The sequence below is a fragment of the Peromyscus leucopus genome, chromosome 8a, assembly GCF_004664715.2.
Source record: "Peromyscus leucopus breed LL Stock chromosome 8a, UCI_PerLeu_2.1, whole genome shotgun sequence".
Taxonomy (NCBI): Eukaryota; Metazoa; Chordata; class Mammalia; order Rodentia; family Cricetidae; genus Peromyscus; species Peromyscus leucopus.
Window position 1 is genome coordinate 27743793 of NC_051085.1, and position 144179 is coordinate 27887971.

Sequence of the window (144179 nt, forward strand, 5' to 3'; positions counted from 1 at the left end):
TGTCTGCCAATTTCTTTCACAAGAGCATACTGAACAGGTTTATTGAATAGAATAAGAAATAAAATCAGGCTTTACTTGCCTCAAAAGTAAAGGAAGTATATTCTGGGTAGTCGAAGTTTGCTTTCATCGAAACACATAAATTTCAAGTCACATAAAAGTGAATGAGCACATTCCGGGTTTGTGACAGCCATGGAATGAACAGTAGGGATGCGTTTGTATTGAGACCTCCATCAGTGGGAAGTGGCTCCCATTTGTTGGTGTATGAGGAGTGCATGGCATCCTGAAGTCAGTGCCTGATGATGGACAGCACTCTTGAGTGCTGTAGCAGGTTGTTAAACACACAGTGGCACCGACTTCGGGAGTCTTTCTAGAAATGAACGTCTGAAGGACAATATTAGACTGTGTTCTCTGTTTACTTTGATCACATTCCTCAAGTTTAAATATGGAATCATGTGCTTTTTATGTCCAAATACCTTTATAAATTTAGCTGCATAAAGTTCAAATATTTATAAACTATTCTTAGTAATTCTATCAATGAATTGACCTTGGCAAGAGAGCACTGAATTCCTTCCAAGCAAAAACACAGGCACACATCTCTTGACCTTAGCATCAGTTATGGCCCTGACCCTTAGATAAGGTAACTGTAGGCATACAGATAAATGGATGGTCCACAGACAGGCATCCAACCATCAGTAAACCAATCCACAAAACACGGGGGAAAAGGTGAAGATGGCTGCATCTGTCTTTTTAAGATACTGTAGTATCACTGTCAGTAGCTTCTCAAAGGACCTTGTGTCTAATAAATAACAGAATGGTTCAGGATGAAAGAATTGGAACTTTTTCCTTTCCTTTTAACAAGACACTGCTTACGAACTTCAGGAACAAATTGTTTTGGAATCATAATGAGCTGTTTTTATCTATCATGCATAAACTGAGAAGCAGCTTTTTAGAAAATTAATATAAAAACATAAAATGTAATTGCTAAGCAACCCGTTCATGAGGCATCGAATTTCTTACTTGTTTTCATGAATTTAGCTTTTATAATTAAAGTTAATCTTTTAACCCTCATTTTCAGGGGTATGTAAATTATGGCATATATTTTTTTCAAAGAATTTTCAGTCTTTTATAATCTAAAACACATTATCATCTAGTCAGAATTTTATAATATGAAAAATAAATACCTGCACTCCAATGAAAAAGCAAGAGTCTATTATCAAAAGAAAAATAATTCTCAAACTCTATATTAGTTACTTGGTAAACTTCAAATGTAACTCAACATTTTAATCAATGTTAAGTGTTCTTGGCATACAATAAGATGCTAAATAGCTCTCTTGAATTGCAGCAGTAAAAATATTCAAGTCTCAGGAAATTGTAAGATGCTTTATAAAATGTGAAAGGAAGGGGAACTGTGGTTGCTTGCATGAGAATGGCTGCCACAGGTTCACACATCTGAATGCTTGGTCCCCAGTGGGTGGAACTATTTGGGAAGGATTAGAAGGCATGACCTTGTTGGAGGAGGTGTGTCAATGGAGGTGGGCTTCAGGTTTCAAAAGTCCATTGACATTCCAAGTTAGTTTTCTCTTTGTCTCATACTTGTGGATCAGATGTAAGCTCTCAGCCATGGCTCCAGTGTTATGCCTGCCTGCCTGCCTACAGCCATGTGCTTGTCACGTTGGCCGTGGACTCTAACTCTCTCAAGCCACAAGCCTCTAGATTAAATTGCCTGGATCATCGTGTTTTGTCATGGCAATATAAAAGTAACCAAGACAGAAATGAATATTAACCATGCCTTGGGGAGTAATGTAGATTTCAAACCTTGAACATCTAGACCAGGTTAGAGATCCGGCAGTGGGGGAGGGGTGGGCCTTGATTCATTTCTATGAGGAGAAAAACTTTTCTAAAACAAGCACAAGGAAGATTCTGAAAGAAGATAGAATTTTAGAAATGAAAATGGAATTTTAATTGTTTCTAGAATGACTGTAATTGATTTTTGTGTACTTCTGGTGAGGGCGTCCCTCAGCTGGGAGCTGGGAAGAAGAAGAACTGCTGCAGATGGAACAGAACGAGGTCCGCATTGTGGAATGAGAGTTCTCCAGCCTAAGACAGCTCTTAGACAAAACTATGAATATGATTGATTTGGTGGGGAGGATAGAGACATGGAGAATGGGCACCCCAGAGATTTGGTATTCCTTTGAATCCATTAGTAACTGGCATCTGGCACTGGGCAGGCCCTTGGCATGTGTTAACTGAATGAGTAAATAAACAAACAGCTTAAAATCCCCTTCTCTCAGCGGGGAGGTAAGAAATTGTTAGTGTACCCGAAATGACACAAAAATAGATTAGGTTTCCTGCGCTGTGGAATGTCTTTCTGTATGCTGTGTTGCTCTGACTGGTTGATAAATAAAATGCTGACTGGCCAGTAGCCAGGCAGGAAGTATAGGCAGGATAAGAGACAAGGAGAACTCTGGGAAGAGGAAGGGCTGAGTTAAGAGTCGCCAGCCAGATATAGAGGAAGCAAGATGGCAAGGCAGAACTGAGAAAAGGTACCAAGCCACATGGCTAAACATAAATAAGAATGATGGGTTAATTTAAGTGTAAGAGCTAGTCAGTAACAAGCCTGAGCTAATGGCAAAGCAGTTATAATTAATACAAGCCTCTGTGTGCTTACTTGGGGGACCATGGGTGAGAGAGATTTGTCTGGACTATGCAGAGCCAGGCAGGACACAGGCAATTTTCCAACTACATTCCTGACTTTCCATATGAACATCGGGAGCTCAAGAGGAAAATAAACAAATGTTAAAATAATGACTTGGAGACTCTCAGTATCTCCAGAACACTCTGGAAAGGCAGTCCTGTGAGGAATTTAAGAGGCTTAGAGATGGCTAGAAAGGTAAAAGCATAGTGGTTTTATAAAACTGAGTGTTTAGATTTATTTTTAACCTTATCTTATTACAATAGACAGCTATAGAAATTCTCAGGCAAGAAAATGATTTGATTAAAAATTAATGGAGCTGATTTGTGTAGGAAAGGCGGATCAACTCAAATCAAAGAACCATATTAATGAGTAAGGTTCTTAAGGCCTTATGAGCAAAAGCCCATTAAAGTGATTCAGCAGTTTTCTTTATTTTTTATTAAAGCCCAAGTATGCGTCACACACTGGCATTTTTATCTCCTCCCAGAGTCATGTGGAAGCTTAATCCCCCATGCCTTGGGCTAGGAGCTTGAGCCTGGCGGGTGGTGTCTTGCTCAATAGAGTCTGTCCTCAGGAATGCTATTATAATGAGCCTGTGTGGGAGAGTTTGCTATGTTTTCTACGTCCCCACTTTCCTTCACATAGGGATGCAGTAGGGTGTTCCTTGTCAGCTGCTGGGGCCCTGATTTCAAACTTTCCAGTCTCTGCAATTGTGAATAAGTTTCAGCTCATAAAAGAAAAAAAAATTACTCGGTTTCATTGTGTGAATCATACCCAGGTTGGAATGATGGTAAGGAAATTGCTGATATTTTAATAGACTCTGGTTCACAAGGCCTTCCCAGAACAGAATGGACAGAGATAACTTTCAACTTTAGGGTTTGGAATCATCCGCACCTCCTGAGGTTCTGTAGCATAAATTAAACCAGAGCCCTGCCCTTAGTGACTACCAATCCTCATATTCATTAACAACTTTCTACCAACCAGGACTCCAGAGACCCACTGCAGTGGGTTTGTATGCTAAACATCTGCCATTGGCTCAGGCATTTGAACACTTGGTCCTCAAGTCGTAGCACTGTTTGGAGAGGTTAGGGGAGGTGCAGCCTTGCTGGAGGAAGTGTGTCACTAGAGGCCCTGAGAGTTCAAAGCCTCACCCTACTTCTAGTTTTTGCTCTCCTCTCTGAGTGCCATGTATTTTTGATTTTCTGAACTTTTGTTATTTCCTATCACAAGGATTGAACGTAGGGCATCATAGCGCTCTACTACAGAGCTGTATGTCAAGTCCTTTTTAACATCAAAGGTCTCACTAAGTTGGCCAGGCTGGCCTTCAACTCATTCTACAGCCAAGCAGGCCCTGGAGTTAAAAATCTTCCTGTTAAGCTCCCCTCATAGCTGAGATCATAGACACAGGCCACCAGACTCTGCGCAACAGCTATGGATGATTGATTGATAAATAAAACACTGATTGGCTAGTAGCCAGGCAGGAAGTATAGGTGGGACTAGCAAAATTGAGAGAATAGGAAGGTGGAAGGAAGGAGACTCCAGTCTGCCATCCATGGAGCATCATGTAAATGCAGCAGGTAAAGCCACGAACATGTGGCAACATATAGATTAACAGAAATGGGCTGAGTATAAGAGTAAGAGCTAGACAATGGTAGGCCTGAGCTAATGGCCGAGCAGTTTAAATAATATAAGAGTCTATATATGTATTTTATAAGTGGGCTACGGGGCTGCTGGGGCTTGGCAGGACCCTGAGAGAAAAACTCTAGCTACAATCTTCCTGTTTAGTTCCCCTCATAGTTGAGATCATAGACCCAGGCCACCAGGCTCTGCTTAACAGTTTTGAACATAATGTTGAAGGAAGTCGAAGCATTCAGCCACCATGGCCTCATGTTTATGGTCTAAAAGCAAAGAGTGAACATACAGGAGTGAGTCCTTTGTTATTAGGTTCGGCTCACTGTCAGGTGGAAAGGCCAGTGGTCTACTCGGCAGCCATCTTTCCTTTCTGCTGCATCTTCACTGCCTGCGATGGAGGATCTCATGGCACAGAAAGAGGACACAGAGTGATATGGGTCAGAGGAGTGCAGCTTTTGGAAACATTTAACATACTTAGAGAACTATCAATAAAGCTGAGGATCTAGCCCTTACCTGGTTCTGGGTTGTTGGGGTTTTTTTTTGTTTTGTTTTGTTTTTTTGTTTTTTTTTTTCTCTCCAGGATGTAGCTAGAGTTTTCCTGCCTGGCCCAGAGTCAGGACAAATCTCTGTCACCTGCCAGTCCCATAGTCACTCAGACCCAACCAAGTAAACACAGAGACTCATATTGCTTCAAACTGTATGGCCATGGCAGGCTTCTTGTTAACTGTTCTTATAGCTTAAATTAATCCATTTCCACAAATCTATACCCTGCCACGCGGCTCATGGCTTACTGGCATCTTTTCATGCTGCTTGTCAGGGGGGCGGCTGGCAGTGACTCCTTCTGCCTTCCTGTTCTTTTATTTCTCCTCTCTGTTAGTCCCGCCTATACTTTCTGCCTAGCCATGGGCCAGTGTTTTATTTATTGACCAATCAGAGCAACTTGACATACAGACCATCCCCCAGCACAGCCAAGTGCAGACCATCTCAGACACCTGCACTCAGGCCCGTGGTCCTGATCATCCTTTATGTGGGCCTGCTGGGTAAAGCCACCAGGAGCCCGAGAACGGGCTCCCACAGGACATACAGAACATCCCACAGCACCAGGAGGATTGCCAACCCTGGAGAGGAAAACCAACCTTTAACACATATAATTTTGGCTATTAATTTTTCTGTCTCCATAGTTGAAAATGGATTTCCAGAAATAAAATCCCAACCAATTTCCATCTTCACAATTAGGAAATACAGGCTGAACTGTAAATGACATGGCTTGGACTCACTTATTTGCCTTCACACACGGAGGCTTCGGCTGAGATTTCCTGAGCTCTTTTTAACTTAATGGCTTGTCTTTTGACACAGTGTTTTCAGCAACTTCACAGGCTATGCTCAAACTTCTGGGCTCAAGTGACTCTACTGCTCCAGCCTCTAGAGAAGCTGGGATGACAGGCATATATCACTGCATCCAGTCTTCTGCCCCTTCTCCAGCTCTTATTTTTGTAATCCTTATATTTATTAGAAAAATGATATTGGCTCTCTTAAGTGCCTTTTGGTTATTTACATGCCAGCTAGCTCAAATATACCTTTTGGGAGAGAAAGGGATTAAAGGGAGCGTGGAAGGTGCTGTTCAGTGAGGTCAGGATAACCAGCCTAAAACCCTACCATGACGGAGGCATACAGCCAGCACGTTCACGCCATAGGCTGCCAACTGTCTCTCAGACATCAGTTCTCTTTAAAAGTGAGGCACTCTAGAGCCACACTTCCCTAGGACTTGAACAGCCAAGAACTGGAGACCCACCTTCCAAGACTCTGCCTCCTCAGCCATCATTCCCACTCATGTGGTTTCCAGGACACAATGCACTTGGCACCTCACAGTCTATCAGCTGAAGGTGCTGAAGGCTGTGCATTGCCAAGCGTGATGCAGACTATAGCAGTGACACCTGCTGACAAGCACGAAGGACATCTACAATTGTTCCTTTTCACAGTTTGTGGTGGTATTCTAATTGTACTGAAATGTGATTTTGATTGTATGTTAATAAATAAAGTTGCCCGGGGGTCAGAGCTATTAGAGCCATAGCAAGAGTGTGGCGGTGGTGGCACACGCCTTTAATCCCATAGATCTCTGTGTGTTCAGGAATACAGCCAGCATTGGAGACATATGCCTTTAAGACCTGGGGGGCTGTACATTCAGACAGTGACGAGGCAGTCACGTGTTTGGGTTTACAACCAATGAGAAGGCAGAACAAAATACTATAAAAAAAATGAACAGACAGGATATAGCTCTCTTTTGGGAAGCTGGGACAGCAGGAGGAAGGGTGAGATTTTAGCTCTGAGTTCTGACCTCTTGGCTTTCTCTTTTACATTGTTTCTGTGTTTCTTATTTAATAAGACGGTTGGTTACATCTACAACAGTTCTTCTTATAACACTGAAACATATCTGCTCTTCTCTAATGGAGAGAGAGTCATGGTTGCTCGACACAGTTAGTCTTGGGAAATAACGTGTTTTTTAAAATGCTCAACCCACCAGAGAGTGAAGGAGACTCTGTATGTATGTATCAGAGATCCATCCAACAAGAGAAGGGCATGTGGCAAGGTCGGGGGATAGGAGAGCAGGATGAGCCAGAGGAGCAAGAAAAGAAGAGGAGGGTCAAACCTATATGAGAAGAAACAGAAGAATCTCACCCTGGTGACATTTACAGAAACGCCTCAAAACTGGGACAGGACAGCATGAAATGGTGACTATTAGGGGAAAACACGATTTATGCTAATTAAAACTCAATTGCATTTGTCTTTTCAGTCCTGAGGGATTGTTTGTCTATTTTGTTTTGTCTTCCAGGCTTCCTGGAAGAACTCTAGTTTCCCTTGCTTTTTTTTTTCTTCCCCTCCTTTCCCTGCTTCTCTCCTCATAGATAAGATTGTGCCATTTACCATTTAAACTTCTCCATTGGTTTCTCATTTTAATTACAATGGACAACAATACTAGTTAGCCAAGCACTAGATTCTTCCTTTTGTGTTTCGCCTCTTTTGAGGCACTATCCCTCTTATTGGCTCAGCCAGTCTGGCCCTCTAGTTGATCGCAACCATGTCCAGGTCATCTCTGCAACAAGGTCCATCCATGTTGCACCATGGATGGTTCAACAGACAAGGACAGAAACCTCAGAAAATGTGAGTAAACATATTCCTCCTCTTGAGGCAATTTGTTACCACAATGGAAAGCTAAAACATACTGTCTTTGGGAGCCAGCTATGACAGGAATACAATGGTTTTCTACAAGTCAAGAGTAGATATGGGACAGCCTTCACAATTCTGAGAAGACCAGCCCCACGTATTGGCCATTCCTCAACTATCTGTTTGTTGGATGTGTGTGTGTGTGTGTGTGTGTGTGTGTGTGTGTGTGTGTGTGTGTGTGTGTATACACATGCGCTCATTCGTTTACCTCTGAGATCTGAGCTGTGAAAGGCAGAGGTGACTGGCCTGGGACCTAGCACCAGAAACACATGAAACGTTGTACAGGGGAACAAAGAACTACTGTGACAAGGCTATTGTTTTTTATCTTCCCACAGATGGTACCAGAGGCCTCAGTCATAGTCTTCTTTTATCCACGAAGAGTAGAAGTTATATTCTTAATGCTTTGCCCTTTTCTGGGTTTAGTTGCTACCCTTTTCTGTGAAGATGTTAACTCATCTGCTGCGGCTAGTGGAGAGAAAGAAGAGAACAATCCTAAATTCACTGGCTTAGGATAATTTGTTCCCATTCCATATGCTTTCAGACCCAAGTGATTCATCTTGGTGCTGCTTAGCTTTCCATTTTTCAAATGACTTGCAGTTGCTTTTGATCAAATGTTCCTGCATTATAGAAAGAAGACTTTCCTCCTTGTAGCCACAATTGTATTGGAGACCCAGATCAACCCTTCAGATGCACTTGCAGCATTTTCTTGGACATTTCCTGTTTCAGCTTTAAACAATCGTGTGATTATATGATAAGCTATATCTTCAGTTAAGAAAATCTTCCTTCAGCCATACAGTAAGATTCCTGATGCTGGAGTTCATCTGACACCCGTTTTTGGCTTGCATAAGCCCATGGCTAATCATTTTGTTTCCATTAAAAACATTTCTCCAAAGGTAGCGTGTGTTAATTTACATTACTCTGACAACATACCCGAAAGAACTCACCTAAAAGGAGATGTTTATTTTGATTTGGTTTCAGAAGTGTCAGCCATGCTCCACTGGTCTCAGTGCTTTTGAACCATGTACAGTGTGGCAGGACTGTGATTCACAGTTCTGTTCACCTCGTGGTGATCAGGAAGTGAAAGAAAGAGACAGAAAAGGGCCAGGATCCCAATATCCCCTTCAAGAGAATATTCTCAAAGATTTAACTTCCTTCTGTGAAACTTGGCCTTCTGAGGTCTCACCAAGCCTTTAGCCATAGCCTTTAGGGCACACGTATCCCAACCAGAGTGGAACATTTTTGCATAAAATAGCATGGAGTGAGATCGGAGAACTGTTTTCGTGCTGGTCTTCCTGTGTATTGTGTATTTAGATTCAAGGCAAGCTCCAATATTTTCAAAAAAGCAAACATATATGCCCTTTTCCATGCTGAAAAGGTAATTTCAAAAAAAATTTATTTATCTATGTGTGTGAGTGTGTATATGCACATTCACGCTCTCTTGTGTGCATATATGTATGTGTGTGCATATACATATATGAGCGTATGCATGTGGAGGCCAGGAGAGGGCATTGGTTGTCTTCCTTTACAATTGCTTATTCTTTTGGGACAAGGACTCTCGCTGAACTGGAGGCTCATGCTTTTGTGTTTTGTTGGTTAGACCGGAATGGAGCAAAGCCCAATGATGCAAGAGCTGGGGTTACAGGCCTGTTCAGAACACCTAGCTTACTATGTGAGCTAAAATCTGATCTCTGGTCCTCAGGACTGCCCAGCAGGCACTCTTAACCATCAAGCTGTCTCTCCAGCCCCTCCAGTGATAATTCCAGAGCTTTTCTTGTGAATCCATCCCTCCATAAGGGAGGAGATAGGAAGACATTTGAGTACTAGAGGTTATCTTGTCAGCAGAGAGAGGCATGTTAACTTATTTGTAATATTCCTTAGCCAGGGTTAATTTTTCTAATATCAGTAACTTGACCTTTTACATCTGTTCACTTAAAAATTGTGGGTTGCTAATCACATTTGCTTTTCCCTTGCCACAGAAGCATGATAGTCTAAGTACATAACATTAGTCTAGCAAAATATTTTAAAAAAATTAAACAACCAGCACTTTGCCTTTTCATACATCTTGACTTCAATTATTCTTTCTTGTCACAAAAAGAAAGAAACACCTTCCCTGGGAGCCCTCAGGGCATGGCCAGGGAAGCAGGTATGCTAACTGCAGAAGTTCACATCTCCTGCTTCTCCTCCAAATGCAATCCCCTAGTCTCACCCTCAGCTCTGTAGCAGACTACCTGCTGCAGCCTCTGTCCCTTCTCCCATCTCCAATGGGTGACACAGATCTTCCCCTTCAACCTCCCCCCCCCCCATTCTTCTCTATATGCTAACCCCTTTACTCCAGCAAGCATTCCCTGGGAGCCCACAGACCACTTCAGTCAGGGTAGCAGCAGCCTAACTGTGGATCTTTTTCTGTCCCCTCTGTTCCCTCAAGTCCAGTTCCTCGGTTTCTACCCCAGCTCTGTATCGGATTATCTGCTGCAGCCTCTCCCTCCTCCCTGACCCCCTCTCCAGCAGATCATAAAGATCTTCTCTTCCGACCTTCCTCCCCACTCACCCTGTTACCCCGGCCCCCAATTCTAGCAGGCATTCTTTGTGAATCCCTTAAGCCAACTATACCAGAGAACAAGCAGGCCAGCAAAGCAGTTAGGGGAGCTTTAGATCTCTACTTCCCCTCCTCTGTTCCAATCCTATCTCCCAGTCTCACCCCAGCTCTGTAACAGATGACCTGTTGCAGCCTCTTCTCACTCTCTGCCCCCATTCCTGGGAACTAAAAAGTTCGGTGTGGAACACCCTATCTTCCACCCTCCCGTGAACAACTTTCACCCCCTACCAGTCTATCCCAGTTCCTAAGTGTCAGGCTCCAAATACCTAAAGATATATTGTACCTAAAATCCCCAGTGGCCACACCTAGCAGAATCCTAGAAGAATTCCCTACCAGGCAACACACAACCACCATGCCCTCCTAAAGAACCAGAGAGGACAACAGAAACCATGGAATAAAGCATCCACCTAACAAAGGCAAGACCAGATCTCAGCACCTAGAATTACAATCATCTCAAACTCAGAAGCCATGGCACCAGCATTCAAAACACAATCAATAATAACCACGATGCTATGTCTTCACTGGAGTCCAGCAACCTTACCACAGTGGGCCCTGAGAGCTGTAACATAGCTGGAGCACAAGACAAAGAGCTTAACACAACCTTCATGAATGTGATGGATGTCCTACATAAGGAAATGAGTAAATCCCATCAGAAATCTATGCAAGAACAAACAGCGAAAGGAAAGGCATAAAACAATTCAAGAGCTGAAAGTGGAAATGGAATCAAAAAGAAATCCAAACTGAAAGAATTCTGGAAGTGAAAAATTTAGGAACTAGAACAGGACCCTCAGAGATTTGCCAACAAACACTGAAGATGCTATAGAAGAAATGGATACCTTTGTTGAAGAAAATGTTGAATCTGAAAAAATGAAACAAAACAAAATTAAAAACAAACAAAACACTCCTGACACAAAACATCCAGGAAATCTAGGATACTTTGAAAAGATCAAACCTAAGAATAACAGGAATAGAGGAAGGAGAGGCATCCAAGATCGAGGGCACAGAAACTGTTTTCACAAAGTTGTAGAAGAAAATTTTCCCTCACCTAAAGAAGAAGATGCCTATCAAGGTACAAGAAGCAAACAGAACACCAAATGGAGTTCACTAGAAAAAAAAATTCCCTCAGCATAGAATAACCAAAACCCTAAATGGACAGAACAAAGAAAGAGTATTAAAAGCTGCAAGGGAAAAAGACCAGTAACATATAAAGGCAGACCTATTAGAATTACACCCAATGGAGTCTCAATGGAGACTCCAAAAGCCAGATGCCGATGCCATTCCAGACTCCTAAACTCAGCACAACTTTTAATCACAGTAGATGAAGAAAACAAGGCATTCCATGATAAAACCAAATTTTAGCAGTGTCTATCTATAAACCCAACCCTAAAGAAGGCCATAGAAGGAAAACTAATCTAATGAGGTTAACCACACCCAAGAAAACACAAGAAATAAATAACTCCAGACCAGCCAATCAAAAGAGGAGAAACACATACACACACCACCACCACCACTGCAACAGCAACAAAACAGGAATTCACAAACACTGCTTATTGATATTCCTCAACATCAGTGGTCCCAATTTCCTAATAAAAACACAAAGACTAACAGAATGGATGTGAAAACAGAATCTATGCTGCATCCAAGAAACATACATTAACATCAAAGACAGACATCACTACAGGGTAAAAAGATAGAAAAACATATTCCAAGCAAATGGACCTAAGAAGCAAGCCAGTGTAGCCATTTTAACATCTGACAAAAGAGATTTTAAAACAAATGGATCATAGGAGACAGGAAAGGACACTATCAAAGGAAAAACCTACCAGGAGAACATTGCAATTCTTAACATTTATTCACCAAGCATAAGGACACCCAAGTTTGTAAAGAAACACTACTACAGTTTTAATCACATATGGACCCTCACACACTATAATGGGAGATTTCAATAACCCACACCCATCAATAAACAGGTCATCTAGACAAAGACTAAGCAGAAATGCTTGCACTAACCATCATTATAAAGCAAATGGACCTAGCAGATGTTAATAGAACATTTCACTCAAACATAAAATAATATATCTTATTCTCAATAGCTCATGGAACTTTCTCCAAAATTGAACACATACTCAGACACAAAGCAAGTCTCAACAGATATAAGACATTTGAAATAAAACCCTATACTCTATCTGACCACCACAGATTAAAGCTAGATATCAACAACAGAAACAACAGAAAGATTATAGACTCAGGGAAACTGAACAACTCTCTTCTGAATGAAAACTGAGTCAAGATAGAAATTAAAGACTTTCAAGAATTGAATGAAAATGAATACACAGCATACCCAAACTTATGGAACACAATAAAAGCAGTTCTAAGAGGCAAGTTCATAGAAGTAAGACTACATAAAATAATTTGGGGAGATCTCATATTAGTATTTAACAGCACACCTGAACATTTTATAACAAAAGAAATCACACAAAAAAGGAGTAGACATCAAGAAATTATCAAACTCAAGACTGAAATCAATAAAATAGAAAAAAAATCAATAAAAACAAAATGATATAAAGAATCAATGAAACAAAGAGTTGGTCCTTTGAGAAAAATCAATAAGATTGACAAATCCTTATCTAAATTAAATTAAAGGAGGAGAGAGAAGATTCAAATTAACAAAATTAGAGATGAAAGGGGGACATAACAACAACCACAGAAATCCAGAGAACCATAAGGGTATAATTCAAAAATCACCCCACCAAATTGGAAATTTTAGAGAAATGGATAATTTTCTTGATACATACTACTTACCAAAATTAAATCAAGATTAGATATGAAATTTAAACAGAACTCGAACTCCCAGTGAAATAGAAGCAGTAATTAGAAGTCTACTAATCAAAAACAAAACAAAACGAAAAAAAACCAAAAATACAAACCAAACAAACCAACAAAAAAAAAACCCTCAGGGACAGATGGTTTTAGCATAAATTTTACCAGACTTTCAAAGGAGAGTTAATGCCAATATTCCTCAAATTACTCCACAAAATAGAAACAGAAGGAACATTGCCCAATTCATTTGATGATACATCAGTTACCCTGATATCCATACTACATAAAGACTGAACAAATAATGAGAATTACAGACCAATTTCCCATATGAACATAGATGCAAAAATTCTTATACTTGCAAAGCAAATCCAGGAACAACACATCAAAAAGCTCATCCACCCTGATCAAGTAGACTTCATCCTAGAGATTCAGGAATGTTTCAACATACATACATCAATAAATGTAACTCATCATATAATCAAAATGAAAGATGAAAACTACATAATCATCTCACTAGATACAGAAAAGGCCTTTGACAAAACCCAGCACCCCTTCAGATAAAAGTACTAGAGAGATTAGGGATATAAGGGACACACCTTAATGTACTAAGGGGAGTTTACAGAAAGCCCATAGCCAACATCAACTTAAATGAAGAGAAACTCAAAGCAAAACTAAAATCAGGAACAAGGCAAGTTTGTCCACTCTCTCCATACCTATTCAATACAGTACTTGAAGTCTTAGCTAGAGCAATAAGGCAACTGAAGGAGATTAAGGGGATACAGATTTAAAAGAAAGAAGTCAAAGTATCTTTATTTGCAGATGATATGACTGTGTACATAAATGACCCTAAACGTTCCATAAGGGAACTCCTACAACTGATAAACACCTTCAGGGAAGTGACTGGATACAAAATAAACTTTAAAAAAATCAGTAGCTCTCCTATAAACAAAGGACAAAGGGACTGAGAAAGAAATTACAGAAACAATACCTTTTACAATAGCCTCAAATAATATAAAATATCTTTTGGTAACTCTAAATGGGTAAGTGAACGACTTGTATGATAAAAACTTTAAAACATTGAAGAAAGAATGTAGTGGGTAGCCATTCCAGCTTGGTTCTGGAAGTTCCAACCCCCATTGAGACTGTGGCAACTGTCATGCCTACGAGGCGGGGTGAGGGGAGGCGCCTGGGGACCCAAGAGCTGGATGGGCCAGCGCTCTCTCTGGGCGCTTGCTTGGTGCCGGAACGCTGACCAGTGGAGATTGACTGTGCAGAGCTCCGGAGAACACCGCTGGACTGCATTACACCTTCCCCAGACCCTGCGACCTACCCATTACTTAATTTGTGAGTTACGCCATTAAATAAATATCCTTTTAACTACGTGGAGTGGCCAAAATAATTTCTCCAATATCTGGCACTCACGTGGGGCAAACTCCAAAGGCCTGGGCGGCTCCCGCCATCTCCTCCCTAGCTGGCGGGTACCTAAACCCGCCTGCAAAGTTCCATATAACCAGGGAACACCTACACGGTTCCATTCCGGAAAAAGGGAGCAGCTAGTCCGATCTCAATTCCCTAGCTTAGCCCCAGACCAAAAATCAGTAGCTCTCCTATAAACAAAGGACAAAGGGACTGAGAAAGAAATTACAGAAACAATACCTTTTACAATAGCCTCAAATAATATAAAATATCTTTTGGTAACTCTAAATGGGTAAGTGAACGACTTGTATGATAAAAACTTTAAAACATTGAAGAAAGAAATTGAAGAAGATTTCATAAGATGGAAAGATCTTTCATGCTCACTGATTGGCAGGATTAATATAAGAAAAATGGCCATCCTACCAAAAGCAATCTACAGATTCAATGCAATTCCCATCAAAATTCCAACACAATTGTTCACAGATCTTTAAAGGACAGTTTTAAGCTTTATAGGGGAAAAAAACCCAGGATAGCTAAAACACTCCTGAATAATAAAAGAACTGCTGGAGATATCACCATCCCCAATTTCAAGTTGTACTACACAGCTATAGTAATAACATCAGCATGGTATTAGAACAAAAACCAATACATTTATCAATGAAATTGAACTGAAGACCCAGACATAAATCCACACACCTAAGGATGCCTGAACTTTTTTATAAGCCAGAAATATATACTGGAAAAAAGACAGCATCATTGGCCGGGCGGTGGTGGCGCACGCCTTTAGTCCCAGCACTCGGGAGGCAGAGGCAGGTGGATCTCTGTGAGTTCGAGGCCAGCCTGGGCTACCAAGTGAGTTCCAGGAAAGGCGCAAAACTGCACAGAGAAACCCTGTCTCGAAAAACCAAAAAAAAAAAAAAAAGACAGCATCAAAAGTGGGTTTGGTTAACCTGGATGTCTACATGTAGAAGAATCCAAATAGATCCATACTTATGATCCTGTACAAAACGCAACTCCAAATGATCAAAGACCACAAAATAAAAGCAAATACACTGAACCTGATTGGCCAGAAAGTGAGTAATAATCTTTAATTCACTGGCACAGGAAAAGAGTTTCTGAAGAGACCACTATTAGCACAAGTATTAAGATCAACAATTCATAAATGGGACCTCATGAAACTCAGAAGGTTCTGTATGGCAAAGGATACTATCATTTGAACAAAGTGACAGCCTATAAAGTAAGAAATGATTTTTTTTTACCAACAACATAGTTGATAGATGGCTAATACACAAAATATATAAAGAACTAACAAAACTATATATCAAGGGAAAAACCCAATTTAAAAAATAGGGTACAGATCTAAACAGAGAATTCTCATAGAGGAAAGTCTAATGACTGAGAAACCCTTAAAGAAATGTTCAACATCCTTAGCAAATAGGAAAATGCAAATCAAAACTACTTTGAGACTTCATCTGACACCTGTCAGAATGACTAAGATCAATAAAACAAATAACAGCTCATGCTGGTGAGAATGTGGAGTAAGGGGAACACTCATCCATTGCTAATGGAAGTGCAAACTTGTACAGCCACCATGGAAATCAGTGGGGCAGTTCCTAGGGAAGCTGGGAATCAATCTACCTCAAGATCCAGCTAGACCACTCTTGGGCATACACCCAAAGGACACTTCATCCTACCATAGAAACACTTGCTCAACCATGTTCATTGCTGCTTTATTCAAAATAGCCCAAAACTGGAAACAACCTATATATCCCTCAACAGATAAATGGGTAAAGAAATGTGGTACATTTACACAGTGGAATACTGCTCAGCTATTGAAAAATGAAACTCACAGGTTAATGGATAGAACTAGAAAAAAACATCTCCTTGAGTGAAGTAACTCAGATCCAAAAGACAAATATGAGATATATTCACTTAGATATAGATATTAGATGTTAAGCCAATGATAACCAAGCTACAATCCACAGAACCACAGAGGTTAGGAACAGAGTAAGGGACAGGGGTCAGGCAGATCTCCCTAAGAAAGGGAAATAGAATATATAGCTACGGACAGATGGGAGGGACTGAAATGGGGGAGAGAGTGGGAAGGGAAAAGGAGAGTGACATGAGAGAAAAATATGAGGAGAGACAGCTAAAATTAAGGGTCAGTAGAGTGGTAATAGGGAAACCTAAAATAGTAGAAACTGCCTAAAATATATACACATATGAAGGTTATCTAAATGAAATTACCAACTAATGGGGAGACAGAGTCCCAGTAGACATCTCTTGTCACCAAATGAAGCTTCCAGTACCAGGATTGGATTACATCTAATTGAGTTGTGGGTCAAAGTGGTCACATGGGAATCTTCAAACAACCCAGACTGTTGTCAAGACTACCAGTTGCATTCCACAAACTGATGGCAAGATCCCATTGCTAAAGACAATACCTATACTACTGTCCTACTAAAGAACATAGAAATAAGATGACTCCTAAAGACATTATGCTACACTCATGGATCAGTGCCTTGCCCAAGAACCAGGGACTAGATAGTCCAGGGACCTAAGCAAAAACCAACTACTACTGTCTTACTAAAGAACATAGAAATAAGATGATTCCTAAAGACATCGTGCTACACTCATGGATCAGTGCCTTGCTCAGCCATCATCAAAGAAGCCTCCTCTTGCAGCATATCTGAACAAATACAGAGACCCATAGCCAGACATTATGTAGAGTGAGTGACATTGGAACACTCAGTCCTAAATGGGATGTCTCCATTAAATTCCTCCTCTCAGGGAAACCTGTGGAAGTGGAGCCCAAAGATTATGAGAGCCAGAGGGGATGGAGGACACCAAGAAATCAAGGTCTTCTAAATCAACATGATCAATGCACATATGAATTCACACAAACAGAGGCAGCATTTAACCCTGTGCATGGGTTCTTCCATTGTCTATTTTGGCTTCCAGTTTAGTATTTTTATGAGATTCACGAGAGTTTCATGGGTTTCTGTGTCTATATCGATTTCTTGTGTCTTTTCTTGGACTCTTTTCCTTCTGTTTGTTTTGTCCTATTCCAATGTGTTATTTTTAATCATATTATGTTAGAAGCCTATTTGTCTTCTAATGAGAGGCAGAAAGGGGGTGGAAGCAGATGAGAGAGGAGGTAAGGAGAAACTGGGGAGTAGAGAGAGGGGGGAACCATAATTAAGATGTACTGTGTGAGAAAAAAGATCTATTTTCAGCCAAGGGGGGAAAATGAAGGAAACACAATGAAACTGTGGGTTAACTGCGTTTTCCAGAAAATTCTTTAAAACATTTTCACATGTATAGAAATTAGAGAAATTTCAGGAAGGCTTCAATTCAGCCTACAGATCTCAGCACGAATTCAATTTTCCCTTTTAGTTGATAAATCATAAGGTGAAAGGTAGTTCGAAAATTTGCACTTGTATATTCATGCCAGACTTGTAAAGTGTTCTGACAATTGGGAAGTTAGCTTCTGGGTTTCTTTCTGTTTGTGTTTCAGACAGGGTCTAATTCTGTAGGCCATGCTGGCCTGGACTTCTCTGTGAAGCCTGATGAGGAGGATTTGATTGAGTTAAAGTTTTTGCTGAATCTATAGCCAAGAATCATATGTGCTGTGCTGTAGTTCTGTAAGTCAACTCCCTTCTTGTATCTGCTAAAATCCCCTTCTCTTTATTTTTATTTTATTTTTCAGAACCTTATGTGCTCCACTTCTGTAAACATGCTTGCTACAGAAATTTCCTTCTCGTGGTCCTCAGTTGTGCAAGCTAAAATTCAAACCCACCAAACAACAGCGAAAGTGAAAGGTTCAGTCCACAAATGGTATAAGAAACCATGGAGTTGAGCTCAGCTTCTCAGAGCATCCAAATGGCTAGGTCCATGGGCATAAGGAACCTGCATTCTCCAACTCTCTTGAGTAGTGCTTAATTTCTCAAAGGCCCAATTTCTGCAACAAGCCCAGATGGGCATTGAACTCATGGTAATCCTCCTGCCTCGGCTGCTCAAGAGCTGGAATGACAAGCATGAGCTACTATGTCTAGCTTGGTGGTAAACTTGTAAAATTCATCATGTATCTCTAAGATGCCTCCTATTTGCTGCACTATTGACAGGAGGAAAAAGACTCTCCTTGGGTGTTTCTTTTAAATGTTAATTATAAAAGTGGGAATACCACTATAAAACTGGTAAGAAAAACATGTAAAATAAAAGTTATAGACTGAGGTAATAACTCAGTCAGCAAAATGCTTTTAGACAAGCATGAAGGCCTGAGTTTGATTCTGAGAGTCCACATCAAAACATATGAGGGCACACATATGATTCCACAGTGGGAAATCAGAGATAGGCAGGTCCCTGGAGGCTCATTGGCCAGCCAGCCAGCCAGCCAGCCTAATGGGTGAGGCTAGGAATATGGAAAGATTGTGTCTCAAAACAGACTCACTGACAGAATGACACCAGAAGCTGCCCTCTGCCCTGCACTGCAGACATACGCATACCCACACATATCACATACACAAACACATACATAGAAGGATATTCTCACCCTTCAATTCCATTTCCTGATCACAGCCACTTCTGATAGTTTTGCATGTCTTTTGACACATCTTACATACACACACACACACACACACACACACACACACACACACACACACATACATATGTACTTTTTAAAAGATGGGATTACATCATACAAGATGCTCTATAACTTTTTTTTTCCCACCTAAGTTTTCTCCTTTGATACCTGCCCATTGGAAGTTTACTATGGTATTTTTGTGAATATAGCCAATACTGAAATCTATTGTTTTATATGTATGCATCTAAACTTTTTGCTCCTAAATAGATGAGTATTTATGTGGTGGTATTGTGTTCCCCAAAATATTGTGCACCCTAATAAACTTTTCTGGGGTCAGAGACAGAACAGCCACTAGATACAAAGACTAGAAAATGCCTTTAATTCTAGCACTCCAGAGGCAGAAATCCCCCTGGATCTCTGTGAGTTCAAGGCCACATTGGAAACAGCCAGGCATGGTGACTCGTGCCCTTAATCCCAGAAAGTGAGCCTTTAATCCCGGGGAGTGGTGGTAGAAAGCAGAAAGGTACATAAGGCACGAGGATCAGAAACTAGAAGCATTTTGGCTGGTTAAGCATGTGGCTAGTTAAGCTTCAGGCTTTCGAGCAGCAGTTCAGCTGAGAGTCATTGGGAGGAGGACACAGAAGCTTCCAGTCTGAGGAAACAAGACCAACTGAGAAGTTGGCCAGGTGAGGTTAGCTGTGGCTCATTCTGTCTCTCTGACCTTCCAGCATTTCACCCCAATACCTGGCTCAGGTTTGATTTTATTAATAAGACCATCTAAGATTTCTGCTACATATTTATGAAGACACAAAGTGAAACTCTGGGTGAAAGTAGTCTAAAGAACACTTTCTCTCTTTTCTGCTCTCCATCCCATTTTCCTCCTCCTTCCTTGCCCCTCCCTCCCTTTATCCATTCTTCTTCCTTCTTCAATGCCAGATATCAAACCCAGGAGTTCCATCCTATTAGGCACCTATATCCCAGCTCATTCTTCAGCAGATATTTAGCAGATGTGGAATGATCGAAAAGGCAACTCATTTCTCTGTTCACTGAATACCAGCGCCGGAGACTCTCAACAAAAAATACAGCCCTCTGAAACACAGTGTGTCAGCCAATGACAAGATGCAGCCACACCAGCAGCCCCATGGAATCATAACAGAGCCAAAAATGCCCACCCACCAAGTGATCCCATAGATGAAGGACAGACCAAAGGGAAGGGGATGTGGATGAAATGGAAGAGTCCCCAAGAAAACTCACAGTGAAAGGCATAGCTGAAACTTGCATGGGCTTCAAAAAGTTCTTTAAAATGTCTGACAACGTCTGGGCTGACGGGGTGGCTCATAAAGCAAAAGTGCTCACTGTGAAGGCTGATGACCAGTTTTAGATTCACTGGAATTCACAGTGGAAGGAGATAACCAGCTCATTCAAGTTGTCCTCTGACCTCTACAGTCATGTTTTGGTATGCACACACACAAAAACATACACACACACACACACACACACACACACACACACACACACACACACACACAAAGAGAGAGAGAGACAGAGATAGAGACAGAGACAGACAGAGATGATAGAGACAGAGACAGACACACACACACATACATAGAGGCACACTAGTAATATTAAGAGGAGCAACTGTGAACTCGGCAATGGAAGAGTTTTATTAATAAAGATAAATACCTGCTTAGAGGGAAATCTGTAATGAAGAAAACCAAGCATATCATCATGGACCTGTTTCTGAAAAGAGTCCACTTCTTTAAGAGCCTTGGGCAGCTCCTGCAAGGAGGGATTCCAGGTGTCAGCTCCATGTGCCTCTGTCCCGGAAGACCTTCCAGTGAGACAGGCTGTGGAGATGGAAGACAGCAATAGGATCCTCCAGACACATGGAAGCCTAGGCGACGTGTGTGTTTGTGTCTTGGTTTTTAACCAAAAAGTTCGAAAATAAAAATAAAACCTTAAAAAAAATAACATGAACAAAGACTTAAGCAAGATATTTCCACATACCTCAGCAATGCACCTGTATTTCAAGCTGTTACAGAAGAGCCCAAAAGTTAGAAATGTCGGTGTTGTGCAGAAGCTACCATAAGCTACCATTCATGTACTAGTAAAAGGAGAACTTACGTTAGTGAGTTCAGTGTAGTCTGGATGTGTGGTCATGCCAGCCCTATGTCTTCACCATTTGTTCTGTTCACTGGCCCTAATAAAGCTTATCTGAGAGATCAGAGGAATAGGACAAGCCACAGCCAACCTCACCTTACCAACCTTTAGCCTCCAAAGGGACTTTCTCCCTGTGTACCCACACCTATGTCTTTCTACCCCAGCAATCTCACTTCCTCTCTCCACCCATCTATATCACTTCCTCTTCCTGCCCAGCTCTGTCACTTCCTGTCTGTCTGTACAGACTTCCAGACCTTTATGTTTAACTAGTGTTGGAATTTAAGGCATGTGCCACCATGCCTGGCTCTGTTCCCCAGTGTGGCCTTGAACTCACAGAGATCTAGATGGATCGCTACTTCCCGAATGCTAGGATTAAAGGCGTGTGCTACCATTGCCTGACTTCTGTGTTTAACATAGTGGCTGACTTTTTCCTCTGATCCTCAGATTAGCTTTATTAGGGTGCACAATATTTTGAGGGACACAATATATCACTAAACGGGTGAGCCCACATAGACGAGGTGTATGCTGTAAGCTAGACCATCTAGGTTTGTTCAAGGACACTTAGTAATGATTACCCAACAAAATTGCCTAAACAATGCCTTTTTAAAAAGCATGTGCCCCTTGTTAAACATCACATGACTCTATGTTTTCTAAATGTCCATGTTTTAGTATACAACACTATATTACCCCTCATCATTGATTCATATTCCCGTAATGAAAACTTTTAAAATTAAAATGTTATTACATCACTTCCTCCTTCCCTATTATCCCTTCAACCCTTTCCATATCCCCTCCTTCCAACCCCTCCTATGTTCCTCCACACTCTCTTGAAAATTTATGGCATCTTTTTAAAAAAATTATTCTTACATATATGTAAGTGCATAAATACATAAATACAACCTGCTGAGTCTATTTAAAGTGATTTTTGTTTTTTTTTTTTTTGTTTTGTTTTTTGGTTTTTCGAGACAAGGTTTCTCTGTGTAGCTTTGCGCCTTTCCTGGGACTCACTTGGTAGCCCAGGCTGGCCTCGAACTCACAGAGATCCGCCTGCCTCTGCCTCCCGAGTGCTGGGATTAAAGGCGTGTGCCACCACTGCCCGGCTAAAGTGATTTTTGTATATATGATTTCATGGTAGACCACTTTGCATTAGGGGACTCATCTCTGGAAGAGATTGATTCTCTCTTTATCAGCAGTCATTGGTTGCTTGTAGTTCTTTGTCTGAGAGTGAAAACCCATGACATTTCCCCTTCCCACATTAGTATATCTATTGGGATTGTCATCTTTCAGGTCTTATTTAGGCAGCCATTTTGTTGAGGTATCATGGGTGAAGTGTCCCTTTTGTTTCTAGGAGACACAATATCACAGCAGACTTCCTGGTCCTGTGAATCTTACCATCTTTCTGCCCCCTCTTAAAATGTTCCCTGAGCCTTAGGTGCAGGAGTTGTGTTGTAGATGTAGCCAGGGAAGTTGTTTCAAAGTCAGTCTTCTATGCCTTTGAAATGAGATCTTATGCCTTTGAAATCTCCTTTAACCTATAATTCCTCAATGTTAGCTATTTCTTTTGCCATTGTGATCAAATATCTGATGAGAAGCAACTTAAGGGAGAAAGAGTCTATTTTGGATGATGATTTAAGGGTATCTGGTCCATCATCATGGTTTAAGGGCATCTGGCTCATCATGCTGGGGAAGTCACAGAGGCAGGAGGATGAGGCAGCTTGTTACCTGTAGTGTTATATCCATAGTCAGGAAGCAGAGGGATAGGAATTCTGTCACTTAGCTGACCTTTTCCCTATTCATTTTGTATTCAATTTAAGTCACTCACCCATGGAACAGTGCTGTCCACATTCAGCACATCTTTTTATTCCTCCATTAATCCTCTCTGGAAACTCCCTCATTCAACACACACAAAGGTGTTCTTTACTCTTTTCTTAATCCAATCAAATGGAAAATGAAGATTGATCATTGTGCACTCAAAGAACACAGTAACCCTTACCTTATATCAGCATTATGTGTACTTATCAATGCACACTTCATAATGTATAATGGAAAAGCCAGATATTTGATACAAGCATTCTCAAAATTAATGAATGAATAATATAAAACTGAAACTCTGTTCATATTTTGCTACAAAGTGGTTTCCTTTGGAATGGGTGGTTAGATTGGAGGAATGCTTATACGTGGATGCTAGCTTTTTTTTTTTTTTACTATCTGATCTTTAAAGCAATCCATATTTTATGAGTGTCAAGTAAGCATTGAACACTGAATAAGTAGACTTGGGTTCAAGCCATGGCCTAGCGTTGTTATGTGATGCTGAACTGGCGATTAGCTTCATTCATAAATTAAGCATTGAGAGGACAAGAAAGGCCTTACATAGACACATTCTATATGTATTTGCCAGTAACCTTAAAAGCAAAATATAGTACTCAATATAAGAGCTGACCTGCTCAAGTCCACATTAGCTCTAGTTCTCATATATGTATTTGTTTCCAGGCCAGCGGTCACACAGTGAACAGTGAGCTCTAGTCTCAAAGGGCATGAAAAGGTTATTGTAAGAGAACATATCATTGGGTCTAAAGTTTGTATTGAAAAATGAGTGTGTCAATATTTTCTCATGTTCCCAAAGAGATGTGTAAAAGGGTATTCCTAGAGATCTTTAATGGTGTAATTTAAACTGTACTCTGTTTTACCAACATTGTGGCTTAATTAGGATCTATACATCAGTATAAATGATTGCTTGTCAGCAAAATCAACTGTATGTGTGTACCAGTTTCTGTCAGTAGCAGAATTAAGACAGCCAGATATTTATAAGCATTTGGGAATTCAAATCACAAAATCATCTTATTTTTATTTAATAAAAACAGACCTAATGTAATTATCAACCAATGACCTCATCTTTCTTACTCTAAAACATAGTCACAAGCAGAAAAAAAAAAAACAGCTGAAAGAAAATTGGGTGGGGCTTAAATTTTTGTTGTATAAACTTATTGAAAGTAGCAGCATTTGATTAAGTGGAAACTGAAGACTACATTCTTTTTACAGTAAGCTGAAGGATGTACCTTGCCGGCGTTTCCTGTTGTGAGCTTGTCCTGCCTTAATCCAGGCAGTGCTGTTAACATGTGGCCAAGAGGTTTGCTGAAAATAGGGTACATGCAAGACTAAGAAAGCTACAACTTCTACTTTATTATTATGAAATCCTCAAATCCAGGTTACAAAAACATATGACAACTACTAGAAATTTATGAATGGGGCTCAAAGTACTCAGGCTAGTCAGTAGAAATTGGGATTTTGACCTAGTTAGTTGACTCAAGATGGATGCTCTCGGTGGACTAGCACACAGCCAGAACCAACTAGAATGTAGCTAAAAGTGGCAGCACTTGGTCTGTTTTTCTGGAAACGACTGAAATGAAGGATGGCATATGCAAGTTAGCTGCAAGGCAAGTGGACTGTGTCCTAATCCAGCACTTCCCAAATTCCAATGTGCAAGCCAAAACAGTCACTATTGAGCATTGCTGGATTGAAGAGTGAGGTTCAGCAGGGTTATGCCACGCATCCTGAGGTCTCAGCTAGTCTATATCCAACGATGTCAAGAACAAATCACACAGAGTGGCCAGACACCAACCAACAAGGCCTGTTTCAGGACCATGGACAGCGGAACACACGTTTCCAAACTACTATGTTATCCGCTGTTTGCGTCAGTTCTCTATTTTCTGTGAACAGAACTAACCACAAAAATACACAATCAGGATTTCTTTTAAGTATTTGGGTTGTTGCTGGCCATGTGGAGGTTGTCCAGTTTATACAAACACATATCTATCTAGAGGAAGAAACTAGAAATGTGTCCCTTCAGCTTTTTTGCACCCACAGACAAAAAGAACCTGAGCAATTTATTATTTAGCACAGAACTAATGCCGGACTTATATAGTGTCTAACTACTGGTATGGTGCTGACATCATCAAAACCTGAGGGGAAGTAACACTCTTGATTGCATGATTGTTGAACAGTAGTATCATCTGCTGTTGCTAACCGCTCTGAACAAGAGTCGAGACATAGCGAAAACCAAAAATATGAGGAAGTGCTATTCAGAGTCAATGGGAAATGGAGTGAATGCAGTCTATTAAGATACATCATCCCACTGTCTTTTTCTTTTGCCTGCGTTCCTTCTACTTACGTCTTTATTTGAAGGATAGAATCAGAAAGGTCATTTCTCATTTGACTTTATTTTTCTGTGTCCCTGCTTTGAAATGTAACCATGGCTGCTAGTGGTGGAGCTCAGGGAATTTCAGACTATCAACCTATTCCACAGTTTGATCCACGTAGTTCAGTCAAAAGTCTAACAATCTCCTTTTCATTGGTGCTTTCATTTTCATGCTGAGGACCCTCTTCTTAGGTCTGAGGAGAGTATAGTCAGATTTGTGACAAAAAGACTTAATTTCATCCAATCTGTCTAATGATTTTTCTCTTAGCCTTGTACCTGATCTACTTAAACATACCCACGAACAGCTGGAGAGATTGTTCAGTGGTTAAGACCACTTGGTGCTTTTCTAGAGGACTCATGTTGGGCATCTCATAATTGTATTTTCTAATTCTAGCTCCTGTGACCTGGCCTCCTCTTCTGGTTTCTACAGACACCTGTACACAAATGGCATGTACACATACAGGCTCACACACATACATAAATATTTTTTAATCTTAAAATTCCAATGGTCATACTTTTTCATTCTGATATATGTTTCCATGTTTCTTTAAAAGTTTCTTCTCACCCATCAGGCTTGCATGTTTATAATGTACTGAGTAAAACTGCTCACCTTCATAGACATTTTTCCTCATTATTTCTTGATACTGGGGAAAGTTCTCCTTTCTTTTGTTACCATAGTATTAAACACATTTGGTGAGTGGGTGTGTATTCAATTAAATGTACTGAGCATATAACAAGTCAGAAGAACCTAATATATATTATTTTAACCTATCTTATAGCAACACCAGGTATTTTTTTTCTACTCAAGGAACAAGAGAAATGACATTCAAATGTCCTTCAGGTAATTAAACTTCAATTAGAGAGAGCAGTGCTTTTTCTCTACTCTGTACCCATGTGGTCTTTTAGGGTGGACTGGATCTAATGGAAAGTTACACATCTCAGAATGACACACTCACAAAATAATTATGTGTGAAGCACCAGCAGCTTTTACCCTGAGAAGCAGGGAACAGTTGATTCCCATTCATTATATTACAGTAGATATGCAGCTGCTAAGTTCAAAATCCATTACTGACATGGTATGCTCACTGGGCCCTTTTCAGATGTAAAATATTGGCCATTAGCAAAGATTAAATAATTTACCTGAGCTTGCCTTGAGCACTAAGTGCCAGAGAGGAACTGATGATTGTATCTTGGCGGTTGCTTAGACTACTGAACTGCAGATAATCCTCAATTTACAGGGCAATTTACTATTGAATTTTTCTAATACTAATTATTTTAAAAATACATTAAGATCATTTAATGTTGGTGATCTCACTTAGTCCTTCTTTTATTATTATGATTTGGCTGAATAATTAGAATGTAAGTTCAGATTGGTAATTATGATCAGTGGTCATAAGAATGAGTTTTGATCTTCCTCCATGGTCTTCACCCGTCTCTGAGGACCGCCTGGTCATTTGGTGTCTACAATGTCTGGATTGCCATTTTCAAGGTCACATTGTACATTTTAGATCATGCTCCCAGGGTGGGTTTGAACCTGTTTCTCATTCACTGGAAAGTCAGGAAGGATTCCTGGGTAGTGCCCACTCTCGGGAGCTTTAAGAAGAAGGAAAGATTCAGGACATTCCTTAAGAACAGTCAGAAGCTTAGTAGGCTCGACTCTTAATAGGGTTCCTTGAGAAATGCGTTAGGAAACCTAAAGGAACTGAGCAAATGGCTTTGGGCCAAAGACTCCTGATGAAGGTGGGAGAAACAGAAACCACAGATGGCTTGCAAGGTGACTCATTTCTCCAACCCCATCCCATCTTCTTTCATTTTTCAAAAGCATTTTGGTCATGCAATTTTACAAAAAGTGTTTAACCTCCAGATTGTCTAGTTGATGCAAGAAAAGTTTTACTTTCATTGCCCATTTTCCCAGTATCTCCTCACTGCCATAGGATGCAACCCTACTGGCCTGTCGGTCTCTAGGAGTTGCATTACATTCATTCATTTTGGAATGTAGAATTCTTCTCCTTCCTTTTTTTTTCTTTTCTTCCCTTTTTTCTTTTTTTGGCATGGAATCCTGAGAAAGGAGATCAGTAGATGACTCATTGCAATAGCTACATACCACAGCAGAATATTTGCCTATTGCCTATGAGTTTAAAAAACACCCAAAGAACTTGCAGGTTTACGAAACCATAGTCCAACTAATATTGGTGTGCTTCAATGTGGTTGTTGGAATATGAAATTTTATTTACTTATTTATGACCCTTCAGCAAGCATCATCGCTTTAGTCTCTTGCAGAAATGCAGGTAACTATCATTTCACTTTATGGATAAGACACGATTTCCACTCACTGGTACTTTTGGGTAACTTGAAGCCTTTATTGGATTTGATATCTGGAGCAGACTCATTTATTCTAATTCATAGGACGAAATTCGGCCCTCTCCCCCAAAAACCCTGTGCCCAGAGCACCCCACCCACCCACCCACCCACCCACCCAACTAGTCCACTCTATGGGATCTAACTTCCCAGGATGCTAAAGTAGTTTAATCCCCTGGGGGCTCAGAGCATGCAATATCCCTGGGGTGGAGGGAGGGTGGGCGGTTAAGTCTGATTGTGTTAGCACAGCACCCGTGCAGCCGCCAGGGGGACCCCGACCAGCCCAGGCTGCGTCTGTTAAGAAAGCATCGGAGGGGCGTGGAGCCGAGGGTCCTATGGCTTCTGCTTCCAGAAAACACCGAGTGGGCCGGGGATCTCCAGCTCTTATTGGGACAGGAGAGGCGGGGATCTCCGGCTCTGGAACCGGGGTCGGGCAGCCGTGAGAGGCGAGTGGGTGTGTCCGCTTCCGCCCGCTGGCCTTCAGCCGAAGCCGAGCGCCTGGAAGCGATACTTTGTTCCCGAGATGGGTTTTGTGCGCGCGCCCTCCTGGCTCTAGAAGTACAACTTTGCAGCCAGGGCGCGGGGCGGCTGGGTTGGGGTTCGAGAGGAGAGGGGCAGATCCGCCAGGCGGCTCCAGGCACAGCGGGGTGGCAGGGCCGGCGGAGTTCCCACGGGTCGTGGGCGGCGGTGCGATTGGCACCGTCTGGGTCCCCGGCTGGCGGCGACGCTCCGGGAAGCCCGTCTCCGCCCTCGCCCCCGATCCTCCTCTTGGGAGGTGGGGAGAGAGTTCGGGGGCTGGAAGCCATCGGGAACCGAGCCCAAAACTTTCCCCGGAGCCCCGCGTTCCTTTTGTCTTTCTTGGCAGCGGGGCGGAGACGCCTTAGCTGCGATCCGCTTGTCCTGCCTGGCCTCGCTCGCCTTGCCCCACCGGTGCCCCGGGAGGGCAGGGGTGCTGGGACTCCGCGCGTCCGATGGCGGCGGCCGCGTCCCCCAGATGCGCGAGTCAGGGCGCCCGCACCCCGGCCTGACTCATCCTCCCGCGGTGACCGCGCGGGGCGTCCTCAGCCTGAGCCCCGCGGGGATGGGGAGTGAGACCGAGGCTGCCCGCCGTTGCCCAGATTCCTCCTGACGCCCCCGACCCGGCCGCCTCCCACGCTGGTCCCCGGAGGCGCACGCCGTCGCGACAGCTGCGAGAGCGAAGAGCCCCAAGAGGCCACCCAAGCCCGGAGACACGGCGCTCAGGACAGGTGAGGGGACCACCAGGGCGCTGAGGGACTTGCAGAGGTGGGTGGGCGAACCCTGCAGCGGTACTCGGGGCTTCTGCAGCCCCCCCCTCTCCTCCCCTCCGCTTTAGCCTGCAGAGTTAGGGGGAAACACCGACTCCCAAAGTTTGGGGAATGAACCAAGTCCGCCATCAGTTCCAGACTACTCGGTCCCCGGAGCACAGGAGAGGTGGTGCGGGGCAGCGTGTGAGCAGCCGGCTTCTGCGAGCGCCTGGCTCCGTGTCGTCTTCGAGCTACACCCTCCTTTGTCTAGGTTCCAGAGTCAGCATTCTTTGTGAGGATGTCTATGGCGTTAATCTGTGGTAGAACAAAGTGTGGGCAGAGGTTCTTAGAACAGTGTTTCAGTGTGGTCTTGCCTACATAAGAGAAGCGAAGAGGAGAGGCAATTATCCGTAAGATTCAGCACGGTTCTCCTCCCCACAGAGTCTGCCTTAAGGGAAAGGACTCGAAAGGTTTGCTCCATTGATTGTTTTGCAATAATTGATTGTTCATGCCAACCTTATGCGTTATGAAGGCACAGGATTTTCTTGTTTGCTGCTTTAAAAAAAATCTGAAATGTGTGTGTGTGTGAGTGTGTGTGTGTTAAAAAAAACGATTCATTGTTCACTACCAGGCATTGATAATGTCAGAGAGAAAGGCAGATATGCAGATACAATTAAGTAACTTGAATTAGAATCTGTACTCATTAGTCTGATAGGTAGATAACTGAGTAACAGGGTCTTCAGTCCCTGTACACCTTAGTCTGGTGTATTTCAAAACTAAATATGCCTGGTTTACCCCCGCGCTGTCTTTTCTTTCGAAGACCTTCAGTGGTTGACAGCAGAAACCGGTTCAGGAATCGGTAAATGTAATTTGTATCCAACTATTTCCTTTTTGCAATCAAGTTTCACAGCGTTTTGTGCGTAGATGTTACCAGTGGGCGCGAAAGCTGTTTCCGGTAATAATAGTGTGCCATTTGCTGCAGGATGAAAACACATCCAATGACCTTTTGTTTCTGAATTGACTGTTGGTACTAGGACATCTTATCATTTTGCTGAAAAGTAGAACATATCTTGAAACTTTTTAAGGCCCAGTTTATTTCCACGCTGTTGGTTCCCCACACTGAAAGCATCTGCTGGCCGTTCCCTGCCTTTCAAATAGCTCAAGTGAGGAATGGGCAATCTTCTAAAAGAAAAGCCAGTGCTTCCATTAAGTGGAAATGGTCCCTCAACACTTTAGCAATTTAATGTTGCATTTTGAATTTTAAAAATGTATACTGGGGTGTTAATAACTTTTCTTTAACAATCCTACCAGGTATCTTAAAATTATGAGATAATTTGTAACCAGGGCTATAATTACCTTTGTATCTAGGCTGGGAAAGCCTTCAGTAGGAGAGAGCTGGTATGTAGGAAGACTCTGAATGTTAGATCCAGAGAGCTGGCACAGAGTAACTTAACCTGTTGCTTCTGAGGCTGGCCTAGGTAAACACAAAGTATTCATATGACACCTGGAACCAGGAAGGGCTGGAAGCTCAGGAGCCCCCGGTGAGGGGAGATTGCTGTTCTTGTCATTTTAAGGTAGCACAATTTTAAGATACGCTTTTGAATGTGCCAAGAATTGGATTGCTACATTTGGACTTTCACAGTTTCCAGATTTTGACAATGGCTCATTGGACACAGAAAGAAAACTTCTGACATCAGGGGGAGTGAATCTGAAATGATAGGCTAAGCTAGATCTCACCAGACCTCAATGAAAAGAAAAAGAAACTCAAACTCTGTCTGTGGAAACAAGAGTAAAAACAAGCAAATGCCACCTTTTGCATTTCTTAAGAAAATGGGATTTTAAAAAGTGTTCACGGGAAGTCAAAAGTTATTACATTGTTTATCAACCAGAATGTAGAATTTAAAAAATGAGGATATATAGTGTTTCTCTCCCTGAATAGGAGACATTTGGAAAAAGAACTTGTGTAAGGGGAAGAAAAACAAATCTGAGATGAGGTGAATCTTTGATGTTCTCCAGGAAAATGAGACTTGCAGTTTTATCAAGTTTATTTGCTTGTCCCTGGACTGAAGGTGGGTTTTGTCTGCTAGTGTCTGACACATACCCAGACACTCAGAGCACTGATGAGCACTCACTGAGAGGTCGTACAACAGAGGATACCCAACAGGAGTTAGGCTGGTAAACATAGTCCAGACTTTGAGGCATGTGGAGTATTGGAGTGTCTGTGGACACCAGGAGACTGGTGCAGACTCCAGAGCAGTTCAGGCAGATCCCAACTGGCACTGCTTGGGAAGATGTCATCTTCACGTAGTTACTGATTATGTAGCCTTGGATTAGTTGTTTAGCCTTTCTGGTCCCTGATGTCCTCATCTGCACAGTGACCTTGGATTGGAGACCTTAAATAATGTTCTCGTAAATAATGCTACAGGATTAGTTCTGGTGGAATTAAGGATACAGAAAAATATCTGAATGTGAGGGGTGTATGGCTTGTAGTGTGTGGGATGGAGGTAGGCAGGATATAAGATGGCTGGATGTGGGGAAAGGATAATGCCTGACAGCTGGAAATGAAAACAATCTAGCCCAGGGCATGTGGTCCATCATGATGATCCCAGTTGACAGTAAAATCAAATAACAAATACCAACTCTCATTCGGTGCTTGTTGATTTTCCATGAGTTTTCACAAATAATAGCAATTGATTTTTCTAACAACCTCCAGAGGTAATTAGAGCAGAAAGGTGATGGAGGCCAGGCTGGTGCTACAACACACGTTAGCAAAGTGCACTCTATTGCTTCTCTGCATGGAGATAGAAGAGACGCTAGGCATGCCTTGGAAACCCTGAGGAAAGAAGAGAGGTAAGCTTGATGTCCGACTTTAATGGAGGGTTGAATCTTTCAGTGAAAACTTTATTCTAGAAGACAAAAATGCCTGATTATGAGTTTGAGAATATCTGGGATGCCTTGGGTTCTGACCGTTGGTGTTTAGTCTGGTTGCTCCAGTTTCTACCCACTTAACCCCTTCCCCCTTTCCTGAATGGGAGTTGACTTACAAATGGGTCCTTGATAAGACTGTTCCAAGAACTCCGAGTGCACTGTAAAAAAGGAAATACCTACAAACAACATAAAGGCAAGGATCTGTGGACCAAGTCACTGTTGGTAGGATATGTAGGAATAAGTCATTCTTTGGAAACTTTATCACCAGAGGGGAAATTACACAGAAAAATAAAACAAAAAAAAATAGGAGTATTGCAGAGTAGGAAAACAGGGTCCCTTCCTGCTGTATCTGCTCCCCCTGTTCTGAACATCACATTGCAAAAGATGGCCCAGCATCTCTGCCATCACTCCCCTCAGGATTTCTGTGAGTTGGTCAAGGATTCATTTGATTCTATGCACATGTAACTAGATTAGGCCAGAAAGGATTTGCGGGCCGATGTGAATGGAAAGTCTAAAAGTGGATCTTGCTTCAGTTCCTGGTGGAATCCGAGAAGCATGTGACTTTGTCTGGATTCTTTCTCTCCTTCTTTCTTAGCTCCACTTCTCTCTGGATCAGTTTTATCCAGAGGTCTTTCTTTGTGAAAAGAAAGTCATTGTAGCTCCAAACCTATGCTTTCGGGTTGAGATCCATAAGAAAGAGAGAGATCCTGTCTCCTCTGTGTCTCATTTATACCTCTTTGGAAGGATTCTTAGATTCTGGCTTCAATGGCCACAGCATTAGTCCCTACGTACAGTAGAGAGTGTCCTGTGGTAGCCTGGGTTAGGATCTGTGCCAGACTCTTTCTCTGTGTGGTTTTTGGTAGCATACAGATGCTGATGGGAAGGCGATGGCTGCTTCTTGATGGACAGTTCTGTAAAGATCACAGAGAAGTGGTACACAAAGCAAATGGTGCTCCAGATAAAAACAATGTACTTGTTACTATGTATAATTGTTCTCACCTACACAGTGATGCATACTTTGCACATAGGCAAGTCTCTGCGTCAAAGTGTGCACGTGTGTGGAGGCCAGAGGTGGACATTGGGCTTTCTTCCTCAGTTACCTTCTCCAGGTTAATATTTCAGACAGAGTCTCTCACTGAATCTGCATTTCACCAATTGACTAGACTGGCTGGCCAGGGAACTTCAAGAATCTGCCTATCTCTGCTCTCTCTCCTCACCCCAGCATGGACCCCAGACCCATGCTGCTACACCCACCATTTTACAGGGGTGCTGGAGAGCCAAACTCTAGTCCCCATAAATGCACAGCAGCACTTTACATCCATCTCCCTAGCCCCTAAACTACTGGTGTGGCAGGTCCCACGGGCATGCTTTATGTCATTATATTGTTTAAGCTTCTCAAGAGTCTAAAGTGAGAAAACCAAAAGCTGGAGGGGGCGAATAACCAAGTCAAGATTTTGTAAGCACTAAGTGGTAAATCCTGGATTCCAGCTCTGAGCCTGACAGCCACAGCCTATGCTATACCGAGGTGCAATATCATTTCTCAAGGCCAATGTGGGGATACATTGTAATAGACCAAACTGAATGGCAGGCTTAGTAGACTTTCTTGTACACAATCTAAGTGCCAGACATGAGTGTCCTTCAGATGGCACAGGACAGGATTATTTATGCAAAGTTGCCAAGCATGCATGCTCACAGACATATCAGACAAGGTGTCAAGGTGAGGCTCCAGCAAAGCGTTCCCATGTACGGATTCTTGGTATGGAACTTGGCATAGCAGGAAGAGGAGGGATGGGGGCAGGGCCGGAAGAATGAACAGGTGGGCAGATCAATAGAACAGCTACAGTTTGATTGTTGGCCTGAGAACAGGAACTCGGCCATATGTCTCCACTTTACCCGTCTTCCCTAGGTAAATCAATAGAATATGAAATAGGCATCTCCTCAGAGGGAGGGGGATTCTATTCGCTGTCAGTCAGGCATTGTGTGCCCAGAGAAGCTGACATTTGCAGTGTATTTGCCATGCACCTTAGATGTACATGATCTCTCTAAATCTTCACTACAGCCTTGGAAAGATAAGTAGAATCTATATCCCCTTTTGGAGCCAAGGCATGAGGCTCAGAGAGGTTAATATTATTTGCCTGAACTTCTGGAGTCAGACAAGAATCTGAAGGAGCTGGCACAGAATCCCAGATCTGTCAGAATCTGGAATTTATCCTGGATTTTCAGGGAGTCTCTCTGATCCTAGCAGGGCAAGGTCAACTTCAAGTCTGAGTGAGAAGTGGGGAGTCCTGCAGATATCTGGTTATGAAAGAAGACAGTGAGGTGGGTGACCTTTAAGACTCGTGAGTGTGAGAGCAGGACCATGTAAAGAGTTGGCCTACAGAGGTGGGTTCGGCTTTGTCAAAACACAATTCTCTAGTTGAATCTTCCCTCCAGTACAGAGTTCTTATCACCAGGCAGGGTGAATACACCAGCAGGTTAGATGCTTGAGAGGTTAATTTTAGTGATTGCTTTCAGTTACAGACAAGGACATCTCTGCCAATGGCCATGGCCCGAAGTCACCTTCAAACATGAAGATGCTGTGCTTTAGAAAGATGGAAAGTAAGAAATAGACACAGAGAACAGAGATTGAGAGAGAGAATGTGACCAATGACATGCTGAGTACAGTGGATACATGGAACATCCTAGTTATATTAGTATCACCCTAAGGTCCTACTTGAAAGGCTGTACTATGAAATATGAATGACATAATGTCATTCTGCAAAAAATGCAAAAGAAAACTTTTATTGATTTAGATGTATGGATAGATGTATGTGCAGTTAGATGTATGGATAGATGTATGTTCACTCTGTGTGTGTGTGTGCTCGTGTACACGCATGTATAAGAAGAGTAATAAGATATACGAAAAATAATTTATTTGTGAGAATCTCATAGCCTATTTCAGAAAGTGAGGCTCAAGGAATTTTTCAGAGTAACAGAGAGTGCAGAGCTAGCTACTGTTATGAAATACACAGCCACAACAGCTGGGCATAAATGCTATGAAGACAGAAAGGAATAGGACATCTGAAATGCAGGTCAGACACCAGAGGCTTCCAGCAGAGAAGAAGGAGGGCATCCAGTGCTCTGCAGCCAGAAATCACCAGGACTTCCCTGGGGTTGAACAAATTATTGATTGCTCATTAAAAAGAGGGCAAATGTACACAGGGGAATGAGAGGTATCTCAGTGTGAGAGAGTTGGGCATTACTGATATGATTTTGGCCAGGGTTGTGGGGTTTGGGAATGGGGATTGCAGTGGTGTAAATCCTGTGACTCTGTATCTTCATAAGGCTTATCTAGAAGGAGGCAGAGCTAGAGAAGCAGTGGTTGGGGCCGGGGAGGTGGCTCAGTCAGTGAACTGTGAGTCACGAGCATGGGGACCTTAGTGAGGCAATTCCACGGAGTCTGTCTGATAATCAAGGAGATTTATTTTGGATTAACTCACAACACGCATAACGGAGTTGGTCGTGGGATCAAGGAGGGGTGGGGCCCGGTCCAGCGCGGTTCGCTGAAGAACTCTGCCTTGATCCGCAGCACCAGCATCCAGCATCTAAGACCACAAGGTAGCCAAGAGAGGGAGCACCTACGCATCCCAGGTCTTAAGGGGTCCGCCCCCGCCCCGGCCACGCCCCGGGGGAGGGGGGCAGGTACCTAGCAGTTGCCTGCTGCCTCCTAAGGGTGGTGCTTCAGGGGTAAAGCACAGACGACCACCCTTGCATCTTAGTTTGTATCGCCATCGTGCCTGCAATCTCAGCACAGGGACAGAAGGACCTCAGAGGCTTGCTAACGTCAGCCAGGTGGACTGAATGGGTGAACTCTGGGTTCAGTGAGAGGTCTGGTTTCAGAAAACAATTCTGAAGGAAATGGAGGAAAGCTGACACTTGACATCAGCCTCTGGCACCCTGAATCAGGGGATCATTATTCGGGTCAGACAATGTTCATGTTTTTCTCCCATTGGACTAAGTGGTCCTTGAGGTAAGGGATTGAGTCCCATAACATAGTAAGATAGCCACATATAAATAATGATGGAGACACACTGAATTAAAGCTGTGAACGAGAAGAATATTGGAGTTTTATGAAACCAAAATAATACAAGGTTTTGTTTTTGTTTTTATGATGAGTGAACTAATTCTAGAAGTGTTGAGGGAAAAAAAAACATTTTCTTTTTAAAAATCATCATCTTTAGTGTGAGATGTGGCATGAATTAAAAAATCCTCAATACTCCATCCAGGCAGATATTAGTGTCAAAGGGACACATTTTCCCTTTCTTAGTAATGGGAGTCAGATGGGCCCAGAGAACATATACGTGTGCACATACTTATAACACAACAGTTACTCAATACTTCTGAAGAGTTATTTTTGTTTCTAATTGCAAAGCAAAGCCCACTCTCAATTAAAATTTTGGAAAATACATTAAGGATTAAAAAAAATCTAGGGAGAAATCTTAACTATAATTCTATAACCCAAAGGCACCCATAACATTTGGCATTTTTTCTCCTCATTTTTAATGAGTTTTTTTTCCATACTTAATATTACAACCTGCTCTGTTTGCTTAACCTTATGTGTTAAATACTTTCCAAATTCTAGGCAACTTTAATAATGTCTGTGTAATATTGGGTTACATGGTGTATGTCATGGTTTATTAATCATACCCTTAAACTTGGACCTCAAGGCTATTTCCAAACATTTGGCATTATAAATAGTACTTTGATGAAACCCTTCTTCAAACAGGGGATTTTTTTTTTTCCCTTTGAGACAGGGTCTAAATTATGTAACCCTGGCTAGCCTGGAACTCACTATGCAGACAAGATGTCCACCTGCCTTTGCCTCCCAAGTTTAGGGATTAAAGGCATGTGCCATCAGACTTGGCTATTTCTTTAGTTTTAAAGAAATGTTCTACAATAGTTTACATTCCATTAGAGATAGGTGTGTGTGTGTGTGTGTGTGTGTGTGTGTGTGTGTGTGTGTGTTTGAAGATGAATGGCATGGTTTTCATGTGGAGATCAGGGGATAATTTCAGAGTCAATTCTCTCCTGCCACCTTATAATAGCCATGCTGGAGATGTCTTTCTGTATGCTGTGAAATGCAGGAGCCGGGTGGACACAGGAATACATAGCCAGGGATCAAACTCAGGCCCTCAGGCTTTTACTCACTGAGCTGTCTTGTTGGTCCGCACATGCACAGGCATGCACACACACACACACACACACACACACACACATGCTCACATGCTCATACCTATGTACATGAATAAACCTAAAAATATTTTAGCAGATTATTTCTTTAATAAAATATGTGGATGGATAGACAATTCTGAGAAAGGCTGTAAATTTATAAGACGCTTGATATTTAATACGTAACTGATTATCACAGGAAGTGAAGTTGTTATTGATGTAGCAGGGAAATGCCCTTCACCATGCCCTCCCAACATTGTGTGTGTATATTATATATGTGTATATGATATATAGGAATGTATATAAATACATGGATGTTTTGCCTGCTTGTATGTCTGTGTACCACAAGTGTGAAGTACTTGAGGAGGATAGAAGGAGGCATAGGATTGGATCCCCTGGAAATGGAGTTACAGATGGTTATGAGCCACCATGTGGGTGCTGGAAACTGAATCTGAGTCCTCTGCAAGAGCAACAAACAAGTGCTCATCACCACTGAGCCACCTCTCCGGCCCCTTCTTCATTGTTTTTAAACCAAAGAACCCTTGGCTTAAAGGTGGCTGCTAGCTTACGTCAGTTGCAGATTTTTTTCTTTTATTACCAAACACACTCTTCCTAGAATATAGATTTACAAAAGACTTTGGTGAGACACTCAACTGTACTAAAAAATGTTATAAGTGTTCCTGACCAAGAAGATAGGGACCCATTACTGAGAAAAAAAATGAGTGGGAAAATGAGTTTTTGAAAGTGAGTAATATCTTCTTTGTGATAAAGGGGATGGAGGCACTCTGTAGACTGGGCAGTGTGTTCCAGAACAATGGGCTATTGAGCATGCCCTGTGTGCTAGTTTCCTTTCTGTTACTGTGATAAAAACACCCTGACTAAAGGTAACTCACAGGAGGAAAGGGTTTATTTCAGCTTACAGGCTATGGCCCATCACTGAGAGATGCCAGGGTCGGAATGCAAGCGGGAACTTGAGGCCAACCCAGCTTCCTCTTCCACACGGCATGATATCTAACCAGGGACCTCCCAGCTCAGGAAGCACAGCAGAAACCATGCTGGATGCTGCTCGCTAACTGGTTCACTCGGGCTCATGCTCAGCTAACTTTCTTATATAGTCCATGACCATCTGCCTAGGGAATGGTGATGACCACCGTGGGCTGGGCCCAAAGGCAATGACCAGTGAGCTTGACCCTTCTACCTCATTAACAATCAAAATAAAGCCCCACAGACACGCAGTTCCTCAACTGAAGCTCTCTTCTCAGACGACTCTAGGCTGTGTCAAGTTGCCACTGCCAACGCTAACCAGGAAAACCTGCTCATTGTGCTCATGACGGCATAATTTCATCAAGCTGGGACCAAGAGAGGGCAGGCCTGTGTTCTTTATTCCTGAGTCACCTGCTTAATGACTGGGGCAAGATTATCCTGGGAAGCAGGGTGCAAAAACACCCAGGATTTCCCTGAAGACTGTTTCTACCCACTGATTTCCCCCAAGAAAAAGCAAATGATGACTCTGAGTTTTCAAGATTCTGATTCTGTACATTTCCAAAGAAAAAAAAATCAATCATGATAGAGTATTGAATTTTCAGACATGAATTTTGGGTTTTATCATAAGAAGGGGTGATTTGCAATATACTTAAACCTCTGTATATATTTTTGTTCTCTTGATACACTGTGTAAGACTATACATGGGAACTCTTAAGCTTACTGTGCCCATCACTCTGAGGTGTGTTTTAAATACCAATTTCATCTTATCAACAGCTACCATTTCTCCATAAAAATAATCTGTCTTCTTACAAAGGAAAATATCACAACTGTTTTGCAGGCTGCAATCAACTCTAGACAAAAATCATTTATGTTTATTTGAGAAATAATTACCTAAAGAATGTTATTCAGTAGACGCCATTTTGTCAAATGTGAGTCAGCTTACTGTGTTTGTGTGTGTTCATGTGCTCACATGTTCCACAAGTGTGCCTGTGAAGCCAGAAATCAACCCTGGGTGTCTTACTCAATCATTATCCATCTTGTATATTGGGACAAGGTTTCTCACTGAACCTTGAGTTTACTGATAGAGCGAGGCCACATGGCCAGTCAGCACGAGGAATCTACCTGCCTCCACCTCTCCAGGACTGGGATTACAAGCATGAACCACTGTGCCCAGTATTTTTAATGTGGGTTCTGGGAATCAAGATCAGCCTCTCATCTTTGGATAGCAAGTGTTTTTTTGTTTTTGTTTTTGTTTTTTTAACCAAGTAATCCATCTCCCAGCTTGAGATCTCTTCTTATACAGTGTTGATGCATGAGATTGTGTAGAAAAGCATGTCCTATATATTTATTATTCTCTTAGTGATAAGATGTGAAGGTTCTGATAGCATACATAAAAGAGCAAATATGAACTCAACAGGAAGTTCATTAATTAGTAAGTGAGTCGATAAATAGTGTATGCTGGCAACTGCAGATGGGGAAGGGAGAAAAATGAAAGTGATTGAACTTGTACATGGAGGAAACAGTGGTCACAAACAGACCAAGTGTCAGGTAGTAGGAAGGGCTTGAGGAAGGAGCTAACGTACAGAGTCATGGGCAGCAGACAGCTGGAGCACCTGAGCTGAGACCTGTGAGACAATGAGGGGCCAGCCCCACACATCTGAGAGGAATGGGATAGATTTTATAGAAGACCATTGGGAAGCCACTATAAGGCTGTGCTTTGGGATGTGATGGTGGAGCAATGAAACACAGGACTTGAGGAAAGAATGCAAAACGGTACCTCACTGTGATCATGGATATCGGGATAGGAACAAAAGCAACATTTATTTAGGAGATTTTTCTATAATGGACAGTTATGCTTAAGATGAGCTGTGCATCACTCTATGACTGAAGACATTACATATGCAATGTTCACCTTCCAAGTTTAGTATAGACATGATGTATAAATTAGCATAAGTGAATAGGTATGCATATTTAATATATATGTAAATAACGTTTCAGTAGAATGTACATAGACAGAGCTTATTATTTTTATTTCATTTATTTATTTTGTATCCTGGCTGCAGCCTCCTCCTCCCATCATCCCCTCCCAGTCTCTCTCCCCCATTTACCCCACCCCACCTCCCAATCCTTTCCTCTTCCATCTCCATCCAGGAAAAGGCAGGTCTCCTATGAGTAGCAATAAAACATGGTATATCAAGTTGCAGTAAGACTAAGTACCACCAATATATAAAGGCTGGGCAAGGCGGCCCAATATGAGGAGTACCCAAAGCCAGTAAAAGAGTTGGAGACAGCCCCTGTTCCCGCTGTTATGAGACCCACAAGAGGGCCAAGCTACACAACTGTAACATATAAGCAGAGTGCCTAGGTCAGTCTCATGCAGGCTCCCTGATTGTCCATTCAGTCTCTGCGAGCTCCTATGAGACCAGGTTAGTTGATTGTGTGAGCCTTCCCACAGTGTCCTTGACCCCTCTGGCTCCTACACTCCTTTCTCATCCTCCTTAGCAGGATTTCCGAACTCTGCCTAATGTTTGGCTGTGGGTCTCTGCATCTGCCTGCATCAGTTGTTGGATGATGCCTCTCTGATGACAATTGGGCCAGGCACAAGTCTGGTCTCAGGAGATGGCCAGTTCAGGCTACTTATCCACTATTGCTAGGAGTCTAAGCTGGAGTCCTCCACATAGACTCCTTGGAGATTCCCCTGTGCCAGTCTTCTGCCTGACTCCCAAAATGCCCCCCCCCCACTTCAGCACTCCCCTTCAGCAGTCTTATCCCTATTCCTCCCCCCAACCTGATTGTTCATGTCCCCAACCTTACACACCTCAGTCCACTCATGAAATCTCTCCTATTTCCCATTCCCAGGAAGATCTGGGTGTCCCCCATGAACACTCCTTATTACCTAGTCTTTCTGGATCTGTGGACTGTAGCATAATTATCCTTTATTTTACAGCTAATATCCACTTATGAGTGAGTACATACCATGTTTGTCTTCACCTGTCTGGGTTACCTTATCAGGATGATTTTTTTTTCTGGTTCCTTCCATTTGCCTGCAAATGTGTCCTTGTTTTTTACAGCTGAGCAATGCTCCATTGCAAAAATGTGTCACATTTTGTTTATTCATTCCTTGGTTGAGGGACATCTAGGTTGTTTCCAGGTTCTGGCTATTACAAATAAAGCTGCTATGAACATAGTTGAGCAAGTGTCCTTGTGGTATGATTGAACGTACTTTGGGTATATGCCCAAGAACGGTATAGCTAGGTCTTGTGGTAGATTGATTCCTAGTTTTCTGAGGAACCACCACACTACAAGTTTGCACTCCCACAAGCAGCAGGGGAGGGTTCCCCTTGCCTGCACTGCACAAACTTGGAAAGTCTAAAGGAAATGGACAAATTTTTTGATAGATACCACTTACCTAAGTTAAATCAAGATCAGATAGACAATTTAAATAGGCCAATAACCCTTAAGGAAATAGAAGCAGTCATTAAAAGTCTCCCAACCAAAAAAAAAAAAAAAAAAAAAAAAAAGCCTAGGGCCAGTTTTAACACAAAATTCTACCAGACTTTCAAAGAAGAGCTAATACCAATACTCTTCAATTATTCCACAAAATAGAAATAGAAGGAACATTGCCAAATTCTTTCTATGAGGCCACAGTCACTCTGATACCCAAATCACACAAAGACCCAACAAAGAAAGAAAATTACAGGCCAATTTCACTCATGAACATTGATGCAAAAATACTCAATAAAATACTGGCAAACCAAATCCAAGAATGCATAAAAGAAATCATCCATCATGACCAATAGGCTTAATCCTAGAGATGCAGGGGTAGCCTAACCTACCACAGAGATTTTAATAATGTAAAACATATATTTGTTTAACTCCGTCTAACATAATGCCTGTTTATTATACCCATTTAGTAAATGTTTGCCAAATTAACTACATGGAATAATTTATACTGTAAGAAAAAGTCATAGTGGAATATGAAATCACTCTTAAGACGCTGCACTGCAGTTGTTTGAAAATGTATATCCATTAACTATACTTTGAATTCCATAGTAATATAACTGTAATCACAATGTTACAAGTTAAAATATTGAAAATAAAAATATAACACACAGAAACAATCACCATTCCACATACCTTTCTTCCCCCCTAGATGGGTAGAAATCTTTGGAAATCCCACATTTATAAAAAGGTTTTAGCAAAGGAACGTGGTGGTGTATTCTTTAGTCCCAATACTTGGGAGGCAGAGGCAAGAGAATCTCTGTGAGTTTGAGATCAGCCTGTTCTACATAATGAGTTCTAGGACAGCCATGGATATGTAGAGAAACCATATCTCAAAAAACATACAACAACAACAAAAATACCAAAGATAAATAAATAAAAATAAAACACAAAAAAGGTTTCATTAGCATCATGTGGTCCTGTCACATCTTCTTCAACATGTGGAAATTACTTATCTTCTGAGTTTCCCAGTCCTAGACTTGACCTTTAGTCAAAATGTCTCTGCTAACTCCTGCATAGCAAAATGTTAAAGGAAGGCACAGCACAATCAGTGATGTTTGTTAATTGAATATTTAGTCCAATGTCTTTGAGGAGATGTTTTCAAATAGACTTATGTGATACCTGCTATTTGTTGAGAGAATACTAAGTGTCTCCCATGGCGCTTGTACTAGAAGATTAAGAGGTTTCTATCAAGGGAACTCAGAGTCGCAAGAGCCATCAGGTGAGACTGTGTCCTCAGCAAAACTGAGACTTACAACAAGATGCTACACAGGACCCCTTGAGTCTTAGTCTAAAAAGGAGGAGTGAGGAACAGAAGATGAGGCTTAATTCACAGCTGCTGCAATTCAGAATCTGCTATGTGATATTCAAAGGCGTCTTACAGAAGACAGGTGAAAAGGGCCATGCATGGCAACCTTCTCCAGGTAACAATGCCACCTGTGTCCAGATCCTCTGTTCTGCAGATATTACCCTGGGGATCTCCTGCTACAGCTGCCCGAGGCTGGCATGCTTGGCAGGCCCAGAGACTCTTGCTATCCACAAGTCTTCCAGCCTAGCCCTCACTTCATCTTCATACTTCAGGCTGTACCTTAGATCCCCGTAGGGGGACAGAAACCTAGCAGTTCCTTGAACGCCCCCTCCAAAGACTCCCTACTGCCCTCTCTTCACATAATCTTTCACTTTGGAATTGAAGTTTCAATCCTGTTTGGTGGTCAGTTCTATCAGAGTCTGGGTCACTCATTCATTCTTTTACCTGTTGGTTCTGAGTGTTCGCCATCTACACTCCTATGCCTTGGAAATGTGACAGGAAACAAAGTTCTATTCTAGCTGGAGGAGACAGCACAGATGTAATTTATTACAACAGGGGAGGAATGAAATAGGGTCTAGGAACAGAATACACTCACTGAGATGGGCGTAGTGGAGCCCATGAAGGGAGACCACTGTGAGGTCTGACAAGCAGAAACTGAGTGAAGCGAGGAAGAAATCCTTAGAGTACATTGAGGAGGGATATTCCAGACAGCGGGACAGGGAGGGAGTACAGAGGCCCTGAGGATGCAGGGTCGGAGGGCAGGTGGTTTAGAATGCTGAAGTACTTGGAAGTCAGTGCAACATAACACTGTAGGGGTTCACAGAGGCCACTGTGGCCAGAAGGAAACCACAGGCTTTCTCCGGAGGAACAAACCTGAAATCTTCACCCAGAGCAGAAGCTCTTCTGGTCTTCATCCTCACAGTTGGTACTAGTCTCAGAAAAAAACAGGGACTGAGAGAAAGCCTTGTGTTTACCTGCAGCTTTCTTGTCCTGCCAGATAGACATCTTAGATAAAATGTCCCTGAGCAACATACTGATAAAGACCAGGAAGCATGAGTAGCCTAGAGAAGCTGAATTGATGACATTTTCATTTGTTCGTGAGCAAACTCTCATTGTAGGTTGTGCAGTGTGCCGTCACAGACTGAGAACATGAGGGCTCTGCAGAGTCTAAAAGCGGAAGTCTGGGGCTACCCTTGACTTTTCAAAGGCCATTATCCCAACTTAAGTGTGGAGACATGCCCACAGCATAGGCCTTTCTCCTTCTATCATGGTCCTTCAGTAAGGTAGGGGACAGGCATGGATTAAGAAAGGAAGAAAAAACAAACAACTGATGTTTAGACTGAAGTTAATGACCCTTCGGAATCAAGGGACAGAAACCTTGGGGAATGCCCAGGATAGCTGCCTTAGATCGGTATTCATTTGACCAACAGAGACCCAGGCAGAGCTCCTGGGTTCCAGCCATGACTGTTTGTGGTGCTTGATAAATCTGGTGGGCAGAGAGCTTATGTAGTTCAGGAGTAGTTTAGAAGGAAGTTTCTCTGTGTCCCATGCCTGGCCCTTCGGTCTGGATGAATCTCTCCCACCCACGGTTCCACAGTCACTTATAAAATAATTACTCAGAGTCTTATATTAATTACAAACTGATGGTCCATGGCTTCAGCGTCTTGTTTGCTAGCTCTTTTATCTTAAATTAACCAATTCCTATTAATCTATATTGTCATGTGGCCATGGCGTTACCGACCTGCTGGCATCTTGTTGCTCCTTTGCTGGCAGCTGGCGTCTTTCCCGACTCTGCCCTTCTTCTCTCTGTATCTCTGCTTGCATTCCCCACCTGGCTGTAAACCTTCTTGCCATAGGCCAAAGCAGCTTTATTTATTATCCAATGGGAGTCACACATATTCACAGCATACAGAAAGACATCCCTTAGCAGAGTAGAGGCAAGAAAAGCAAGCACCAATAATGATGTGATAAGTATAACTATGGCAATTAGGATTGTTAGAGACTGACTCCCTAGAAACACTTCTGAGATGGGGACAGAAATCTTGTCTAGAGAAGGTAAGAGCCAGGGTAAGTGAAGCAGGGATCTTCACAGGAAGACAGAGGATAGAAGGAGGTTGGTATTTTTTTTTTTTGGTTAGGGAGAAAGCCCTGCATCAGAATGAGCAGAAGAGAACAGTGTAAAGAAGACAAGGACTCATCCAGAGTCTTGTGAGGGCAGTGGTGACATCTAATACTTGGTCCTAAGACCAGCATAAAAGACTTTTAAAAAGGAGAAATGGTGTGCATTGATATGAGGTACATGTAATATCTAGTCTTCACAACAGCTTGATAGTATAAAAAAATAAATCACCTTGAAAACCAACCTCTGGGCTTATGTGTGAGAGAGCTGCTGAGGTAGGAAGTTCTCACCCCAAATGTGGGGGGCACCATTGTGTGAGCTGCGTTTCTGGACTTTATTACAGGAGAAATTCATTGTTTTCTGCTTCTTGATTGCAAAGGCAGTGTTAGCAGCTACCAGGTGATCCTGTGGCGCTGTGGCTTCCTGTCCTTCATCTACTGCCCTCCCACTGTGAGCTAAAGCAAATCCAGAAGTTGCTTTGGTCAGAGATTGTCACAGCAATGAGTAAAGTCATTAATACCCACACTCTGGGAGTTTTGTGTTGAAAGAGTAAAGGAAACAAGAATGCACAAGCAAGCTGGGCGTTGGTGGCACATGCCTTTCTTTTAATCCCAGCATTGAGGAGGCAGAAGCAAGAGGATCTCTGTGAGTTCGAGGCCAGCCTGGTCTACAGAGCAAGATCCAGGACAGACTCCAAAGCTACACAGAGAAACCCTGTCTCAGAGAGAGAGAGAGAGAGAGAGAGAGAGAGAGAGAGAGAGAGAGAGAGAGAGAGAGAGAGAGAGAGAAGAAGAAGAAGAAGAAGAAGAAGAAGAAGAAGAAGAAGAAGAAGAAGAAGAAGAAGAAGAAGAAAAAAAAGAAAACAATACACGAAGGGCTAGCAGCGCCTCACACTGATGGTGGCAGTGATGCTGGAGAGAAGTGGATAGAATGGATGGGCTTTGGCTGCAGCACTGGCAGACATCAGTAATGGACAGCACACTGGTCCAGGAGGCTCCAAGGTCTTGATACAAGTAGATGGATGTTGGTACACCCCAGAGATGAGGAAGACAGGGCTTCCCAATTCTGTCTGTGAGTTCATTTTGGAATACACTATATTTAAGATGCCTACAAAGCACCATGAAGGAAAGAGAAGATAGGTGTTTGGACAGGTGAGCCTGGAGCACAAATGAGGAATTCGTCACGGAGATGTAAAAATGAGTGTCAGTAGGGTGTAGTTAGCAATAAAGCCGCAGGGTTAAGACTAACCCTGGGAGTATGCTTTGAAGCGTATTTCAGGGCGGGTAGGTAGGAGAAAAGCTGGGCGTGATGTCATCAGTAAAAGACACATGACAGCGTTGTTTGCACGTGGTTTTCTGTGACGATTGGGTACCGTTTCCCTCTCCAACTAAATCTACCACCATAACCCGTGTGTGCTGTAGTCTGCAATGGTTTGAATGAGATGTGAATAGAAATGACTGAAAAATCTTTTGCCTTGTTGGTTTGTTTGTTTTGTTTTAGTCAGTGTGATAGCTATGACGCTGTTGGGATGGAACAGGCACACGGGTCATACCTTCACAATAAAATGGCAGAGTAGCACATCTGGAGGTCAGTTTCATACTCATGCTGATTACTAATTCATCCCCACTGCCAACCCCGTCACTTCTTCCCAGTGCGGTAGCACTGTCGCTTCTAAAGCATTCGAGGATTTAGTATTGGCTCTTGTTTTGTTTTTGTAATACATGGGTTTTAAACCAATAGCATCTGAAGCATTTCTAAGTAGAATATTGTTTTTCCCTAGGACAGTGTAAGGAAAATATACGATTTCAAAGAGAAAGGCTTGTGTAGCTAGCAGAAGGCTTATTATGAATGCAGTTGAGCTCATTAAAATGGAGAAGAACCTGTTGTTGATGCTTGGGCCTAGCATCTCCATTTGAGAGCCCTGCTCATCTACTCCATGTGGTGGTGAACCCTAAGAGAACATCACATCCTTGTTCTCGTGTTCCTGCAGGAAAATACACAGTGAAGAGCCACCAGAAGTACATGAAACTAATGTACATACATTGAAAGTCAGCCATGTGTGAGCACTGTCAATCAGAGGTGATTAGCTACACTTACTTTACATTTGCTCTCATAATCTAATAGAGTCTACTCATTTTTCAAAAAGTTATAATATTAAAATATTGAAATTCATAAATTAGCCTAATTTGTACAATGAAGTTTCAAAGCACTTAATAGAGCCGATTATGTTCCTCGTACTCTCTGAAGTTGTGATTTAAAAGCATAAAGTGAGGCTGGGGGGGATGGCTCAGTTGGTAAAATCTGCTGTCGCAAACCTGATGACTAAGTTAGATTCCTATAAGCACTGAGCATGGCTATATGTGTTTGTAACCTAGGTTCTGGGGTCAGCTAAGTGAAGACAAACAGATCCTTGGAGCTTTTTGGTCAGCCATCCTAGATGATTCCATGAGCTCCAGGTTCAGTGAGAGACAGCCTTAAAAATGTGCAAAGCTATTGTGGAAGAGACCCAATGTCAACCTGTAACCGCCACACAAACATTCATGCATAAGTGCGTACACACACACACACACACACACACACACACACATACACACACACACACGAGTTGAAAGCTTTCTTGGATCTTGAGTCTGTGGAAGTTAACTGCCCTAGGTCTCCTCTTGATCAATCTTCAGTGGAACCATTAGCACCTTTCCTTATCTTATGTGGGTACTTGGGAGGGAAACTGACCAGTGGTCTTGCCTGTCTTGGCCAAGTGTCCACAGTTATGAAAGACCCACAGCAGAAAAGTGTGTTAGGCAGCAGTAGACACCACATGCTGGGGTGACAATCTACTGCTGATAGATTACTGCTTTTCCCCCTGAAGCCTGTCCCTTTCTGTTAACCATCCCTGAAGATGAACCTGGAGGCAGGGGACAGAGCTCTTTTCCAGATGAGTGAGGATTTGCATGTCTGTGGAAGCTGATTTCCTCTTAGAAACCTATACCCATTGCTGAAGTTAGAAATGTATACTCTTGCTAAAGTCCGTCAGCCTTGAGTTATTGTGCGAGAGGAGACTTTCTCCGATTACAGTGGTCTCAAGACTATGAGAGCTATCTTCTGTGGCAACATCCAGGGACAGTCCTTGAGTAGCCTTTCCCTATGCCAGACAATCACAAGGACTTGATAATTATACCTGGAAAATAGGAAACAATCTTTTCCCCCTCCGCAGTAAGAGTTATCATTTACATTTTTAAGCCTGAGGACCACACAGGCTTCCTTGGGTTTCATCACTGAGTTCTGCTGGTACCATTGTAGGACATAAGGAATGGCTAATTGTAGCTTAATGTGGGAAGGCTGCTTAGCCGCTCTTCCTGACCGTCTCTGAATGGGACCCTATCTGCAGTCTCCCCTCTTCCAAAATTTACTACCACCCGACTGCCTTATCAAGGTGACACTCCTTCTAAGACAGTTTTAAAAATACAGAGTCCACTCTGGGCTTGCCTAGTTGCTCCTTTCTCAAGATCTTTGTTTGCAATAAGAGTTCATCGCCAGGGATAATCTGGAAATCACCAGGGAACTTTGAGCATGATCACCTAAAGAGGCAAATGACTTGACTTCACGGAGCTCCTGCTTAGCTCGTGACCTCTGGTGACTTCTTTGGAAGGACTGATGGGGAGGGATTCTAAAAGGTCATGTAAGCAAATGGTCACAGTGGGTGGCTTGGAGGGGATGGTCCCCTACTCCTGGTTCTAACTGCATCTCTCCATTCACTCTGGTCTGCACACAGACACTACATATGGCAGCTGTTCTCTCTCCCTGGGTGGGAGATCCTTACTGAATACTTCCCACTCCTCTGGATCCATCTCCAGTTGCAGCATTTCTCCTATGAAGTCTTTGCCTACCTCTTTTGGGAGAGTTGGTACTGTCTTGCACTCTCCGGGAGATTTGCTCACATCAATAGGACTATCTATATGCAGTGACAGGGACTTATCTGCCTTTTGTGTCTATCACAGTGTAATGAACAAAAATAGACCTAATTCCTCCTTTAGGACAATTGGAAGAGTTGAAAGAAGAGTGCAAAAGGAATGATTTTCCTTTAACGATATCTTTGGCAGTGTTACTAAGTAGAGCCCACTTCCACTCTATTAACGTTGAAATGAGTGACTCATTTTTGGGACAAGTGGTGATCCCCATCCCATACCTCCAAGAACTTCTTTTTCTGCCTTCTTGGCATCATTAAGTCATACCTTTATGACTAAGTTTTCCAGACCCCTACCCTGTCCCCCTAGTGACTAGACCAGGAGGCCAGTCACTAGGCTGTGCTCTTCAAAGCTGGGTGTGACACACCATTGTGTGCATGACTCCAGCCCCTTAGGAGGGCCAGGACAGTGGACAGTCAGCCCCTTAGGAGGGCCAGCACCTTGGGAGGGCCAGGACAGTGGACAGTCAGCCCCTTAGGAGAGCCAGCAACAGTGGAGAGCCAGCCCCTTAGGAGAGCCAGCAACAGTGGAGAGCCAGCCCCTTAGGAGGGCCAGGACAGTGGACAGTCAGCCCCTTAGGAGAGCCAGCAACAGTGCACAGCCAGCCCCTTAGGAGAGCCAGGACAGTGGACAGCCAGCCCCTTAGGAGAGCCAGGACAGTGGACAGCCAGCAACTTAGGAGAGTCAGCACCTTAGGAGGACCAGCAACAGTGGAGAGCCAGCCCCTTAGGAGGGCCAGGACAGTGGACAGTCAGCCCCTTAGGAGGGCCAGCACCTTGGGAGGGCCAGGACAGTGGATAGTCAGCCCCTTAGGAGATCCAGGACAGTGGACAGCCAGCCCCTTAGAAGATGCAGGACAGTGGACAGCCAGCTCCTTTCCTGGCCTCACTGTGGGGATTTTAAACATTCTTGCCCACCATGGTAAAACTGTAAGTGGAACACCCTGATGCCTTGTGACAGCAGAGGAGCTGGCTCTCTGAGCTAACTCAGCTTTGGGCCCAGACACTGCTTCCTAAGTCCCTTTGAAAATACTGCTCAATAAACTATGAGCTCTCCTGCTTGCAATTCCATTCTTCTTTTTTTTTTTTCCAATTTTCTTTTAATTTCTAGTATTTTTTCTTTCTTTTCTTTTCTTTTTTTTTTTAGTTTTGGTTAGCACAGACATGAATGAAATGAATATCAGAAAGTGATGGGCACTGTCTACACTGCAAATATAGAAGATTATTTTTCTCCTTGTAATTTTTTGATAGCTCTGAAAACTATTAAAAAGAAATCCATGGGAATAATTTACTCAAATAATATGAGAAAAGAAGAAACCCTTAAGTACTTTTTTCTACATACAAATTGGCTTCAATCAGTCTTTATAAGAAATAAGTTTATCCTTCATGAATACTTTTTTTTTTAGTGAATTATAAACACTTGTCACATTAGGGAGGTTTTTTGTTTTTTTTTTTTTTCATTGTGGGAGTTTTTAAAGCAGGCCTTTCTAAAGATGGTATGATATTCTCCCACCTGCTATATTAATTAATAAAAAGGAACATTAATACTTGTGACAACTGAAAGTTTTCATCATAAATGTCTTTGATTCAGAAAGGAACAACATGATTTCTAGATGCATTATTAAATGTATATATTCTCTCTAAAGTCAAGTATAACCTTTGAGGTGATGATCAGGTTATATTCAGTGAGTTTGGCCATGGACATGTAACTATCCTATAAATTTTTCTGATGGAATATTTTTTTTCTTTCCTTTCTCTATTTTTTTATTTATTTACTTATTTTGGTATGTGTGTTTATTTCGTTTCAAAAGCTTGAAAGTGTTAGTTTCTTGTTGGTTTTGTTTCTCTTCTGACAATACAGCTTTCATGTGGAGTACCTTTGTGAATTAGTGTTTTCTGAGAGGCTTTTTATCGGCCACCACATCTTGGCCACCTGTAAAAACTCATGTAGATGAGTTCAGGGATGTTGGCTATATATATGGAAGAAAGCGGTGGTGTGAGAACAAAGCCTTGCTCCTCTAGAGAGGGACTTGCTTTTTTAACAGGGTGCTTTCCGCCTGTGCATTTGGGAGACTCATTTACAAGACCATGTAATAAACGCTCTCAATGGGTTAGCACAGAAGACACCGTAACCTCTGTGTTGGAGCCAAAAGTGTCAGGGCTACTCACTGTGACACTGAGTTCCACAGCTGAGTGACAGCCAGGCCACAGTCAAGGCCCCAGCCAGAGACTCAAAACCAACCAGATGGTTGCTTTTTATAAACTTTTTCTTTTTTTAAAAAAAATCTTATTCTTTATGTCTTTTCCTTTATATATAATATTATATATATATATTTATAACTGTATATATAATATGCAAATATAACCTGCTCAGTATATTTAGTGTTGCTCATATGTATATGTTTTTTAGGACTGACCATTTGATTGGATAACCAGTTGAGGGGATCACTCCCTTGGGAACACTGATTTTCCCTCTTTTGACAATTATTAATTGCCTATGGTTCTTCAACTAAGGGTAGAGTTTTGTGATATTCCACACATACACATCGGAATGTCAACTGATGTCATTCACTGTTCAGGTCTTGTCTAGGCAGCCACATCATTTTAATTTTGTGGATGGAGCTTCCCTGATCTATATAGAAGACACAGTCACACAGCAAGTGTCCCTGGTCCTCTGGCTCTTAGCCATCTTGCTCTCTCCTCTATAATGGTTACTCTGCTGCTAATCTGTCAGAGTTCACTTGAATTCTAAATGGAGTTTATTGTTGGGAATTCATGAGACCATCTCTTTTATAGACTGGGTAAGTGAAACAGATGTTCTTCCATTCAGGGTTCCTTGCAAGAAGCACTTTTAAATGTGAAGTAGTGCCAGGTCACCTGTGCTGCAGGATGGCACTGTAAAGTCACCTTGGCAAGCCAGTGTGCAGAGAGAACTGTCAGCACGATTGAGCACTGCGCCCCCTGTCCTTCCTCCTCCTCCCCACCTCCCCAAAGACAAGGAAGGCCCTTACTGAAAAGTTCACTGTCTAAAGGGAAAAAAGAAGCATCTTCGCTATTCTGCAAATTTAATATCACACTGTGTTCTGTTTAAAATAAAAAGAGGTTTCTGACCTAGGAACCTGGGGTCCCTCATTTCATTTTCTCTTTTACAAATCTGTTCTAAGAGTCCGAGCATTGACCAACACAGAATACTATAGTCTCTCACATCATTATAAGTAAACGGGAAAGATTTTCAGGTGAGCTTTTAAGGTCAGCCATCGGGCTTTTGGCTGTGCTTTGAAATTCAAAATGGGCAGTTGAGAAATTATCCCCCTGTTGAGAAAGTCAATCCCATTTTTCTGAAACCATGTTGCTATTCTGAAGGCAATTATTTTTACATTTATAAAGGCATGCTTAAACTTGGAGTGTCTAGAACTTTCTATTCTTTATTTCTCCCAGTATCTATGTATCTGGATGTGAACTAAGTTAGAAAACAACCAACATTTCTTTCAAGAAAGAGAGAAAAAAGTTATCTGTAGTATTGAAAAAGATTTGTGGACTTTGCATTCAGAGGGAACCACAGCCCTCTCTAGGAAAGATTAATGATTTCTAAAGCAGCCTAGCTCAGGGGCTAGGGAGAGTCAGTACTGCTGGCAGAGGAGAGGATGGAGCCACTAGGGAAGCCACTAGGCATCACTTGCATGCCTTGAAGTCTTCTCTGACAAAGTGAGTTGCTGTAGAGTTGACTTGGAGCAGGAATAAATGCTGCTGTGGTCCAAGCTGCTGCAGTCACAGTGAGAGATGATTGCCCTAAAGGTGTACCTTCTATAAGCTGATGGTAGAGTCGCTAAGTACTTATGTTATTGTCAGCCATAAAAATTGGCACAGGGGAACTAGGAACTTTTTAGACCAGTGGTGAACATCAAGACGTCTTCCAATCATGTCACCTTTGTTTTCTGTTTTGCTTTAGAAGAGTGGAAAATTATCCCAGTGCTTATACATACCTTCCAAATATCAATACCCAGTGCAGTTAAGAACCATAAATCTTTAAAAATAATTGTATGCATATGTTGCGAGTAGGGTATATTAGCATTAAGTTATTTTTGTCATTCTAAACAAAAATCCTTATAAACCCAATGCAATTATATCACTAGATATGAATTTGAAAACTTTTCAAGAAAGCAAATTTTCTTTTAATTAATAAATGTGTTTTTCCCCCTTTATTCTGCTAAGAGGCAATATTCCTTGCTGTTCACCAATAGTTTCTGAAAGCCAGGCCCTGGAAGGGCCCCAAAAGTACTCCACGCCATCCATTCCTAGAGAACCTGGCTAACTCTGAAGCAGTTTGGCAGTGGTGGAATTTGCTCACTCATCAATAGTCCTTCAGTGCTTTTTGGTGAAGGAGATAGAAGACATCCACTTCCTCAGCTAACAGTTCCAAGGGGAGTTGACCTTTGAGATCCCCTCTAACTCTTACCGGTGTATGACAACCTGCCTTTCTTACATCAAGATGGCAGGACAGCACACCAAGATACTTCAGAGAAAGAGAGACAAGTTACCTGCTTGTGTCTATCTCCCAACCATCTGAGTTTGCAAGAAAATAATATGAAAATGTTACAGACATTTATAAAAATTCCCATAATTCTTTTGGAGCAGAATGGAGGTTTGTGTTCGGGTAGAGTCCTGAAATACTCGTCTTCTATTTTTTCAGTTTGAAGATGATCATTTGACTTGGCCACATGGTTTCCCAAGCATTTGCAGATGTTAGATGAGTCCACAGGACTCTGATCTGCAGGGGGTTTCTAGACCAAAAATGTGAGAGACACAGTTTCCACTCAGATTGCGTTTCCTGCAAGTCTAGTCGATCGTGAAACTCTCTGGTAGCTGTTCTTGGGAATATTTAAGTTTCACCTCTCTGATTACAGCAGTTTAGAGCTCTGTCAGGTTCTGGGAATGAGGGATTCCCCTCTGGAAGATTCTGGAATTTGGCTTCCCTTTGTGGAGGTCAGAAAGAACATAAGAATGGGAGTATAAGTGTTTTAGGGATTTGAAAATTTATAGGTTAAGTTTCTGATTCTCAGTTTTCCTTTCCAAGATGAAAGTATTCAGATTATATACATATGAGTTGAGTGGAGAATGGCACTTACTACTTACCAAGGAGAAACACGACACGTTAGAATTTATTTCTTTTTGTTAAATTGAGTACTAGTGGGCATTACAATCCTTTGGGCCTAGCTCCATAATCTAAAACAGCAACAAAACCCCAAATGAAATAGCTGAGGGTTTAGGCATATAATAGGTCTGATACATATTACTGACTGAATGTGAAATGAAAATGCATGCTACAGGCCTATTTGAAATGATCATTCCCCAGCTGATGACACTATTTTGAAAGGCTATAGAAAGGAGCTTGAAGGCTGTAGAAGGAGGTGAAGCCTAGCTAGAAGAATTGGGTCACTTGGAAATGCCTTCCTGAAAGTCCCTGGCCACTTCTTGTCTTGCTTTTTGCTTCCTGGTTTGCCATGAAGTGGACAACTGTCTCCTGTCATATGCCCCTGCTGACATTGTAATGTCCTGTCCAAGTTCCTGGGGCCAAGTGACAATGTCATGACTCCTCTGAAACTGTGAGCTGAAAAATAAATACCCCTGCCCCAGTTTTTTTTTTTTTTTCATTTATTTTGGTCACTGCAGTACAGTAATTACTTAGTACAATCAAGAAACTGGAAAATGTGAAAGGAACCTGTATTATATCTGGAGAAGAGGAGGTTCCTATTATTTGTATTCAAATATAGGTCCTGAAATCTCCCTCCTTAGGGGAAAATCTTTTGAAAAGGCAATATACTTTAACAAAAGTTTAGCATATTAACTACATAAATATTTTCTAAATTGATAGGCCCAGAATGAATTGCACAGTATGATGTTTTTGGTATTTTTAGTTAAAGACCATGAGACCCGTCCCCAGGGTATGATGGTTCATTACTTATTCATGTTCTTATTTTTAATGATACAATGTATATATTATTGCTCATGTGTATTTTCATTCATACATAGTATTTCATAACCTACATTCATATGTCCTTTTTTTCTTTTTCTGATGAAAAGATTGATTCTTTTGATGAGAGACACAGCTTGCTAATCATGCTTTCTTAATCTTGTAACTATAAATAATGACTATTCACTTCTACATGAGTAACACGTATTTATAATCCTTTGGTTTAAACAATTCTTGAATCATCTAGCTGTAAACAGCAAAATTACTAAGCTTTAGGTATGAAAATGGAAAGCTTTAGAATATTCTTATAGAACTATGTGATGCCTCCAATTTATGGGAATTACATAAGCCACTGAAAAGTATGCACTTATAATACCACATAATTTATGATATCTACCACACCACTGTGCAGCAATAATTTAAGCAAAGCTATAATTAAAGAAGACGGCAAACAGACTCAGAGAAAACATTTTTATTATTTGGCAAGTAAGGATTTGGCAAATAAAAGATAAAATGTATCTTGTGTAAAATATAGAGTGTGAAGGTACATTCTTCCCAGGATAGTTCTAGTGCTGCCATCTTTAGCTACTCTGGTTCGAGTGGATTCACAGAGACCTCAAGCTCTCATAAATGCAGTCCCCTGATTCTTCAAAAAGGAAAATGTAGCTAGAGTTTTCCTGCCTTGCCCACAGTCAGGACAAATCTTTGTCACCCGCCAGTCCCACAGCTGCTCAGACCCAACCAAGTAAACACAGAGACTTATATTGCATACAAACTGTATGGCCGTGGCAGGCTTCTTGCTAACTGTTTTTATAGCTTAAATTAATCCATTTCCATAAATCTATACCTTGCCACGTGGCTTGTGGCTTACCGGCGTCTTCACATGTTGCTGGTCATGGCGGCGGCTGGCAGTCTCTCTGCCTCAGCCTTCCGCTTCCCAGAATTCTCCTCTCTCCTTGTCCCACCTACTTCCTGCCTGGCCACTGGCCAATCAGTGTTTTATTTATTGGCCAATCAGAGCAATTTGACATACAGACCATCCCATAGCAGGAAAAAAAAAAAAGATTTAGAATTGGGACTCAGTCACACAGAAAGATGTAAGCGAGGCAGATGCAGATGAGATATCTCCCTAATTTCAGCCCAGGGTGTGTTCCCCTGTCACACCTGAGCAGCATCGTGGTTGTAGATTTTGTCCATGTCACAGCAGATGCAGTGAAGACATGTGTTGGGATTAATGATGAGATGCTTTGTACTGCTCCTTCCGTTCGGTGAGGAGGAGAAGCTGGTCACAACACTGCAGAGAAATACAGAGCAGAGAATGCACACTGAAGTTCAGCAAGCCAGTTACACTGTGCACTAATGGCCTCTCTGAGAGAGAGCATTTCCAGTATGATAGGTAGGCCGTGTATAGTAAGTGTTATTTTAGAACTCAAATTGCATCCCTCAGTAAAGGAAAGGGCTCACATTTGTTAATGTGTGGTCCTCATGCATTGCTAAGTACTTTGTCTCCATATGATCCTCAGTGTATCACATGAAGTAACATTGCCTGTAAGTGTTCTGGAAAAGGGAGGCTGCTTCCCAGATGAAGTGTGTACCCCAAGAGCTTTGGCTCACTGGGCACTGCACAGCCCCTTCCCTCAACCCACAATTGTGAAATCACCATATTACACACAGTTTGAGAGCGAAGGGTGTTATAAACCTGAAAGTGATTTATACAGTTAAGATCAATCCCAGAATACAGTGTTCCCCTCCGAAAAAAATGGCCAAGAGAAAAAAATGATAGAACACTTTATAATCTCGAGAATCTATTTGTTACTTTTACATGCAGAAATTCACGGGCCAGCTTTTAAAATATGCCAGCAGTTGAGTCTGAGAGATTCTTTCAGTCAAAAACTTTCTCAGAGTTCTGAGCAACTCTTGGAAATTCAGATTTTTCTCAGAAATTTCAGAATGCCTCCATTTTATTTCCAGGTAAGTTATGTGGAAGGGCTTGCAGTTCAAAATTCCATGAGCTCATTTCATGAAATGGATGTCCAATGTTACACCAAGTCCTGGAATGTTGGTATAGTACTTTGTTAGTGTAGTTAAGAAGATGCTAGGAACTTAGGGTCACTCATTCCAAAAGGTGTTACCTCTATACATGAGGATCTGAGTTCATCTCCAGAACCCAACTTTTTAAAAAGCTGGGCTTTCTCCATGATTGTAATCCCAGTGCTAAGGAAGCAGAGACAGGAGGATCCCAAGGGCTCACTGGCCAGCCAGTCTAACCCACTTGGTGAGTTACCACCTAATGAAGAACACTGTCTCAAAATAGATAGAAGATAGATAGATAGATAGATAGATAGATAAATAGATAGATAGATAGATAGATAGATAGATGATAGACAGACAGATAGATATGGATGATAGATGGTAGATAGATAGATAGATAGATAGATAGATAGATAGATAGATAGATAGATAGACACAGACAGACAGACAGATATGGATGATACCTGAAGAATGATATCCAAGGCTGTCTTGTGTCGTCTACATGCATGCATACATATGTGCACACAAACGCATACATTCACAAATACATACTTAAGAAGATTGAGCCATGTAAAACTGCTTTCTTGACACCCAAGAATTATGAATAAAAGTTATTTATTGCTTACATGCTAACTAAGTAGAAGATTAGCTAGATGTGTGTCTCTCTTTCTGGGTTATTCTGGTTAAGTGAGGATTACCATCAAAAAAGGCATAAAATGTGAAATGGGCCACCCTCCCAGAAACTGACTGCAATGGGAGCATTCCTTGATTTTATGAACCCTAAGACCTTATAGGACTGTTAGTTACATGTTTTCGTTTATCTCTGTGGTTTGGGTCCTGGAGACAATCACGTCACCCTTTCCCTGCCTCCCAAACTGTTGAGTTTTAGCCAAGCCTTCTGTAAGTTCTAACTTGACTTACAGACAATTTGAATGTTTCACACTTTGGTCTAACGGCCACTGCCTTTTCCTGTATCACAGTGCTGCGACATAAATTATGCAGAGAGCAGAAGTGTGAGAGGGAGGTGGGTTCAGAGTCACTCCGTGGGGTCTGAAAAAAAGTGCCACTTAGTCTCAAGGAGACATTTCTGAGTTTACAAAGCACAGCCCACACTGCCTGCTTCCTAGGACTGTTGGAGTCTAAATAATGAAGTAGGGGAAAAGGCTTGGCACCCTTTAAGGGGCAAACCCTGTCCTTTTCAGGACGTTGTCTCTTCTGCAGCAAAGAGGGGAGGGCATTGCATAAATACAGTGGTATTTATGTCTCACAAACACCCGTAATAGGTTCAGACTACAAAGAAGATTGCCCAGTAAGGAGCAGACATCCACTAAAACCGGCTATCCACTCATTAGCCTGGCAAATTGCTTTTTGTAGAGTCTGCTCCATTGTTTGTGAGCCTGCTCTGATCTCCCAAGGTAGCCCTGACTTTTTCTTCCCTGCTGTGATCTCTGTCAGCTTACCTTCATTAAGGGTTTCTCAGCCACCACACTATTGACAGTTGGCTCCCTGTAAGTCTTTGTTGTAGGGTCCTGTCCTCTGCATCAAAAGGTGCTTAGCTGCGCTTCTGAGCTTTACCTCCTAGGTACCAGCAGTGCCCTACCCCAAGCTGGATAATCACCCAGATCACTGCATGCTATGGGCAGTCACTGCTTGGTGATGGAAATCTGGGTTTTCCTAGGTCCCCTTCCTACCCAACTGTTAGCCTGCTGTGTAGCACTGGGTCTTTCTGCAGTTGCAGCTGCTGCGAGTACATAGCAGAAATGTAAAGGTTATGGAAAGAAGCTGGGCATAGTAGGCCAAAACTTGTCCCAACCTTGTAGAGACAGACACAGGAGGATTGGGAGTTCAAGGCCAGCTGGGCTAGATGGTGAGACTCAAAGATCACACATGCTGGCCGAGGGAGGTAACTGAGCAGGTAAAGTGGTTTCTCTGCAAGCTGAGACCTGGGTTTGATATTCAGAACCCACATTAAAAAAGAAAAGGAAAGAAAAAGAAAATGTCAGATGTGGTGGTGTGCTCTTGCAATCCCAGAGGTGTCGAGACAGCGACAGGCAGACACATGGAGCTCCGTGGCCAGCCACCCTAGCTTAATATGGGAGCTCTAGATCAATGAGAGACTGTCTCACAGAAGCAAGATCGTCATCTCCTGAAAGGAGCTCCCAACGTTGACTTTTGGCCTGCACATGTGTGCACCCATGCATGCATATTCACCTGTGTTAAAATGCATACACATATGTGTGGAGATAAGGAAAGGATGAAACAGTCCAGAAGTAATTGATTATAGAAAGCTTATAGGTCCATTCCATGCAGGGGATTTTTGTTTTCTTTTGAACTGGATATTAATTATAGCCCCTGGTGTCCTTCCTGAAGCCATGAGTGCCACATCTTCTCAGATCAGACTGTCTCCCCTCCCACCCCACCCTGCACCCCATGTCCCATTATAAAACAAAGTTATGTCCTGTGTTTTCTCAAAGTGGAAGGTAATCTTGGCCAAGGCTGAAGTTATTTGCCCAGAGTACCTTCCACTCAGGGGCTGCAGCAGCCACCTGGAGCTGTAAGATTCTCTGATAGGTCTCTCTGGCTTAGATGCTCCTGTTACTGCCAGAGTTCTGTTTCCAGACCATCAGAGAGCTCTTGGGTCTTTCATAAGCTCAGTGCACACAAATAAACACCACCCTTACCTTCCCCGGGGTTCTTCCTTCCCGGGGATGGTGCAGGATTTTAATGTCAGGATGTTTCTTTGCCACTCATGATAACTCCATGACTCATTCTCTTTGCCTCATATTCTTCATCCGGCAAATGGATACTGCGTTGTTGTGAAGATTAAATTAGGCAACATGAGTTACATACATGAGGTGATACATGTGACTCACTTAGAAAACAGTGTCTAGCCTGCATCATAAGCGGTAGGCACAACAATTATCTAAACATTTGCTTTAATAAGATACCCAAGAGCCATCTCTTCACTCTATCCTCACCATTTCTCTCTTCTGTATAAAGCATCCCTATGCTTTAAAACATCCTGCCTGTGACTTTAATCCAAAGTGGCCAGTCCTTATTCATCTCAGGTACCCGGGCTTCAAGTAGACTAAGGTTATCACAGTAGCCATTTAGCCTGTCTTCTGTCTGTCGGTACTCATTTCACCTATATTTTGTTGTAGCTGAAGTTTTTCTGCCTTGCCCACAGTCAGGACAAATCTCTGTCACCCGCCAGTCCCACAGCCACTCAGACCCAACCAAGTAAACACAGAGACTTATATTGCTTACAAACTGTATGGCCGTGGCAGGCTTCTTGTTAACTATTCTTATATCTTAAAGTAACGCATTTCTACAAATCTATACCTCGCCACGTGGCTGGTGGCTTATCGGCGTCTTCACATGCTGCTGGTCATGGCGGCGGCTGCAGCCAGTCCTTCTGCCTTCCTGTCCTTTTATTTCTCCTCTCTGTTAGTCCCGCCTATCCTTCCTGCCTAGCCACAGCCGATCAGGTTTTATTTATTAACCAATCAGAACAACTTGACATACAGACCATCCCCCAGCACAGCCAAGTGCAGACCATCTCAAACACCTGCACTCAGGCCCATGGTCCTAATCATCCTCTATATGGACCTGCTGGGTAACGCCACAAGGAACCCAAGAAGGGCTCCCACAGGACATACATTAACATCCCACAGCACTTCCCCTTTTATTTTTTTTTAAAAAGGAAGGTTTTAACTTTTACACATCTCCAAAGCCAGCTTGGTATATTTGGGAATTTGGGTGTAGCTTCTCTTAACTACTTCCTGCTGGAGGGGGGCGCTGTATCTTATGGGGACACAAAGAAAATTTTAGGATCATGGAGTAGTCCGTGAGACCGTATCGTCTGAGCCAGTTGCCTTGAAACAATTCTGGATGTTGGATCATCTGGGCCATGGTGTCATCAGAGACCTTCAGGGGGTCTTGGCTGGTCAAACCTGATGTATCTTAATCTGGAACAAATCCATAGCCTCTGGCTTTCTGTAGAGACAAAAGCAGAGTCTCCTTTCCAAAGTAACACATCCTTATATCCAAATTTTAAAGTCAAGATATCTTTAATATATACATATTGGTTTAACTCAACATCTTTTACGATCAAATGTTTTTCTGCAGTTAAAAATCCCAAAGACAATATAATCCAAACTCTCTGTGTGATATCCATCTTTACATGGCTTATTTTTTATATTACTTTTACTTTCTCTTTAAAGACTTTATTTTTTTAAACTTTCTATTTCTTTATATAACTGTCTATGTTCCTTTTCCTCTCTCTTCCAAGCCTATGTACATTTTTACACACATTGTAAAGCATTTAAAGTCTTGTTCCATCTGAATCTGTCTTATTGCAAACTTATTGCTTTAAACTGTAGCCTTCTAAGCCTGAAACAGCTCTGTGGCTGCTGGCTCCGCCCCCTTCAGCTTCCCAACATGGCGGTGGTACGTTTTCCACCAGCTCTGGGAGCCATCGTGGGTCTGTGCTTTTATCCAAGCAGCGTGTAGCCCAGAAACCTTTTTTGTTTTGTAACTAGCAAAGGCTAAATCCACCACGCAGCTTAATGTGCCACTTGCAGAGGCCTCATTCCCGCCATACTGCAGGTCGAGCACACACACTAGGAACCTGCCAGTAGCTCAAACCGGCGGCTGCCGCTCATTTGAGAGAGAGAATTAGGAACTGTGGGGCGTTTACCGACGTCACCGTTCCTGGAGAACTTACCGACGTCACCGCTCCGTGTGTTGAGTTCTGAATCCTCTTTACCACCACTCGAGGATTCTTCTCAGATCACACTTTATTGGAGCGCCTCTTGGTTAAGGGACTTTGTCTTTAGTATTTTTTTTTTTTCATAACACCGGCCTTTATCCCTGTTCATTTGTCCTTTTTCTTTAGTCCCTCTTTTTTTTTTTCTTCCCTTTTTTTCTTTAGCCCCACGTTGGGTGCCATTTGTAGCTGGAGTTTTTCTGCCTTGCCCACAGTCAGGACAAATCTCTGTCACCCGCCAGTCCCACAGCCGCTCAGACCCAACCAAGTAAACACAGAGACTTATATTGCTTACAAACTGTATGGCCGTGGCAGGCTTCTTGTTAACTATTCTTATATCTTAAAGTAACGCATTTCTACAAATCTATACCTCGCCACGTGGCTGGTGGCTTATCGGCGTCTTCACATGCTGCTGGTCATGGCGGCGGCTGCAGCCAGTCCTTCTGCCTTCCTGTCCTTTTATTTCTCCTCTCTGTTAGTCCCGCCTATCCTTCCTGCCTAGCCACAGCCGATCAGGTTTTATTTATTAACCAATCAGAACAACTTGACATACAGACCATCCCCCAGTACAGCCAAGTGCAGACCATCTCAAACACCTGCACTCGGGCCCATGGTCCTAATCATCCTCTATATGGACCTGCTGGGTAACGCCACAAGGAACCCAAGAAGGGCTCCCACAGGACATACATTAACATCCCACAGCATTTTGTCCTTGCTGGCTAGAGGTTTTCTTTAGTATCTCCTATTGATTCCTAGTAAACCTAAATATAGCCTTCCTTCCCCACTTGTATCCTGCTCACTTCTTGGTCCCACCTGCAAGTATATCCCAGCATGCCTTAGCAACTCAAATCCCAGCATGCCTGCTTCAGTCATGGTTCCCTCCTCTCTATCAGTCATTCCTTCTTACCTTTTCTTCTCTCTTGTATGGGCTCACATCTACTCATCTTCAAGGCAGAGCTCCATCATCACCTCATCCTAGGAGCAACACCTACCCACCCATCTCTGATCTCATCATTCCACATTGCATCGGTCCTCTCACAATGCTGACACCGCGAAGTGTATTTTCTAACTCTTGCCACACATAGCTCACGTTCCTTGATTGGGCTGGCCTCACTAGGCTGTGTGTTTTTGACATCTCATTCACTTTGGTGTCTACAGTTGGTGTCCAGTGACTTATCATCGTTGAATAAAGCTTGGATTCTCTGAGACAGAACCAGGTGATGTAACTTGACAAAACATATGAACAAAAGAGGATTAGCATACGCGGATGGAATTGGACAGCAGAATTGCACATGGCAATGACAATACAAACATTTGTATTGGAAAGAACAGGGAGATCAGTAAACGTATAAATAGAAGTGTGTGGCTGGGATCCAGTGAGATCAGCTATAGTAGTGAGTGAACGGCAATAGAGGTAATAGGGGAGCAATACCAAGGGGATTGGATATCAAGCCATGCTGCTCCCTTTTATTCTCCCTCCATTTAAAAAAAAAATCTCTGAGAAAGAAACATCCAAAGGGGAGAGAAATCAATCCCAGCAATAGAGTGCCCTTTTAAAAGGTGTGTACCTAGTGTCAATGGAATTGAGATGAAGTAATTTTTCAACAATGGAATGATGCCATTGTGTGTAAGCCAGAAGTGACCTGGTAAGCACAGACGCAGTGTGCTGGGGGCACCTGTTGTTTTGTATTAGTCTTTAGGCCTCCTGTGCCAATGCACCTGCATGTAAGGATGCAGGGATCATGTTCAGCAGATGGCACTACCTCGGATCACATTGCCCCGAAAGTCCATGCTTTGTCGTTTTCTACACACACACAGTGTTTAGACAGGGTTGCTATTCAGAACAATGGTCTCGAGAGGTCTTCTCTCAGGTAGGCAATTTTGCAGACTTGTCATGTAAGGCAGGGAAACAGTTTGCAGTTTTGAAACACTGAGTTTCAACTAAAACATCATCTAGTTGCACCCCTAGCTTTTTTTTTTTTTTTTTATTATGACTTCTTCAACGAGCTTTTGTGAGTTTTGGTCCCTGGAACATGTTCCATTTTGTCCAAATATGTGAATATATTTTTAAAATTATACTTGATAGCCTGGGGGTGTCCTTGATGGGTAGAGCTTGCCTAGGAAGCTTGTCTAGCATGCATGAAGTCCAGCACCGCACACCTGTAATCCCAGCCCTCTGGAGGTGGACGTTCAAGGTCACCTTTGCCTGACTTATCAAAGCCATTCTGGGCCACTTGAGATCCTGTCTCAAATAATAAGTAAAATCGTGGTTATACTAACATCTTCATGCACGATTTTTCTGTGAAATTCTCATCCGGCCTTCCGAATGAGGACTCTTCTCCCTGTCTTGATCTCACAGGCTGCTACGGCAGGTGGCTCTTCATTAGATCAGAATAACAGGTGAGTTGCCATTCCCACTGTGCGTACGCTGCTTTGCTATTGATGTGAAACAGCAGCTACGCAGAACCCTGCTCATAATTAGTGATTCAGTTAACTCTTACCGAACCTGTGTTCTTATAACCATGGTTAGGGTTTGAAATGGATGTTTGTCCGTTTCTCAGAAGTCTTTTACCAGCGAGAAAGAGTCAGATCTCCCCACCAGCCCCCAACCCTGGATCCTGGCCTTGACACTGAAAGCTGGGGATGGCCGTGGGAACAAATAGGCAGGAAGGAGCCTGGTTCAAAGACTGATGGGAGTTGCGGTTTCACAACTGTCATATTGAAATTCCCTCCCGCTCCTTCAGAAGGGAATACTCACTTCTGCCAGAAGGATCCTGCCTGCCAGGAACTGGAAGGCAGCCCTGAAAATACTCAGCACATCGAGGACGAGGAAGCATTCTCCTCTCCTCACTCCACTGCTGCTCTCCCAGAGGCCTGGGTAATGGCAGGGGCGCCCGCCTCCACACAGGCTGCTCTGGGAGGCGGGGGGGCGGGGGGTGGGGGGGATTCCTCTAACTTCCAATTACCAGCTTTCTTCTATGTGGGAGGACGTTTTTTGGCAAAGGATTCTCCCCTTCTCTCCATGCCTGGCTGACAGCACCCTTGCTAATTTACTTTTTTGGCATCCTATTTGCATTTGTGAAGATGTCAAAAGGTACACGCAAAGCATTGAAGATTGGAGTCACATCTCCAGCTTCCAGGAGGCCCAAGATGTTGGAAACTCTCTTTGAGGAAGAGGTTACTATATAAGGTGAAGAGAGGGTGGCAGCCACGCTCTACCGGCCTTCTCACAAAAGTCTCAAGGTCTTGTATTGGTACGTAGAATTCTAAACTGGTGTGAAGATAGTTTCAGAGGGCATGTGATGTTTTTCTTTCCCAGCTGTGGAAACTGAGCAGAAATGGTTGATTGATCTGCCCAAGAACACACAGTTGGCCAGAGTCAAGATCCGGGTCCATTCTCCTGTGTAACTTTCACATATCTAAGTCCTTTGAAAGTAGTAGGCATTCTGCAAATATATATGAGATATACTGAGTGTGGTGACATTGTATTCCCCAATATATTGTGCACCCTAATAAATTTATCAAACAGGCCGGGCGTTGGTGGCACACGCCTTTAATCTCAGCACTTGGGAGGCAGAGCCAGGCGGATCTCTGTGAGTTCGAGGCCAGCCTGGTCTACCAAGTGAGTTCCAGGAAAGGCGCAAAGCTACACAGAGAAACCCTGTCTCGAAAAACCAAAAAAAAAAAAAAAAAAAAAAAATTATCAAACAGAACAGTCACTAGACAGACATAGAGGCCAGAAAATAATGGTATACACACACACACACACACACACACACACACACACACACATCTTTAATCCTAGCCTTCTGGAGGCAGAGATCTATCTGGATCTCTGTGAGTTCAAAGCCACACTGGAAACAGCCAGGCATGGTGACACACGCCTTTAATCCTAGGAAGTGATGGCAGGAAGCAGAAAGGTATATAAGGTGTGAGGACCAGGAGCTAGAGCTGGTTAAGCTTTTAGGCTTTTGAGCAGCAGTTCAGCTGAGATACATTTGGATGAGGACTCAGAGACTTCCAGCCTGAGGAAATAGGATCGGCCGAGGAATTGGTGAGGCGAGGTGGCTGTGGCTTATTCTGTTTCTCTCATCATTCAGCGTTCACCCCAATACCTGGCTCCGGGTTTGATTTTATTAATAAGAAGTTTTAAGATTCGCGCAACAACTGAGCATCTTCCTTTCTGCATACGAGATTCAGAAACCCTCTCCTTTCAAGTGCAAAAAGAAATTCAGATAAGCTACAGAGCCATGCTGGTCGGACTCATTCTAATTATTGCAGCTAGATTGAGCTGCCCAGAAAAGGGGTCACTTGAGTAGCTTTCTCTTTTCCCAAGTGGATAGAACCCTTAGTTGAAATGTCAGCCAGCTGAAACGTGTCAAAATCAATCTGTAATTTCTAAGGCTGTGGAAAAGCAGTTCTAATCGCCTGCCGTGGACAGTCTGTTCCATTATACAATCTGAAACATTAATAGCAGATTTGCGAAGGCAAGCTCAGGAAGAACGGATCTCACCATGGTTTCTTCAGAGGGAATGATTATGCAAACAATCGATTTGAGTGCAAGAGGCACTAAAAATATTCCATGTCCTGCTTGAGAACCTTAAGTCCTCAAGTAACTTTTTAAAAGTTCTTATTAAACTTGCTATTATGAAGTGATTTTTTTAAAAAATAAATAAATAAAATGTAAAAACACAGCAACAAAATTTCTTCTGATAGCAATTACTTGTATATTGGCTGACCAGACTTGGGGAGGCTTGGCTGGTAATCAGGACAGACTAGGCTCTGCCCATCTCCCTGACTTGATCTCATTATGCACCCAGGAAGGAAACACAAGAAGGGTGGAAGCCTCATCAAATCAAAGGCAGGCATTACATTTAATGGCAGTTTGAAACACCAAGACGCTAGCATTTTAACCACTTAAGCCAATCATGTACTGACAGTAGTTCAGAAGAGGAGGCAGAGAGACAACCACCTTGTCAGGGAGATGAAAATGGCCAAGGCGCAGCACTCACATTTCTGGTTTTCTGTCCAGAGCAAATATGAAATAATGAGAAAGGCTATTTGGTGTTGAAATCATTTTAAAGAAAGGTTAGTTGTGAATTGCTCTCTTTCTCTCTTGCTTTGCTTAAAAGTATCAACTAAAACTTAAATGTTTTTTCACTGACTTTTCATTTATTAAACTAGTGCTTCCTACTTTTATGGATATGAGTTAAGTTGTACCCTGCAGGTAGTGGAGTTTCTGAAGTGTTGGTAATGATTTAAAAGATAAGACAATTTCAAAAATCTCTCTTACAACAGTTTACATATTTTTGTTTACTGATATTTTTACTGGAGCTTGGAAAATCTTATACTTATTTTGGATTCCAATTAGGTTTGTAAACTAAACATATTCCAAATTGATGAGATAGATAGTCAAGGAGAAACAAATCAATTTGGGGTTTTTTGTTTTATTAAAATAATACCTATCTTTTTAAAATTGAGTCAACTAATCTAGAAACACAGAAATAAAAAAGTCAGCAGTATTCCATGGGTGCCTGTAACTTATGTAGTGAACACAGTTTTTTTCATTAAATTAATTAATTTATTTAACCACTAATGGGGATTGAACACAGGACCTCATGCATGCTGGCCAAGTGCTTAGCAACTGAGCTACATCCTCCAGTGGTGAGCATACCATTTCTTAATATTAAAAACACAAATCTAGATATATAAAATCATGTATGCACATTTACTTACAAATTCCGGATTATTATAGTCTAATGAGACATGATTCCTTTTGTAGCATTTAACAGGAGTTGGACTGCTATATGTTTTTCAATCTATTAACATCTGTGTTTAACAGTGGAAATTTTCAAATATACAAAAATAAGCAGGTGAAGAAGCACTGACTTAATTTAATATTTTCCTATATAAAGCATTGTTTTTCTTAAGAAAAAAAAAAAAACAGACCAGTACTAAACATACTACGGTAGAACCTCTCTCATCATGAATCACTTCCCTCCTCAGGCATAACAGTTACTTGTGCTTGAGATGTCTGTACATATGATTACTAAGAGAATTGTCTTGCATAATTTAAAATTTACATGTGTTTCTATTCCATATGCTCCTGTCTATTTTATCACAAAGTATTACTTCTTATAAATTTATCAGACAGATTCCTATATCTCTGGGTGACTAGACTGCTGGCAGGTATTAGGCAATTATATTGCCCAACCTTATTGTCCTAGTGAGCATCAATGGTCAACAAACAACTAACAATTACCTGCAAAGGGAACCTCATTTGAAGGATTGTCTAGATCAAGTTGGTCTATGGTCATGTTCATTGGGGCTTGTCTTGATGTTCATTGATGTAGGAGGGCCCAGTCCATTATAGGAAGTAATATCTATAGGCAAGTGGTCCTGGGTTGTATAAGAAAGCCAAGAACGAGCCTGAACGAGCCAGCAAGCAGCAACCCCCGACATATCTACTTCAGTTCCTGCCTAAGTTTCTATCCTGACTTCCCTTGGTGACAGGTTGTGGCCAGGAAGTGTAAGCCAAGTAAACCCTTTGCTTCAAGATAATTTTGGTCTGGGTGTTTCATCACAGCAGAAAGGCAACTGGAACACTAGGGATACAAAATTAATTGGTTTCAAATTTCCTGCATTGAAATTGTAGGGCAGTGGACTTCATGTCTCCTCACACACATATATAGAAATTTCCTCTGGCATTTGCACCTCCAAGTAGAATGGTAATTATTTCACATTTACTAATTATTGCATATACAGAATTTATACTCCCAGTAGAAGAGATCGCACTGTTGTAGAATATTAATTAAAGATGTGGTAGAGTTGTTTATACTGTGGAACATTTGTTAAATGATGCAAAGATGTGTTGCATTCTTTTATGTTGCATTTGTTTAACTCTCTGAAGCTGTCTAAAATACCCGATTGGTCTAATAAAAAGCTGAACGGCCAATAATAAGGAAGGAGAAAGGATAGGTGGGGCTGGCAGGCAGAGCGAAAAAATGGAAGGAGAAATCTGGGAAGAGAAGATTGAGGTATGAGAAAAGAAGGAGGATACCAGAAGCTAGCCACCCAGCTACACAGCAAGCCAAAGAGTTAGAAGTAAAGTATACAGGATAAAGTTAATAGCCCAGAGGCAAAAGGTACATGGGATAATTTAAGTTAAGAAAAACTGACTAGAAAGAAGCCAAGCTAAGGCTGGGCATTTATAAGTAATAATAAGCTTCCATGTGTATATTTATTTGTGAGCTGGGTGGCAGACCCCCCAAAAGAGGCAAAAAAAGTAAAGATTAAAAGAGTAAAAAGAAAAACCAACAACATCAAACTTTGTAATATAGTCCTTTTTTTTTTTTTTTTTTTTTTTGGCTTTTTGTATTTTGAGCCTCTCTTATTGGTTGAATACAAATTTATTTCACTGTGTTATATTATAATGGGAAATTGTTTCTGTTATATAATTACCCCTTTAAGCTTGATAATGCCTTCTTTTCTCAAGTTTATTTTGTATAAAGTTAATACTAAACCTTTTATTATTTCTCCATCTCTTTCTTCTGTGTTATTCATGTTTTAAGTTTGTGCTTCTGGAAAAATCTGACTCTAAATGCAATCTCTCTGGTTTAATTAGTATTAACTGATACATTGGTTTATTTCTACCTTCATTTTGTTTTCTTTTTAGTGGGCCCTTTGTACACTGACATCACCTTGACTGCTTCTTCATAGATATTCATTTTCTTTTCCTTCTGGTGCTTTGAAATTTATGTATTTTTACTGGTATAGGAGCAAAAATATTATTGTACTTCTGTTTGAGTGGGTGTCTTTAAATATACATTTTAAACTAAGCATCCTAAGGGTAAAATCACTTGATGGAGCCATTAAGTAATAATATATTTAAATAATTATCTATTTATTTAATTATATAGATATAAATAATATATAAGGATGTTATAGCAATTTAATTCTGCCTAGACCCTCCACCCTTTCATTATTGTTGTCTGTCCCTTTCCCTTTCTCTTCCTTTCACTTTCTTTAGTGACTCACCATCCAATCACATTATCTGATTTCACAGACAACTCCTGTTGCTATTTAGTGAGTTGCTAGCATATCCGTTTCTTCTTGCTTCAAATAACTCTCCTTTTTTTTTTTTTCTTTCTCAACTCAGTTCCATTCCCAGTGAAGTATATCTTTTAGTAGTTATCTTATTGAGGATATTCAAGGGAAACTCAGTGTATCTGGAAATGTCGATTTCTCCCCAACCCCCAAATGGAAGTTTAGCTGGGTAGACTAAACCTTTTTTCTTTTTTCTTTTCTTTCTTTCTTTTTTTTTTTTTTTTTTTTTTTTTTTTTTTTTTTTGTTTTTCGAGACAGGGTTTCTCTGTGCAGTTTTGCGCCATTCCTGGAACTCGCTTTGGAGACCAGGCTGGCCTCAAACTCACAGAGATCCACCTGGCTCTGCCTCCCGAGTGCTGGGACTAAAGGCGTGCGCCACCACCGCCCGGCTGGGTAGACTAAACTTAATTGGTGTTTTCCTCCATGTCATGGAGACCTCATCCCCTTTGCTTCTGTCTCCATTATTTATCTTAAGAAGTCTGTGCTCAAACTTGTTCCCTGGTATTTAATTTTTTATTCTTTTCCTGGTAGTTTCACTCTGTCTTTGTTTTTTTTTTTTTTTCTCCATCCTCACTTATTTCCTCTTCCTTCTTCTCTTCCTTATCTGTGCTTGGGACTTAGTTTATTTTATCAGCTTGATAATGTATTTTTTTTTCATCAGCTATGGAAGTTTCCATGCATAATGAATTCTTTCTCTCTGATTCTGCCTATAGTTTCTCCTTCTAATACTCTCAAGAGGCCAGCTGGGTCCTTTAACTCTATGCAATACACCGTTTCTTATTCCCAGTTCTTTATTCATATTTGACTGAGAAACATCTTCCAATTACCCTTCCAACTCTAGCAGTGAAGACTCTGAAGCTCCGCCGTGCCATGGATGTTACAATCTAGTATTTTCCTTTCCTTCTGCAGGGTCTCTTCTTGCAAGCATCCCTTCACAGGCTCTCTAGTGTTCCTTTTACTTCTTTATTAATTCAAAATTAATTTTTAAAGTTACCTTCCTGCTGTTCTATTATCCTCAGTCCTTGGGTTGTGAGTCCTGCTGTCTGGAGACGCTCCTGACTGTAGTGACCATTTAGTGTTGATGTTTGTCTTTCTTAGTAATCATGCGCTCATCTTTGACAGATCTCGTCTTCTGTGAGCCCTGAGTTATAGCTGTTTCGACAGGTGTTCGTGTGTATCGTGCTGTGTTTTCACTGGACCTGGAGAAGTATTTTCTTACAAGTTCCTATGACTTTTAGACCCATCGAAGACTTAATATGGTTTTCCTCTACGCTAAATCTTGGAATGCCACACAAAGATAAGCTTCTCTGTCATGTCACTGAGACAACTATTGAAGTTTTTTTTCTGCCTCTCAGCAAGGTTAATCTTTTTTTTCCTTTTTTTTTTTTTTTTATATTTGGCATGGAACCCAAGGTCTCACACATACTAAGCAAGCACGCTTCCCCTGAGCTAGTGCCCTAGCCGTGTGCATGGATGATCTCTTGGAGCCTAATCTCTATGGAAAGATTCCAAGCCCGATCTCTGCCCCATGTGCTTGTGTGGCTTTTCCCGTCCTATCACCCAGCCTCAAACAGATACCACAGAAAACAAAACAACACAGATAATAAATGGTTGCATGTGGCAGTTGACCCCTGCAATCTCAGCACTCTGGAGACTGAGATGGGAGGCTCACTCTCGGTTTCAGGCCTTAGTCAACTACAGAATGACTTTTAGGCCAGCCTGGACTACACAGGGAAACCCGGTCTCCACAAACAAAACCCAGTCATTAAACAAGGTGACCTGCATACAGCTCTGAAATTGCTCTGCCACCAGCTAAAATTTTCTCTCTTGCTCTGATGCCTCTCCATTTCTAGAGTCAGGGAGAGAGTGGGGGGGGTCTCTTTCTTTCATGAGCACTGGGCTCTAAATTATCCCCTTCTTGTTATTACTTGTGTATTAGCAAGGAGTACGGAGGTCCATCTTAACTCCGTGCCACCTCTATATCACCTTCTCCAGTGACTTACCTAATGAGTATCTCTCTGTCTCTGTCTCTCCTCTCTCCTCCCCCCCTCTCTCTCTCTCTGTGTGTGTGTGTGTGTGTGTGTGTGTGTGTGTGTGTGTGTGTGTGTGTGTGTGTTAGAGATCAATAATGTCTTCCTTGATTACTTTCCACTTCTTTTGAGACAGGTCCTCAATGACCTTGAGGCTCATTATTGAACTAGGCTGGCTGGCCAATGAACTGCAGGGATCTATTGTCTCTGCAGGTCAGCAGATGTTTAGATGTTTGCTACTGGGCCCAGCTTTTACATGGGTGTTGGGGATCTGAACTAATGCCCTCATGCTTGCATGATCAGCACTTTACTGACTGAACAATCCTCCAGGTCCTTGGGCCCTTGTTTGTGTTAATAATTATTGTTTTTATTAGACTCATGGAATTCCATTATTCAGCTGAGCCATAAGGTGCTTAATTCTAATTATAGTTCATTTATATTAGTCCAGTTTTTCAATATATCAATCAATGCTGAAAATATGTATCCTGGCACAATTTTTTTCCATACCCTTCAAACAAATTTGCATGCTAAATGATTATAAAATTGGATCCAGTGGATCTTGGGGTTTAAACATTTCAGCGGATCTGATAAATATGGTAATTGTTGCAAGGTTTTCCCATTGTGTCTCTAGCCCATGGTTCTCACACAGTCTTGTCAATGTCTTTCAATGTATAAGTTTGGGAGATTAAAAAATGATCTCTTATAGCTTTTCTTTATTCATAAGGTATTTTGTATGTTTGTGAGCTTTAAAATTTTTTCTCTGCTGTAGAATGCTTGTTCATGACTTATTTTCTATTTTCAAAAACCATTGATTTTTTTCCTTTTATTTTATTTTACAATACCATTCAGTTCTACATATCAGCCATGGATTCCCTTGTTCTCCTCCCTCCTGCCCCCCTTCCCTTCCCCCCAGCACACCCCCCCTTCCTACCTCCTCCAGGGCAAAGCCTTTCCCGAGGACTGAGATCAACCTGGTAGACTCAGTCCAGGCAGGTCCAGTCCCCTCCTCCCAGACTGAGGCAAGCATCCCTGCATAAACCCCAGGTTTCAAACAGCCAACTCATGCAATGAGCACAGGACCCAGTACCACTGCCTAGATGCCTCCCGAACAGATCAAGCCAATCAACTGTCTCACCTATTCAAAGGGCCTGATCCAGTTGGGGGCCCCTCAGCCTTTGGTTCATAGATGGGATGGCCAAACACCCTAATAGTCGTGCCAGAAACCCCATCCAAGGACTGAGGAATCTGGATGCAGAGATCCACGGGAGTCTAATTAGCGAGAAAGAGGAGGGTTTATATGAGCGAGAATTGTTGAAACCAAGGTCGGATAAAGCACAGGGACAAATAGCCAAACGAATGGAAAAACCATTGATTTTTAAAAGAAACCTCTACATGGTAGAAGCAGTGTCCCTTGGCTTTCCACATGGACTGTGATTTGTCCCTGTTGGCTTTTTGTGCTCTAACTCTAACAGTGGTTGGTTGACTTCGGGAGTTTTACATTCTACATGTTGATGGCTGTATTGAAAAACATACTTAAAGTTTTTTTTTTTTTGTTAGTATGACAGAACAAACAGACAAACAAAACCCCAAGGGACAAAATTTATGAAGTGCTGTGATAGAGGAAAACACAATTTGCCATTAGAATAATTCATATCTGCAAATGGAGTATTTTGCAAAATACTCCCAGGAAAAGGCAATTAAAAAGCGTATGTACCTAGATTAATTAAAATTATGAAAACATTAAAGAAACAACAACTTTCAAGGTGCAAAAGTTGAACTCTTGTGTATCCAGCAGAGAGACTACAGTACTATGCTTGGAAATGGAGGATTAGTTGAGTATGAAATGGGAAAGAATTGAGATTCAGGATGTCTAAATGAAGAAAGCATACAAACTCACAATCAAATAGTCTATCTCAATATTTCTCAGAATTTTTTTCTTAACTAGATAAATCTACACAGGAACTTTTTATTTATTTTTGTTTTGTTTTGTTTTGTTTTGTTTTTCTGGTTTTTCGAGACAGGGTTTCTCTGTGTAGCTTTGTGCCTTTTCCTGGAACTCACTTGGTAACCCAGGCTAGCCTCGAACTCACAGAGATCCGCCTGGCTCTGCCCCCCGAGTGCTGGGATTAAAGGTGTGCGCCACCACCGCCCGGTGGAATTTTTTAAAGATTATAGCTACAAGAGATGCCTGGATGATTTTTTCAACCCTATGGAACTCTGTTGAGTTCACTGTTCAGTAACCTTGCACTATTTATTTACTGTGTTTCAATAACTTGTGGGTGATAATTTTGACCTATTAGATTTATCCATATAAAACATCTGATGTTTGACCCTTTCAACCTGATGTATCAGCAATTTGATCTAATGCATCTATGAGGATTGTAGCTTATTCCTTCTCTCCCCTTGCCTCTGCTCACACCATCTAAGCTACCAAGAGGGGTTGAGGCTCAATTACCCACCTCAACATTCCATAACTAGAAATTATCCCGTATATCATCAGAGTATCACCAACGGAAACAAATGATCTGTTTAAAGCTGCAGAATTCAGACGAAATGATGTCAACTTTGACAGCATGTATTTTTAAGTGGAAAAGCACAGAGCCATGTGTGGGCTTTTAGTAGATCCTTATTTCAGAAGCATGTAGGCATTGCTCTTCTTCTGTCTCCTGCAGCAGTTCTGTTTTGCCCTCTGCTTGAGTTCATCTTTCATTTGTGTGAAAGTACAACAACTATTCAAACAGAGAATGGGAAAATGTGTGTATTCACACCCGCAATCATTGTCATTTAACTTTGCCAAGGAACCCTGGGTTGCTTGGGCTACTGAAGAAGACAGTGTGACGTCATAGACTGCTGCCATAACAAGCAGTTTGGAGCCAGGGTGTGCTTTCAGTTGCAGCCTCTTCCTTGTCTTGAGTCCTATGTTGTCCCCAGGTGTCTTAACCCCCTGCTTCCATTCCCAACCCAGATGATGGCCTTACATGAGGTTAACTCCTCACTGGGCAGTGGCTTCCCCACATGTACTCATCCATGACATCGTTCTTGGTTGGCTTTGCCTAGAAACTCCAGAAACATTGTCTGCATTAAACCAACTTGAACTCATCTTCATCTTTGTTCATTCAGTAACTTCTGGGAAAAAGGATGGCCTTTTTCTTCAAAATTAGTTCATCAGGGGAGGATTCCATTAATAGTTGCTCTTCCAGGACAGGCTCCATGAGAACCTTGTGTCTAACATGTCTCTTGGTGCCTTTCCATTGACATGACATAGCCAAGCCTTTCTGTCTCATTTAGATTTGATTTTTAACAAATACATAGAATGTAACACAAATACACAGAAGTCATATAAAATACCGGTGCAGTCTATACTGATCACTACTCAGCGAAAACTAGACCCTTGCCAAGGTTATGATGCCCCTGTGTGCACCTTCTCTCCGCCTCCAGGTAATGCCTTGACTTTTTGCTTCTTCTTCTCCTTGCTTCTCTCTGTAACTCAACACGTGTCTCGAAGCATTTGTTTATCTCACATTTTAAGTGAAAAAGCGTGAAAGACACATTTCAGTGTAAGTGTGCTCGAAATGCACAGTCTTGAAAAGCAGGCTTCCACTCATCATTATATATTTTGTTGTTGTTGTTCTGTTTTTATTTTCTGAACTGGAGATTAAACCCAGGACCATGAACATGCTAGGCAAGCAGTCTACAACTGAGCTGCATGCCCAGCCATATGCTTTCCTTTGGAGACTGGACCTGGCCTCAAACTTGAAGACCTCCTGCCTATGCCCTCAATCTCACCGTATCTTCTATCTTGCTCCCTTTCCAGGTCCACAGATGTAGTCTCTATAATTATGTATAATGTCTTGAGTTACAAAAACAACAAACAAACAAACAAACAAACAAAACCAAGTTCATCTGGTTTTACATTTCTGGTCTCATTTCCCAAATTCTTGTCTTAAACAAACAAACCCCTTTTCAAAATTGAGCATCTATCTCTTAAGATTAAAATCTTAGAAATAGTTCACTGTGACTGTCCCTGTGTCTTAGCCACCATATAGGCCTTCATTGACATCTCAATGACCATCATCTATGCTTTCTAAATTTTAACAAAGTTCATGGCAGGCTATTTTCCTTATCTGGTCCTCTATTAAATGTTAAAATAAGCCATAAAGAATTTGGAGTCTGGTGCTCTTAATTTTGAGCACAGTATCCTTTATTTTACTGTAGCAATCCCTACCCTGCTTTTTTTTTTCCTTGTGGAAAGAGTGAAAAATTCCATTGCATACCATGGATGGTTCTTAGAATTATTGTTCTCTGAAAGTCTCAAAATTCTGTATAAATCTCTGTAAATGATGAGACCGGGAAAGGAGGAAAAGTTGACTTTGATCTGAACATACCTAAATATGTTTTTAGCAACTTCGGAAACAGCAATAGAAGCATCATCAGTGGGGAAAATTCCAACCCAGTGTTTCCTTTCCTCCAGATGTCTGGTTCAGCAATGTAGCCAAGGATCTAGCTTGTGAAACATCATACTTGCTGGCCAGGAGGACTAGTAAACAGGTTCTCCTTGGGGCAAGGATCTTGCTTCAGCAAATGGGTTGATGGTCAGGAACTGTATTTTATCTGCATTTGCACAACTTTAGAAGCAGGAATAAAATGATAACCCAAGTGACTCAAAGACCAAACCTTTGTTGCCTCAATTAACTCTCTTCAGAGTAATTACCTTAGTAATTTAACATCATTTACTCATGTCCCTTCACTTTTGTGCTCATACGAAGACACTTGATTGTCAGTTCCATAAAGCCTCCCGTGCTTAAAGCACTGACAGCTGCCCCAGTATATTCACACGGGGACAGTAAGACGTGGCCTTCAAGTTGTCCTCAATCTAAAGGGAGATCGACCAAGCAGAAAACTAATTGAGTTTGCAAATGAGATGACAAGTAACGTTTAAGAAACAGAAAGGGCATAGAAAGAGTCACATGTGGGAAGCTCGATTCAGCAGCTTGGAAATCTATCCTCCTCTGAAGCAGGTGTAAGAGGAGGCTGTATCTAACCTGACCTCTGGATTTCCCACTCTCCGCCCTGCTTGCTTTTATATAACAACTACATCGTTAGCTCACTTCTGCGATGGGTGCTTTGCTGGGAACACAGTTCAGAACATGCTATGGGAGTTTCTGGGCATCAGCCTGCAGATGCCACATCTCCTGATCCACCAGCACGTTCTCATGGGTCACACTATCCCTGGAATGCTCTGGTGACAGAGCATGGTGGGGTCTGACAGTTGTTCCTTGGGCAGACTTTTCTAGTCGGCCAGTTGATCACCAGTGTGTCCCTCGGTAGTAATCCTCTATTCTAATTCTGTCTTGACATCTGCTTCCCATAAGCCATAAACTGACACACTCAGAGTTTATTTTTGCATTTTAGTTCTTAGCTTTAAGTGATTATTTGTGTTTCCCTCCCTAGCGGGCTTCCTTTCCACATGGTAAACATTGTTTTGTTTTGTGTTTATGAAGCCAGACATATTTTCAATATGTGACTTCAGGATATATTGGACCCCTTGGCCTGCCCAGACTTTACAAAGATTTCCCCCTACAGCCACCGGGGATTTGACAGGCCTCTGGGATCAATGTGGAGGTACCAGCTTCACTCACTTTTCCTTAGTAATGCCTTTCTCTCTTCTCAATGGCAAAGTTGGCTGAAGTTCAAAGAGTTGATGAGCAAGCTCTTCAGACAGACTTGATTTTTTTCCCTGTTATTCTTTTAATACAGAGTATTTTTATATCTCTCGACTAGCAGGTGGTTAAGCCAGTGATCTAGCATTTCAGAGGCTAGCATTAATTACAGTGAATCTGTGTGATCTATTAGACAGTTTTCTCTATGGAAACGATGCCTCCTCTTTCTTTCCCCTCCGTATAACAACTATGAGAATAATTCACTCTTCAAGCAAAAACAATGTATCATGTTCTAGAAGTAGATTGTACCCTCCAAACACTAGGAGTATATAGAAGTGAATTTTCAGTTGTTAGAGGTTCTGCCCCATTGGTTTCAGGGCATATAATAACTGTAACAGCAAAATTTGTGCATCACATTTTCTTAAAAATGAAAAGCTTGTATTTCGAAATGAAAGTAATTATGCTCGGGCAAAGTTGTGAAGTTGAACTTCATCTTATCTCCTGGGAAGACACTTGGTCACGTGTTTCTGTCTTCAGAGTCTCAGGAATCTGTGTGGTCCAGCTGGTAGAAAGAGGGATGAGGCAAGAGGGATGGGGAGAGAGGGGTGAGGAGGCAGGGCAGGAGCCCAAGCTGGTTTTGGCTTCACAGCTTTCCTCTCATCTTATACATGTGAAACTCTGCAGGAAGACCAAGCTAAAAGGCTAACAAAAGCTCAAACAGAGTTTACAAATCTGAGAATGACATACCATTAACTTTTCCATTTTAAGTGTGTGTGTGTGTGTGTGTGTGTGTGTGTGTGTGTGTGTGTGTGTGTCTGTGTATATGTATGCTTCCATGTAGTATATGCATATATGTGTATTCATGTGTATACATGCATATGGGCACAAATATGCAGAGGTTCATATGTGTATATGATGTACACATATGTGTGGAGAGTCCAGGACAATATAAGGTGGCTTCGATCACTCTCTACCTTATTTTATTTATTTGTGCGTGCGTGCGTGCGTGCGTGCGTGCGTGCGTGTGTGTGTGTGTGTGTGTGTGTGTGTGTATTGGCACTCACAGAAACCAGAAGACGGAATTCTGTAGCTGGAGTTATGATGGTTATCAGCTACCCAACATGGGTACTGAGAACGGAACTTGGGTCCTCTCAAAGAGCTCCAAGCATTCCTAACAGCTGAGCCATTTCTCCAGCCCTAGAAATATTTTACTCTTTGTAAGATGAGTTTGATTTATGTGGTGCTAGTGACTGGACACTGGACCTCAGGCAGAATAGGCAAGGACCCTACCCCCTGAGATATCCAGCCCAGCCCTCCACTTTATTCTTTGAGATGGGACTCCTTACTGGCGATGGAGCTTGCTCACTCAGCTTGACTGGCTGGCCGAGGAGCTCCTGGGATATCCTGCGTCTACATCTCCAATGCCAGGGTTACAGACACTCTGCCCTGCCCGAGTCTATATGGCTCCTGGGGACTCTCAGCTCAGTGCTCAGGCTCGTCTGCTTAACTGAGTCCTTCTTCCAGCCTCAACTTTTTAAATATAGGAAAATGCTGTTTGAAATCCAGATGATTTCATGGTGATCATGGGTGTTCTCTATTAAATTTTTGTTCAAACAGAATATATTGCAGGTGCTTAAGTACAGAAGGAAAACCTCTATTTCTGTGACACTAATAGTCATAATAAATCTTTTTGGTGAAAGAATTTCACCAAAATTTCATAATTTTGTAATATGTAATTTTTTTTATTTTCATTTATTTTGAGTGCACATGTATGTGGGCACTTGCATGCCACAGTGCACGTGGGGGCATCAGAGGACAACTCTGGTGCCTCAGAGGTCAGTCTCTCGTACCGTGTGAGGGCCAGGGATCAAACTCAGATCATTGGGCTTGGCAGCAACTGACTTTACCAACTGAGCCGTTTCACCAGCCCAGAATTCTGTGATGTTTAGAGTTCCCCAGCAATCAAGGCTTTGTTCTTATTGAGCAGGAAATTCTCCCGTTTAAAAAGAGCTAACTGGTAACCAGCCAACATGGCAAGAATGATTGCTTGAAAAGCCCAAGAGAAATGCTAATGAACTTATGCTTTTAATTGTGATTGAATTTGAGGGGTCATGACCCTCTTATTTAGAGTAAGTTATCAGTGTTCTTACAGCACCAGACACACCACAGAGACAACGTGTGCTTCAAGGAGATGTTTTGGAAAATCAAGCTGGCATCTGACATTGGCACTTGAGGTTCACTCCAAATCAGTTGTGCTGTGTAGGAATGAACGGGTGGGATGTGTGGTAAAGCCCCCACCATTTATTTAAAGTGGCGTTTTTATGTCATACTTCTAGAAACTTTGGAAATATGGTGAAAAGATGTTTTCACAGACAGTGGAAAGTAACTTGGAAGCAACTGGCCCTTAGCTCTGCGGACTTCATCGTGTGTCTTGCAGAGAAATTTTCTACTGAACTGCAACATCAGCACCAGATTCAAAGCACTCACACTGGGGCTCTGCTGTCCTGTAATCCTCAGATTCCACTTGAGTTTTTCTGGTTGCCGCACTAATCATTTACAATGAAAACATCCAGCTTAGAGCCATTTTATTGTCATTTCTTTTAACTGTCCCTAAATGTTTTCTTGGTCCTAACTTCTTGAACCCAAATGTTCACTTTATAGAGGTTCTCTTAGAGTGAGTGTCTCCGATGCCTTCTGGCTCTGATTTAGGCTGTCAAGACCTCACCAGTGTGGTGCTGTGTCTTCAGGTTTTTTGGTGAATAATTCAGTCCATGCCAGGATAACGATGCTCACTGTAATCACTTGGTTCAGAAGAGCCTGTCTCTGCAAAGGTTCCTATTGCTTTCTGTTTTTAACAGCCACGGGGTATGTTGAATTTATGCAAATATCTCCTTCTTCTGCTTCTTCCTTCTTCTCCTTTTAAAGTTATTGTATGTGTGGGACACAGTGCAAGTGCCACAGTGTACATGTCAGAGTTAAAGGACCATCTTGGGGAGTCAGTGCTCTTCTTCCACTTTCATATTGGGGCAGAGACTCAAACTCAGGTTGCCAGACTTGTACCACAAGCGCTTTTCCCTCCAAGCCACCCTGACAGCCCTTCACTTCCTCCTCCTCCTCCTCCTCCTCCTCCTCCTCCTCCTCCTCCTCCTCCTTTCCTCTTCTTTTTTTCCTTATTCTTGATAGGGGCCTTTCTATGTTTACATGGACTATATACTTGTGGTCTGGAATTTATATTCTTGTCCAGGTCTTGGCCCTGGAACTGCCTTGAAGTCATACATTGGTTGTCCCTTTGTCTCAATTGTGTTAAGACAGATTGCTGTCGTGAAGCCTGTGAGCTGTCAAAGCACAGATGTCAAGTGGGCACCCTCCGGGCTTCATGCCTTGCCACCAGCATCCTCTTGACTTCTCCAGGTTGAAGTCTAAACGGCTTCTCAAACTCAGCAAGCTCCCACCTGAATTTCTGTCTTCCTCACATGACTTCTCTTTATTGTCCCCAAACACAAATATTCCTCTTCTCTGTCTTCCCCAATACATGTCACAACTGCCCCCAGCCAAGGCTCTAGAAATAGCCTTGATTCTCCTCTTTCTACTTTGTGTGTGTGTGTGTGTGTGTGTGTGTGTGTGTGTGTGGTATGCATATGCATGCACCTGTTTGCATGTGTGAGGGCACATCTGTGTGTGCATGTATGAAAGCATGTATGTGAGCATGTACGTGTGTAAGCCCGATGTCGATGTCAGGAATCATCCTCCATCCCTTGTCCCCCCAAATCTCATCTTGCATCCATCTGGAGTCTTTCACTGCATCACATGGTTTATTCTGTTTGTTTCAGCCTCCCCTGTGACAACCCTGTATCAGTCACCATTCCTCGCCTGATCTAAGTCTGGCTTCCATCCTTGCCACTTTGGGATCCATTATCCTCAAAGATCCCAGAGAAATGCCTGAGTAGCGGATCAAATCATTAATGCGCTTTGCCACACTTAGCCAACCTCAGGATTCTTACACCACATGCACAAGCAAGCAGCCCTGCCCACTTCCTCGGCCTCATCTTGTGACTGCCTCTGTACCAGACACTTTGACTTTGTTCTTGAGCCTAGAACAATTCAGACTTGTGCCGCCCAAAACTTTTGAACATCATCTGCTTAGGCTGCTGATGTTATCATCTGTCTCTGGAACAGAAGCCTGAGTTTCCACAGGCAGGCCTAATGCTACCCAGGAAGCACGATTTGGGCACTAAATTCCGTTCTCTTATAGTGTGGCTTGTTTTCTACTTGCAGGAGAGTATCTGCAGCAATTAGCACAGGGAAAATTGCTTAACGCCATTTACTATGAAGAAAACAACAAGGAAAAACTTCCAAATGAAAGTCTCGATAAAGTTAGTGTAATGATGACGTCAAAAATGTAGAAAAGTTACAATACCTAGAAAAGATTTGATATATGAAACACTCTGAAACTCTTGGAAGAAAAGGCAATGCAGATATTATTATGACCAAGTCTCATGAGCAGTTTAATTTTCAAGTGATTCTCTGGGATGGACTTCCACTGATAGGGTGTGTAATTCTCCACTAATTCCTCTCCGCATCAGACACACAGCGGTGTGTGCATACATTGTTGCTCTTGTGGTCACAACCTCTGGCGCTCAGAGGGGCTGAGTGGCTTGTGTAGAGTCCCCAGGCTGAGACCACATCCCTGGATTCCACTTCTACTTTGTGAGTATTGTTCGAGTGTGTCCTGTGCCAGCCACTGTGCCAGGACATTGTGAACAACACGTGTTCCTGGCATTTCTAATCTAATTGAGGAAATGTAAAGTAAGTCAATAAGCCAGAAAACAAATGTGTTTTTGGAGGGATTTTTTTCTTACTCTGTACATATTGTTTTTTCAGGGGCCTAGGACATACTGAACTTTTTTTTCCTTCCTTCCTTCCTTCCTTCCTTCCTTCCTTCCTTCCTTCCTTCCTTCCTTCCTTCCTTCCTTCCTTTCTTCTTCTTCCTTCTCCTCCTTCTTCGTTTTTGGTGTATGTGTATACGTATGTGATCTTGTAGATGGATGAGAACATTCATGTGTGTGTGTTTGGATATGTGTGTGTGTGTGTGTGTGTGTGTGTGTGTGTGTGTGTGTGTGTGCATGGGGGGCAGGAGGGTCTAATGTAGACGATGGCTTCTTCTTATTTCCTGAGGCAGGGCCTCTCACTGAATCTGGAATTCACAAACTATCTGCAGCAGAAGGCCTATGAGCTCCAGACCCCTGTGTCCCCACCTCCCCCAGCTCTATGGTTAAAGATGGATGCTTCAGTGCCTGGCCTTTACATGGGTGTTGGGATCCTCAGTACCTGGCCTTTACATGGGTGTTGGGATCCTCAGTACCTGGCCTTCACCTGAGTGCTGGGATCCTCAGTACCAGGCCTTCACATGGGTGCTGGGATCCTCAGTACCTGGCCTTCACATGGATGCTGGGATCCTCAGTACCTGGCCTTCACATGGATGCTGGGATCCTCAGTACCTGGCCTTTACATGGGTGCTGGGATCCTCAGTACCTGGCCTTTACATGGGTGTTGGGATCCTCAGTACCTGGCCTTCACATGGGTGCTGGGATCCTCAGTACCTGGCCTTCACATGGATACTGGGATCAGAACTCAGCTTCTCATGCTTCTGTGTCAGGCCGCTTACCAAGGAGCCCATGTCTCCACCACATATACTGAACTTCTAAACTAACCCCTGGACATGAGATATAAGAGATTCTGAGATTAGTAAATTCACTCCTTAGGTGAAGTCATGGTGAAAGATTTTATTATTTCATAGATAATCTGATGAAACCGAGAGCCCACCTCCACCATACATTCCAAGTACATTTCAATGGAGTGTTTGCAAGTTACACTTCCCCTTTAGGGAAGGTAGGAGGAACAGAGTCAGGGAGATGGGCAGTGTGAGGGAGGGTAGAAAGAAGAAAGGTCTGCCCTGAGGGGACAAGTCTGTTCCTCTGCTAAGCCTGTGATGAAGCACCCAGGCTTACAGTGTTGAGAAGATGAGCAGAGAAGCCATGGCCATTTTTCTTTGTGACCTGTCAAGACAAAAAGGTCTAGTTTAAACCTGAAGGGACGAGCCGTCCGGCAAGTACTTCTCATCCTTGTGTGTGTGACCTGTCGACAGCTGGTGTCCTTCTTCATGAACAGCGTCACTCACTGGTAGAGAATACACTCTGATGAAATAACACTGTGTATCAGTAGTGAGGTATTGGGGAGCAAGGGTGGGGGGCAGAGTCTCCATAACATGACAGCTCTTAAATTTTAAAAGACCACAGAGACCCCCTTTGAACTTCACTTTTATACTTTATGAGAAAATTCCCCACCTCTCTCCTGTTCATGGAATAATCTTTCTTCTACCTGGGTGTGGCAAAACCCCCTTATTTTTTCTGCTGTATAGGCAGCAAACCGTCCTGGAGGGTTTCTGAGGTTGTGCACATATTTAGTAGAAGTATTTTGATCTAGGTTGGGTGAGTTAATGTGCTGCGTGTGTATATGGAAATATAACATCTATATGAATTATTATTAAACATTCCTCATTTTCGCAGGTGTGAGTCACATGAAAACTAAATTAGACGGAATTGGTAACACCGAGGGGCCAGCATTTTGATTTTGTGTTTGTTTGTTTGATCTTTTGGCACAGGGTCTTGTCGCATAGCCCAGGCTAGCTTCCAACCTGAGATCCTCCTGTTCAGACTCCCAGGGGCTACAATAACACCTGTGTGTCACCATGCTCAGCCCAAATGTTTCTTATACTGCTTTTACAGATATGTTCTTTTCTTCCTTTTATATTTTGAATGTCATTCATGATCACATTGATATTTACTTAAGACTTTTCTTTTGGAAGCTGTCTTTTGTTGTTGTTGCTGCTGCTTTGCATTGCTTTGCTTGAGACAAGGTCTTACTGACCTGGAGTATGCCTAGTCTGACCTTGAACTCATAGTTCATAGAGATCCTCCTCCTGTCTCTCTCTCCTGACACCAAAGGCGTGTGCCCAGCTGAAAGCAGTCTTTTTGTTACTGATATGTTCTTAATAGGATAACAACATTACATGCTAGGCAAGGCATGTTAGTACATGCCTCTAGTCCTAGCTCAAGTGAAGAAGAGGCAGGAAAATGCCTGCAAGGTTGAGACTAGCAAGTTCCAGGCCAGCCAAGGCAATGTTTTGAGATCCTGTGTCAGAAAAGCCTAAGTAAATAAGGAGGCCATACTAATTACTACGGCAGTGCTCCTTCAAGTTGCAAAATAAGCAATACCATAAGAGAACATGTATTAGTTCCAAAATCATATTCATCAGTCAGCTTTTAACTTCAGTGTGCAGAATCAAAGATTCTTTAAAGATTGCCTTTCACTAAGAAAATCAACATGATTTTGGTTTGCAGTCATCAAGGAACAAGTTTTCTTATCAGTCGATTGAATGTCTATCTTTTGATCACAGGTTTGTTCTGAGTGTGTGCCTGTGCATATAGGCAGTTTACAGAAAAAAAAAATCTATAATAATGTGAAGACCAAAAGCATTCAAAGAGACCAAAAGCATTCAAAGACAAGCTTCTCTCGTTCCTTATTTTTGTTCGTATTTCAGTAAGCAGGCCTTTATCTGTTCAGTTACAAAAGCCTTGGCATTATCTTAATGGCTTCCCCTATGTGACCACTCAGATTTAATGCCAAGGTCTTTCTACTTTGTCTTCTAAACAGCTCCATGGTCTTTCCACTCTCCTTCCTCTCATGACTACTTGCCTGACTCATCTGTCATGCTTGAATTACTATAGAGAGCATAGGAATCCTCCTTTTAAGAAGGCCATACTGATGCCTCCCATCCCATACAGTAGCAAGGGTCCTCCTCCTCCTTTTCCTCCTCACCCTCCTCCTCTTCCTCTCCCTCTTCCTCCCCCTTCTCCTTCTTCTTCTACCTTGGCTGTCCTGGAACTAGCTCTATATAACAGGGTAGCCTCAAACTCAGAGGTCCACCTGCCTTTGCCTCCCCAGTGCTGGAATTAAAGGAGTGTACCACCACACCAGGCAACTGCAGGATTCTTGCAGAAATGCAAATCTCATACTTCTCTAGCTATATAGATATATAGCCTACTCATGATGTCTCTGAAATAGAGTTTGAAACCTAAATTATGACCTTTGGTATCTTCCCCCTATTTCCCCCTCCCCAACTATCCAAGTCCATTGGTTTTTCTCATTTCTTTAGATCCAACGCTACACCAATTGAGTCCTGGCACATGATGTTGTTACCTCTCTTCACTTGCCCCTCAGACTAATATATGCCACCTTGACATTTAATTCCATACTATTTTATGTTTCATATATATGTATATATATATATATATATATATATATATATATATATATATATATATAATTTTGTGATTAGTTTCTCAATCTCTTTTCTCTATTCAGTATTTTAACCCAAAGAGATAAAGATCGTGTCATTTTTATCCCAATCTTCTGGCAGAATCCTTAACCCATAGTAAACACACGGTAAATATTTGTTAGACAGATGAAAATATGTAAGTGGAATACTGGTTTGAATCTCACTCAGATACTGTTGGTGTCGAATTATTTTAATGACTGAGTCAAAAAATAAAATTATGCAAGTTTGAGCACAAATAGATGGCGCTGTTATCGATAGTTTTGTCTACACTGACTGAAATTGATTTGTTAGTGTATGAATACATAGAGAATCTTATAGTCAAAAAATATATCCATATGTTCTAAATAAATGGAAAGGATTATTTAAGGGAATGTATAAAAATGCAGACATCTAGAGCAGATCTTTCTTATTGTGTTCTTGCTATGTACCTGTTTCTAAGGTCTCTAATCACTTAACCATCAATGCTTCTCATCACCAAATTTTCAGGTTTTATTTATTAGATGAAGCAACACCAGGAAGTAGACGTGTGTGTGTGTGTGTGTGTGTGTGTGTGTGTGTGTGTGTGTGTGTATTTCCAAAGCGTTCACCTCTACTTTGCTTCTCTTAATTTTCACATAGTATCTGTCTTACTTTCTTTGCCTGATGCTGTGGTAAAATATTCCAACAAAAGCAGCTTAGGGGAGAAAGGTTTGTTCTGGCTCACAATTCAAGGATATAATTGTCTATTGTGGCAGGGGAGCCAAGGCTGCAAGAGCTTGAAGTAGCTGGTCACGTCCCATCTATAATGAGGAACAGAGAGAGGTGAATATATATGACTTCTCAGATCCCTGTCTCCACTTGCTTGGTCCAGGATACCAGCCAGGAAGCAGCCCCACCCATATAGGCAGATCTTCCCACCTCAATTAAAGCAATTATGATAATCCCCCAGAGCCCCATCTCTTAGGGAATTGTTAGTAATTAACACTAACAATTGCAGCATCCATTATTTGGTTATTGCATTTCCAGGTCACCGCAAATTAGCACACTAAAATGAGAGCTTAGCAGTGCAGGACAGCTGCAGTCAGCACCAGTGGTAGTGTTGACCCGGTGAGCTCATTTTTGCTTTCTCCTGACACCTGTGACCTTTAGTTGCATGAATAACAGACCACATTGGACTGGTGGTAGGATTATAGCACTGCCTACTCGTGTGTGTGTGTGTGTGTGTGTGTGTGTGTGTGTGTGTGTGTGTGTGTGTGGTGTACACATGCATGCATGCACACATGTGCTGGGGCTGCAGACTGAACCCAGGGCCTCATGCATGCTTAGTACATTCTCTACTTCTAAGCCCCTCCCCAGTCTCAGCTCCTCTTCTTGATGGCAAGCTCCTGCAGGAATCTTGGATTTTCACACAGCTCTTAGGGTACTGAAGAAATCCATGTCATAGCTGATTATTCAGAATCAAAACAAAGGGAAACACTCTGAGTCATGAAGAGAAAATTAAATTATTGTTTAATATTCTTTGAGAAGTCTGGAACAATGAATTCCATTACAAGTATTATATTTAGAAACATTTCCATCTAGCCCAAATAACCAAATGGTTTTCTCCTTAGAAAGGTGAATATAAATTTAATATACCCCGACCCCTATCCCTGCTAGATCCACTCATAATCCAGCAAGGAGCACAGAGCTGAAGTTAGTAATTCTACTGATGGGCTGTTACAAATCGTTTAAACTCAGCATAACTCCTAGCAACCTGGGAGGAACAGAGGTCTAAGACCCCCCAGTTTACAAGTCAATTCCTGAAGTCATAGGCTAGTTATTTCCTTGGAGTCACAGCGGTAAGATTTGGGACCAAACCATCTAGTCAATTCAGAGTGTTAGCGGTATTGTGAAAAATCACAGGCATTGGCATGGACTCAGGCTTACCCGCTCCTTTGGTCACATGTTGAGTCGCAATGGATTCAATCTCTTGAAGCGAGGACAGTCTCTCATCAGGTGATTTCATCACATAGCAGTATGGAAAAAAGTAAGGAGTACTGTAGTAACTAGCAGTCCCCAAATCTCAGTGATCTTAAACAAACAAACCTTTTTTTCTCACTCATTCATGATCATTATGATTTGGCAGATAGCTTTTCTGTGCTATCCTCACCCAAGAACCAGGGAAGAGTGGCTTTGGGCCATGCAGGGTGTTGTTGGTCACCACGGCAACAGGAAAAGGCTGGTGAGAAACTGTATACTTACTCTTAGAAGTTTTTTTTTTTTTTTTTTTTTTTTTTTTTTCTAAGAAAGGTGACATCGCTCCCACACAATTACTGCCTAAAGCAAGACGACCCTCTCTGGCCAGTGCCACGGCTATCATCTAGGAGGCTATCATCAAATGATAGACCTATGGGCTAGAATAGACATGGCCGAAACAAGACAGGATCATCATTATTGCTGACTGGTTAATAATTAATTGGTTACATTTTCCCACAAGGTCTTCGAATATGTTAGTTGAGGTTAGCTGAGATTAGATAACTTATGGGGAGTCAGTTATCTCCACTCTGAGGACCTGGAGGTTGAATTCAGCTTGTCAGGATTGCCAGAAAGCCCCTTTATCTATTAGGCTAGCTTATCAGCTCTTCTTTCAATTTAAATTTCTTAATTTTCTTTCTTTTAGGGAGAAAAATACATATAGGTGTATACATATATGTATATGTATACCTATAAATATATCCAATACATATATATCCTATTTATATGTTTATATTTCTCCAGTACAAATACATTTATAAATATGTATGTATATACATACAAATATATCTAATACACATACATATATAGGAGAAAATATAAATACACATTGGATATATACATATATATATATATAAAATCTCCCTCAATATATATGTATGTGTGTATATATGTTGGAGAAAACATGGCCTTCTGAAATAGGGCTATTGTTTAGAATACCATTAAGAGTGCTCAAATTCTTTTTATTTTTTAATTGCATTACAAGTATTTATTGTGTGTTAAACTCCCTCTCTACTCTGTTGTTCTTAAGCCTTGTCACCGGTGCCTAGCAATGCCTAAAACTTAGATTCTAAGTAACAGGAAGAAAGGAGTGCTATGTGGAAGCACTGTGCTGGGGCCCAGGGAAAGCACAGTGGCTTCTTGGTGCTGGGTCTCCAGAAGTCCTCTGTTTGTTGCATTTTCTTCTTACTGATTTCTTCTTCCAGTATTTGTTGTCAGAATGGTCACTCGGGGGAGCTAGAGGATGTTACCAGTTTGTGACATCTGCTAGATGGGCATGCGCCTATCGGCTTCCATGTCTAAAGAGTTCCCAGGCTATCCCAATGTCGTCATCTTGAGGCATGTATTTTGGGACAGCATTATTCATTTAAGTTCTTCTCTGTTTTCTTCCTCTTATGTTTCAAGGTTTCCTGGTGATGATTTCTTTTTCAGGCCCTCATTTGACTTAGCTTTGTCTTGTGACTGAAAGTGTGTGTATAGCCACTTGCCGAGTCATGAGATTTCAGTCAGCCATGGGCCACATATATCATAGTGATCTATCTCATAGCATTACAATGGAATGAAATTTCCTATTACTTAGTGACATTGTAGCCCCATGTCACTGTGTACAAAGCTGGATGATGATGAAGATATGTAACTATGTTACTAGTGCATGCATTCATTCTGTGCTTTTTGTCATTTCAGAGTGTACCCCATCTATTTGCAGATAAAGCCAGTCTACGGTATGCCGTGTTGACAGTTCCCTCACACATCTCAGTATAAAGGCTCTTGGTTATGTTAGTTTCCACTATAGATGTTCAATCTCCTGCTGTTGTTCATCAGGTCCCCATGATCAGTAGGGCCATATCTATATGGTATCATATATGTAAACCACATGTGTGATTTTATTTTTCCTCTGTGTATCAGGTGCATGCATAGGCTACTCCAGGTCTTTAGGAGGAGGTGCCATCTGCGTTTTGAAAACCATCCTTTGACTCACATCTCCCATTCCTTCTACTTTATGATTCACATTCTCCACCACCATTCCACTTTCTGCAGCACATTCAGCACTTGTAGACTAAATATATGTGCGATTATGCAACATCTTCTTTCTGTGCCATCTCACCTAACACCATGTTCCTCAGGCTCAACCTTATGTTCATGAATGGAAGGCTTTCCTTCTGTATTCTGCTGTGTGTGTGTGTGTGTGTGTGTGTGTGTGTGTGTGTGTGTGTGTGTGTGTCTGTGTCTGTGTCTGTGTCTGTGTGTGAGAGAGAGTGTGTGCATGATGAGTTTTCTTCATTCTTCACCATTGGTTGTTCAGTGGGTATCTAAGTGGGTTCTATACCTTGGCTGTTGTGGATAATGGTACAGGGAACATGGGAGTAACCTACTGACTTCGTTTCCCTTGGATATATTTTCAAGAGATGCCACTGGGTTCTATGGTTCTCATACTCCTATTCTAGATTTTCTATGTGTTGTCCTTGGTGGGTATACCAATTTACAGTTTTGCCAACAGTGTGCATGGCTTCTCTTCACTTCACATCCTTCCAACACTTGTCTTTTTATCTTTTCACGACGGCCACTCTGGCAGCTTGTGGTGTGACATCCCATAGCAGCTTCCAGTGTGGCTTTTGGATGGTGGGAATGACCTGAGTTCTCCATCTGGTACTGTAAGGCCGTTGTTTCTGAACCCGGGTGAATGCTGTTCTGGCTCTTGAGAAGAAAGGATTATTAAGTATAGGGATTACCATACTCCAAAACAAGAGATACAGGAAGCCAAGGGGGTCACCGACACATCTTTTAAAGTCTGTGTCTGGCAAAATAGTGAAGAATTGATTCCTTTGTAGCAAAGACATTTGGATTCATTCAGCCAACTATTTGAAAACTGTACATGACTGTGTTTTTTTATACTCCTGGTGTCTAAGTAGTTGATTTGCTTTTTGGAAATTGCTGAACAAGAGTTGCTTCAGCTGTAAAGTATCTAATTTATACAAGGAACTGTGTCATTTAGTTGGTCGGTTCAAGCTGTAAATTCATTTTACATTTAGACTGCAGCTTTTAAATTGATTTTGATCTAACAACAAAGTAATTTGACTCTTAGGAGAAAGAGGTACATGAACTGGAAAGGCTACATTCTAAGTGATCTACTTGGGACTTTAAAAAAATAGATCATGAAGATTAAAATCACATTTAGTTAGATCATAAAAGGAACACTTTTTCAATTGACTTATCTGGATATTTTCTCTATAAAGATACTCCTGGATGTCAGTAGTTACAGTAGGGGCATTCGTGTTACTGAATCAACTTTAGAGTGTAAACAGCTGGGCACATCTGGCTTCTGTTCTTCAGACATTCATGTGCAGGTATGTGTATGTGTGAAAATTTTAAATAAAAAAATAGCTTACCACACTGGGTTTTTTTCTATGCAATCAATGCATTTATTGAACATTTCTTCCTGTCTCCAAATGATTTCCTGTTTGTTGAAATAATCAAAATTAGAAAGAAGAAAACTTTTATATAAGCATTGCTAACAAGTGATACTGTATATTCTTGTTTTGTGCTTGTCATGTGATAACAAATGATTAAAAAAATAATAATACAATCTTGGGCTGCAGAGATGGTTCAGCAGGGAAAGGCACTTGCTGCCAAACCTGACTGCAGGAGTTTAATCTCCAGGGCCTACACGGTAGAAGGAGTGAACTGATCTCTTGCAAGTCATCCTCTGAGCTCTGTGCATGTGCTATGGTGTGTGCATGCTCTCTCTCTCTCTCTCTCTCTCTCTCTCTCTCTCTCTCTCTCTCTCTCTCTCTCTCTGTGTGTGTATTAAATAAATAAATAAATAATCTAAGAAAAAATAAAATCTCTAAGTTGATTGGGTGTGAACATGTCATCAGTGAGTTTGAAGTGATAGCCATTTTTTTTTTCAAATATCCTCAACTTTGGAGATAGACAATCCAAACTATAGCTATAAAGAGATCAGCTCTCAGAAACTGTGCCTCCACATGCAAAGATGCATAAGGCACTGAAGAGGTCCCATGGTGCCACCATCGCTTGGTTTTCTACAGTATCATTCTGCAGCCACACATTGGCCATGTGTGTGCTTGTTTGGGGGATGTTTTGTAATCTCTCACACGCAGATCTGATACTTTCGTAGACACGGAATAAGGGTTAGAAGCTGAACTCATTCTGTCTTCCTTAGCAGCTGTTGCACCTCTTTGAGGGCACGGCACCACGCGCAGCAGTCAGGGATGCTTAGGACTGCTTTCTTTAAATAACCTTTTTACTTCTCTCCTTAAATAGCTGGCTTTTCCTCGCTGAGTTCTAAATTCATAATCATAATGAATTCCTTCCTTCCCTTCATCTGTTTTCTCTCAATGTTTTCATTCTTCTGTGCCTCCCTTTCCCCAATTCCGTTCCTGTTAATGTGCTATACTATAAAAGAGAACTCGAACATCTTTTAAGAAGACTGAATCCGGATTTGAAGCCATACTCTTCTACTATATGACTGGGTGACGTTGAGTGAATCATGGAGAGCCTCTGAGCCTTAATGAAATGGGACAGGCTTTCCTTCCTCCTTTTCCTGAAGCCTCTGTACAATAATGAATATTGAGTTCCTAAAAAATAATCAGGGATCCTGTCTCATTTCTCATTTCCACTCTTCTTTATAAATTTCATGCTTTCACCAAAGTCTCCAGGTGAATAATTTGAACTTTTTGGATGGTGGACTCCAGTAAGAAAGGAATATCCCAGATACGTCCAGACAACTCTCTTTAAGGTGTCTACCAATTTTAGAAAGTTGCCATTTAAATAATCCTTACTTTGGTCTCAAATGTAGGCCTAAGTTAAGTCAAATTTATTTCACCTATGTCTAAATAAGTCCTAAAATGACCCTTTCAGGGGCTGGAGAGATGGCTCAGAAGTTAAGAGCCCTTACTACTATTGCAAAGACCCGATTTGGGTTTCTACCACCCCCACGGCAGCTCACAGCCATTCCTAACTCCAGCTCCAGGAGACCTGGCTTCTTCAGCCTCCAAGGGCATCAAGCATGGATGCAAACATATACACATAGGCAAACTCAGACACATAAATAAAAAATGAATGACCTTGTAAGCAATGGCTAGTCCTCAACTCATTTGAAGGGAAGGAGCTCCTATCCCAATTCACTGAAAAGAGTGGGTAGGGCTGAGTGGGGAGCCATGAAGGAAACTAACGTGCAAAACCAAGACAGTTCACCACTGAATCTTGTGTTCTGCTTGGAGATCATTGATAAACAGTTGTGGTTCTGAGGGCTAAGCTCTGACCATTCTTAATTCAGACTAACCAATTAGGGCTATACTCATGGCTCATCTTCTCTGTCCCCCACCCCCTTGGGAAACTCTTATCTTTCCTCCTGCTTTTCTTCCTCCCTGTTATGAAAACAAAAGCCTTTTCCATCCTCCAAGGCCACTGCCTCCTTCTGGCTCTTCCTGTGCTGCACCATTTCTTCCCTCATTATACCTGGAACACCCTGGGAGCTTTGCCCTGCAGGATTTCCAGAGGAGGTCGGATTCCATTGTGGTACATAGCTGTCGGCAAGTATCCTGAAGTGTATGTTCAACGTGAAAGTCAAGTTGTTCTTCAAGAATTAGAAATACTATTTGTTTTATTTAATTGTGTTATTTCGTTACCTTATGCAGATTTCAGAAGGAAGGGAGTCCTCCTCATTACTCAAAAAAAGAAAGAAAGAAAACACTGAAAAAATAGTCCAGGACTTTGTGACTGTGTGTGTGTGTGTGTGTGTGTGTGTGTGTGTGTGTGTGTGTGTGTCCATGTCCATGTGTGTGCACATGTGTATGTGTGTATTAAGTTTCCTTTTTGCTAGATATTTTATCACAACAGCGTATAAGTGTATTCCAATGCAAGAAACATTGAAGCCAGGTCAATTAGCCCCGTTTCAAGACCAATTCATTTTGAAGGTACAGATAACTTGGGAGTGATGTTGTGAATACAAACCTTGGAGACTTGTGCCAGTGGCTACTGAAACAAAATTTTATATCCCCTTGGCTTGTAGTTCTTTGGTATAGAGGGCTGTCAATGACTACTTTTCTAGGTTCTTGTGAGGAATTCGTGAGCCTATGCATGAATAAGCCAAAAATTTGATGAATGCGTGACTATAAATAGAACCTGTGGGTTAGTGTGTAACTGCAGCCAATCTGAAAATTTCTTTGAGCATTATAAACTCTGAGCGTCTGTGAGTTGGATGTCCCTGAGGATCGATAATGTAAAAACTGATAAGCATTTATTCGGGCAGTATATACATAACAAAACTCCTCATTATAACATGGCTAGTGTTTGATTTTGGTGGAAAAATCATGATTGAAGGCATATTTAAAACTTGGGTGAAGTGAATTGAATTTGTAGGGCTGCTCTCTGTTGGAGTAAACACATTGTAATAAACTGTAGAGATTTTTAACCATTCATCCATCCAGGTGAAATTAGGCAGGGAAAGGTTTGGAATGAAAATGTGAGTTCTGGCCATCTTGTCATCTCACTTGGCCATTAGGTCTTCCCAGAGAAGCCTCATTCACAGCAGTGACTCATCCATGGGTCCCGAAGGAAAAAGCTCTGAAGTACAGCAAGGAAGGAACAAGATGAGGTAGAACAGATTTGCTTTCAATGCATGAGCTTAAATAAGAATTAGACTTGGCTCCATTGCTCTAATGAGATGAAGATGAATGAGTTGAACAGAGGAGCCCTCTCTGCAGCCCCAGATCACACCCCCTCTGAAGGAAGCTGCTTAACACGCTAGGAGAAAGTGGTTCCAAAGTTGAGGATATTCCCCGAAAGAAGCCTGTTTCTATCTGTCACAGCACACTTGGAACTGATGGACTGGCTTGAAGGTGGACATCAAACCGAGGACTGAGTTGGGGAGGCCAACAGAAAACCCATGAATGAGTCAAGTGACAGAGAGCAGAGGAAGTCCATTGGCCTGTTCCAGGGTTGCTTACTCCTTGCTTCATACTGAACAGGCTTAGACTTGGACCAAGTCCCCATTATCATTTTCTTGGTAGCAGAAACCAATTTGTTTCCCCACAACCAGGGACCGAACCCAGGCCTCATCGGCAAGTACTGTATCACTGAGCGATACCAAGCTCCTCTTTCTTACTTTTCTTTCTGAGGCAGGGCCTGAGTTTCCCAGTCTGGCCTTGAACTGTCCCAGCAGGCCTTAAACTTGTGATCCTCCTATTTTAGTCTCCCTGGTAGCTAGGATTACAGGTCTGTACCATAATGGTCATCCAGGCCAGAAACCAGTCCTTAAGGCATCCTTTGCTCCTTACGTCCACAAATACAGGCATTGCCCATATGGGTGGAGCTGTGTCTGTACACCTCTCCTTACTTTGTTTGCTTAGTGATTTTAGTCCTTTTGATATTTTCTCTGGTCTTAGATCTCTGCCTCAACTCTGGACTGTATTTGTTCTTCAGTGAGCAGATATACCTGATTCTGCAAGTGGGGGCAAGGTTGATTGGTTTTGCTATTATTGTCCAGGTTTCAGCTTTCTTTTTTCTCCTGATAGAGTTGCAATTCCGTGGAAAGACATAAAAGCCATCCATGTTCCCTGCAAACACGTTCATGGCACACTTACACACGCCGATGCATGTTTACTTAAATGACAGTCCCATGCGTAAACATAAGCACCAGTGACGCCTTATCGCTGCCTCCCACGTCATGTCAGCACATGTCTATACAATGCTATGTAGTTCTCAGACACAGGATCTTACCCTTCAGATCTGTTCTAACATCTCAGACAATTCGATATGAGTATTTTTCCTTATTAACTTCCATTCCTCCTTTTAGGCGCTGTAGTCGTCCACCATTCAGGAACAGCATGTGGATTTGACCACTCTTCTGTTCTGGCCCCTTTCTTTGTCTCCAGATGATCATTCCTACAGAACCACAGGGAATGTCCTCACATGTCCTTTTAGATTCACTTACGAGAGTCTTTCTTTTTCACATGTGTTTGTTTTGTTTGTAAGTGTGTTGGCGTGGGGTGCACACATGTCACAGTACACATGTGAAGGTCACATCAGGGGACAGTTTGCAGTAGTTAGTGTACTCCTTCTACACATGGATCCCAGTGATGGAACTCAAGTTGCCAGGCTTCGAAACAAGTCTCTTTACCCCCGATCCATCTTCCAAGCTCAAGTGTTTCCCTTGAATAATAATTGTTAGCATATATTAGTGGTACAAATTAATGATTTCATCATGGCATTATTTTTTTCACCCATGCACATCCAGAGTCTAGATTACATCTTCTCTTTCTAACACACTCTTGAACTCTCCTGTCTCTCCTTTTTCTCCTAGTCTCTTCCCTGTTTGCCTCCTTCTGTCACTTCATTCTTATTTGTTGCTGTTTATTTGTTTCTACATGTGAGGGGAAGCATGAGATTCTTCTTCCTGGTCTGGCTTATTTCCCTTGACACGATGACCTCCAGTGTCATCGTTTATTTCCTGCAGATGATACCATGCCATTCTTTTTATGGCTGAGTAATACCCCATTGTGTGTATGTACTATTCTTTTTTAATCCATTCATCTGTTGGCAGTCAGTCCTATCTTTCTTAAGGAGATACTATGGGAGTGAAATTGGCAGGGGAATAAAGGGAATGGATATGTCAGCTTGTGCAAGCCTTTCTTAAATTAACCTAAAATACCTAACAATTCCTTTTCTCATTACATCTTATTAAAAAAAAGTATTTTTCCTTAAATTTCACCAGCAGTGGACACAACCACTGCTCAATCTCTCTGTCTCTCTCTCTGTCTCTCTATCTCTCTCTCTGTCTCTCTCTCTCTGTGTCTCTCTCTCTGTCTCTCTCTCTCTCTCCTTACCATCCTCTCTTTTCCCCTCCCTCCCTTCCTCTTGATCTCTCTTTCACTTCCCCCCACCTCTCTCTCATCAGTAAGTTGTTGTGCTTCTGAAGCAGTCTTCGCTTACATCATCTTGCATCATTCTTTTCAATTGTGTTGGACATGGCTATCTTTCTGCCATGGATTAGCTACTTAATGCCCACGTCTGTGTTTCTCTTTGATGGCTACCTCATTAGCAATGAGGCAAACCTTCCTAAAGTATAACCCCTACACTTGGAGAATGGCAATGAGCACGTGTGGTGTTTTCAGTAACGTATTATTAGTGTTATTGCTGTGTGGGGTGTCTCTTGGAAATGATTTACTGCTAAGCTTTTTTGCATTTTTCCATAGTCCTGACATCTTAGCAATTTATCACTCTTCTTGTTCTCTCCTTTTCAGCTAATATACCTGGCAGATGATTCCCAACAACCCCAGGGGGGAAATAGCTGTCTGTAGCAAATGCTTTTAAAAAGAAGAGAAACAGGGCTTGAATGTAGCTCAATTAAGAGAGTGCTTGCTTAGCATGTACAATATCCTAGGTTCCATCTCCAGCAGCTGCATAAATGGACATTTGTAATTCCAGAATTTGAGTGGTAGGGACAGGGAGGGCCAGAAGTTCAGGATCATCCTCAACTACATAGCAAATTTGGAGCCAACCTAGGCTAGCTACATGGCATCCTGTTTCAAAAAAACAAAACAAAGCAAACTCCAGAAGAGGTGGAAAGGAAGAGAGACATTTGAGAGGACACTCTGGAGCTGTTACTCTCGCTTTCAAATAGCTACTAACGTCATTGATTACCTATGTGTTTTCTCTGCCTGCAACTTTCTCCTCTTCCTAGCCTTCATTCTCCAACCTTCTTTCCTGGCTTCTCTTCTCTCAAAGAGCTTCCTCCCTTCTTTCCTTCCTTTCACTTCCTTTTTTTTCTTCTCCAGGGTCAACTCTAGGGCATTCAATTATGTCTCCGGGAATTCTACACAGAAAGTCTCTTCTCTCTCTCTCTCTCTCTCTCTCTCTCTCTCTCTCTCTCTCTCTCTCTCTCTCTCCCTCCCTCCTCTCTCTGTCTCTTTCTCTCTCTGTCTCTTTGGTGTGTGTGTGTGTGTGTGTGTGTGTGTGTGTGTGTGTGTGTGTATGCTCAAGGAGGGTAGAGGTCAACCTCTAGATCTACAAACTGAGTTCCAGGACAGCTACACAGAGAAATGATGTCAAGAAAGAAAGAAAGAGAGAGAGAGAGAGGGAGGGAGGGAGGGAGGAAGGAAGGGAGGAAGGAAAGAAGGAAGGAAGGGAGGAAGAAGGAAGGAAGGAAGGAAGGAAGGAAGGAAGGAAGGAAGGAAGGAAGGAAGGAAGGAAGGAAGGAAGGAAGGAAGGAAGAAGGAAGGAAACCTTAAAGATCTTCCACCTGACTTTTTTTTTGACGGGGTTTCCCACTGAACCTGGACCTTGCTGGACAGTCAGATCCCTGCAATCCTCCTGTCTCATATTGAAGCACGGGGATTACAAATGCTCCCTGCCAAGCCAGAATTTTGTTCATTTGTTTGATTTGTTTTGTTCAGGATCTCAGCCCAGGTCCTCCATGCTTGTGCAACTAACTGGAGCTTCTTTAAAGGTGAAGCAGCGGCTGCTCCATCAATGCTCTGGCAAGCCACGGAGCTCCCATTCAACCTCGCACTTGTTTCCCTCCCTGCAGGAAGCACTAAGTGAGACTCTTGGAAACTGCAGCCGTAGACTTGAAATTGGGAAGGGGGCGGGGTGAAAACATCAGAACTACTTGTATTTCCAGACAAGCTAAGGAAGTGAACTAAAACATTAGGCAAGTTTAGTGCAGTAGCTTAGTCCCAAATTAACACCAAAAGACTCCTGTGTCTAAACAACCACTTGGCAATAGACAGAGTAACAGTAAAGAAAACACATTGTGTCATGGGAAACTGGGAACTAAAAGGCAAAAAAGAAAGAAAGATTGGAAAGGAGAGAAGAAAGAAAGAAAAAAGTAATCTGATCATTTGATTATTAAAGCTCATTTGCTACATAAATAATAAAACCAGGCAAGAACTTTGGCAAAGAAAAATAAGAATATACTGATTTATACAAGGGATTTATATCATATATATATATATATGTTTGATACTGAAAATTGTGTCAATTTAATTCTGGCAAAAAAAAATTTAATATAACATAATAGCTAATCTTAGTACTGACCCAGGCATGTAGAGTTTGCTATGTAGGACAAAGGCATGAAATTATCATGTAATTTCAAACCAAATGAAGTGCAGTTGATTTCTTGCAAAGAAAGTTACACTCCATTTTGATTCTTTTAAATTTTTTAGATGTATTTTATTTTTTATATGTATGGATGTTTTGCCTATATGTATGCATGTGCACCTTGTGTGTGTGTGCCTGGTACCCTTAGAGGTCAGAAGAAAACATCAGATGTCTTGGAACTGGGTTTACAGATAGTTGTGAGTGATGGATGTGGGTGCTGAAAGTTGAACCTGGGTCATCGGCAAGAGTAACCAGTACTCTTAGCCACTGAGCCATCTTCCCATATTTTAATCTTAGACAAAAATAAGTTCTAGATGCATCAAAAAAAGTAAAGCATCCAGCCACAAAATCATTAAAGGAAACACTGGAGAAATGAACACCTGTAACCTTAGACTGAAGTTCTTTCTGGTAATGGCATGTAACCACCAAGAAATAAAATGAGACTGAGTCTTATATTGACAACTAAAACTTTCTGAATGGTAAAGGATATCATTTTAAAAGGCATAGACCTAAGTGACATTTTGCTAAGCATGTCACCAGCAGAGAGCTAGATTCCTCAGTACATAAAGAGTTGCGTAAATCCATTCAAAAGTCAAATGAGGAGAGAAACCTCCTCCTTCCTCAGAAAGAGCTTCAGCAATCAGGAGCACCAGGAAGGAAAAGACCACAAAGACTGTCTCTTCACTTGGTACTGTGGGGTTTTGAGCAGGAGTTACCATAGCAACGCCTTAGTTCACTAGGGCCGTTGTAACCAGAATATTATAGATGAGGCGACATATACAGCAGAAGCTTGTCTCATGGTTCTGGATGGAGGCACAAGTGAAGGCCTACTGCCCAGTTCATAAATTGTCTCACTAGGTCTTCACACAGCAAAAGGTGTGAGTGCATCCTTGGCGTTTCTTTTATAAGATGCTGTGGTTTGAATATGTCCCCTCAAAGCTCATATGTCGGGAAATTCTCCCCCAGATGCCAATGTTAATGGCATTTTGAAGTGAGGATTTGAGGAGGTAAATGGGGTTAAATGCAATTTTATTGGGGCCTCTATGAAGAAGTGAAGTAGAGGACTGTGTTAGTCAGTGTTCTATTGCTGTGAAGGGACACCATGACCATGGCAACTCTTTTTTTTTTTTTTTTTTTTTTGGTTTTTCGAGACAGGGTTTCTCTGTGTAGCTTTGCGCCTTTCCTGGAGCTCACTTGGTAGCCCAGGCTGGCCTCGAACTCACAGAGATCCGCCTGCCTCTGCCTCCCGAGTGCTGGGATTAAAGGCGTGCGCCACCACCGCCCTGCCTGGCAACTCTTCTTTTAAAAAAGCATTTAATTGGGGCTTGCTTATAGTTTCAGAGATTTAGTCTATTATCGTCATGGCAGGAAGTGTGGCATCACACAGGCAGACACAGTGCAGGCTAAATAGGCCATTAGGCCTTGCTAGGGCTTCAGAAACCCCAAAGCCCACCCCCAGGGACACACTTCCTCCAAGAAGGCCACACCCACTCCAACAAGGCCATACCTCTTAATCTCTCTCAAGTAGTGTTACTCACTAATGACCAAGCATTCAAATGTTTGAGCCTATGGGGGCAATTTCTACTCATACCACAAGGACTGAGCTGGCATGGTCTTGCTTTTTTTTTTTTTTTTTTTTGTCACATACCTCTGCTAGGCTATGAGGCTTTACCAAATACAGACCCTTGACCTTGAACTTCTCAGCTCTGGAAATGTATGCAACTCATTTTCTGCATAAATTATCTAGACTCTTGACTGGGATAATACTAAAGAGGCTTAGACAGAGAAGCAAAAGTTCCAGTTATGATTGGTCCATCCTGATGGCCTAATGTCCTCCTTAAGGTTCTCCCTCCTGAAACTATTGCCTTGGGAGTTGGGGGTTAATATATGAATTTGATAGTCATACAAATATTCAGTCTATAGCTCACAAATAAAGAGTATAGATGAGGGAAAACTGACTGAGATCCATTATAAAAGATAGAAAATTTTTTTTTAAAAAAATCTGTGTTCTCTTCAGCTCATATTGCTGCCAATAAGCCCATGTTAGAAAAAGAGAAAAGATGATGAGAACAGAAATAGCCTTAGATATCCCCACTGCATCCCCATTCTTTTCCAGTATGTTTACCATTCCGGCATTACCTGTGTGGTGTCTCTGAAAGAGTCATGAAGCATGTCCTTCGGTGCTAAAGGAGTTTGTGTCTCCAAGATCAGAGAATTTTCTTTTCACAAGTATCGAGGAGCCTAGTCTTCTCATTCCTCCACGGGGCCTCCCTTCTTCACAGCTTTTCATTCCTTGCTTTCAGAGCAACCCTGGTTGGATTTTACTCATGGGTGGTGAGAGTAAAATTCTCCAGCCAAAATTATGCTTTGAAAATGCCATAGGTTAGAAAAATGTCATGAGAGGCTTAAAGCCTGTGGATTACAGGATGGCACACCTTTACACTACTGTGGATGGTGAATTCACTCCGGTGAAAGATGGCTTATTTGCGGTGTAGACTACTGCAAACAGGATGGCTGTATGTGAGTTGCTTGTCGATCTGGCATCTTCTCCAAGTTGTGTGATAAGTAAGTGGAGCAACTCTTGCTCAAATGACCATTTCTCTCCAGACTTTATTTCAGGCCTACGCAACTGTCACCAGTGTGTTCTGGAGTTCTCAGGCCTAATAGCAATGGAAACTTAATACTTATTAGTGTCTCTCTTGACAAGGTTGCTCCATAAATCATGGTGGCCATGCTGCTGAGGGCAGATACTGTATCTGTTCTGCAGTGACAGGTGAAAAGTGAAGTCTGTGGTTGTTATTGCTTCAGCTCTTCAGCTGGAACACCTTCACTGGCATCCTGCGTGCTGGTCAATTCTTGACATCCTTAGCAGTGGCTTCCTTTTCAACCGTTCAAGTCACCTTCCTGTCCAGAATGAGTGAAGAGTGCGCCAGTTTTCGTTGAGAGAGTGTCCACATTAGAAGCTCTGAGATGTGGGATGGGATCATATTTCTACTTTGGGGAAAACAGGCCTCTCAATGTCTTCTGTTCCTGCAGACTATGTCTCCCACTGGGTCCCAGCAGGGTGTTTTCTGAGCTCATTATGGATGTGCTACTTGACCTCCTGGAGATTTCTGTGTTCCAGGGCTTCGTGGTTTTCAGTCCTTGGAGAGCATTTGTTCCATGCCATTGTTACACAGCTCATAATTGGTTCAGGCTTGTGTTTTGTAGTTTGTCAGACTGGCCGGCTTTGTAGAAGGCATTGCTGACAAAGAATGCCTACAGGTTTTCAAGCACCTTCTCTCTATGCTGCATTGTCTGCAAGCTCAAGATGCACTTGGTCATAATGTGTGACATTTTACATTTAGTGACTTGAATGTCAGTCTGCCAGTCCTCTAAACAGCCTGTACTTGTTTTTAGTTCCAATGTTCATGTGACTATAGAACTTTATCTTAGACCACATAATAAGAACACCAGCAAAGGTCTCCATAATATGCAAAACTTATTGGCACAGAACTAACATTTTGCAGATTGTCATATTCTATCACTCCACAGCCTCTCTAAGGCTGGTTTTTCATTGTTCTCCAGCTCCTTCTTCATTGTTCTCTGTCTGTTTTATACCCTAGTATCCCAAAGGCAACAGACCAGGGCCTGTGGAACTAATCAAATTCCTTATGCATTTGATCCAACTGCAGATACTGGGTGAACAGGCTGGACTCTCCTACCTTGTCATTCTTCAAATTGTATTTTTAAGATAACTCTGTAAATCTGAAGAAACAAAATTAACTAAAAAGAAAAACAAACAATCATATAAACTCATCTCTTCTTTGCAACCAATGGGTGGTTTCTGGAGGCAGAAGACCCCAGGCTTCTTGAATCTCTCAGACCACTAATAACCACACTTGAATAATTTAACCAAACTATTTTTACATTTTTACTCATTGTGTGTGTGTTGGGGAGGGTGCATATATAGTCATCAGAGGGCAATTTGTAGGAGTTGGTTCTCTCCTTCCTCTATGTGGGTTCCAAGGATGCTCATGTTTATCAAGTGATGTAGGAAGAACATGTACCACTCAGTCTCTTATTCCCATATCCACATGCAAAACCACTGATGTGCCAATGAAAAGAAGACTTCTGTTTTATTCTATTATGTTTTGATCTTAGTCTGATTGAACTGCTACTCACTCATAGGAACTTTCCCTTTCAACTCTGATAAGAATATAGGTTTTGAGAGAGGAGAGAGAGAGAGAGAGAGAGAGAGAGAGAGAGAGAGAGAGAGAGAGAGAGAGAGAGAGTTTGAAATGTCTCTACTGGGAAGAAAGTCCTAAAACTGTTGGAGCTTGCACAGAAAATATTTCCATCTGTCACATTTGTGGATACCACATGGAGTTTTATGTAATGTGCTTGGTCCTGAAGGCATACATAGATTAATTTTTACTTCCCTTGGGCAGATAGTCTCCCATTCTGGCAATTTTTAAGTCCTAAACAGGGATAAGAATCCAAATATATGAATAGAGCAGGCCAATTAAATCGAAAATAATAGACATGTGTCAAGTGAGAAGATGATGAAAATCTTAGGTAAGACCCACGAGGAAGGAAGAATGAGATTCTGTCTGCATAGAAAGCTCTTGCAGATGAGCCAAGTCTCCATTAACTGCCCCTGCCTCTTGGAAGCCTCCCCTGATTCCTCCAGAGGCTGTGGGTGAGCACCCTGCCATGTTGCCATGTCAGAAGACAGTTCGCTTCACTCTAAATATTTACGTTGACTCCTTTTCCACAAGATTTCTTATTCCTTCATGAGGGACTAGGTTTTTGTCAACTTTGTGTCCCTGTTGCTATCCATATTTCAATCATATTTTGGAATCATTGATTGAGTTCCTGTCACTCTGTGAGGCATTCTGCTAGCATGGAAAAGACACAGAAAGACACATAGAAAGGCAAGAAACAACATTGGACCATGGGTCTGAGAACATGCATTCCAACCCTATTCTTACTGCTCATCCGGTGTTTGACCTAGGCAATATTCCTGGTCCTTAGTTTGCTAAAAAGAATATTTGGACTGAAAAACTTGGAAAGTCTCTCGATTCTGCAGGTCTGTTTAATTGCAGTTATCTGAGTCCAATGTGTGTGTGTGTGTGTGTGTGCGCGTGCACACACATAGCTGTAGAACCACAGGTGCTGTACAGTATCATGGTCTGCTCAGAATGGTAGATCAATGTGGTCATAAAAGAACCCAAATAGGAAGAAACAGGTGTCCAGAAGCATGAAAATACTGAACACTGATGTGGATTAGTGCTGTGAATGCATATTCCAGAATTGTGCTTAGCCTGTGAAGAGAGAGATGGAGAGAGAGAGACAGACAGACAGACAGAGACAACAACAAGACTTTAAAAATTATTAGACAAGACCAGAAGAGGATAAGCACAAAGATTATAATGGCTTCTGTGTGGTACAGTATTGCACATGGTACGTAACACATGGTAATAAAGACAAAATGAGCTTCTACCTGGAAACAGTAGAATGAACCTGGTTCAGAAGAAAGCAAGCCCAAGATAAGACATTAGAAAATATAAGGGTTTGAAGAAGAGTGAGAGTCCACCTGTCTCTTTGGTAGGAAAAGTAGCAAATGAGATAGTATTTCAGTGAGTAAGTTCTGATGTCTGTGATGAATGTTGGACACTCGTAAGATGGTAAAGGTGTGGGGGAGACCCATGACTGTCTTGGTGGCAGAATGAGGATGAAGATATAATTTGTAAAGTTTACACTGATAATCTTGATGCCTGTTGCTAATAAAATTGTGGCTGGTTTATGACGACTGGGAATGGAAAAAATAAATGATCCATAGGTAGCCATAACTTTATACTACTTTGATTATCACCAGAATAATATAGGCAGACAGTGTTTCCAGGCGGTCTCTTTAGAATGCTGTCACAAGTCAATATCAGGTGTGCATTTCTGTGAGCTGCATCAAGGAGCAGCTAAACCAAGCAACAGTGCCTACCAGGTAGGAGGCCCCCAGTAGAATAAATAGCACAAGGCTTTGCCCTATGCGCCCTCCAGCTTCCCTGGGTTCCCAGCTTTTGGGAGTTGGATGCAAAATATTTGCAGGTACATATAAACTGGGAAGAAAAGCAGAGTTTTGGAATGTACACTCTGGGTCCAAAGGAATCACATATAAAATCTATGCTCAAGTTAAAACGAAATACCCAAGGAAATAAACCTAAGATCAAGAAGGTTTATTTTGCCTCCAAGTTCAAGGGCACAGCCCGTCACAGTGGCAGGGGAGGGGGGCAACTGGTCACAACACAACTTCTATCAGGAAGCAGAGGACCATGAATGCTGCTTCTCTGTGCTTCTTCCTGTTTATTCCGTTCCTAACTCCAGAACATTGGAAGGGTACTTCTATCTCGGAGTGGGTCCTTCTATCTCGGCTAACTCTCTTTCACAAACATGGCCGGAGGTTTGTCTCCTAGGTGACTCTCGAATAGATCCTGTTAATATTAATGATAGTAATAATAAAATAATAGATCCTGGAAAATATTAATCACCACAGAGGAAATGAGTCCCCGTGGCTCTGACAAGAATGATTGAGAATAAAAAAGAGGAGTGGGAAGGGGGAGTGGTCTCTTGAGGCTGCATCTCATTTGCTGAAGATGCTGCAGGGAGTCTGGACAAGTACAGGAAGTTGATGCTCAGCCACAGTCACACCATCAGCCTCACACATCCTCTGTAGCTTTTCTCAGGTTGTAGTTTGAGAAGTACAGTGGTTTGCTCCACAGTCATAGTTATGAGAAAACAACATCCTTTGTATATTATGGAAAACCAAAATCAAGATAAGGAAAAAAAAAACATAGGGGGAAATATTCTCAGATGAAAGCAATCCTGGAAAGCTGATCCCCACCCAGTGCATGAAATTATCAGCTCCGCATGACCCTAGGCAGGTTACCTAAACTCCCTGTAATGTAATTTTTCAAAAATGTATTTAAAGCTGGGCACGGTGGTACACACCTTTAATCCTAGCACTGGAAAGGCAGAGGCTGATCTATCTCTGAGTTCATGACTAGCCGGGTCTACAGAGCAAGTTCCAGAACAGCCAGGGCTATACAGAGAAACAGTCTCCAAAGAAACAAAAACAAACCAACAAGTGTGTTTAAATGTATGACAGAGAAAATGCAGGTTTCCATCATGAGCGTGAAAAGATTTGAGCTCTTTTTACATTTGCTGAACACCAAATGCCAATTGTAGTTTAAAGTTGGGGACACCTGTAGATCTCATTCTGGTTTGTCTCCCTAGCCTCCAGCCTCCAGCCTCCAGCCTCCTCTTTCAGTCAGCTCCACTACACTAACTACATCCATCTCCTAGTTGGCATCGATTTTCCTAAAATAATGACTCTGGTATTCACGTCTTTGGGCACCTCCTTTGTAGATGCCCGGGGAGGTGAAGCATTAGGAAAGACATTTACCATGTCCCAAGGCCCAGCTCTCCTTTCCCTACTGGTTTTCATTTTGGCTGCCATGGCAGCAGGAAGCTGAGAGCCAAAGGGAAGGCCATCCTTCTGTTCTCTAGCCTGCTGGCTTTCCTTCATCAGTAACCTGATTTCTCACCGCTATAGATGTGAAAGCGCTGTCTCTCTTACGCAGCCCGCAGCCCGATTCAAAGCGCTTCGTAATTGAAACTTACTTTCATTCCGGAGTGACCTCCGGCTGGTTGCTGCTGGTCTATTATCTCTTCCATTAGGCTTCAAGCTCCATGGAGCAGCGACTAAACTTGCTTCTGGGCTTTTCCCTTGGGGTCTAGTTTGAATCTCTGAGAGTCGAGACAAGATCGTGCAGAGTGGGAATACTTTGAATCAAGTTAAGTGGGGTGGGGATGGGGTGGGGGACTGTCACCAAACATCGATTGCCTGGTTCTTGGGATCTTTTTATCCCTGTCTATGCCTGACCAAGGCCGATTGGTTTTGAGTGTGATATGATCCCTACCACACCTGCCAAGTATTTTTTTTTTCTTTCCGAACTGCTCTGGAAGAGTTTGCTTTGGCTTTCCGCACCTGGGCTCCCTTCCTTCTTCCTCCTAGCCTAGCCTGCTCACCTTGTTTGCTCATATGGGAACCTAGTCCTTCCTCACTTCCCCCCATATGTCTGTATTCATATCTCCTTTTAGACCCATTTCCCAACCAACATCAGGAAAGAGGGAAACAGTTTTGCTAGTGAACTATTTGCACAAGTGAAAAAGCTGGGTCATCTCTTGGGAATGCAGCTCTCTAGGGCCGCTGCAAACGGGGTCGTCCACCTTCCCTTCCCTTTCACTCTGAAGTCCATCTACTCCAAAAGATTTCCAGCTGTTTCCTTAGCTTTCCATATAGAAATTGCTAGGCCAGATGTCTGCAAGCTAAACTAAGCATTTCCTTCAAACATTCGGAACTGGTTTGGACTCAAGAAAGCAGAGGTTGACACTGAGTTGGTTTAGCCAAGGTTTGAGAGCAGCTCTACGCTCAGTATGTATACTTGGATAAATCTCAAACTAGAACCATGGGTTACGTTCTTGTTTATTCTCTCAACATTAAACTACCTTAATCCTAGTTATAATTTTGCAGCAAACTGGGTCTCCTTGCCAGCTCACTAAAATGGTACATCTCATCCACAACTTTGCTATTTAAGAACAGCTCAGAAATCATCAGTAGGAATTCAAAAGGACATCTCTCTCCTGGATGATGGAACTGGATGCCTTTCAGAAACTCTTCAAGACCTAGAGAATCTTAAAATACCCTTTGCGTCTCTACCAACTAAAGTTGGCTGTTTAGGGACTGTTTATTATAAAACAAGACAGAAATTTTACCAGCTTACAAAGTGTTGCTTTTTGTTTGTGTGTTAAGTTTCTGTTTTTTTTTAAAAAATATTTTTAACTATGAAAGTTGGTGTAGTAGTAAGTCAGTTAAGCAGCAAATCCCGAGGAAAGACTCACTCTTTATCATTTTAGCAACTATTTCTTGAACTGTGACTAAGTATAAGGTACTGTAGCGAATAATAAAAGTGTTAATTAAAATTGATTTTGACCATGAGGCATGGAAATGTCAGACAATGAACATATATATCAAATGCCCTAGGACGGAAGCTTGTTCAAATGTTCCGAGGAATAAAGCTTGTGTGGGCTATGGAAGCTGAGTCATTTGAAGGACTTTATCAAGGAGATGGAGCATGAGCTTGGATGATTAGTCAGAAGTCAGTAGTGAGGACAGGAGCTGATAGGAGTTAGTTAGATCTGGATGGTCCTGCTGAAATATTCTTTTGTTGTTGTTTTAAGACAGGCTCTCTCTGTGTATCCCTGGCTGCCCTGGAACTCATTCTATATAGACAAGGTTGATTCTTGAACTCAGTTTCACATGCCTCTGTCTCCCAAAGGCTGGGAAGATTTAGCACTCCCACACTCAGCTGGCTAAAACATTCTTAATGGTCTCAGAAATAATAGGGCATAGGGCATAAACAAGAAACAGGAAAACATCAGCCAGGTTTCAATTGTGTGTGTGCTAAAGGGAACCGAGAGACTAAACCCACAGGGTCTGAAATCCCAGATTCATCTGTAGGCAGCAAGGTCTAGTTCTTCCACTATTGTACTCTCTCGGGGTGGATTATAGGATAATCTGCCACCTCCAGGTAAACTAGTTAGTACAGAAGAGGAGCCTAAATGCTGGAGAGCAGTTGAAAGGTTACTCAACAGTAGTTAGTAAGTGCTGTGCACACCTGGAAAGGATGGGATTGTAATACAAAGGTGAATCTGAGATGCCATGGGTCACGAAATTTCTATGATTTAGATCCCTGTTGAAAGAGGGATAGAAAAGGGGGACATGCATCATTCTATAGGGCCAAGCCTAAGGAATGGCTCCACTAACAAGCCAGGTCTGACAACGGGACCACGGTACATGGTAGATGTGGGTTCAGCTTTGCCAGCAGCATGGAGATATGGATGTGCTCCCCAAGAGGCAGATGAAAATGTGAAATAGAAATTCAGGGCTAAGATCTGAAATACTGACTGGGGACCCATCAGCAATAAAGGCCATTGTGGAAGCTGTGGGGATAGATATTGCATGCCAAGGGGGAGTCAAAACAAGCAGCAGAGGGCAGAACTCTAGGGGGTAATGATTTACTTTGTGGTGAAAGAAGAGCCAGAATGGAAATAGCAAGGTCTGTGTAGAGACAGGGAGACTTAGGAGGAGAGGTTGGAAAGAAAAGAGGCCAAAGTTATCCAGGGGAGCAGGAAGATAGAGAAGATGAAAATTTAGAGAGGAACTACATGGTTTTTTGTTTGTTTCTCTGTTTGTCAAAAAGAGTGCATGGGTGACTTTTCACCATGGATGCTTGGAATCTTAATGTTCGGTTAAGTCTGAGATTTTCCTTTGGCCTGTTCGGTATTCTGTGTTTTACGTGTGTGTGTGTGTGTGTGTGTGTGTGTGTGTGTGTGTGTGTGTGTGTGTGTAGCCAGAGGTCAAAGGCCAAAACCTAGTGTTGTTGGTCAGGATGCCATCCACCTTGCTTTTTGCTTTTGAGACAGTGTCTTCCTGGCTTGAAACTGGTGGGTTCCACTAAGCAAGGAGGCCTGGGAGCCCACCTCTTCCTCCTCCCCTCTCAGCCTCCCCAGTACCCGGCCCACATGAGCATGCCACCATATCCAGATCTGGGGGGGGAACTGAATTTAGTTCCTCGAGTTTGCAAGGCAGACACTACCAACTGACCTGTCTTCCCACTCAAGTCCCCATTTCTATAAAATGGCATCAATAATGACGGAAAGTTGTGTGCCTGGAGGTGAGGGCTTGTGACTAAGGGACAGCTTAACATATTAAGTGACAAAATTAGTTAAACAAAATATTTCTTGAGCTCACATTGCGTTATACGAGGAGAAGAAGAAAGGGGGAAATCCCCAGAAATTCACATTCGTCAACCAACATAACCCTTTCCCAAACTGTGAGGATTTAAAAGTTATCCTTCTGTCTTTATGGATCACTGTTTCCTTTCTTTTCAGAGCACAAGAGGAAGCTATGATAGCCACTGGTGGAGTCATCACCGGCCTGGCGGCCCTGAAGAGGCAGGACTCTGCCAGGTCCCAGCAACACGTCAACCTCAGCCCAGCGCCTGCTGCTCAGGACCAGAAACCAGTCCGGCGGCGCCCACGAGCTGACGTCGTGGTGGTTCGTGGAAAGATCCGGCTTTATTCTCCATCCGGCTTTTTCCTCATTCTGGGAGTGCTGGTGTCCATCATAGGGATCGCCATGGCAGTCCTTGGATATTGGCCCCAGAAGGAGCATTTCATCGATGCAGAAACCACCCTGTCCACCAACGAGACGCAGGTGGTGCGGAACCAGGGCGGTGTGGTGGTGCGCTTCTTTGAGCAGCATCTGCACTCGGACAAGATGAAGATGCTTGGCCCCTTCACCATGGGCATCGGCATCTTCATTTTTATCTGTGCCAACGCCATCCTTCACGAGAACCGCGACAAAGAAACCAAAATCATCCACATGCGGGATATCTACTCCACGGTCATCGACATCCACACGCTGAGACTCAAGGAGCAGAAGCAGGCGAACGGCCTGTATGCAGGCTTGCTGGGAGAGGTGGAGGTGAAGCAGAATGGTAGTCCCTGTGCATCCAGGCTGGCCGCCACCACCTTGGCCTCCTTCTCAGGCATGCGGAACAGCTTTCGCGTGGACAGCTCGTTGGAGGAGGATGAGCTCATGCCCAGTGAAAGTAAGAGCCTGGGGCATCTCAAGCCTCCTCTGCTATCTGACAGCGCAGTCTCTGTCTTTGGCCTTTACCCACCTCCATCCAAGGCCGACGACGACAAGACCAGCAGCTCCAAGAAGTGTGACACCAAATCGATCGTGTCATCATCCATCAGTGCTTTCACGCTGCCTGTGATCAAACTTAATAACTGTGTCATTGATGAGCCCAGTATAGACAGCATCACTGAGGTGGCGGACAACCTCAAGAGCAGGTGCAGGAATCTTTCCATGGATTCCCTGATGGTTCCACTGCCCTGCTCTGGTGAGTCCTTCCAACCCTCCAGCACATTACTCCCGAGAAACAATTCTGTTGGGGAGTCCCTATCCAGTCAATACAAGTCCTCTGTGGCCCTGGGACCCGGGACTGGACAGCTCTTGTCTCCTGGAGCTGCTAGAAGACAGTTTGGATCCAACACATCCTTACATTTCCTCTCTTCTCACTCCAAATCCCTGGACTTAGACCGGGGTCCCTCCACGCTCACAGTACAGGCAGAACAAAGGAAACACCCCAGTTGGCCTCGGTTGGATCGAAGTAACAGCAAAGGGTATATGAAACTGGAGAACAAAGAGGACCCGATGGATCGGTTGCTGGTTCCCCAAACAGCCATCAAAAAAGACTTTACCAATAAAGAGAAACTTCTTATGATATCAAGATCCCATAACAACTTGAGCTTTGAACATGATGAGTTTTTGAGTAACAACTTGAAGCGAGGAACTTCTGAAACAAGGTTTTAGTGTTTAAAAAAAAACAGATCATTTTTCCAAGGAGATATCTATACTATTTTCACCACTGTTTTCCTTCTTAAAGCCTTGGTTCTAAGCCTTTTCAAATCCAATGGTACTGTGTTAGAAATGGCTGGTTAATTCTGTAATGAAGATGGCTGTATGTATGGGTTCCTTTTCCCTGCGTTACTATAGGTTGTGGGGTTTTGTTTCCTCACTCTTTGAAAGCATGGTTTCTTTTGTTGATGTGAAGGCAAAATACCTGCATTTCTATTAAGAACTTGGCTTTAGTTTTAATTCTACCACCAATGATCATCTTCACAGAATGAAGTGGCCAATACAGAAAGTGTAAGGTACCAAAGTGTGGGCAAGAAGTGTTAAATTCAGGTCCATCCAATACTCAATAGATGTATTTATAAAGGAGGGTGAGTGCAATCTTAAATGTGATTTTTCTGAAATTGTTTTATACAGGATTGCTTGCATTACTTAAAAAGAGAATGAATTTCTATTACATCTGTTAATGAATCTTACTCTGAACTCTTTGTGGGCAGTATATATCTTTTTTCAACGTCAGCTCTGTTAGGGTAATATTTTAATGAAAAAAAAAATGATGGCTGAGAAAGGCCATGGTTTAGGCATAGATACCAAAAACCTATTAGCTGTAACTTTACAGACTCAGAATCAAAATTTCTCTGCAAACTGATTTGGAAATTGAATAGCCAACGTAGTTTGTAGAATTTCTGTCTTGATACATGCAGAGAAAATGCTGCCTAAGGAATGAAGATACTATTTGCTAGTATCTAACTTTTTCTAGCCATCTCTGTTGTTCAGTACTCACTCATTCCCATTTCCTTATTTTCCTCCAATATTTCTATTATTTGGAAAATATCAGCTAACCATGACATTTCTTCATATCTCCACATACCACTAGCTTGGGTGTTGAAGAAAATTTAGAACTTGATAAACTGCCTTGTAACTGACATTGTGATGGAAAATCTTCTGCTAACTCCAAAGACTTTCTCATGGTTAAGAAATGTTTAGGGTTGTGGTTCTCAAATATATTCAGTACTAAAGTGGATATTTCCATCAGACATTGTTCATGTTTTCTGTGAAGGTAACATCGTTTTAAGAATTGTTTGATGGGATCCTAGAAGGGTGGCCCAGCAGTCAAGAGCATTCGCTGCTCTTGCAAAGAACCCTGATTTCATTCGTAGCACCCACACGGGTGGTTCACAATCATCTGTAACTCCAGTTTCAGGGGATCTAACACTCTCTTCTGGCCTCCAAGGTCACCAGGCATGCATATGGTGTACATATATACATGCAGATACTAATACACATAGGATAAAATTAAAAAAAAAAAAAACTTAAAATATGTCCAATGGAATACTCAGGAAATTTTACTGGTTTTTCCCCAAAGCCTAAACATTTCTGAACATTCCTATTGCCGTTACTAGGAAGAACATAAAGGGTACATTCATAAGAGTGCACCCCCCAGAATCCCACCCTGTGTTTACACAGACATCTTCTTTCTTGAGAGGTACCCTGCTTCGTAGAACCTCAAGCCTGTGTGTTATAATAGACTGAGCTCAATATTTACTATAAAAACATTTAATGAATTCTGTTATTCATAGAAGTGTGTGTTCTTCATACCTTTGCTATTATTTTTAAATAAAATGTACATTTCTGCTTAAAACACTGTTTTGCAAACTTTCTGCTATACTCTATTAATGGCATTTAACATTGTGGTACATGAGTGCTCTGATTTTTTGATATTGCTTCTGTTGGAATGCCCAGGTGCTCTTTTTATTAGGTTATTTTGAAACTTTGTTATCTTGAGATGGTTTTCATCTCATTTTCATTGATTTCCCGGGAAAATAATCAAACCCCACATACATAACATATATAACAATAGGCAAAACGTTAGTGGTACTCCCAAATTTCAGCGCAGTGATTCCCAACATGCCTAGTGTGACACATGGCATAATTTTCAAGCCTCTCCCTATAAAGCGGTCCATAAATATGAAGAGGGTCAGGCAGCATGACTCTTGGAAGATCTAAACAAAACAACTCGGAGCAGAAAGCAATGATTCGTGCTTAACAGTCTTGTCGTCAAAAAGCCTCAGGTTTTTATTTACCAAACAAATTAACTTTATTAAATGATAAACAGTCTTCACATTTAAATTAATCAGGCTCATATGTCACTATTAGCGTGAGATGGCTCGGCTACTGTATTAATTTGGCATCTTCCCAACCAGGAAAACGGCTTATTTCATATTTTGCATATGACTCCCATGCTCTCATGAATGCTGAAAATTATTTAGAACTTTGATTTCTCCCCATGAGAAGACCCAGGAATTTGATCATGGTTAGCTGCTTCTAGCCTAGATAGATTCTAGGCCTGTAGCCTAATTGCAGGGTACAAGTTTTCTAGTGCAACGATAAGAAAATACCACACACGGGATTATTCAAAGACTAGAAATTGATTTTTCTCACATTTTTTTTGAGTTATTAATCCCAGATCAAGGTTAGGTTAGAGGAAGTTCCTTCTACTTGTGTGATTGGGCTATTTTCATATTTCCTTGTCTCGAGATCATTATTCATGTTAAATTTCATTGACTCATCAGGATTGGTTTCTCCGGGGGCCTCTGCCAGCCAAGGCTCACAGATGGTGGCCTTATCACCATGTCCTTATGTGTCCTTTTCTCAGTGTGTCCGTGTCCCTGTTGACTCTTTTTATAGGACACCAGCTAAGTGGGATGAGAGCTCTACCCCATAGGACTCATTTAACCTCAGTTCTTTCTTTAAATGATCTCCCTGCAAACATGGTTCTCATCTGAGCTCCGAGGTATTGGGGACATGATTCAGCCATAACCTGGCCTGTAGAATGTTGAGCGAAAAATCCTCAGCCTACAGTAGATGAGAAAAACAGAACATGCCCTCAGTAGTTTTGAGGCCCTAGATGTGTAGCCTCGAGTATGACACCTGATCTCTCAATGTGAGTTTGGTTCTTAATTTCCAGCCAAGGATTCCTCAACTATGACATAAGGTGAGTCAGAATACAAACTATCAAGTCTTTTCTAATTCTAAGAGATCTGGCACTCTCACATGAGGATCCACTACTTCTTATTGTGTTTATTAAGCACTTCGCTTATCAAGTCACTTGGAAGGTGACTATCAAGTCACTTGGATGGGCAGACACTGTGGTAGAGCAGAGCGGCTCTGTGGTGCAGCCAGGCTGTAAGATCCTAAACCCAGGCACTGCCACATTCTCACTACGAATGGGCAGTGGTCTCTCGGGCATGCTGATATAAACTCATCAGTATGTGCCAAATGCTAGCCCTGTTCCCACGACTTTGTTGATTATATGAGATGACTTTTACAGAGGGTTCAGAATTGACATGGCCAATACACAGTGAGAATAAATATCTAAATGTTATTACCACGTGGAAGTGTTATCTGAGAGCTTTCGCAGCCTTCATTCCCTTCCCACCCTGCTCCAGTATATCATCCACTCTAGGATGAGTAGACATGCCCTAAGGCATGTCTGTGCCCCAACCCCTAGAACAGGTGAACGTTAACTTACTTGGCAAAATGGACTGGCAACATTGATGAGATCACAGATCTTTCAATGAGGGGTTATCCTGGATCATTCTGAGGAGTATATTGTGCAACAACAAAGGTTTTTGTAAGAGAGAAGCTGTAGGAAAATCACAAAGAAGGTGGTGATGTGACCAAGGCCATTAGGGTCCCAGCTTTGAGGGTGGAAACCGGGCCCTTGTGCTAAGAACTGTAAGCTCTGAGAACCGGAGAAAGCAAAAACAGAACAAAACAGATTCTTCCCTCAGTTGCCAGAGGAACGAGCTTGGCTGTTTTGACTTTAACCAATGAGAAGGATGTGGACCTTGGATTTCTAGAGCTGAACACGAGTGTGAGGCTTGAATCTGTTCAGTTTATTGTAATTTGTTACAGCAGCCAGATAACATAAATCCATCTTTCCCAACTGCAGGGGTTTCTTCAGCATCTTTTCAAGGACATCTGAAATGAGGTCTGTTGTATGGCACTGCTTCCAGGGAGAAGTAAACAAATGTCTAACACATCCCAGATACAGAGAAGACACACACCAAACTAATGACACCACCCGATTCCAGTTTGGTGAATCAATGAGTTTTGCTTTGGTTACTCTTAAGAATATGGGTGAGGGGTTACTTACGAGAAGCAGAAATATGACTTAATGACAGCTGTATCATCACAGTCCACCACAGCATGGGTGACAGACCACAAAAGCTGGGCATCTACAGCATACTACACAGCCCGCAGGCCGCTCAACAGGTTGGGGGCTGTCCTTTCCAGGTAGCTCACGTGGTCTGAGTCTCTTCCAGGCAGCTCAGCCTGTCTCTGCTTCTTCTAGGCAGTTTGGCTGGTCTCTGCTTTTTCCAGACAGCATGGCTGATCTGTCACTTTGAGGCAGCTCAGCTGGTCGGAGAGTCTCTCAGCAGACTTTACAGCTTACGTAGGTTTGGGGAGGAAGAGCCTGATGTATCTGGTCAGTTTCAGGGACTTCCTGAAACCTTTGAGGTCCTTATTTCCTGAGTTTAAGGAGCTTCCCTGCAGAATGGAGTATTTCATCTCCCTTTAGAAACAGTCTGTTTTCTAACCTTTCTAACATCCTGTGTCTTAAGGAGCTTCCTTCCAAGATGGATGATTTTAATCTTGGAGGAAACAACTATAGAACAAGGTCTCAGATAAAATATCTGAACTGCATTACATTTATTTTTGCACTGATAATCTTTTTTTTTTGTTGTTTAGCACTGATAATTTTAATGCAAGTATAATAATTTCTAGACAGAGGCATAGCTTCTCTGAGGCAGGCAGTATTATTTTTTGAGTTAATAAATCATATAATACAGTAACAGTCATCAATTGTAAAAGCTTTCAAGCTCAAATATTTGAAGTATTTGGAGAAACAATGCTGATTTTAAGTGAGAAGAAAGAACTTCCAAACAAATTTACTTGGTAAACATAACTTTTATGTTATTTGTTTTAACAATTCAAATTTAACATTTAAAAATACCCCAGAAACATACTATGAATAAGAAAAAAAATACACTTTAAAAGAAAACACCTACCAGTTTGCTAATACTTTTCCTATAGCATTTTAAATGTTAGTGTCTCTGCCAGCCTGGAGCTATACATCCACTGGCTACATGGTTTAAGTTGCTCAGGGAATTAATTGATGCTCTTGTTCTCTAGGGACCAGGAGAATCACCAAGGTTACCCTGTCTCTTACAGTGGGTCACCCTGTCACCCTCCCTTCCTCTCACTTCTGCTCCCAAATTTTACACCTCATAGCAAGGTTTCAGAGCAGATAACTGTGATGTTGAATTATTAAAGAACCTTGCCTCTAATCTCCCATTAGAATATTAAAGCTCTTTGTGATTTGCATTCACACTAAAGTAAATCATTGATTTCCCTTTCTCTCTCCCTGCAAGATGCACAAGACAAAAACTCTACTTCACAAAAAAAAAAAAAAAAAAAAAAAAGTCTGCAATTGTTACTACTGTGGTCTTAAGATGAGGTATGAGTTTTCTAGAGCGGTTATAACAAAATAGTCCTCTCTCTGCTACCAAGAGGCCTGAATACTTTCAGCTCTAGAGGTTGGAAGCCCAAGGTCACACACCAATCATTTGGCTTCTCCTCTTAAAACCTCTCTTTTTGGCTTTCAGAAGACTACCTTCTAGTGAGAACTCACTTTGTCCTCATAGGTCTTGTACATTCTTAGTGTCACCGTATACATCCAGATCCCTTCCTTTTCTAAGAATAGCAGTCAGGTTGCACTAGGGCGGCCCCACAATGCAACCATGTCATTAACTAACATAAGTGTCTCCAAATAGAGCTGTATTCTTAGATACTGGGGGCATTGAAGTTTCAATACAGGAATTGGAGCATGATTCAGTCCATAATGATGGTGATTTAAATATCAGGTGTGTTCAAGAACAGCCATTAAAGGGACAGAACTAGGTCAATCAAGGGGAGGACCGTTCCTCTTCCTGAAGTGCTTCGTAGGTAAGCTAATTTGTATATAAATGTTCACTCAGTATCTCAGTATATGAGGAAAATAATAATAAAATGGCTATGAAAAGCCTCTACAGTCAGGGCCTTATTGTTCTTATACCCCTAAGGTGGTTTTCAGAAAACTACAGACTACCCCATCATCAGCTTGGAATATTTTTCTCTTTTCATTGCTTCCCTTTGCGACTGGTTGGTCCCTTGGTTGTTTTAGTATAGAAATGACTGAAGTTGCTTATATTTTTTTAATCCCTTGCCTCATGAATTGTTTAATAGTTTTGAAATGTATAATCTTTTAATTCCTTCTCATTACCAGTGTATATTTTATCCCTAGGTGCAAGAAGCATGTGTAGTACACAAATGCATAAATTTTGTTTGCCATGCATTAATTCATTGCATTCTATTGTAGTCAAAGCTACAGCGTTTCCATTACGATGTGCAGAATCATTTGCTAATAGAGGCATCTGGACTTCAGAGGCAATAGGATGCTTGAGCCAACACTCAGAGGAATATACGAGTTAATAGGAATATTAGGACCTGTATCCATGACCTTGGATTCTTAGCACTTGAGGTTTGTTTGATTTTTGTAGAACTCAGGACTGAGTGTAGAGGCTTGCACATGCTAGGCAAGTACTCCATAACTGAGCCGTATGTCCAGCCTTTGATTCTTCATACTTACATCAATGAAAGTAGTTCTGTGTTGTTGTTTTTTTTAAATCATGTCTCCAAAGTAAAGTAATAATTAGATTTGGAGTTTCATAATAAGGACAAAGAAAAACATGTAGAATTTTGGGAGGAAAGTAACACACATTACTGTAAGGAGCTTAAAGGGGTATGGTAGAGACTGATCTTAAAGAAGGCACATACCTTGCAATGGGAAATTCAGGCACTGTATTATCCTTTGACTTCCTGTGTTTTAATATATTAGCTCCCCAAATACTACCATGAAGATTATGCCTAAAGGCTCTCTCTTATACTCTTCCAATGGGAACTATAGAACTAGAGGACATTTCTATCCACATTCAATAAATCACTTGTATAGAAGGAATAAGAACAAGAAGGAGTATGCAGTCTGGGAGATGGGAGAAGAAGAGAGAACACCATATGTTTTTCTTGCTTATTAAAAAAACCTATGCATGGCAAAAAGGCATTCCATTTATACTTTATTTTGAAATAAAACCAAGCTCATAATTTTTAATTACTGAAGTGTGAGAAAATATTCTTAGTTGGTTTAAAAGCACGTTTTAGCAGTGTTTATTAGCCAGCTCATAGAGTCAGTCACCCTAAGGGCTAGAGACTTGATCATTCATTTGAAGTTGTCAACCAGCAAATCGTCAATAACTGAAAGCTATTTGGAGAATTTCATAACAGTAATAAAATCACTTCTTTTTCCAAACTTCAATATTTTCTGTGGTCATTAGGTATATTTTCCCTAAAGCTTTTCCAGTTTCTAAATGTGTTACCATGTGCTGTCATTTACACTGGTAATAATCTGGGAAGGCAAATTGACTTTCCATCAGTTCTTGAAGAGTGAAGGAAAGTTCTTTCAAAGATGTCTGTATTATTTTAATTTGTTATAAAATATTAAGAGGGTCAAATAAAACATATATGAGCAAAAAATATAGAGGACATTAAAATGTAAGATCATGTTAAATATAGATTGTGTTCATGTAGGCTATAGTTTTCTCTTGTCATATAGCATGTCCATTATCATCTTAAAAACACAACCACATTCTCTTATGAACAAATGTAAGTAAATTATATGCTCTTTGGCAAGTGAATACTGCATGTTGTTTTATATTTGCCACAAAAATGTTTAGCAACTTACAAAGCAAATTTAATATAAGCCATTCTTTTCTTACTGTACACTTCTCCTGGGAAAAAAATGTACACTCAGAAATTATGATACAAAGTGGTTGTGTACTTACAAAATTCTGTCAAAATGGTCTGGTCTCGTTCTAAAAATACAGCCTACTTTCAAACACTTCATAGTTAGCATTTCATCTGTGAGTCATCAGAACTCTTCTCTTCCAACTCGAATTTATGTAGTTCCTTCTGTTAAGCCAGTTTAATGGCCGTGCGGCTGATTGGCAAGTTGGAGAAGAGGTCAAATTCTGTATTGACCATTCTGCAATGAAATGGTAACGTGTCGAGTTACAAAAGAAGGCGAGAGGCCAGGTGAAAGAAAAGAAGTGTATCTTACCACGTCCTTGGTGTATGCTGTCTTTGTCCTCTGAATCTACTCCTATCATCAACCAAGAGGTTATTCAATGGTCGGAATGAGGCCACTGTCAATCCATCCGTGTCATTGAATTATTTGTAAACTGAGAAATCCCAACAACTCTGAATTAATTTTAATATATCAGGGTCTTACTCAGAGCTGGTACATACTGGGTTTCAGTGAGTAACGATAGAACTTTATAGTGAAAAACACTAGCTAAATTTAATTATCACGGTCTTAGGGGTCACTTTGCCTCCGACTATCTAGCAGTAAATGAGAGCATGTGTGGCTGTTGATGAAATTCCAGTATGGCTGGGCTATCAGCCACTCAGTGGGGTGTAAACCAGTTACAGGGATTTAGAGAAGGCACCAACACAGTGGTATTCTTGTTCATTTCCTTCTATAACCAAAGAGGGAATGAGTTTCAGAAGCTATGAATATCATTTTCGAAACAAAATATAAAGGCACTCTCTGAAGTGAAAAAGGAATTTAATATGTAAAGAATGGGCAAGAATCTTTAGAATTTCATATTACATTATAGCCTCATGTAGTTGTACTTTAATCTTAGGGTCTCTGCTCTCTGAAATAAAAAGACAGGTTTGCATTCATTGGTCAGTGTTTAGAGTTGCAGGTTACAATTACCAAGGTCCTATGATTAGTAGGAAACATTTCACCATTCTCTCAGGAATTGCAGGATTACCTGTGCATGCAAATTACCTTCATTTCTTAGATATAAGCTTAAAATAGAAACCTGGTCTTAATTAAACTTTTACACACTTGAGCTAACATCAGATACCAGAAAAGCAGGAAAAGCAAATATTCACTCTCATAAGTAGAGTAGGAAAAATACCTTGACCTTATTAATTTATTATAAACAAGTCATTTGAGTTTCTTGTGCACACTCGGACAATTTCTGTTTATGGTATTTGAACTGACTGTGAGACTTGGACCCTTCACACCCTGAAGGAATATTAAAAAGAGAGAATGTTCTCAGGTAGAACAACCTGAGGTAGACTTTGAAGGACTTAAATGAATGAAGGTAATGTTTCAATGACAATCTCATACAGAGAAAATGCAGCCAAGATTCAGGCCTACAGTCTGGAAGCAGTCAAACCCATCTCAGGATGGACATGTCGCCAGGGTATCAAGTCTGAACTGGAGAAGACAAGATGAGGTCGGAAAGGTATGTAGACCAGTAATGACTCGGCTCTAAGGCAATGGTAGAACTTCCTAAGCATCAAAGAAATGCATGGAGGGAGGTTTGTTAGGAATCAAACTAGATGGCCATCTACATAGTGACTGGGTAAATACTGCAAGAAAGGAGAAAATCTGGATCAAAGTTGTAGCAGGAAAAACAGGGCTGGGTGTGACTCTCCATCTCCACTTCAGTGTGCGCACTGCCTTTGTCTTCCCCCACTTCTGGTTTTGTGGGTAGACACACACACACACACTCACACACACACACACACACACACACACACACACACACACACACATCATATTCAATCCTAGAAGAGGCTTTGATGAGCTCTTCCTAACCTACAAGCCACATTTTTGTGGGTTTTTCGTCTAGTTGGTTTGTGGGGTTTTATTGTTTTTGTTTTGTTTTGTTTTTCCTTTTTCCCACTACCAGTTGACGTTGGACTGGCCTACGGCTCCATCCTTGGGTTTCTCCTCTGAAGTTACCACTGCTAGCTCTAGTCTGTTGGATTTAGCATGTATATCATGCCTATGAACTTCAGACCCCTGACACACACCCCTTGTCTGATACTGGAAAAAGAACCCAGAGCCTGTGATGAATTAAGCAAGGGCTTCCTCACTAAGATTCATCTCAGGCCCAGGTTATGCTTTATCAAGACTCTTATCCTTTCTGCTTGGGTGTCTGACTGAAGTACATAACTTTAGCGTAATAAGAACTGAACTCCAGACATTCCCTCCACTTTGTAGTCTTTGTCTTCTCAATGGTGACAGCTCTACTGTCCCAACTCTGATCATTTGTGGCCAGGAGGTCAATCTTTCCACTAAGTGGTACTTACTTTCTCAGCCTTATCTTGGGTTCTCTTTGTAACATCACAAGCTATTACTTTACCTTTACTTTCAATGTTTTCTTTAGTTTTCATAAATACCTTTAAGGGTGTATTTGGGTCTGGTAACACACACTTGCAGTCCCAGCAGCCAGGACAGGTGAAGGCAGAGAAGGATCTCTATTCTGGGCCATATAACAAGAGCCTGACTCACCAAAAAATTAAAATATATATGCACATTATCTATATGATCTTACTAGTTACACAAACATTAACATGCAGTTATTATAAACAATGCATCAAAATAAAATGGAACTGTGCAAATTAAAAGGTAAAACTTCCCCAGAACCCAACAATCAAATGACAACTGTCCCAGTCACCTTTTGATCTAATTGTACCCAAGGTATTATGCAAGATATTGGAGAAATAAAACCAGGTAAGAGAACACGGTACCCTTCAAGGATCTTGCCAGACTTAAGATACTCATATCCTATTATGCCACATGACATGGCCACTGTATTGTGGTGGCCTTCCGCTCACTCCCCACCCCAGACACTAACCCTTCCAGTCTAGCCTGCGTCTTCCTCCTGCTTTTGTGACCTACTCCAGCAATGTGAGTGCAGAGAAGCCCTTCAGACAACACAAATGATTAGGGGGTGAACAATGGACTCAGAATACAGAAGCTAGATTAGGCCAGGAAGAGTAAAGACAAACCATTTTTGAAAAGTCTGACATGATCCAAACCCTCAAAAAATATTAGGTCACAGCATCTGTAAGGAGTGGATCTGAATATATCCAAGAAATGTTTTTGCTTTCATGGTGGAACATCTGAAAATTAAAATCATGTTTATTAAAAAGAAGACGAAAGGAAAGGGTATGCCCAACCTCTGGAGTGTAAAGTAGCAGTTACTCCCAGCCACACTGGAAAAACCAAGCAGGCAAGGAGGTTGAAAACCCAGCCTGGAGGCAACTGCAGAGAAATATTCAGGATGTGTGTGTTTGCCCACAGCCTTCTGCTGCCCCCTTCACATCTTTGTGGTAAATCCTGTCATCCTCCATCCTCTATCCCCTCAGTTCCCAACAGAAAAGATGCAAAACAATTATTCATGCATGTTAATTGATTGGTTATACTTTCACTTTCATCCTCTAATCTCTACCTATGAAATGAATGTCTTTGTTCTCCAGTAAACAGCAGAGGCCTGGCAAGAAGGGATAGGGGGAACTGTACCCTGTAGGCTCAACTTCCCCTCAGAGCACCCCTTTCTTCAAACCAGAAAGCAGCGTCGAGCCAGGACAGCAGCCAGAGAACTATTTTCAATGCTAGGAACAGAGGAACTCAAGACCCACATCTCCAGACAGCTCCCATTTTCTGCATACCAATCCCCCTTCCTTGGATTCCACTATCTCTTCCAGCTCTTGGCCCTTGGCCTTCTGCATCTCCTGAGCATAAGCTCCTGGTGTCCATTATTGGCATAAACCAAGCTAAGTTTTTCCATTCATGTGTAATCATCAGATTATTCATTGGTTGACTAAAGCACTAATAGTTCCAGGTGGGTGTAACTCCCTCATGTCTTGCTACTAGGTTATGTTACAAGAAATGTTTAAAACAAAATGTACAGGCAGCCAACCAGGGATCAATAAACCAAAGCAGAGCAGAGTCACTCGGGCTGAGGTTCCATACCAACAACCCAGAACTGAGCTGTTGATCAGACATTCTGAGAAATCAGAGAACAGAGAGTCAGATCTGCTCTGGGCCAGAGTTAGCCCACTTTAAGCAATTCTGTTTTAACCCTCTGTCGAAATGACCAATCTGCCTTTGTAGTTTTTTGTTTAAATGTGACCCATTATTCTCTTTGGGCACTTTCTCTGCCCTGATAAAATAACAGGACTTCATCTCTCCTCTTGGGAGAAGCTTTCTATGCTTTCTAAGCTTTTTGTGAGGTGCTCCTCTGATTCATGAGTCTCAGATGAAAAGCCAATTCATTTAATTCATTAATTAAATTTGGACTTTTGACATACATAACGAAGCCCAGGTTCCGCCTGTGGTGGTTTGAAAGAAAATGGCCCCTAAAGAGAGTGGCACTGTTAGGAGGTGTGGCCTTGTTGGAGTAGGTTTGGCCTTGTTGGAGGAAGTGTGTCACTGTGGAGGTGGGCTTTGAGATCTTCTTATATGTGTAAGCCACATCCAGTGAAACAGAGCACTTCCTGTTGTCTGTGAGTCAAGATGTAAGAACTCTCAGCTACCTCTCCAGCACCACATCTGCCCACACACTGTCATGCCCCCCCCACTTGATGATAATGGACAAAACCTCTGAAACTGTATGCTGCCACCTCAATTAAATGTGTTCCTTTATAAGAGTTTTGAGGCCAGCCTGGTATACAAAAGGAGTTCAGAACAGCCAAGACTACATAGAGAAACCCTTTCTTCAAAAACCAAAAAACCAAAAAAAAAAAAAAAAAGTTTAGGCAGCCTGTAACAAAAGAGTAGAACAGCAAGACTACATAGAGAAACCTTTCTTCAAAAAAAAAACAAAAAAAAAAAAAAAAAAAAAGAATTTCATGGTCATGATGTCTCTTCATAGCAACAGAAACCCTAACTAAGACACTGCCTTATATGCCTTATAACTCTATGGCAATATAAACATCTTATTACCAGTGTAGACAGCTGTAAAGGAGTAGATGAAGCTGTTTGCTGTGTATTTTCCAGAACCTATGTGCTCCTATAATATTTTGCATAGTAGTACCACTCAAGGCAGACAGGACAACAAATTAAATAATAGTTTTCAAGTTTTTAGCCCCAGGAGCTTCTTATATTCTTAATAAATTCATTGAAGACTCAAAGACATAAACTTATATTTTCTGTCTATAGGCATTTAATGTATTAGAAAATAAAGTCAAGAACTTTAAGAAAAAAAGAAGAAAACAAACAGGTTTCCCACCCACTGACCTCCAACAGCCAGAGGAACGGCATTTTTACATTTCACGACAAATCTGGAAACCCCCTAGGTTTGCTCAAGACAGAAGGAGACAGCAGAGGAACATACAACCTTTGTATCGTGAGGGAAAGGAGTTTCACCTCCTCCCTGTAAGGCCCACGATGCCTCTGGCTCATCCTTGGGGAATGACTAACCTGTAGTCAGGATTCAGTTACTTGAACGAGAGCCCAGGGCACTAGGATCCTCTAAGCCAACATCTGAATGTAGGGAGTTCGGGGTGAAACCTCAGGTGCTGTTTCTCAGAGCGAAAGCTGAGCATGAAGGAGCCCTTGCAGGCCCAGGCCTGTTCACGCACACGGAGAATTAAAGCCGTTGTGCTGGGTGAGTCCTCTTCTCTCCAATGCCAGGGGCTCCAGCATGGGTTTCTTCCATGTCCAGCTCACTATGAGAAAAGAAAAAAAATGAAGTGTTTCATTTTCAGTATTGAAACTCATTGCTAATGTCGGTTTTGCTAATGGACAAAGTCTCTTCTGTGGATGAGTCTACCAAGCAAAGGTCTCCCCTGCGCTGCTCCTGTACCCCGAGGTATTTTGAAACGAATCCAAATCAAATCATCTCATTTGTAAACAATCTCGTCATTTGTCCTTCAAGGCGTCTCCTTTCATTTTAATTGTTTTTTTTTTATTTGCATGTTTTTTTTAATTATATCCATTTATTTAGAGAACAAGTGCCATGATATGTGGGGGGGGGGCACTCAGATGACAACCTTTGAGTAGTTCTTTCCTTCTACCGTGTGGTCCCAGGTGTTGAACTCTGGCCATTAGGCTTGCCAGCAATACCTTTATCCCAGAAGCTGTCTCACAGGCTCTTCCTTTCATTTTAATTTATCCTAATATTTTTCTTACCAAATATTTAATGATTTGTTGACATTATCAAATATCACCTAGTATGTCCCAGTTGTTTCATAATTCCTTTTTTTTTTTTTTTGGTTGATTTCTTTGTATCAAAATTCAAATAAGGTTCATAGTTTACAGTTAGTTAATATGTCTCTTTTGGGCTCCTCCTGTAGCACGAATCTAATAGATCTTATTAATAAAATCAAACTGGAGCCAGGTAGTGGGGTTAAATCTGGAAGATCAGAGAGACAGAACAGGCCACAACTAACCTCACCTCGCCAACTTCTCAGCCAATCCTGTTTCCTCAGACTGGAAGCCTCTGAGTCCTCATCCGAATGGATCTCAGCTGAACTGCTGCTCAGAAGCCTAAAAGCTTAACAGGCTCTAGTTCCTGGTCCTCATACCTTATATACCTTTCTGCTTCCTGCCATCACTTTCTGGGGTTAAAGGTATGATCATCATACCTGGCTGTTTCCATTGTGGCTTTGAACTCACAGAGATCCAGACAGATCTCTGCCTTCGGAATGTTAAAATTAAAGGTGTGTGTGCTACCATTTTCTGGTCTCTATATCTAGTGGCTGTTCTGTTCTCTGACCCCAGATAAGTTTATTAGGGTACACAATATATTGGGGAACATATCACCACATCTTCCTCCTCCTTTCCCCCTCTTCAATTTCTTTGTTGGATAAACTGGATCATTTGTCCAGTATCACTTTTCACATTCTGCATACAGCTGATTGCACTCTCTGATGATGTTCCCTACATCCTCTGCTTCCATGTGTCCTGCATGTGGTTATTTGATCTGCTAAGTTGTGTAGCAAGAACACTGTATAGATGGTATTATGCACTTCATTTGATCTCCTTAGGATACATGATAGCCATGGTATCTTGCTATGGTGTAAAATTTGATAAATGGGATATCAAATTGGAAGATGCTGAAAGTGAAAAAAATCTCCTTATTAAATGAAACAAAAATGTTCAAGGTTTTCTGTTACAGGCTGCAAACTACTCATCACTACTAATCGACCTATAAACACATCATTTTGTTCAGCTGGAAGTATTGAAAAGTGAATTGTATGCATTGAAACAATCTTTGACATTAGTTAACTTGAATAGCATTTTTATAATGTAATCCTCTTTACATGAAAAAGCATAACTACTTCCATTTTTATCTCTCTCGCTAATACTAAAATTTGAGGTAAGTATATTATTGGGACAGCCTCTTTGTTGATAATGATTGTACTGTCTTTTGAAGCCAGGACAGCCTGATCTCCACAAGGCATGCCATGTAACAACAACCAAAAAATATTATCCTGCCTACATTCAAGTATGAAATCTTTTTTAAAAGAGTAACAGTGCTTTCCTACCCAATAATAAACTTTCTTGTTGACAGTATCGTGTCTTTGATGTTTTGGCAAAGTTCTCTTGGGATAGACCATTTTTTTGTAAAATCCACAAACATTTAAAACTTCAAATATAATAATTCAGAGTCAAAACATTTTCAAAAACAAGGACTCATTACAGAAGAAAAATAATAGATACTAACCCAAGGTGTTTGCAAACTGACAAGGTATGCTTTCATTTGGGACCTTCTCCACTGTACCTAAAAGCAACTTTCAGAACTGGAAATGATAGATCTAGGAAGAAGTTGTTCAGTGGTTAGAATGTAACCATGTTCTGGAGGAGTGTCACATTCACAGAGAAACACATCGCTATTATCCTAAATGATCTCAGAAAGAAAACTCTGTCTCTCATGCCTTATAAAAATGTTTGCTGCTCTGTTTGGTCATGATTGATTGCAGCCTTCACTGTTCGTCCAACTGGTGTTAATCATCTCCAAGGTGATTTCTGTTTCCTTAGCAACTGTAATGTTTATTTTTGTGCGACAGCCCTGGCCTGTTCTATGATGGTTGACATAGTAAAGCTATCCTGCACTGTTAGGGTGCAGGCATAAGTCTTCCATATCGCTGATTTTAGAATCACATTTAGTCGGTTCTAAGCATGATGACTACCCTGTCTTCTGATGTTTGGATTACAGGGTGTTCTCAGCTAACACTCCTCTCTGATTCTAAGAAACCAGGCCTTAAATTCCACAAGGCTTTCACTGGCTAAAGAAATTCTTGGTGTTTTATCTAAATTTTCATAACTTTAAACATGCATAATGCATCATATCATATTTATATGGAAATAGCCAGAGGAGATCAAGGTATAATGCTCCAGGAAAAAGAAATAAATACTACGTGAAAATCACACATTCTTTAAGCCAGAGATATCAATCAAGTACAACTGACATTAAGTTAAAGATTCTGAATTTCATTAAAATTAATAAAATGCAAGAGTGAATTGCAAATGAGGAAAAGTCTCTCATCTTTCTTGTCTTCACTGGAAGTGATAAATATCTCAGTGACTATAAAAACTTTCCTAGAAAATCCCCTAAACAATGAAAGAGGGCAGGCAGTCTCACACCATAGTTGATGTAGAGGTTAAAATAATTTAGGAAAGATGGGCTCTGGAAAATTCAAGCTTGTTGTCTCCCAACATTGCCTTATTTCTATCCCTGTTATGCTTCTTCAGATCCTTTTTATCCTGTGCATCTTAAACTATTGAAGTCATTAAATTAAGTCATTAGTAATAATAATAATAATATCATTAAAGCCCAAAAGAAATAAGTTATTCTAAGGAGAAAATTGTGTTTCAATCTGACTAACTATTGGGATCTCATGCTGGGCAAAAGAAAAGGCACCAGTCAAGAAAGAGATTTTATATAGCACTAACAACTTGTTAAACCATCTCGCAGGATAAGACGAATGGCCAGACAATTAGTCAGGGGTGGGTGGGACCACACCTTCACCAGCACTACTTAGATCTCATATTAAATCTCACTGCAGGCCCTGAGAGTAGAGTTGGGAGAGAGTCTCTTTTCTCTCAATGTAGCCAAGTTGAAAAAAAATCTCCAGTCTCTCCTTTCTCCTATTAATTTGGCCCTTTGAATTGGTTTATTAAGGATGGGTAGCCAACTTAGTTTGGGCACAGGCTATGACTCCTAAGTTTGGACTGATGGGATTTTTAAATGCTAGCTTTCTTCAGGTTTTTAACAACCATGCAACATAGGCATCTTTCAATTTACCTATGTACAAATTTTCTCTCATTTTTTCCCTCTGGACAACAGACATAACAGCATGTAGCTCCCTTCGAAACATGTTCTTCAAACCCCTACAGTAGTAGGCAGAGAGATAGAGATGACTAGGGGTCAGAAAGATGAGGTCATCAATGCTGGACTGGTCATCTTGTAGGGTCATAAGCTGTGGATAGTATAGGAATTCTACTCAGGTCCTTAGGAGACTTGTCCATACTGAATTTCTTTCTTTCTTTCTTTTTTTTTATGGTGGTCTTTCCCCTCCCCACTTTCTAATTTATTTTATTTTGGCTCTTAATTGGCATCTTTTTTCTTTTCTTTTCTTTTTTTGAATTCGGTTTATTAAAGGAGGGAGGAGGTCTTAAATACAGGCTTATAGCACAACGAGAGAACCCTGGAGGGCAGAAGTTTGCTACTGATGTTTTGCAATCTTTCATCTAAGCTGTTAATGCCCAATATGCAAGATACACAGACAAGGAATTTCTGTTAAGCATTCAAGAGGGTGGAATTAGCATAGGGAGGATATCAAGGTCAAGGTCAGCAAGCAAAGCAACAGTTACCCAAAATGGGGGCCAGGACCCTACAAGTCCCCCCTTTAACTAAAAAATGAGCTTTTGACTTAGGTTGCATGGGACGTCAGCAGGTCACCTTACCCATCATGGAGACACCTGCCCAGGCCATACAGGCACTCTGTCTCAGGTTAGTGAGCGCCCTCAAGTATTACCCGTCTCTGAATACTCATTATCATACAGGCTCAATTGTGTGTGAGCTGCAGAGTTAACTGCTGCCAAAGATCTCAAGGTGGCGCTGGGCTTGCAGTTTGTGTGTTCGACACAGAAAAGACCAACAGTAGTCTTAACCCACCCATAGCCAGTAGGCTAAAGGCAACTGAGCCATTCCCTTCCTTAATGAGTTTTACTGCAAATTGGAGTCCTTGTAAGATAGTATCCCAAAAGCAAATGGAATTTGAGTTTATAAATTTATAATTTTCAAAGCCAATTGAAATGTATATAACTATTGAATTAAATTTATCATGCCCAATAGATGAAAGATTAACTAACTACTTTTGCTGCCAGGTTCTCCATTGTGCTAGTTGTAGTAACCAATTATGAAATGGCAATCCCAGAAACAGTAGCAGCTCTGTCCGCCACTGCTTTAACAGCAACAATGATAGCAGTGATGTCAAATTCTCTTCTGGAGTGTGTGGGCATCCCCTGGTATGGATATAACTCCAGGAACAGGAACGCCAAGGCCCATTTTTCTTGATCCCAGCACGACTTAAGCTGGCAGCTCTGCAAAAGAACAACTAAGAACCATAAAGAAAAAACAGGCAGCTCACAAGGAGCAGAACTAATGGACTCATAATGACTACATTCAGGCTCACAAATTTTAAGGTATCTTCAAAGGGGGATAAATGAATTTCAGGAGGCCAATAAATGTTGCAGAGAGTCATTCTGAAAAGTAGGTACTACACCAGTTTGAAGAGGATTGTGAAAATTAAAAGGCTTAGCTGGCATGCTATTGTTAATAAATGGAGGTCAGTGACCTTCAGGGTTATCCTTAATCTCTAAGGTGTCTGGGTGACATGTTCTCAAACATACTTGAAAAAGCAGTTACCATACATTACCTTCTGGAGAATCTAACCACATGGCTACAGTTCCTAGGCTTACGTTACTGTTTGCCAAAGTTTGCCATATTGGGCTCTCAATCCCCATTGGCATCAGAAGGGGAGAGTTTTTCATGAAGGCCCAATAGATCTCTGCCATGTTGGGTTTCAGCAGCAGCCACAGGGCGCACACAGTGCTCAGGAACCCAAAGAGGAACCATAAACTGAAGAATAGATTAAGAAAATGTGGTACTTATGCTCAATGGAGTACTACTCAGCAGAGAAAAACAATGACAGCATGAAATTTGCACACACTGAATTTCTAAGTGTTCATAGGTGTAAAGATACTTGCAAAGGATTAGAAGCTTGCAGAAACTGAGCATACAGAAGGAACTTTGTTTTAAGATTTTAGTTTTAATTACATATATGTGTCAAAGAGGTATGTGCATACAAGTGCAGGTGTCCACTGAAGCTAGAAGAGAGTCGGATCCCTTAAAGCTGGAAGTATAGGCAGTTGTGAGCCGCAATGTAGATCCTGGGAATTAAACTAGTCCTCAGTGAGAACAGTACACACTCACAACCCCTGAGCCATCTCTCTGGGCCCCAGAGGATGCCTTATCTAGGAGGTGCTCAGAGTACACACTGAAGAAGATGGGGGGAGAGAACTAAGCAATACATTATTATATTTCCATCGGGGACACAATATTTAAAACAGCATTCTCTTAGATTTCACAAACATTTGAATTTTTTTTTTTTACTATATCCCTTAATTCAGAGGCACCAGATATCACCAAATGTGAAGATATGGCTCAATAGAATGATTCCTTTTGGGATCAGGGTATGTCCTACTTTAAGTTACTCTATCTTATATAAAAGCTTGGGGTTTTTTTCCTCCAGCTCTGCAGGGGCTCTAGGAAACTCCTGTGACATGCACCCTTTAACTCCATTTTGAGGAAGAAGGATGGTTGCAGCCCCTGGGTGGACCCAGAACCTGCATCATCTATCAGGCACCACCCTGGCAGCACAGACAAATAATGATCTTATTCCTGAGGGTGGGAAGGGAGCCACCTCATCAGTTTATCAGAGAGAAGTGAAACTTTGGGGACAGGTGGGCATATTAAAGTCTTATCAGAAAAGTCAGGCCCCAAACTTACTGGACCTACCAGATGTAGTAGAGTGCAGTTTCCTTGTCTGGACCTGAGAAAGTGATGGACACCTAGCATTTTGATGACATGGCCCCACATCAATCTATCATCGTGTGTGTGTGTGTGTGTGTGTGTGTGTGTGTGTGTGTGTGTGTGTGTGTGTGAAGAAGCAAGGACTCCTCAGCTTGGATCTGTTTCCTGCTGTTGATACAGCCAAGTAGACCACCTGTCACCTACCTGCCACCTACTAGGTCTCCCATCTGGGCCTGCACCGTTTATGAAACCTATTGAACTCTGTGGCAGCATCTCTAACCTGTATTCATTTTGTAACCCACGTATATGTATAGAGATACACAGAGCTACTTACTGTGTGCAGTGTTGTAAGAGAGAACATTTGTAATTAAGTAATAAAGAACTTTTACTCACCTCCACCAAAGCTTCCAAGGTAGGGAGATTTTTTTTTTTTTTTTGATGACAAATTGCTGTCATGAATCCATTAAACCTTGTGAATTTATTGTTTTTCAATGAATTCTGACATTGTGGAAAGACACAACACATCTGTTTATTTTTCTGGCCAATGCTCAGGACAATTCTCTGCTACTTCTTCCAACATTCAGAATGCCACAGTGAAGTTATTCTGGTTGGTTGGTTGTTTGCTTTTTGGAGCTTCTAGTATCAAGAGAGGGAGGAGCAGCATTTGGTTTTGGAAATTAGGTGAGCTTCCCTGACATGGTCTCAGGCTCCTATCTAGAAAAACTCCCATAGTCCCATCGTAGACTCTCAGACTGATTTCCAAGTCCACTGTCATCATGATAAAAGGGATCCCTTGAATAAGACATGAATGTAATTAGCTCCCTTCTCTGGAAGAGAGTGCTTTATCTTGGAGGTGGCAGTTCTCACCGTAGACACTCCCTCAGGGAAGCCTTTAAAATAGACAAGAAGGATGTAACGCTTTAGGACCAAATTGTTTTGTGGAAGCAGCAGCCGTCTTCCTGGTGGGGATGCTCTCCAGGTTTCCCTCCTTTCGGTTTTGTGGGTTTTTTTCCCCATTTCTCTCTTTCTTTCTTGGAGCTCAGGGAGTCACTCTGTGTGGAAACATAGGGCTGTTATGCTTGCTTTCCTTTCAACTTTGAGGGTTTCTTTTTTTCTTATTGTATGACAGGTATCTCCTTTGCAAACACAGGCAGTCACCACAAAGACACTGAACTGTTGTTGGAGTGGGGTGTTTACAAAGCATGTGAACTGTGGCCTTGAGTTGGATGAAAACCTTCCCACTGAGATGACTGACCAAGCCCTCCCCCCCCAACACCCCCCACACCCCCGCACCATTTTAAATGGTTCACTTAGGGGCCCAAAATTCCACACCAGGACATGTGTAAGCGCTTCAACCTGAAGAGCAAGAGATGCTGAGGCAAACACTGGACGTGCCCCGCAGGGTCCTTGGCTGTGCAGGTGTCTTGGGTAGGACCTTGTTCAGCTACACACGAGGAAGAACCCTCTGTGAGCCCCTGGTTTTCTGCTATTCTGGACACAGTCAGCATGAGGTGCTAGATCGGCTCTCTGGGGAAAATGTTCCGGCTAAAGGCCCTGAAACTTATTGAAAACTAGCTACAGTATACTTTTATGTGCTGATAAATATTTTTCTGGGTTAATTATAGAGCTTAACCTTTGAGGGACAGGGAACAATCAGGGTGCCCTATAACACGGGTTGGGATGCTGGCAACCATAAAAATCATCTTTCTGTGTTCTTAGATCTCACCTCCCCCAGATGCTTTGTTCTTGGGGCAAAATGGGCTAGGAAAATATAATTCTTGGGCATTAAAATCATGTGGTCCAGAGTACCTTGTGTTCCTTCTCTGCTGGATCTCCTCCCTCTCTGTCTTCCCAGTTAGCTTTGAACTAAGTTATCTTTTCTTCAGACCCTCAACACTACCTTCCTTTCAGCCCAGATATCTCTCTTTTGGCGACTGACCAACTCCCAGATGGATTCCAGGGCCCTGGAGCTTAGGCCTGCTCTGACTAGTCCCAGAGCAAGAACAATCTCTTTGAATGGTTTTCATGTTCCTCTTTATTTTTATATGAATCAATTCAGATGAAAGTGGATGTCTTGAGGAAGAAAAAGAAGGCAGAGAAGGTAATTTGCATGCAAAAGACAATGTACAGAGAGAAATCAAGGTGGCAAAGAACTGTTTAAAGTACCCAGTCGCTTTTAGCAGTTAAGCTCTTGGTTTCCTCTTCCTGGACCCTGGGGGTTCAGACCCAGTCTTGCCTGCTGGACTCCTGGGGGCTGGCCCAAGAGACTCCACTACTATTCCTGCTTTACTCAGGACCACCCTGCTAAGGCACAGCAGACTGACAGAGTGCTGATATGGGAGAAGCCTGAATGAGGAACTGGATTAAAATCTGTTTTCACAGACTAGATTGACAGCCATATCTGTAGAAGTCTGCTGGAAGCTTTGTCCCACCTCTGCTCAGACAAGGATTTTCCTTGTGAATCTGAACGAGGTCACCAGTGTTTTGCAAGTAGAATTGCATGGAACCCAGCATCCCATAATACCCTTGAGAAGAACCTGGGTCTAAGGGGGTGGGGTTGGGGGGAAGAACTGCATTTTGTCTCTCTGGCAACTTGAGTTTTCCAGGATCCATAGAGGATAATAAGGGTGCCTTTCTCCTAATCTATTGAGAAGATTAAGTGAGCATGGAGCAAGGACATCATAAATCTGAACTATTGTTATTAGCAGCAGCAGTCTTAAAGCAAAATTTAAGGCAGAGTCTGTTAAATTTTAGGGTCCTTTTGTTCTTTCAGGTCCCCACTTCCCAATAGAGTGCTTCCTAGCCTCCAACTGGCAGGGATCCATATATATCCTTGCAGCCACCACCCAGCACTTCAATAACATCTGAATCCATAATCTGTGCTTAGTGAAGCACATAGCATCCCTGAGTCACGTGCTCCACACATCAAGGCACAGCAAGATGAGTGAGCGAAACTGTTTCCACAGAAGCCTCTTAAGGGGCTGTCTAGTGAAGACAAGCCATTGAAAATAAACATGTGTTCTATTGAAAACTCAAAATCCATTTCAGACTTCTTCTAAGTTGAGGTCTCTACCTAGTGTTTTTCCATGCACTGCGCCAGGACTCGACTAATTAAAACTAATAGGTGCCACGTTGTAAAGGGTTTCCTCTACCAGGTGAGTCATTGGCACCATAATAATGACTTTACTTGACTAAAAGTAGAGGGATGACAAGCAATAGGACCAGCAAGTTGTGCTGGCCCTGCAGGGTGGAGGGAACACTGATCAGGGCAAGAAAACTGTGCCTTCCTACCACCAGTGATGTGTTGACCACAGATGATTGGGCTATCAATCACTAAATTCTCTAATCCCACTACCAGGGAAGACTGGATTGCATATGTAACTTTCTTAAGTGAATGAGGTTATAGCTCCATGGCAAAGTGTATGCCTGGCATGTGTGACGCCCAGAATTCTATCCCAGAACTGAGAAAAAATACCTTAGTCTACTCATTAAGATATAAATGCTGGGAGTCCAGCAATTCTGGGCTGGCCCCCAGGATTCTGCATTTTATCAGAAGAGTTCCTTTTTCTCACAGTTTAAGAAGAACGTTTTGAGAAAATCCACCATAGACACACTCTCCATAGTAGCTACTTTCCAGTTACTCTCAGCTATTCATTATAATATAATAATGAATGATAACAGTTATTCCTTAAGAAGGAACTTGCCAGAAGGGGATCAGTCAATATGTGCAGACATTTTTCATTGTCTGGAGTTGAGACAGAGGGCTGATCCTGGCATCTAATAGGAAGAGCCAGAAATGCAGCTGGACACACTATGACACACTGTTCCCCACAACCCAGCTGATTCAGATGTCAGTGGTGCTGAGGTGGAGAAAGGCTCGGGTAGACACACTGCTCTGGTCAGATGTGATCCCGTAACTTAGTACACTCTGTCTTTGGCCTGTTACTTCTCCATCATGCAGGTTTGGTGGTGGTACCTATTGACCACTATCCCAACCCCTCTTGCTTAGTCCTACAATGCATCTGTCCACCTTGGCTCAAAGACTTAGCCTGGAAATTGTTGACTTACCTCTGAGCTTTTGGAGGCTTCTAGGGGAATAACCGGAGGGGGAAGGGTTCTGAGTCACCCTCCTTTTGGCAAACAGACAGAGGCTGAGGAGCGTTCATTCTCTGTGGCCTTACATTCTGTTAGTCATCCTGAAAGAGTGGCATTGGAATCATAGGTGACAGGAAAGCATAAGTAGTCTTACCCCTGGAGGGCTTGCTGACCAGTTATGTATGTCCAACTTCAACTCAAGACAACAAACACTTCAGTGCCAGGCAGAGCAGGAGGCACAGTGAAAGACTTGACATTGGCCAAGACAGGCCTGTTCTCAAGGAGGCGAACCTTGGTTCCCCTGCTTTCTCTGCTACCTGCCTCCTCTTTCCATGCCCTTCCTTCTGAATTACTGGTAAGTGTTTTTTTTGTTTGTTTGTTTGTTTTGTTTTGTTTTTGTTTTTGTTTTTAATCCTGGTAGTGGATAACTCTGCCAATTCAATAAGCCAATTCAAGTCGAATTGAAAGTCCATATTTAATGAACAAAAAGCATCCCTGGTGATTTCCTGGGAAGAAAAAAAACCACATGAACTGGCTATGAACCCAACCTTAAATACCCCGTAGGCATGGTCTTAAGGAGCTTTGAGGGAGAAGTAGCTGCTTACCAGGCTTTCTTAGGCAAGGTCTGGAATGGAAAGAGTGGGGCTGAGTTCCCAGAGAAACTCCTGGGTGGGATTTGGAATGGGCAGGAGCTAGAGATTCCCTACAATTACTTCTAGTGACTAGCTGCTTAGGAAATGCAGAGTTAAAAAGACCCAAAGAGACCTATCTAGGATCTCCATAAAATTCAGCAGAACAGTGTGTCTTCTGTATCGGAAGATCCTGGTAACGTATCATTTACAAAGTAACAGGCTTGAGCAGGGCCATTGAATACTGCTTCTACATGCAAGAATGGTCTCTTAATGACCATTTTAATGACTAGTTTTACAGAATGTGCCCACTGGCAGACAAGGTCATTTTGCTAGTTTAGGCATAAAAACACAGGATTCAGTTATTCAAAACTGCAGGACAATAAAATAACACCTCAGAAAGAACAGCCAGTCCTGCTGGCCGGCTCTGCAGGAGGTCCCGCCACACCCAAAGACCACCCAGGTAGCCTCTGCAGCCTGAAGACACTGGATTATGCTCAGATTTTATAGAAAAGTTTGAAAGATTTTCCTGAGGATGAGAAATTGTTCAATAAAACTAAATTCACTCCCCTTTCACTCATACCATTATGACTTACCATTTTGTCTCCTTTACATTCTTAAACAAAAACAAACTCATATCTTTGGGCTCCGAATTCAGGGTAAGATCAATATTAAACAGGGGTGAAGAGAAGCCAGCTGAGAGGGGGCACCCAGGGAGCTTCAAAAGTGGATGATGTCAAAGTTTTTACAGTTATATGGTGAGATTGTGGGGTTTGATGTATTCATTAACCTTTAAGAATGTGCTACACGTAACCCATGAGTTGTATACAAATGGTTTAGCAAAGTGAAATGGAGAGTGGGTGTGGAAGTACCCTCTCAGCCCTCAGGAGGTAAAGACAAAATTGTTAAAAGTTCAAGGCCAGCTACAGTTACATAGCAAGACCCCATTTACAAAAACAAACAAACAAAAAAACCCAAACAAACAAACACCACAACAGTAAAAGAAATGGGAAAATTCCCCCCAGGTACTTCATATGCTCAGGAGGATTGCATGCATTGCCTCTCTTCATTATTTCTTCCTGCTAATTCCAAATGCTCATTTCTCTGTATTTTCATTCCCATTCATCTACGTGCTCCCTCCTTCCCTCCATCTCTCTCTCTCTCTCTCTCTCTCTCTCTCTCTCTCTCTCTCTCTCTCTCTCTTTCTCTTCCCACCTGCCACTTCCTCCCACTGCCTCCTCTACCCTTCTGGCTCAATGTCTCTTTTCTGTAAAGCTTCCCACTTCTTCCTCCCACAGCCTGGGCATCTGCGTGGAGGGAGGTGCTGGTGTGAGCAGGCAGTCAGGTTAATTCTAGACCATACTTTCACTTTAAGATTGTCTACATGGTCCCTAAATCCTCAGTTGTATTCCAACCCATGCTTTAAAAGGGTCTGTCACTCAACTGACTGCACCAAGGATTAAGCTATTTGCAAAGGGGTGGAGATATCAGAATGGCTGAGTGAGATGTACGTGCAATCACAGGTACCACATATGAGTTCATATGTGTTATGGTGTTTGTGTAGAGGTCAGACAGAGAACAACCTTAGGTATTAATCCTTACCTTCCATCATGTTTGAGACAGGATAACATGTTCACTGTGGCATACACCATGCTCTTACCCTTTACCCCACCTCCCATCTCACTGTAGAGCACAGGGATTGAAGATGTACACTATCTTGTCCAGCTTTATTGGGTTCTAGGGATTCAAACTCAGGTCCTAACAGCGTTTCACCCCTGCCCCAGCCATCCCTGCCCCAGCCATCTCTCCAGCACCAACTTAATTAAACTGAAAGATATGTCCTGGAATAATTATCTTTGAAAAGTTCCAAGTAAGAAATGGGCATTTCTTACTTGAGTGCAAGAGCTAAGAGGCAGAATTCAACTACAGCCTCTTTCTCTGAAAATCAGGTGGCTACTGTGGATATCGTTCTATATAAATAAAACACTGATGGCCAGTGACCAGACAGGGAATGTAGGCAGGACAAGGAGAGAGGAGAATTGGGGAAACAGGAAGAAGGAGGGAGAGACACTGCAGCCACCACCAGGACAAGCAGCATGTAAAGACGCCGGTAAGCCACCAGCCACGTGGCAAAGGTACAGATTTATAAAAATGGGTTAATTTAAGATAAAAGAACAGTTAGCAAGAAGCCTGCCACGGCCATACAGTTTATAAGTATTATAAGCATCTGAGTGATTATTTTATACATGGATTGTGTCTGTGGGGCTTGGTGGAAGCTGGAGAGAAGCCCTCCAGCAACAGGTGGCTAAGAGGTGCCAGAAGCTTCCAGCTCTAACTTTTGCTTTCTGGTGTTTCCCTACTTCACATCCCACCAACCAACAAGTGCCTCAAACCCATCCTGAGCCCCTTGGCTGTGGATCTACAGACTTCACCCCTACACACCCTCTGTAACTCACTTCGGTAGCTGGAGTGTTCGGCTTCTTTAACTGATGGGTCATCGACTCCCTTCATCCTCTAGCTCTTCTGTCTCACTCTCCAACACCTTCCTGCTCCCCAGCCCTGGGAGAGGTCCAACTTCCATAAGAATTCCATTCACTCAAGTTCCCAGTGGTTCAGAATTCTGAGCTAAGGGAATGATCACGGTGCTCGGGAGCAACCAGACAACATAAGGAAGTCCTTCTCTTTGAAGCCTCCACTGGAAGTCCCTTAGGGACATCTCCACCGAACCCATTCTACAGATGATGAAACTGAAGGGCAGAGCCCTGTTGTTGGTACACTTAACTACAGTTGGAGCACTTGATGCAGGCACTAAATGCTAAGGTCACTCAGCGATGCTAGCAGGCCTGGGGACAGGATCCAACTTACAGACTTGCATGATATTCATTGTTTTATCTAACAATGACTACAGCCATATTTTGTTATCCTTTATTTATTTCTCTCTCATATATTACATCCTGACCTCAGTTTCCCCTCCCTCCTCTCCTCTAAGTTCATTCCCCCACCCGCCCTCCACCCATCCACTCCTCTTCCATTTCCCTTCAGAAAAGGGCAGGTCTCCCAGGGATATTGAAACCAAACATCAGCCATATTTTACATTACTGACTTAATAAAAAAAAATCATGTCAAAGTAGTAATTAGTACTTTGACCTTGCTTGGAGCTAGTCTTAAAAGACAGAGACCTGTTACAATTATTTTGTTTAATGTCTGACAGAAAGTTATTATAATTAAAAATACTTAAAGAATAAAGAATCTCTAAGTCAATTCTGGATCTGAAGTTACTATGGTAACATTACTACCAAAATCGTGTTATTAATCATGTGGTTCACTGAAAATATCAGCATCTTTGATATTTAAAAATAAACACTAGTTTCAAGATGTTCCTATTTATATTCTTAACAAGTAGATACATAGACGACAGAGTATATTTCAGTTGTCATTAAGACAAGCATGCAAACACTGGAGTTTCCTCGCTTCTAGCCTAGAAGTTTTCCTTCTTGACTCAAATTTGCATTTACGAATATATAAATAGAATCTGTGTTGATCCAAACAGCAGTAGTTGCCTGAAATTATTTTCTGGGTGTGAAAGAAAAGAAATACTGAGATCAAGCTGAGCGCTGTTTACATAGCCCCTGAGCAGGGCCCAGGAACAATATAGAGCCCCGTGAACTTGATGCAGGTCCTGGGGACTGGCCCAGGGTGGCTCACAGTGTGAAGATGCACTCAGGAAGCCAAACCCTTTGTCACTCCTTACTGCAACCCTGAGTAAATCATGTCACCCCTGCTCAGGTCTGCTCCCTCAACTGTGACTAAGAGGGAGTCTGGGTAGTCTCTGAAATATATTTCTGTTCTTAAATCCCATTTCTTTTTTGTAGGGCTGCAATATAAAAATAAACATGCCTATACACCCAGTACTTGAGAGGGTGAGGCAGGAGGATCCCAAGTTTGAGGCTAGCCTCGGCTACATCTCTTTGTCTTAAAATATTTTTTGAGATGTCTTGATTTTTATGTTATGTGTATGTTTTCTCTGTATGTATGAATGTCTGTCTGTCTGTGTACCACATGTATATGCTGTGCCCACAGAGGTCAAAGGAGGATGTTGGATCCCCTTGGATCTGAAATTATTATAGACAGTTGGAATCAAACTCAAGTCCTTTGTAAGAACTCATGCAGTATCCATAGAAGCCAAAAGAGGACATTGTATTGGATCCCCCTAGAACTGGAGTTAAAGATAGTAGTTAACCTCTGAGTCGAACCTGGATCCTCTGGATGAGCAGCCAGTGCTCTTAACTGCTAAGCCATCTCTCAAGCCCCTATGTCCTTCTCTTAAAGAAACAAATAATGGTATAAGTGGTTTTGCTAAGGGTATTTTGCTGGCACACATATACTCCACTTTCTCTAATTCAATGTGTTTATACCCAGGACAAATTTCTAGATAGTGTGGCAATCTTTAGCCAATTTACCTTTGGATGAGCCTATGGTGTAGGTACAATTCACCTTGACGGAATCGTCTTTCACAAGGTAGCTTGGCTTCTCAGAAAATGAAGTGTTTTATCAGCTCACCTGTGAGGTCCCTGCAGACTCGGCCTGGAGCACAATGGTGCAGGCACCATGGCTGGGATATCCAGACTGATTGACATCCCATTTTCACAGAATAGGGTTTCTTCGGAAATACATCAAAAGAGCAGCACAGGAGCTGACATCTCCCTCTGTCTTTGACTCACCTGCCCTCCCTTCGAGTCATTCACTCAAAGCTTGAGACCTACAATGGTGCCCCTGACACCAGAAGGCCAGTAACAGTACACCAAGGAAAAGAAGAATTTAGAAGAATCTGGGCCCTGACAGCATCTCTGATTCCCTGTGCAGTTAAACATGATTTAGCTTCTACTGGAAAGGCAAAGCTAGGACTGGTTTAAGCTTTGTTGTTAGCTAAACTCAGTCTAAACTCATACATATGGATCTGTGAGCAGTGTTAAAATAGAGACCTCACTTGAATAGCTTGAAGTAGGAATAGAGACAAATAAAGCTAATCGCTATGCCTCAGTGTAAGAATGTTTGTGTAGATGGAGCAAGCCCAAAGCCAGAGGAAGAAGGTGGTGAGTCTGAGAGAAGGTGGCGAGACAGCAATTAAAACCCCTGTTTCCCTTCTACGAGAACTGTACTAAAAGATGCAGGGCAATGAGAAGAGGTGTGTGTTATTTAAGTAGCTGGCTAAAGTAAATACAAAGGTCCAGAGGGATGGCTCACTGATTAAGTTCCCATACTGTTCTTTCAGAGGACCTGAGTTCATCCCTTCATTTCCAGCACGCATGTTGGGTAGCTCACAACTGCCTTTAACTCTCATAGCTTCTTCTGAACTCCATGGGTGTGTGCACTCACTTGTGAGTGCTCTCTCTCTCTCTCTCTCTCTCTCCCTCTCTCTCTCCCTCTCTCTCTCTCAATATTTTTAAAAAGCAAATGCAAGGCTTTTAAAGCATTAGTCATTTACATGCTCTGCATCCTCTCTACTGTGTCCTACGCATTAGTAATGTGGACAAGTCTCATTTCTCCACATTCTGAAGAGCACAGTGTCCAATCTTAGGGATCACTGCTAATTTCATTATGGTGAGATGAATAAGGGCCCCTAGAGATTTCCACAGCTTAATCCTCAGAACTAGTGAATATGGTCCTTTGAATGCTTAAAAGGGATGTTCCAGAAGACTAGGTGGACACCACAATAAGATCTTGATACCAAGCTCTGCTCAGGGATAACCCCAGATCTCTTCAAAGGAGGAACCAGGTAGGTCCCAAGGCCTTCCTTCTCCTGCATGACCTCTCTAGGACCGGGTGCCCCAGACCTCCTGCCTATTCTCTCACTAACTCATGCCCAGACCTCTCATTCTACCACTGATAACATTCTCTATCCTATTTCCTATGAAGTATGGCTGTTTCCTGTACACTCTAGTATATAGTTGTCCATACAAAGAAATGTTCACAAGTGCAGGATTTGGAGCTGGCCTGCCAAGACTCAACTACTCACTGTCCTTGTAGCCTTATGCAAACCAACTTCGTTTCCTCATTTCAAAAACAGGGATGGTAGCAAATGCCTTCTAGGGAAGGGACTGAGATTTCTATGTTTGTGAAATGTTTAGTGCAGGTACCTAGTAAGAGTTAACACCGATGATGATTGCTACTGGCACGCTCTTGTCATTCAGTCAGCTGGAGCTTAAAAAGGACTTTCTCACAACTGCATTTTAGCATGTATTAGTTTGGGGACACTGAGTAAGGAAGACCTTCCTTGGCCCATCATATCACAAAGTGAGCCATGGGGCAGGGGAGGCAATGGGGAGGTGATGGGTGTTATGGGGGGGTGACAGAGAAGAATATGTATATGTGATGTGTGTGATGTATGTGTGTGTGACAGAGAGAGGGAGGGAGGAAGGGAAGAGGGAGGATGGAGGGAGGAAGGGAAGGAAGGAGGAAGAAGGGAGGGAGAGAGATATATGGGTATGCTATGAGGAGGTGATGCCAGGGATGAGTGGTAACAGATAAGGAATGGTTTCTTCCCTCTGGTGTTTGTTGAGAGTTAGCCCAGGAGATATTCACATAGCACTTGGGGTAGGGTTGAACATTTACAATGCGGGGTGTGTGTGTGTGTGTGTGTGTGTGTGTGTGTGTGTGTGTGCAGGCTCTTCGAGCTACAGTAAGACTCCTGAGAACACAAACTCTTTGACTTGGGGGCACTAGAAAGCAGGAACACAATTGGCTCTATTGTGTGCCAAACCAACTTCATCTTCTGCTGCTTGTACAACCAGCCGAGTCTATTTCAGATGCTTGGAAGTGGTCACTGGCCCCAGAAGAAAATGGATTTCTGAAGTCCATGCTATAATTAGCTACGCGCCTAGTCTGCGACGCTCCTCCCAAGATTAAGATGATTTTCCAGTACCAAAATGCCCTAAATTTAGTCCAAACAATTTCACCAGCCATAGGGGGTAGGTAGGGAGCCCAACTTAGGACTAAGAAAATTAAAAATAGGACCGTTCTCACGGACAGCGAACAAGAGTGACAAACAGGTAATCAAGGCTTGCATGTTTCCAATTAAAACTCTAATGGCATCAAGCTATTCTGACCCAAATAGCAAGCCACAATTCCTACTGCTTAATGAACACTAAACTCATCTCAATCCATGTTCACCTGTAATGCTCATTCATTTATAGAAAGGTCAATTGCCCCATCATATTCACTGCTGGTTGCCACCCACAGGAAATGTGCTGGGAGAAAAAGAATGCAGGACTGCGAGTTCCTGGCTTTTTGCAGTGCCCCTCTCAGACGACGAGTACACCACGAGGTCTTGATTGCAGCTTGCTTGTCGGTAATGGATTGAAAGCCTTGTCTTCTCAAATGTGGTAATAGTGTATGAGCTTGTGCCTACAGGACAGCCAGTCCTGTTTGTTGTCATTATTGTCGCAGTTAGTCATGGAATACGGAAGCGCGCGGCCCTCTCAGTTTCTTAAAATGCCCTATGACTCATTGGAAAAGCATCATCAGACACAATTCACGTCCCCACCTGTCAAATATTCAATCCTCTTTTCAAACAGTGATGGAACAAGATAACATACCATACACCAAACCAGAGGGGGGAAAATATCTCATAAGAACCCACAGCCAAATCACAGGGCAAATGCTCCTTCCAAATGCTAATCTGATTTGCATGCATAGAACTGTGTCTGCTCTGCTTGTTAGATGGCTATGAATTCAGAAGCAATCCCCTAATCCCAAAGAGGGTAGGGCAATCTTGCAGCACAAAATGGAAGGAACTATTAGTTTTGTTGTTGTTTGTTAATCAATGGAACTAAAATCGGTATGACAAGTTCAGTCGAGAGCTGGAATTTTTATTTTCTGAGACAAGTTCC

The 144179-nt window shown here is 42.0% G+C and overlaps 1 protein-coding gene across 2 annotated transcripts; it reads left to right on the forward strand.

Moving 5' to 3' along the window:
• The first annotated feature begins 28375 nt into the window (after positions 1-28375).
• Tmem200a (transmembrane protein 200A) lies at positions 28376-112796 on the forward strand. 2 transcript variants are annotated; one of them, XM_028877394.2, is made up of 2 exons: positions 28376-28923; positions 110021-112796. In XM_028877394.2, the coding sequence occupies exon 2, from the start codon at positions 110037-110039 to the stop codon at positions 111510-111512; it is 1476 nt and encodes a 491-aa protein (XP_028733227.1). In that variant the 5' UTR covers positions 28376-28923; positions 110021-110036; the 3' UTR covers positions 111513-112796. The 2 variants fall into 2 exon arrangements, with proteins under 2 accessions (XP_028733227.1, XP_028733228.1); XM_028877395.2 differs by lacking the exon at positions 28376-28923 and adding an exon at positions 28937-29411.
• Positions 112797-144179: the final 31383 nt, after the last annotated feature.

Bases quoted from the DNA above. Each gene is read 5' to 3' on its own strand.
- Tmem200a (XM_028877394.2), top strand. From the start codon at position 110,037: ATGATAGCCACTGGTGGAGTCATCACCGGCCTGGCGGCCCTGAAGAGG.